The following is a 144,179-nucleotide window of genomic DNA, read 5'->3' on the forward strand; positions in this document are numbered from 1 at the left end:
ACTGGCGTATATTACTATATTCAGACAGACTTGGTTGAAAGTGGTGAGCAGATGATTTCCTGCTCTTTCTGGATCATGCGTTCATGTGAACAGATGATTTATTTCAGGCAAACAAACTCTGCTGGGCCAGTCACTGGTTCATCCATCCAGTCAGGTATTGTAGAGCAGGCTTGACCCAAAAGTAGAGCAGCAGAGCCAATTTAGCAGTAAACAATACTTTGCTAATAAACTGCAAAATCCTAGCCATGAAGGGCTACAAAGCAAGGGAAAACAGATACTAAACTGTTGTAATTTGTTAACTTTACAGCAGCAGTACAATGAAATATATGATAAATAAATAGAGAAAATAATGGAATTACATTCTGTTTACACACTACATATTTCCATTAAATTGTTAAGTTAAAATAATTAGTGCTAAAAACAGAAATAAACCAGTAGTAAGGTAGTGCTCTTTGGTTCAATGTCCATTTAGAAATCAGATGGCAGAGGGGCAGAGTCAAATTGATTGCTACTTGGAATTGACATTAAATACTGGGACACTTTCTGTTTAAAACAAAAAGCTGAGCAAAGAATATTTTTTAAAAGTTTAACTTTATTATCAACAACTCTGACCCCTTGGAAAGGTCATGAAGTTTTGCAAGGAAACTGAACTTTTTTTTAAGCCTCTCAGCCTCTGAAAAGTGGAAGTCCATCATAACTGACAAGCAACTCCCTGCAGTTCATGAAGACATCTCTGGCCTCTTCGCTCTGCTCTCCATCCTATTACTTTCCTCTAACTTTCTCCCTTTCTTTATCCCTTTTACGATCTGCACAGTACTTTCAGTATCTTTCATTGTTATTTCAGATTTCTCGAATCTGCCGTTTTGTTTTGTTTTTTGTTTTCAAGTCTTGAGAAGCCACACATATATGTTCATTTTTAGCGTTATTCCCAGTAGAGTTTAGAGCTGGAGCTGAGCCCAGCCATTTATTGGAAAACGAAACTTTACAGAGGAAAAGCCAAAGGCGTGGCCGATGTCATAAAGAGCGGAAACATAAATGCCTATGCCTCTGCGGTGGGAGATGTCGGTCAACTGGGGGAAAAAAACGTGTAGCGCTTAGAGGTCTGACGAACAATGGGGATTTTAAAGCTGCAATTTGTTAAATTTAAGTGATTTGTATTGGTGTCAAGAGTATTGAAGACACTTTAAGATTCAGTCAGCAATCTGAGCAAGGTCGGGCAACACTGTTGCAAATAAGGATTTATCCAAAAGTCAGATCCAACTAACGCCAAAAATAATATGTTGTTCAGAACCCGGGGAACCAGAAAATGAAAACCGATGATATTAAGTTTTTAGAGCAACAATCTGTTGGATGAACTCAGCGAATCGAGCAGCCTCTGGGCGAGGGGAGGAATTGTCAACGTTTCGGGTCAAGATTCTGCTTCAACTCTTCCCATAATTCACCCTTCCCCAAATGCAGCCGGAGCTGCTGATTTCCTCCAGCAGGTTCTTTCCTCTCTAGCTATGGTTATTATTAAAACGCGCAATGAGTAGGTGGAACCATTGGGTGAACCGATCGCTGGAGGAAAAAGTCAAAACTGTCGAGTTTCTCTGATCGTTGAGCCATGAAACCAAAAGCAGGGTATTTCCTTCTTCTTGTAGTTTGTTCCGTTTGCTTCTGTTTCGTCTTTTGGATAGTAAGAGAACAGACAAATAATTTCAGGTACGGAAAAATGATTTGCAAGTAATTTGACATATTTTCCAAGACGTGGGCGAATAATTTTTCAGAGAAGTCCGTTAATAGTATTCGTAATCAAATTGGTACGTGGAAATCAACTTAAGTTATCTCAGCAAATGAAATTTGGTCTGCCCACTTTACAACGGTATTTAACTTATTTGTGAACAAATTGTATCGGTTAGTTTTAGTCAGTTTTTTTTACTTCTAAAGCATCCTTGGTAAAATTTAAATGTGAAACGTCGGCCAACTAGTTGGGCAACAGGAAAGGATCAGTTGAACTGCAGTCCATAGGTTTCTTTGCAAATTCACCTGCGATAAACATCAAATAAATTCTAAGGAAATCAGGGATATAGAATAAGTGTAGAATGATCTTGAGGTTAAATGATCAACCGTATTTTGTTAATGGCGGAGCAGGCACAGCAGATTCACATAGCCTCTGTTCCTCGTGTTTAGTTGTGGCGCTTAGTGCGATACTTGCTGCTGCTCTTTGAGCTCAAAGAGACTTGACTTACAGTTACGTTACTGGATGTGGCATTTCATTCATGCAAATATGTTGTTCTGATTGTCTGCTGGTGGGTCTTTGGAAAAACTCATTGCACAGTCAGTCTCCATATTGCCATATAACCCTCTCATAACTGTTATAAGTTATGTTCATTTAAGATTATGTTATCTTATGTCTCCTGATGAAGGGTTTCGGCCCGAAACATCATTATTACCTCCTCCTATAGATGCTGTCTGGCCTGCTGAGTTCTGCCAGCATTTTGTGTTTTTTTATCTTATGTTTGTCATGTTTGTAATGTACTATACTGCTGTTGCAATTAGCTAATTTCTATTTTGGTATATACTATTAATAGGTACGTAAGTGTAACAAACTTAAATGTTGCACTTTAAAGAAATATTAGGGCAGATATAAAAAAGTTTAATCAAAGATTTAGGTTTTAATGTGAATGTTAACAAAGAAAGGAAGAGCCAGAGATGAAGATTAAGGAGGGAATTCAGAAATTGGAGCTTCAGCAGTTGAGGATGAGGCAATTAGTAGAGAAATTAAATGTGGAATGTTTGACAGACAGACAGACAGACATACTTTATTGATCCCGAGGGAAATTGGGTTTCGTTACAGTCGCACCAACCAAGAATAGTGTAGAAATATAGCAATATAAAAAACATAAATAATTAAATAATAATAAGTAAATTATGCCAAGTGGAAATTAGTCCAGGACCAGCTTATTGGCTCAGGGTGTCTGACACTCCGAGGGAGGAGTTGTAAAGTTTGATGGCCACAGGCAGGAATGACTAACTATGATGCTCAGTATTGCATCTCGTTGGAATGAGTCTCTGGCTGAATGTACTCCTGTGCCTAACCAGTACATTATGGAATGGATGGGAGACATTGTCCAAGATGGCATGCAACTTGGACAGCATCCTCTTTTCAGACACCACCGTCAGAAAGTCCACCCCCACAACATCACTGGCCTTACAAATGAGTTTGTTGATTTTATTGGTGTCTGCTACCCACAGCCTGCTGCCACAGCACGCAACAGCAAACATGATAGCACTGGCTACCACAGACTCGTAGAACATCCTCAGTATCGTCCAACAGATGTTAAAGGACCTCAGTCTCCTCAGGAAATAGAGACGGCTCTGACCCTTCTTGTAGACAGCCTCAGTGTTCTTTGACCAGTCCAGTTTATTGTCAATTCGTATCCCCAGGTATTTGTAATCCTCCACCATGTCCACACTAACCCCTTGGATGGAAAAAGGGGTCACCGGTGCCTTAGCCCTCCTCAGGTCCACCCCCAGCTCCTTAGTCTTTTTCAAATTAAACTGCAGATGATTCTGCTCACACCATGTGACAAAGTTTCCCACCCTAGCCCTGTACTCAGCCTCATCTCCCTTGCTGATGCATCCAACTATGGCAAAGACATCAGAAAACTTCTGAAGATGGCAAGACTCTGTGCAGTAGTTGAAGTCCGAGGTACCAGAATACCAGAATTGGAGATTCCAATTATCTTTGAGAGTTGGAGCAATGTGGGAGATTATTAAGATTTAGAATGACCTATAAAGGGATTTTAAAACAAGGTTGGAATTATACAGTTAAGACTTATTTATGCAAAAGCTAAGGTAGAACAGCCATGAGTAATTGGTTAAAGGTGCAGTATGTGAGGTTGGATCATTGCCGTCCCATTTCAGTTAAGAGGAATAACTGTTCTACTACAATGAGTGTTTTGGTTTTGAGCTCCTTCTTCCTCATATTTTTCATGAAGAAAAATTTTAATGCATTTATTAGTTATAGAATCAAGAAACAGATGTGGAATGATCAAAAGGAAATAAATTCACCAGAATGTGTGGAAATAGCCAAAATCCTCACACTTAAACCCAAAAGGTAACAAAACTTCCTATGCTGAGTTCCAGCATCTCTGATTATATAAGCCATTATATTGAAATAAGATGGATTGCAATGGATAAATAAAATTGGATCATTTAAAGATGTGTTCCTAACTTTAACAGTGGGGTGGAAACCTCCATGGGAAGAATGGAGAGCAGTTCTGATTCATGATTCTAGATTGATATCAAAAGCAATACTCAGATTGGATGCCTTCATCTTCTCTCCCTTTCCCATCAATTGTTTTCTAGTAGCTCTAAACCCTCTTCTGCTACATGGGCATAATTATCTCATTGATACCTGGTTATGGAAGAGAAGCAATAGTGTACCCAATAGAATGGATTAGAAATAAATATCAGTTTTGGTATGAGAATAAATTTTGGCTGCTTGGCGAAGAACCTCTCAGTTTGTCGAGTCTCTCATCCTCTTTCAATGCATTCTGATAAATTTTCAAATGATTTGTGGTACAATTTGATATAGTGCAATTAAGTTTTAAATTGTTTAAGTAACAGAACAAGTTAAATCACCACAGCAGTTGTAAGCAAAGGTGATTAAGGATGGAGTTGTAGTCAATAAACAATATAGGTGCCATTACTGCTCCAGAGATGAGTGAAAGTGTTTGCCATAAACATGTTTTAGTGGTCAGTGATTTATCATGTGCCAAAGTTGACCAGGAATTTGGAGTTGATGTGTGCCATGGTCAGCCTGTCGAAGAACTTCATGACAGTGGATGTTAGAGTCACCAGGCAGTAGTGAATAAGGCACAATACCTTATTTTTCAAAGGTGTTAGGATGATATGAATTAATAAGAAATAATATTCTGTGTATAAAAAAAATATTAAATCATTGGAAAGAGATGACATAGGATTGGAAGGTGTAGAGTCTCTATGGGTTGAGTTAAGAAATGACAAGTGTATGACAGTTGTATACAGGCCTCCAAACAGCAGCCGGAATGTGGATTACAAATTACAGCAGGAGATAGAAAATGCATGTCAGAAAGTCAATGTCATGATAATCGTTGGGGATTTTAACATGAAAGTGGATTGGGAAAACCAGGGCAGTACTGGACCTCAAGAGAGAGAATTTGTAGAATGTCTAAGGGATGGCTTTTTAGAAAAGCTTGTTGCTGAGCCCACTAGGGCTTCGGCTGTGCTGGACTGGGTGTTGTGCAATGATCCAGAGGTGATGAGAGAGCTTAAGGATAAGGAATCCTCAGGGAACAGTGATCACAATATGATTGAATTCAAACTGAAATTTGAGAGAGTAAAAAATAAAATCCAATGTGTTGGTCTTTCAGTGGAATAAAGGAAGTTACAGTGGCATGAGAGGGGCACTGGCTGATGTTGGCTGGAAAGGGATATTTGCAGGAAATGGCTGGAGATTCTGTGAAAAATGAGGGAAGTACAAGACAGATATATTCCAAATAAGAAGAGATTTTCAAAGGGAAGAAGGACACTACTGACGCTGACAAGTGGAGTCAGAACCAAAGTAAAAGCAAAAGAGAGGGCATACAAGGAAGCCACAGCTAATGGGAAGATAGACGATTGGGAATAGACAATAGACAATAGACAATAGGTGCAGAAGTAGACCATTCCGCCCTTCGAGCCTGCACCGCCATTTTGAGATCATGGCTGATCAATTACTATCAATACCCTGTTCCTGCCTTGTCCCCATATCCCTTGATTCCCCTATCCATAAGATACCTATCTAGCTCCTTCTTGAAAGCATCCAGAGAATTGGCCTCCACTACCTTCCGAGGCAGTGCATTCCAGACCCCCACAACTCTCTGGGAGAAGAAGTTTTTCCTTAACTCTGTCCTAAATGACCTACCCCTTATTCTCAAACCATGCCCTCTGGTACTGGACTCTCCCAGCATCTGGAACATATTTCCTGCCTCTATCTTGTCCAATCCCTTAATAATATTATATGTTTCAATCAGATCCCCTCTCAATCTCCTTAATTCCAGCATGTACAAGCCCAGTCTCTCTAACCTTTCTGCGTAAGACAGTCCAGACATCCCAGGAATTAACCTCGTGAATCTACGCTGCACTTCCTCTACAGCCAGGATGTCCTTCCTTAACCCTGGAGACCAAAACTGTACACAATACTCCAGGTGTGGTCTCACTAGGGCTCTGTACAAATGCAAGAGGATTTCCTTGCTCTTGTACTCAATTCCCTTTGTAATAAAAGCCAACATTCCATTAGCCTCCTTTACTGCCTGCTGCACTTGCTCATTCACCTTCAGTGACTGATGAACAAGGACTCCGAGATCTCTTTGTATTTCTCCCTTACCCAACTCTACACTGTTCAGATAATAATCTGCTTTCCTGTTCTTACTCCCAAAGTGGATAACCTCACACTTATTCACATTAAACGCCATCTGCCAAGTATCTGCCCACTCACCCAGCCTATCCAAGTCACCCTGAATTCTCCTAACATCCTCATCACATGTCACACTGCCACCCAGCTTAGTATCATCAGCAAATTTGCTGATGTTATTTTTTATGCCTTCATCCAAATCGTTAACGTAAATGGTAAACAGCTGTGGTCCCAGTACTGAGCCCTGTGGCACCCCACTAGTCACCACCTGCCATTCCGAGAAACACCCATTCACCGCTACCCTTTGCTTTCTATCTGCCAACCAGTTTTCTATCCATGTCAATACCTTCCCCCTGATGCCCTGAGCTTTGATTTTACCCACCAATCTTCTATGTAGGACCTTATCAAATGCCTTCTGAAAATCGAGGTACACTACATCCACTGAATCTCCCCGGTCTAACTTCCTGGTTACATCCTCAAAAAACTCCAACAGATTAGTCAAGCATGATTTACCCTTGGTAAATCCATGTTGGCTCGGCCCAATCCTATCACTGCTATCTAGATATGCCACTATTTCATCCTTAATAATGGACTCTAGCATCTTTCCCACCACCGATGTCAGGCTGACAGGTTGATAGTTCTCTGTTTTCTCCCTCCCTCCTTTCTTAAAAAGTGGGATAACATTAGCCATTCTCCAATCCTCAGGAACTGATCCTGAATCTAAGGAACATTGGAAAATGATTACCAATGCATCCGCAATTTCCAGGGCCACCTCCTTTAGTACCCTAGGGTGCAGACCATCTGGACCTGGGGATTTGTCAGCCTTCAGTCCCATCAGTCTTCTCAACACCGTTTCCTTCCGAATGTCAATCTGTTTCATTTCCTCTGTTACCCTATGTCCTTGGCCCATCCATACATCAGGGAGATTGCTTATGTCTTCCTTAGTGAAAACAGATCTAAAGTACTCATTAAATTCTTCTGCCATTTCTCTGTTTCCCATAATAATTTCACCCAATTCATTCTTCAAGGGCCCAACATTGTTCTTAACTATCTTCTTTCTCTTCACATACCTAAAAAAGCTTTTGCTATCTTCCTTTATATTCCTGGTTAGCTTGCATTCGTACCTCATTTTTTCTCCCTGTATTGCCTTTTTAGTTAAGTTCTGTTGTTCCCTAAAAACTTCCCAATCATCTGTCCTCCCACTCACCTTAGCTCTGTCATATTTCCTTTTTTTAAATGCTATGCAATCTCTGACTTCCTTTGTCAACCACTGTGGCCCCTTTCCACCTTTTGAATCCTTCCTTCTCTGGGGGCTGAACTGATTTTGCACCTTGTGCATTATTCCCAAGAATACTTGCCATTGCTGTTCCACTATCTTTTCTGCTAGGCTATCCGTCCAGTCAACTTTGGCCAGCTCCTCTCTCATGGCTCCATAGTTTCTCCTGTTCATCTGCAACACTGACACCTCCGAGCTGCCCTTATCTTTCTCAAATTGCAGATAAAAGCTTATCATATTGTGATCACTACCTCCTAATGGCTCCTTTACTGCGAGATCGCTTATCAAATCCTGTTCATTACATAACACTAAATCCAGAATAGTCTTGTCCCTGGTCGGCTCTCGTACAAGCTGTTCCAAGAACAGCTTTTATAAAAAATTGCAGAAGGAAACTAAGGTGGTCATTAGGAAGAAAAAGATAAATTATGAGAGGAAGCTGGTAACTAATATCAAAGAAGATACTATAAGCTTTTTTAAGTATATAAAAGGTAAGAGAGAGTTGAAGGTAGATATAGGACCAATACAAAATGACACTAGAGATATTGTAATAAGAGATGCAGAGATGGCAGAGGAACTGAATGCATATTTTGCATCAGTCTCCACAGTGGAAGATATCTGTGGTATACTGAACATTCAAGAGTGTCAGGGAAATAAAGTTTGTGCAATGAAAATTATGACAGAAGATGCTAAGGAAGCTTAATGGTCTGAGGGTGGATAAAGCTCCTAGACCAGGGATGGCCAACCTATGGCGCATGTGCCAAAAGTGGTGCATTGGATGATTAGAAGTGGCGCATTGCACCCCAGTGATAATAATAAAAAAGTAAGCCTACTCATGCAAGAAGTATTAACCAAAAACAGATTTGTAGAAAAAAATCTATAACAGGAATTCAAGTAGCTTAGAGCTAGAAATGTGTTTTACTGAGAATAAATCTAAAACTTAGCAATTATTTTTAGAGATTTTATTATTTTATGCACATCTTTTGGCGAATGTTATCTTCTTTCACACTAATCTGTTTTCAATTTTTAAAAAAATTTAATGAGTTAAGCTAGGAAAGAGGGACTTTAGTTCTGCAGTCGTTGCATAACTGTTCAATACACGTTTGATACTTGTTTGATCCTGAGGCGCCAGGCGTCTGCACCAGCGGTGCGTCGCAGGTTTTTGCCAGTCAGTTTATAGTTGACACTTGTGCGCTACGGAGTTTTGCTTTGTTCATCCTTTGTGAACATTTACAGTTTTGTACTTTTTTAAAAATTAAGCCTTGTTTTTATATTCAGTTACCCATCACAGTGCAAAAGAAAATGAGCAAAAGAAAAGCAGAAAGTGATAGTAAGCGTGAATTCAATGAACAGTGGGAAAATGAGTTCTTATTTGTAGCGGGTCTGTCAGGAAAACTGTTGTGCATTGCTTGGGAAAACACTTTCTCACATAGTAGAAGACATGATCTTAATAGAGGCTATAAAACACATCAGATGGAAATAGAAGGAAAACTGAAGCTGGTGCTTGGGTCTGAGTTATGGAAAGAATATGTGATTAAGAAAAATGAAGAAATCAAAAGAAGACAAAATATATTTATTAAAAGAAGTCCCATTAAAGTAAGTAATGTTTACCTTGTTTTGTTTTAAATGAATATATCATGTAAAAATGCTAAATATGTCTATATTAACATATTTTTACAAGAATTGAATGGGGGTACAAGAGTTGTATGGCGTATCTGAACTCATGCGTGAAAAAATTGACGGATGGACTGTAAAAGGTTGGCCACCCCTGTCTGTCCTAGACCCTTGGGTTTTGAAGGAAGTAGCTGGAGAGATAGCGGAGGCATTAACAATGATCTTTCAAGAATTGATAGATCCTGGCATTGTACGGGATGACTGGAAATCTGCTTTTTAAGAAGAGTGGGAGGCAGCAGAAAGGAAATTATAGACCTGTTAACTGGACATCAATGGTTGGGAAGTTGTTGGAATCGATTGTTAGGGATGAGATTACGATGTACCTGGAGGCACATGATAAGATAGGCTAAAGCCAGCATGGTTTCCTGAAAGGAAATCCTGCCTGACAAACCTACTGCAATTCTTTGAGGAAATTACAAGCAGGGTAGACAAAGGTGATGCAGTAGACATGGTGTACTCAGATTTCCAGAAGGCCTTTGACAAGGTGCTGCACATGAGGCTGCTTAGCAAGGTAAGAGTTCATGGTTTTACAGGGAAGTTACTAGCGTGGGTGGAGCATTGGCTGGTCAGCAGAAAACAGAGTGGAAATAAAGTGATCTTATTCTGGCTGGCTGCTAGTTACCAGTGGAGTTCCACATGGGTCAGTGTTGGGATTGTTGCTTTTTACAATGTATGTCAATGATTTGGACCACGGTATTAATGGATTTGTGGCTAAATTTGCCGATGATACAAAGATAAGTGGAGGAGTAGGTAGTTTTGGGGAAACAGAGCCTGTAGAGAGACTTGGATAGTTTAGGGAAATGCACAAAGAAGTGGCAAATGAAATACAATATTGGAAAGTGTATGGTCATGCACTTTGGGGGAAGAAACAAATGGGCAGACTATTATTTAGATAGGGAGAGAATTCAAAATGCAGAGATGCAAAGGGGCTTGAGAGTTCTTGTGCAAGAAACCCTAAAGGTTAGCCTCCAGGTTGAGTTAGTGGTGAAGAAGAGGAATGCAATGTTGGCATTCATTTCAAGAGGTATAACATATAAGAGCAGAGATGTGATGCTGAAGCTCTATAAGGCACCAGTGAGACCACACTTGGAGTATTGTGTGCAGTTTTGGGTTCCTTATTTTAGAAAGGATATACCGACATTGGAGAGGGTTCAGAGAAGATTCACGAGAATTATTCCAGGAATGAAAGGATTACCATATGAGGAATGTCTGGCAGCTCTTGGGCTGTATTCCCTGGAATTCAGGAGAATGAGTGGGGATCTCATAGAAACATTCTGAATGTTAAAATGCTTGAACAGATTAGATATGGCAAAGTTATTTCCCATGGTAAGAGATTCTAGGACTTCAGGATTGAAGGACATCCTTTTAGGACTGAGATGTGGAGAAATTACTTTAATCAGAGGGTGGTAAATCTATGAAATTCATTGCCATGAGTGGCTGTGGAGGCCAAGTCATTGGGTGCATTTAAGACAGAGATAGATAGGTTCTTGATTAGCCAGGGCATCAAAGGATAAGGGGTGAAAGCAGGGGTGTGAGGATGACTGGAAGAGTGAGATTAGCCCATGTTTGAATGGCGGAGCAGACTCAATGGATTGAATGGCCCCAGCAATTCTAGTTTAAACTCTCCCCAATAGCCTTAGCAAACCTCCCTGCTAGGATATTGGTCCCCCTGGGATTCAAGTGCAACCTATTCTTTTTGTACAGGTCACGCCTGCTCCAAAAGGGGTTCCAATGATGCAGAAATCTGTATCCCTACCCCCTGCTCATATCCCTCACCATGCATTTAGCCTCCACCTCTATTCCTATACTCACTGTCATGTGGCACAGGCAGCAATCCCAAGATTACTACCTTTGAGGTCCTGCTTCTCAGCTTCTTTCCTAACTCCCTGTAGTCTGTTTTCAGGACCTCCTCCCTTTTCCTGCCTATGTCGTTCGTACCAATATGTACCACAACCTCTGTCTGTTCACCTTCCTACTTCAGGATATTGTGGCCGCGATCAGAAACATACTGGACCCTGGCATCTGGGAGGCAAACTACCATCTGTGTTTCTTTCCTGCATCCACAGAATCACCTATCTGCCCCCCTATCTATGGAGTCCCCTATCACTGCTGCCATCCTCTTCCTTTCCCTACCTTTCTGAGCCACAGGCCCAGACTGTGCCAGAGGCATGGCCACTGTTGCTTTGCCTAGGTAGGTTTGTCCCCTTCCTGGCAGTACTCAAACAGGAGTACTTATTGTAAAGGGGGACAGCCATTAGGGTACTCTCTTGCATCTGACACTTGCCCTTCCCTCTCCTGACTGTTACCCACTTATCTGTCTCCGAAGGCTCCTAGTGTGACTACCTGGCTATTGCTCCTCTCTATCACCTCCACACTTTCCCTGACCAGACAAAGGTTATCAAGCTGCAGCTCCAATTTTCTATGGTGGTCCCTAAGGATCTGCAGTTCGACACACCTGTGCAGATATGGCCGTCCAGGAGGCTGGGAGTCTCCTGGACATCCCACATCTGACCCCCAGTAGAGAACACCAGCCTCACAGACATACTTCCTGTTTCTTTTCTTCACAAGTAACTTACCTCACCTTGATGTGTTATTGCTGAAGCCCAGTTGAGCCAAAGTCCTCCTACTCTGTCACTTGCTCCTCTGATGCCCTCTCTATAAAGCTGTCTTTTCACATTCTTCCCATTGGTCTAACTCGTTGACGTACACAAGCCCGCACATTCATGACTCAATCATTTCTTTTCCCAGCATACCATCACCTTCCATTCTAACATCTCTTTGTGGTTTGAATTCAAATTTCATAGCATTATTTGCATTCGATATTTACTTGTTCAACCATTCTACTACAAGCTACTTGGATGTATTCCTTAAACAATCTCCTTAACTGTAGTGCATTCACCGGCAGGACTGGACAACAGGTTTTGGCCTGAAACATTGACTGTACTCTTTTCCGTAGATGCTGCCTGGCCTGCTGAGCTCCTCCAGCATTTTGTGTGTGCTGCTCGGCAGGCTTCACTCTCTTGCTTCTTTCCATTTTGGTGGGCGGCCGCATAACTGGCCTCTTACACTGTCTCTAGCAATTGTTGTACCCACTTTTCTGACACAATCCCTTTGACTTCAAGTTCTGACAAATCTAATGCTAACAACTCCTCTAATACTCTCATGCCCCTTCTCGTCCTGAGTTTATAAGGGTGTAACCTTTTGAAGATGCACTGTATTCCTTCTTATCATTAAGGCAAAACTACCTGCCATGTTGCTGCACCATTTTTGCAATCATATTTTGTAGTATTTGTTTCATCCTTTCCAAAATTCCACTAGACTGTGGTCTATAGGGTACATGAAATCTCTGCTTGATCCCTAAAAGTGCCATGGCATCTTGCATTAGCTGGGCCATGAAATGTGTGCCTTGTTCCAGTTTGGTACTCTGGGGTAGCCCCCAGCGAGTGAATATCCTTCTTAATAAGAACTTTTGCAGTGGCCTTTGCTGAATTTGACTTAGCTGGGAAAGCTTCCACCCATCTATTACTACTAGAATATATTTGAACTGTCCTGAGCTGGGCAGTCAGGGACCAATGTAATCTATCTGCCAATTAGTCCAAAGCCCTTCCACTGATCTGGTGTGTCAAAGGGCTCCTTTATTTACATTTCTGTCAGGATTATATTGTACACAAATCAATTAAATGTTGACATAATGCTCCACATCATTCTTCATCCTAAGCCAGCAGCCCACTTCCTTGATCTTTTCCAGAGTGCCTGGTGTCCCCATAGATCATGGTACCAATGGATCATCTGGTTTCTTCCTCCCAAAACCACAGGCTTTCCTTCATGAAGGACAACTCCATCTTTGGCAAGCACTCCCGAGTACTCTTCATATATTTCAGACATTTTTTAAAATTCTTGTTTTTGATCCTTTGTAAAATCCATAAATTTAGTCTGTTGTTCCTTCTGCCTTCCAATCTCCCCATTCTCAAATCAAGTCAAGTCAAGTCAAGACACTTTTATTATCATTTCAACCATAATTGCTGGTACAGTACATAGTAAAAATGAGACAACGTTTTTCAGGACCATGGTGTTACACGACACAGTACAAAAACTAGAATTAACACAGAGAAAAAAAACAACTACAGACCTACCCAGGTCTGCATAAAGTGCACAAAACAGTGCAGGCATTACAATAAATAATAAACAGGACAATAGGGCAGTAAGGTATCAGTCCAGTCTCTGGGTGCTGAGGAGTCTGATAACTTGGGGGAAGAAACTGTTACATAGTCTGGTTGTGAGAGCCTGATTCCTTCGATGCCTTTTCCCAGATGGCAGGAGGGAGAAGAGTTTGTATGAGGGGTGCGTGGAGTCCTTCATAATGCTGTTTCTTTTGCGGATGCAGCGTGTAGTGCAAAGGTCCGTGATGGCGGGAAGAGAGACCCCGATGATCTTCTCAGCTGACCTCACTATCCACTGCAGGGTCTTGCAATCTGAGATGGTGCAATTTCCAAACCAGGCAGTGATGCAGCTGCTCAGGATGCTCTCAATACAACCCCTGTAGAATGTGATGAGGATGACGGGTGGGAGATGGACTTTCCTCAGACTTCGCGGAAAGTAGAGATGCTGCTGGGCTTTCTTTGGTATGAAGCTGGTGTTGAGGGACCAGGTGAGAATCTCAGCCAGGTGAACACCAAGAAATTTGGTGCTCTTAACGATCTCTACCGAGGAGCCATCGAAGTTCAGCGGGGAGTGGTCGCTCCGTGCCCTCCTGAAGTCAACAACCATCCCTTTTGTTCACATTCAGGGACAGGTTGTTGGCTCTGCACCAGTCTGTTAGCCACTGCACCTCCTCTCTGTTAGCTGACTCATCATTCTTGCTGATGGGACCCACCACGGTCGTGTCATCGGCAAACTTGATGATCTGGTTCAAGCTGTGTGTTGCAGCACAGTCGTGGGTCAGCAGAGTGAACAGCAGTGGACTCAGCAGCACACGCACCTCCGCTGTCATCCATGGCTTCTGGTTGGCACGTATAGTGATGGTCTTGGACAGATTAACATCATCAATGCACTTGCTGATGTAGCTGGTCACTGATGCTGTGTACTCCTCTAAGTTGGTGGAGTAGCCATTGGTTGCAGCCTCCCTGAACATGTGGCAGTCAGTGTGCTTAAAGCAGTCTTGAAGAGCAGAGATGTCTCCTGCTGGCCAGGTTTTCACCTGCTTCTGAACTGATCTGGATCACCTGACGAGCGGTCTGTATGCTGGGATTAGCATAACAGAGATGTGGTCTGAGTATCCGAGGTGGGGGCAGGTCTCTGCCCAGTACGCGTCGGAGATGTTTGTGTAAACCAGGTCCAACACGTTCTCCCCTCTCGTTGCAAAGTCCACATACTGATGGAATCTGGGGAGCACTGACTTAAGGTTCGCGTGGTTAAAATCACTGGCCACGATAAACAGTCCATCAGGGTGTGTGTTCTGCAGTTTGCTAATAGCCCCGTACAGGTCACAGAGCGCCTCCTTAGCATTAACGCTGGGGGGAATGTAGACACCGAATATAAGGACAGAGGTGAATTTCCGTGGCAAGTAAAATGGTCTGCATCGAACTGCCACAGACTCCACTAGCAATGAGCAGTATGTGGAAACCAGCACAGATTTCTTACACCATTTCGTATTGATGTAAATACACACACCACCACTGCAAGTCTTACTGGACAGAGCTGCATCCTTGTCCGTTCGAAACAAGGCAAGCCTGTCTAGTTGAATGGTGGCGTCCGAAATTCCATCAGTGAGCCATGTCTCTGTGAAAACATACGCAGTGTAGGCTCTGTACTCCCGCCGAGTATTTTGTTGGAATACTGTGGTATACTGTTGGTATTCTGTGGCTGCCATTCCTGCCCAAATAAAGCACTTTGCTTTGTCAGTTCGTCAGCCTTTCTATTTTCCTCAGGAGATAATTTAGAGTGGGATTTCACCTTTATGATTCCATATTTTTCCCTTTGCCTCCTCAAATATATATTGTAATAAAGTAGCAGATGGGAGTGGCTTCTGGTCAGCTGAAACAAGCCCTCTGCCTTCCCACAGAGGCAATTGTTCTATAAGGCTGTTCCAAGCATACATACTATCAGAGTGTAAGACTGATCCTGGCAGGAAACGTTCTGGATGGCCAACCAAATATGCTACAGCTGCCTGTGCACTCATGGTTTTGTGTAACTTTAAAGCTATACTATACCTTTTCTGGCCATATTCATCCTCTAATATATGTCACACCCAGTTCTCCTCTCACCATCCTGTACTGATGAGGAGCTGTCTACAAAAATTTTTTAATGAGGTTTTTCTTTTTCCTTTGTGTTTTTGTTCTCAGGCATTACTTTATCTGATCTGCTTTCACACCCTCCTTTTTGTTCTGACACAAATGGACCTTTGCGATCATTTGCTAACATAACTTGACACTCATGTTCACTTCCTTGGTACACCGGGTTTTCGTCTAGCATTGAGGTAATGTTTACTCGTTTTACACTAATATTTCTTCCTTGCAACAGCAACATCCATCTAGCCATTCTGTTTTGGTATACTGAGCCATCTTTAATCCTTCCATCTGGCAGTAATTGTGTGGGGGTATGTTCTGTCAGTATGTAAGTGGATTAAGTCCCACTATGTAGGTGAAATGTTGTACCACCCAGAAAACCGCTAGCAAGTGTTTTTCATACAGTATACCCCTGTTCTACTGGTGAGAGCATGCATGATGCATATGTTACTGGTCTTAACTTCCCATGCATCTCCTGTAACAGCACTGTTGAGAGGGTGGTATCAGTTGTAGCCACCTCCAATGAGAATGGCTCATTCGGATTTGGGGTTTTTACAGTATGCACAGTGGCCAGCGCTTGCTTCAGAGCTGTGATGGCCTGTGTGTGTTCTGATTTCCATTCCCATGCCATATTCTTTTTCAGTAATTCCATTAAAGGAGCCGCGTTAGTGGAAAATCCATTGATGTGATCTCTATAGTATCCTACCAGCCCCAGAAAGGACCGCAGCCCTTTCAGGTCTCGGGGAATAGGCAGTTTTGTAACCAATTCTACTCTTTGCTTATCAACTTCTCTTTTTCCCAGAGTCAAGATTATTCTCAAATAACAAACTTCTTGTTTTATCGTCTTTGCTTTTTTAGGGTTTATCTTTAGTCCAAATGCAATTATTAATTGCAACAATTCTGTTATTAACTGATAATGTTCCTGCTTGGTTTCAGTCTGCAGAAGCAGATCATCTTCGTATTGTACCAAGCACTCAGGTCTTGAAAACAGTTTTAACACTTTGCCTAAACACTGTTGAAATATACAGTAGATGGGGAATTATGGAACCCCTGTGGTAGGAAAATCCAAGAAAGTCCCTGAAATGTAAATGCAAACTTGATTTAACACTCTCGTTTTAGTGGGATAGACCAAAGTCCATTATTTATGTCTAGAACTGTGAACCTGTGTGTTCTTTCATTCTGTTTGACCACTGTCTCCAGGTTAGTTGCTGCAGCTGGGGCTGTTAATAGGGTTACTTTATTCAGCTCTCTATAGTCTATTGTCAATCTCCAACTACCATCTGGTTTCCTCACTGGCCATATGGGTAGGTTATTAGTGTAGACTACAGGCCTCAGTACCCCTTGTTGTACCAAACTCTGTATTACCTTACCTACATCTTCCTCTGCTTTTTGGGAGACCCATATTGCTATTGTTGTGTGGGGTCTAAACCTTGTATGCACACACTACCAGTCATCCTTCCTCAGTCACGCTTGTGCCTTGCAAATGCTCCTCAGTTCTGTGCAATAATGTGCTGCACCTTCTGATCATTGCTCATCTCCTCTAGTTTTATCCACACTGCACCCATTGTGTATAGTCAATTCCATCGTTCTCCTGCTGGGATCTGCATGTGGTGTATTTTATTCATGCCAGTTGGCATCTACCAAATCACAATTAACTGTGTCAAAACAAAGCCCCGCTTTGGCCATGTAATCCCACCCCAGTATATGTTCCTGATTCCAGGGTAATTCCACCAACACTATCAAATGTTCCAATGCTACGTCCTATCCTTATTTCCAATGGTATACTCATGTGTCCCACTTGTGAATGTCCTGCAAGTCCACTTAGGATAATTTTATCTTGTATCTCCCAATTTGCGTTACTTACATTAGTGGTTTGGGATTCGCTGGTATCTCATATAAAGGTAACAGGGCAGCCTCCAACCCTACCACTCACTAGAGGTCTTCCAGTTCCATCCCACCGTGTGTCACACTCCCATGTTGGTAAGGCCTGACACCGTCATTGAAGCTCAGGGTACAATTACATCCCACTGGCTCAAGGTCACCTGACCTACCTGGGCCACCAGCTCACTGGTTCTTGTACAGGGCTACAACCAACATTGTTTCATGGTTCTACCCTACCCAGCCTTGTGTATTTGTGTCTTTCAACTCTGGCCAGTCCAAAGCAGTTTAATGCGGCGACCCAGACATAGTCTAATGAGATTACAGATCGTTTCTTTGGTAGGTCCGGCATTTTACATAATAAGTAGCTACTCATCTGAGAATGGTCTCAGATTTAGCAGGTCATTATCTGAAGTTCCTTGTGTCCGCATTGAATTGTTCTGATTAGATTGTCCCAGGGTAAGAATCAGTTCACAGAATGGGGGGAAACAAAGACAATTGGTTTGTCTGCTTTCCAGTGCTTTATTTGTCAAATCCACTAATTGTACACTGTAGTTTCTGCTGGCCAACAAGCTGATCAAGTAACTGTTTGCAGGTCACAGGTTGAGTTGAGCACAGAGACAAGTGAACCTCGTGGAGCAGCCAGCTGAATGGGCTTGACCTTCACCTCTGGCACAAACACTCAATCTGGCCCAGCATTTAAATCAATCAAACCTCTGGTCTTTCCTCACTCTTAGGCTTGGGCTCCACCACCTTCACCTCTCCTCAGTTCTGCCTCCAAATCCACTCCAACAATGGACAAACATTGGCTCATTCCCCGCCTTCGAGCCTGGGTTTCACCGCCTTGATTCTGTCCGTACATGCCTTGTCACCACCATTCTGCACCTTTGAGATGTCAGTTCATACCACAAAAATGCCAGGTGATACAGGCAGTCAAAAGCTCAACTCCGAAAGGGAAGTTACAGGCAATTGATTGCAGTGATCATTTACCAGAAAGAGTGTGATTAATAAAGTAGTTAGTAGTTTTCTGTGTTTCATTTGCTACAGGCAAGTAGTCGCTGTGCTTCATTTGCGCCATCTTAAACTGAAGCGTATCTGAAAGAGGTGGGAACAGACTAATATGCCTCTTAAATCCTTTCTACCTGATGCACCATCAATAACTCACGCTGAGACTTAGGAAGCGAGTTATCGGCTTTTATTGACTGGAAGAATAAACAGCACTACATACTGGGGAAAATGAGGGAGAGCAGCAGCCCACAGTCGCCTTTATACAGGGGTCTGTGGGAGGAGCCACAGGAGCAGTCAGACAGGTATATCTAGTTCACCACATTCACCCCCCCTTTGTTTTAAAAAAAGTCCCCAAGTATATTTACAGGTTAAGTCTATCAGGTGGTCGAATCGTTCGCTGCGATCTACGTAGCTCCGGCTGCAATTGCACAGGTGCTGGAGGTGGTGATGGCACAGGTGCCGGAGGTGGTGTTTGCACCGGAGGCGGAGAGTGGGTTGGTTCTGTCCCAACTGGAGGTGTCAGGGATCCCTCGCGTGTGTGCGAGGTCCCCGGAATAGACGCGTACGAGATGCCCGGTACATGAGCGTCGTGAGGAGTCTGGGTGTGGCACGGTGCGTGCGGTGTCACCTCGGGTACAGGGTTCGTAGTTACCGTGGAATGTTCGGGGTAGTGGTCTGCTGCTCCGGCGGGCGCCAGGTCGCGGACAGAGACCGTGTCCTCCCGCCCATCAGGCAAGACCACGTAGGCATACTGGGGATTAGCATGCAGGAGGTGAACCCTCTCGACCAGCGGGGAGTACTTATTACTCCTCGCATGTTTACGTAGCAGCACTGGCCCCGGGGACGTCAGCCAAACTGGTAGGGTGGTCCCAGTGACAGACTTCCTGGGAAAAGAGAATAGGCATTCGTGAGGGGTGGCATTAGTGGACGTACACAACAGGGAGCGGATAGAGTGGAGTGCCTCAGGGAGGACCTCCTGCCATCGGGAGACCGGCAACCCTTTTGACTTAAGGGCTAAAAGTGTGGCCTTCCACACTGTGGCATTCTCCCTCTCCACCTGGCCATTCCCCCGGGGATTATAACTCGTGGTTCGACTAGTAGCAATGCCCCTAGCTAGCAGGAACCGGCGCAACTCGTCACTCATAAAGGAGGACCCTCTATCACTGTGGACATAGCAGGGATATCCGAACAGAGTGAAGAGCTGGCGCAGGGCTTTTATGACCGACGTGGTAGTAGTGTCGGGGCAGGGAACGGCAAAGGGGAATCGCGAGTACTCGTCAATAATACTGAGAAAATAGACATTGCGGTCGGTGGAGGGAAGGGGGCCCTTAAAGTCAACACTCAGTCGCTCAAAAGGGCGGGTGGCCTTGACAAGCTGCGCAGTGTCAGGACGGTAGAAGTGCGGTTTGCACTCAGCGCAGATCTGGCAGTCCCTGGTCATCGTCCTGATGTCCTCCAGGGAGTACGGCAGGTTCCGGGCTTTAATGAAATGGTAAAATCGGGTGACCCCCGGATGGCAAAGATGTGCATGAAGGGCATACAGCTGGTCGAGCTGTGCGCTAGCACACGTTCCCTGGGATAGGGCATCAGAGCGTTCATTGAGCCTGCCAGGCCGGTACAGGATATCATAATTGTAGGTGGAGAGTTCTATTCTCCATTGCAAAATTTTATCATTTTTGATTTTGCCCCGCTGTTGGTTGCTGAACATGAACGCAACCGAGCGCTGGTCGGTCAGCAAGGTGAACCTTTTGCCGGCGAGATAGTGCCTCCAGTGCCTAATAGCTTCCACTATGGCCTGGGCTTCTTTCTCCACCGCGGAGTGCCGAAGTTCAGAGCCTTGAAGGGTACGAGAAAAAAACTCCACTGGTCTGCCTTCCTGATTGAGGGTAGCAGCCAGCGCGACGTCAGAGGCGTCACTCTCTACTTGGAAGGGAATGGTCTCGTCCACCGCATGCATCGTTGCTTTGGCAATGTCCCCTTTAATGCAGCTGAAGGCCGCGCAGGCCTCGGCAGAGAGGGGAAAAGTGGTAGACCTGACCAGGGGGCGGGCCTTGTCTGCGTAATGGGGGACCCATTGGGCGTAATAGGAAAAAAAACCCAGGCACCGCCGGAGGGCCTTGAGAGTGGTGGGAAGAGGGAGTTCTAACAGGGGGCGCATACGGTCGGGGTCTGGGCCAATGACCCCGTTCTCCACGACATACCCAAGGATAGCGAGTCGTGTGGTTCTGAACACACACTTGTCCTTGTTATAAGTGAGGTTCAAAGCTTCGGCCACTTGGAAAAATCGTTGGAGGTTGGCGTCGTGATCCGACCAGTCGTGACCACAGATGGTGATGTTATCTAGATAGGGAAATGTGGCCTTCAGTTTGTACTGGTCCACCACCTGGTCCATCTCCCTCTGGAAGACTGAGACCCCATTTGTGACACCAAATGGGATGCGCAGGAAGTGATAGAGCCTGCCACCCGCCTCGAAGGCGGTGTAGGGGCGGTCCTCTGGGCGGATGGGGAGCTGGTGATAAGCGGATTTCAGATCTATTGTCCAGTACACCTTGTACTGAGCTATCTGGTTGACCATATCCGCGATGCAGGGTAGGGGGTACGCGTCAAGCTGCGTGAATCTATTGATGGTCTGGCTATAGTCCACAACCATCCTATTTTTCTGCCCAGTCTGAACAACAACCACCTGGGACTGCCATGGGCTTGTGCTTGGCTCAATGATCCCCTCCCAGAGCAGCCGCTGCACCTCTGAATGAATAAAGGCCCTGTCCCCTGCGCTGTACCTCCTGCTTTTAGTTGCCACCAGTTTACAGTCGGGGGTCAGGTTGGTGAACAGCGATGGGGGAGGGATCTTGAGGGTGGAGAGGCTGCAAGTAGTGTCAGTAGCACAGCTATCGGCATGGTGCTGGGCGGGATGTGTGGTTCGGTGTGTATGTGCGAGTGGTAACGGAGTATATGGCGAAGTCCCACCAAACTGAGGATTCCTGACAGTGAGTGGTGGGAGGGGCCCGTCATATGCCATAGTCACACTTTTGAGATGGCTCTGGAAGTCGAGCCCCAACAGCACAGGTGCGCACAGTCGAGGCATGACCAGGAACGCAAAGTTCCGATACTCTGTGCCCTGCACCACCAATGTCGCTACACAACCCACCCGGATGTCTGTGGAATGCGACCCAGAAGCCAAGGTGATCTTCTGACGTGCCGGCCGTGTCACGAGTCCACAGCGTTTCACTGTGGCCGGGTCAATAAAACTCTCAGTGCTGCCCGTGTCAAACAGGCAGCTAGTCCTGTGCCCCTCCACCAGGATGTCCATCATCGACCTTGCGAGCTGGTGCAGAGCGCTTTGATCGAGGGTCACGGTAGCCAGCGTTGAACGGGGCGAGTCGGGGGCGGGGCCTGGTGACGTCGGCAAAGATGGCCGCTCACATCCGGGCATGCAAGATGGCGGCTCCCAGGTCGCACACGGGTAGGTAGGGGCGGGGCATGGTGACGCCGGCAAAGATGGTTGTCCACATCCGGGCATGCAAAATGGCGGCCCCCAGGTCTCAGACGCAGCGCTGCTCGACCCCGGGCGCGGTTTAGATTTACAGACCTTGGCGAAATGACCCTTCTTCCTGCAGCTGGAACAAGTCGCTTCGCGAGCCGGACAGCTGTTTCTGGAATGTTTCTGAAGCCCACAAAAGTAACAGAGTTTTATGCCTGGCGAATTCGAGGAGTTCGTGATACCGCGACTGGCAGCGGCGTTGGCGAATTCGCTCGGAACCGGGGAATCACGCGGCTGGACCGCCTCGGCGTCCAGCTGCGCAGCCTCCAACGTATCGGCCGTCTCTATCGCTGAGCGTAAGGTAAGATCAGCTTTTTCCAGCAGCCGCTGGCGCAAATACACTGACCTGACTCCAGTCACAAAAGCGTCTCGGACCAAGAGTTCCGTATGCTGTCCCGCTGTGAGCGTTTGGCAGTCACAAGTCCGCACGAGTGCCTGTAGAGCTCGGAGAAATTCAGCAGTCGACTCCGTAGGCCACTGTTTTCGTGTTGCCAAGCGATGCCGGGCATAAACTGCGTTCACCGGCCACAGGTGCTGTCTTTTGAGGGCGTCAAGCGCCCCTTCGTAGGTCGAGAGGTCCCTGATGAATGAATAAACTTTTGGGGCGACCCTCGAGAGGAGAAGTCTGAGCCTAACAGCTGAGTCAGTGGCACGAACCTCCTCCAAGTATGATTGGAAGCATACAAGCCAGTGTTCAAAGGCAAGAGCTGCTTCAGGGTCTTGGGGGTCCAAATCTAAGCATTCTGGGTGTAAAATGGTTTCCATGTTTTAACTTCCAGTCAATAAAATTGATGCACCATCAATAACTCACGCTGAGACTTAGGAAGCGAGTTATCGGCTTTTATTGACTGGAAGAATAAACAGCACTACATCCTGGGGAAAATGAGGGAGAGCAGCAGCCCACAGTCGCCTTTATACAGGGGTCTGTGGGAGGAGCCACAGGAGCAGTCAGCAGGGTCTGTGGGAGGAGCCCCAGGAGCAGTCAGACAGGTATATCTAGTTCACCACACTACCATTCATCAAGATCATGACTGATCTTCAATCATCAACAAATTTTCCAGTTTCAACTACTGAGTTCCAAAGGGATTATCCTTTATTTGGAAATAGTGATTCATCCAGTCTAGATCCTTCAACTAAGGAAAACTTACATCTAAATGCACCTAACAAATTCTGCCTATCTAAGGCCCTCACACTAAAGAAGTACCAGTCAATATTGGGGAAGTTGAAATCACCTACTAGAATGTGCTGTTATATTCACGGTATGTCTTGGCATGACCTCTCTGCAAATCTGTTCCACTAAATATGTGTTTCTTAAACTCTTACATCACAGGGTGAGCTTTGAAATGTCTTTGAGATGCATACATGGTCGATGTGGTTTACTGTTACCTGGCTTGGTGACATCCATATGCCTTGTTTATTTACTTGTGTGGGAATAAGCTTCCTCCAATAACTAGCCAGAAGTTAGCACAAGGTTTAGCAAATCGTTTCCCATTTTTATTCATTTCTCTGAGACTGTGTTTCCCTCTCTACTGTTAATATCCTGCGTTATCCCTGCTTCTTTTTGCATTAAAGTCCCCAATGACAATGGCTAAGTTTTTCCCTTCCCTCTGCTGATGACTGCACTGAGTGTTAAGCAGAATTTTATTTGTCTTCTTCATTAGCATTGCTTATTGGTGCATCACGTTGGATAACTCAAGCTGTGATATTCTTGTGCTTGGTTTTAAAGCTAGCACTGATGGTTCTGGAACTGATGGCTTGCCATGCGATCATGCCTCTATGTGCTTTTAGTTTCTTCATGAAGGCTACACTCTCTGTACGTGGTACATCATCATTTTGATGGCCTGAGTAGATGATACTTAACCTGTTTGCCAGTTGAATCTCTCCAAATGGCATCCATCTTGTCTCAGTCAGTCCGAGAATTGACTGTATCTTTTCATCTCATTTGCTATGATGATGGATTTTCCTGTCTGGTACATGGTTCTCACTGTTGTGTATTTGATATTTCAATAATATTTGCGTAATCTTGTGATTGTGTATATTGTTTGCTCAGCCATTCTTGTTTGTTTAAATAATGAATTATTGTTTTTATGTAAAAATATGTTAACTGCATACATCATCACGCTATTACGTGATACCTCTGTGCCTCATTTAAAGTAAAGACTGAGCTAGACCTGCATTACCAGACTCCCATGTTTTCTTGGAAGAAGTTTAATATATTGAAGTTACAACACATAACACTGGCGATTAGGTATTTTAAAATGACCCCAAAATGGCTACCGACCTGTTCAAGTGAGCAAGATGTACAAAGTAAAATTCTGTGAGAAGCAGGCAACCCGAGTACAGGCTGGTCAAGATTTTTAAAAAAAGCGTTCTTCAGAAGGGAAGATAAGATTGAGTTATTTTTAAAGAAAATTCAGAAAACGGAAGATGTGGTGTTTCCTAAAGCATGAGTACTGGGTGATAATAATCACAGAAAAAACTCAGGGGTGGCTGGCTACATCGGAAACATTGATGTGTAATTATACACTGGCTAAGTGGCTGATATATACTAAGCTATCAGAACAGTATTTTGAAGCAAATGTAACAGCAACAAGAAACAAGTGCCAATTTTACTAGGAATATTGAGCTTAAAGGCATACAGTTTGCTTCAATATTTGTCTGCTCCATTCAAACCAGTGAAGTGATCTGTGTTGTTATTCTAAAAGTAATGCAGGAACATTTAGAAGCAAAACCTTTGCTGATTGGAGAATGCTTCAGGTTTCATAAGTGGAACTAAAAAGAAGAGGGTACGACTGCACAGGCACACAGATGTCAGAGTAAGAATAGTGGGAAGAACTTAACAACAGAGAGTTTTTCTTTAGAGCTTTGATCAAGGCATGACTGCGCAGACACGTGGATGTCAGCCAGTTAGACAAGCAGGAAGGATTTAAAAGGAGAGAGATTTTTCTTCAGCGGTTTGATTGAGGCACAATCGCACAGGTGCGTGCACACCATTGAGTTACACTGGTGGGAAGAATATAAAAAGAAAACAGCTTTATAGAGCGGGCAACTGAGCAGAAGGAGTCAGAGTATGAGAACTTTGGCAAAATGGGGATTCAGTGATAACGGGTTGAGGCGGGGTAAGTTACTTCTGAAGAGAGGAGCTAAAGCCAAGTAGTCACACCAGGGCCTTGGGACAAATAAGTGGGTAACAGTCAGGAGGGGGAAGGGCATGAATCAGATTCTGGACTACCCCATCGGCTGTTCCCCTTTACAATAAGTACTCCTGTTTCAGTACTGATGGGGGCGGGGGGGGGGACCAACCTACCTGGAGGAAGCAACAGTGGCCGTGTCTCTGGCATTGAGCCTGTGGCTCAGAAGGGTAGGGAAAGGAAGAGGATGGCAGCAGTGATAGGGGGTCAGATAGGCAATTCTGTGGATGCAGGGAAGAAACATGGATGGTAATTTGCTTCCCAGGTGCCAGGGTCCAGGATGTTTCTGATCGCATCCACGATATCCTGCAGTGGGAAGGAGAACAGCCAGAGGTCATGGTACATATCGGTACCAACGACATAGGTAGGAAAAGGGAGGAGGTCCTGAAAACAGACTACAGGGAGTTAGGAAGAAAGTTGAGAAACAGGACCTCTAAGGTAGTAATCTAGGAATTACTGCCTGTGATACATGACAGAATAGGAATAGAGTAAGGTGGAGGATAAAAGTGGCTGAGGGATTGGAGCAGGGGCAAGGGATTCAGATTTCTGCATCATTGGGACCTCTTCTGAGGCAGGCGTGACCTATACAAAAAGGATGGGTTGCTCTTGAATCTGAGGGGGACCAATATCCTGGTGGGAAGAGTTGCTAAGGCTATTGGGGAGAGATTAAACTAGAATTGTTGGGGGGGGGTGGGAACCAAACTGAAGTGACGGAGGAGGGGGCGGTTGGCTCACAAATAAAGAAAGCTTGTACTCAGTGTGAGAGGGAGGATAGGCAGGTGATGGAGATGGGGTAACGCAAAGTATGTTGTGAACAAAGTGGATGAGCTTAGAGCGTGGATCAGTACTTGGAGCTAAGATATAGTGGCTATTACAGAGACTTGGATGACTCAGGGGCAGGAATGGCTACTTCGAGTGCCAGGCTTTAGATGTTTCAGAAAGGACAGGGAGAGGCAAAAGGGGTGGGGGTGTGGCACTGCTGATCAGAGATAGTGTCACAGCTGAAGAAAAAGAGTAGGTCATGGAGCGATTGTCTACGGAGTCTCCTTTACCATAGCATTGGAGAGGGATCGGAACAGACAAGTTAGGGAAGTGTTTAATTGGTGCAGGAGGAAATATGAAGCTACCAGGCAGGAACTTGGAAGTATAAATTTGGAGCAGATGTTCTCAGGGAAATGTATGGCAGAAATGTGGCAAATGTTCAGGGGATATTTGCGTGGCGTTCTGCATAGGTACGTTCCATTGAGACAGGGAAAGGATGGTAGGGTACAGGAACCATGGTGTGAAGAAGAAAAGAAAAGCTTACGAAAGATTCAAAAAAACTAGGTAATGATAGATCTAGAAAATTATACGGCTAGCAGGAAGAAGCTTAAGAATGAAATTAGGAGAGCCAGAAGGGTCCATGAGAAGGCCTTGGTGAGCAGGATTTTAAAAAGCCCAAGGCATTCTACAAGCAGGTGAAAAGCAAGAGGATAAGACATGAGATAATAGGACCAATCAAGTGTGACAGTCAAAAAGTGTGTATGGAATTGGAGGAGGTAGCAGAGGTACTTAATGAATGCTTTAGTATTCACTATGGACTAGTATCTTGGCGATTTTAGGGATAACTTACAGTGGACTGTAAAGCTTGAGCATATAGACTTTAAGAGAGAGGATGTGCTAGAGGTTTTGGAAAGCATCAAATTTGTTAAGTCCCTGGGTCCAGACAAGATATACTCCGGCAGCTGTGGGAAGTGAGAGAGGTAATTGCTGAGCATCTGGAAATGATCTTTGCATTATCAATGGGGACGGGAGAGTTTTGGAGGATTGGAGGGTTGCAGATGTTGTTCCATTATTCAAGAAAGGGAATAGAGTGGCCCAGGAAATTATAGACCAGTGAGTCTTACTTCAGTGGTTATTAAGTTGATAGAAAAGATACTGAGAGGCAGGATTTATGAACATTTGGAGAGCATAATATGATTAGGAATTTTCAGCATGGGTTTGTCAAAGGGAGGTCATACCTTACGAGCTTGACTGAAATTTTTGAGGATGTGACTAAACACATTGATGAAGGAAGAGCAGCAGATGTAGTGTATATGGATTTCAGCTAGGCATTTGACAAGGTACCCCATGCAAGGCTTATTGAGAAAGTAAGAAGGCATGGGATCCAAGGGGACATTGCTTTGTGGATCTAGAACTGGGTTGCACACAGAAGGCAAAGAATGGTTGTAGAAGGGTCATATTCTGCATGGAGGCTGGTGACCAGTGGTCTCTCAAGATCTGTTCTGGGACCCCTACTCCATGGATTTTATAAATGACTTGGATGAGGAAATGGAGGGATGGGTTAGTAAATTTGCTGATGACATAAAAGTTGGGGGTGTCGTGGATAGTGTGGAGGGCTGTCAGAAGTTACAGCAGGACATTGATAGGATGCAGAACTGGGCTGAGAAGTGACAGATGGAGTTCAACACAGATAAGTTTGAGGTGGTTCATTTTGGTAGGTCAAATATGATGGCAGAACATAGTATTAATGGTAAGACTCTTGGCAGTGTGGAAGATCAGAGGGATCTCGCGTTCTGAGTCCATAAGACACTCAAAGCTGCTGCATTGGTTGACTGTGTAGTTAAGAAGGCATATGGTGTATTGGCCTTCAACCATGGGATTGAGTTCAACAGCCAACAGGTAGTGTTACAGCTATATAGGACCCTGGTTAGACCCCATTTGGAGTATTGTGCTCAGTTACAGTCACCTCACTACAGGAAGGATGTGGAAACCATAGAAAGGGTGCAGAGGAGACTTACATGGATGTTGCCTGTGTACTGCATATGTTAATCAAAATGGCTTCTTCGTGGATAAAAGTAAACCTTCTTTGTTATGGTGAGAGAGTGTTTCTTGCAGAGCATTCTCGAAGCTTCTAGCAGTTTGTTTAGCTTTAGAATTGCTGATAACGGGGATTGTATTCCTTTGTTAACCAATGGGGGAATGTTATTTTGTCTTGTGGCCTTGGGAGCTGGGTTTTCGCGGTCTTTTCGGGGAGTTGGGAAGAAGCCGCCAAAGAAGGTGGATGTGTGCTGTACTGCTCGGTTGACCACCAGGGTGGTCCCAGGTGCGAGGACGTGGAGGTCGGAGGAAAACAACGAGGGGTCAAATGGTTCGATGGTTGAGCTCCAACGATGTGCACTAAACTGACTGAACTCTTATAAGTTTGGTGCCTTTTACTTTATTTTCTTTTCCTTCATATATACTGTATTAGTACTCATTTAGTTTTGGTAAAATCTTTAAAGTATATTTTATAACGGTATCTGGTGTGAGTTTGATAGTGTTTGTGTGCAACCTTGCATTAACTTGATTCCCACAGCACCTGCGTATGTGGGAAGTGGGGTTGGAGAGTGGCTGGACTTTTCCCCTTAGACATATACCAGCCTGTTGGGCAAGTGTTACATTTGGATTGGTGAACATGCCTTTTGAAAATAGTTTGAGCAAACTTAGCCCTTTCTCCTTGGAGCGACGGAGGATGAGAGGTGATGTTACAGAAGTGTATAAGATGATGAGAGGCATTGATCATGTGGATAGTCAGAGGCTTTTTCCCAAGGCTGAAATGACTAACACAGGAGGACACAGTTTTAAGGTGCTTGGAAGTAGGTACAGAGGATATGTCAGGGGTAGGTTTTTTCTGCAGTGAATGGTGAGTGCATGGAATGGCGGTGACAGTGGTGGAGGCGGATATGATAGCAGAGCATTGTGGACCAAAGGGCCTGTATTGTAGGTTTTTCTATGTTTCTATGTTTCTCTAATAATCGATTACAACAGAAATTAAACTAATAATCAAGCTAAGGAAAGGCTTAAGTTATCAGGAGAAGCAACAAGCCCAAGGATTGGGAACATTTTAGAATTTTCTGAAGTAAAAACAAGGAGCCAAAAGTTCCTTCTTTCCTTGTTGTGCTGACAATTAGCTGATCAAACTTTGTAATTACTAATCAAGTAAATACTATAATCAAGTCTGGCAAAAACACAATAATCAGGTTTTTTCCCCTCAACTTGGGTAAGGCTAAAACTAAAGCATCAAGTCTGCTCCGCTATTTCACCATGGCTAATCCATTTTCCTTTCAGCCCCAGTCTCCTGCCTTCCCCCATATTCCTTCATGCCCTGAACAATCAAGAATGTATCAACTTCTGCCTTAAATATACATAAAGACTTGGCCTGCACAGCTGCCTGTAGTGGAACAGGATGAGAGTTGTTGAAAATTAAGTTGTTGAAAAAAGATAGATGAAGCCCATGTTAGGGTACATATGGAGTATTCAATTCTTGTCACCCCATTACAGGAAGCACATAGAAGTTTGGGAGAGAGTGAAGTGGAGATGCACCAGGATGCAGTCTGGATTTGAGATTACTAACTCTTAGGAAAGTTTGGACAGACCTGGATTATTTACTCTGGAGTGTCAGAGGTAAAGGAGAAACATAGAAAAGCAAGAACACAATACAGGCCCTTCGGCCCATGATGCCAGGCCGAACATGTACTTATTTTAGAAATTACCTAGGGTTACCCATAGCCCTCTATTTTTCTAAGCTCCATGTACCTGTCTAGAAATCTCTTAAAAGACCCTATCGTATCCTCCTCCACCTCCGTTGCCAATAGCCCATGCCATACCTCACCACCCTCTGCATAAAAATATTTACCCCTGACATCTCCTCTGTACCTACTTCCAAGCACCTTAAAACTGTGCACTCTTGTGTTAGTTATTTCAGCCCTGGGGAAAAAGCCTCTGACTCTCCATACGATCAATGACTCTCATCAGGTCACCTCTCATCCTCTGTTGCTTCAAGGAGAAAAGGAAAAGTTCACTCAACCTATTCTCATAGGGCATGCTCACCAAACCAGGCAACATTCTTGTATATCTCTTCTGAACCTTTTCTATAGTTTCCACATCCTTCCTGTAGCGAGGTGACCAGAACTGAGCCAGTACTCCAAGTGAGGTCCCTGAGGCACTCCACTAGTGACCGACCTCCATGCAGAATATGACCCATTTACAACCTCTCTTTGCCTTTTGTGGGCAAGCCAGTTCTGGATCCACAAAGCAATTTCCCCTTGGATTCCATGTCTCTGTACTTTCTCATAAGGCTTGCATGGGGTACCTTGTCAAAAGCCTTTCTGAAATCCATATACACTACGTCTATGGCTCTACCATCATCAAAGTGTTTAGTGACATCCTCAAAAAATTCAATCAGGCTCGTAAGGCATGACCTGCCCTTGACAAAGCCATGCTGAAAATTCCTAGTCATATTATGCCTCTTCAAATATTCATAAGTCCTTCTCTCAGGATCTTCTCCATCATCTTACAGACCACTGAAGTAAGACTCACTGGTCTATAATTTCCTGAGTTATGTCTACTCCCTTTCTTGAATAAGGAAACAACATTTTCTAGGACCTCTCCTGTCCCCATTGATGATGCAAAAATCATTGCCAGAAGTTCAGCAATCGCATCCCTTGCCTCCCACAGTAACCTGGGGTATATCTTGTCCGGTCCTGGTGACTTACCCACCTTGATGCTTTCCAAAAGCTCCAGCACATCTTTCTTAATGTCTATATGCTCAAGCTTTTCAGTCCGATGTACTGCAGCAATGTATTCAATAATTACCTCTGTTATCTCCTCCGGTTCCATGTACATTTTTCCACTGTCACACTTGATTGGTCCTATTCTCTCATGTCTTATCCTCTTGCTCTTCACATACTTGTAGAATGCCTTGGGGTTTTTCTTAATCTGTCCACCAAGGCCTTCTCATGACCCCTTCTGGCTCTCCTAATTTCATTTTTAAGCTTCTTCCTGTTAGCCTTATAATTTTCTAGACCTCTATCATTACGTAGTTTATTTTAACCTTTTGTCAGCTTTTCTTCTTGACTAAATGTTCAACAGCATTTATACACCATGGTTCCTCTACCCTACCATCCTTTCCCTGTCTCATTGGAACGTACCTATGCAGAACGTCATGCAAATATCCCCTGAACATCTGCCACATTTCTGCCGTACATTTCCCTGAGAACATCTGTTCCTAATTTATACTTCCAAGTTCCTGCCTGATAACTTCATATTTCCACTTACTCCAATAAAACACTTTCCTAACTTGTCTGTTCCTATTCCTCTCCAATGCTATGGTAAAGAGATAGAATTATGATCACTATCTCCAAAATGCTCTCCCACTGAGATATCTGACAACTGACCAGGTTCATTTCCCTGGAAGCCTGATGGAAGTTTATTAAATTACAAGAGGAATTGATAGGATAGATTGTCAGAACCTATTTCCCAGGCCAGAAATATCATATATTGAAAAAAACAGATATTTAATGAGAAGAGAGATATTAAGGCAGATGATTATTGTAAGTTTTTTCAGAATGGTAGGTGCCAGGAGCAGCTGCCAGGTGTGGTGGTAGAATCAGACATGATATTGATATTGACAGACACATGGAGGGTATGGAGACTTAGGATCATGTACAGCCATCTAGAATTAGTTATCATAGCCCATGTGGTCTATTCTATACTGTTCTATATTCTATGTGGGCTTATCTGAAATACCACAGCAAGCCCTATCTCAGACCATTGAGTTCAAGTTCCTTTTTTAGTAAATGAAATGCCATTACAATGCTGAAAAAAAAGCCATAAAGAATACAATTTTTTAAAAAAACTGTAAATATACAAGCAATCCTGTAAAACACACTGTACAAGTAACTGTTATATACAGTGTGTGTTTAATGTTTCATTAATATTAGAATAATCTTGTAAATATTCTGCTTAATTTAGCACTCTTGTTTATTTCAATAATTCATTACAGATTAGATAAATACGTGAATTGCATATGTCATCATGCTACTATATGATATGTGTGTGTACTTAAAGTAAAACTCAAAGTTAGACTTGCATTTTGGACTCCCATGTATACTTTGAATTAGTTTAATGTTTTGAAGTTACAAAACATAACATTGGCGATGAGATATTTTTAAAACAAACCGAGGACAGCTATCACTGACAAGAGAAAAGCTGCAGATGCTGGAAATTTGAGCAACACACACAAAGTACTGGAGGAACTCAGCAGGCCAGGCAGCATCTATGGAAAAAAGCACCATCAACATTTTGGGCCGAAACCCTGGATACCATGCTCCTCCTGCTCCATAAAGGCTCTATCTTGGCTCTTTGTTGCTTCTGTATTTGCAGCCACAATTATGTCAAGCAAAGGGTGTTTGAACATGATAGGAAATACAAAGAAAGTATGGGTCTTATGCAGCCAAATAGGATTAGTTCAATCGAAATATGTACATATCTTTTAATGTTGAGAGACAGGAAAATGTTTAATAAAAGCTGGTTGTCAATGTTAAACAAAACCTTGAAAGCTGATGTGCAGGTGTGGCAGGCTTTTAGAAAGACAAGTTGTCTTTTATTGCAGGAGGATTGGAATATAAGAGCAATGATATTACAATAATATAAAATATTGGTGTGATCTTGTTTTCCAGTTACTTCTCCATTACTATTCATGTTTGCTTTTCCAAGAAAAGTTCAGAGAATGTTGATGGTACTGCTAAAATGATGGTCTCAAAATGGGAGGAAGATAAGCATCCTCCATATTCTGGATCTGAAGGGACATAATTTTCAGACCAAAGAAGGATACAGTACTATCTTTCCTTCTCTAAGACATTAATGAATCAGATGGATGTTAAATAAGAATTCACTAGTTTCATAATCAACATCATAATGACTAGCTTTAACTCCAAATGTATTTAATTTCTTGATTGAGTTCCCCAGATGCCATTATTAGATTTAAGCTTTACCTATGGATTAGTGGTCCACAACTCTGGATGTGTGCCCAGAAACTTCAGTGGTACTTTACTCCATCCTGCTCTCCTTCATATTGAATCTGTCTCCAACTCCTCCATAGTTCAGTTTTGCATGTAGGCTATCTTCATGCCTTCATGTCCACTCTGGTACTGTAGTTGTTGAATTTGACCTCAGTCCCTCCAGACTGGCTTACACTTGTTGTGGCTTAGTGCAGAACAATATTTTTCTATGAATTTATTGCTCTCAAAGGTAATGTTCAAATATTGATCTGCTCTTACCTTCAAAACTTTAAGTGCCACTCACCTGCGTGGTCCACTATATCTACTTCATTTTTGTTTTTATTCAGTGATTTTTCAGGAAACAAGTACAGTGGTGAGGCTACCATTTACTTCTCATTAATACTTGCCCTGAAAAGGTGTTAGAGGGCTGCCTCTGGAACTGCTGTTCTCTTTTTGCTGAGCATACTTCCACATGGTGAAACACATGACTGGCGTGCTCCTATGCACCTGAAGTGTCTCGCATGTAGAGGTCAAGGGCAAGGCATTTTCCTTTGGAGTTCGAAGGAGGGCAGTTCAAATACTATCTACTCTGGCAGTTACTAGGAGATATCTGTTCCCAATTTAGGCAATTAATTTGGTCTGCTGTTTACCACTTAAAGTTTCATTTGAATACTCCTGTGATAAAACTAAATTTCATCCATAAAAATTTGATTGATGCCATTACCCACTTCCCCACCCCAGCACTTTATTTGCCACTTTATCATCTGTGATCTAACAATATGTTTCCATTTCAGTGCCAAATCAGTGATATAGTCTGTCTCATTTCCCTAACAGGAGTTACATACATATCTGTGAACAGTAACCAGGATGTGGATGTAGATTACAACAGGAGATAGAAAAAACATGTAAAGAGAGCACTGTTACAATAGTCATGATGGAAATTCAATATGCTGGCATATTGGGAAAATCAGGTTGGTGCTGGATCCCAAGACAGAGTACTTGTAGAATGCCTTCCAGATGATTTTTTAGGGCAGCTTGTGGTTGAGCCCACGAGGAGAAAAAAGCAATTCTGAATTGGGTATTGTGAAATGAACCAGATTTGATTAGGAAACTCAAGGTAAAGGAACCCTTGGGAGGCAAAGGTCATAATAGAAACGTAGAAACATTGGAAAAACCTACAGCACAATACAGGCACTTCAGCCCAAAAAACTGTGCTGAACATGTCCTTAGAAATTTCCTCGGGTTACCCATAGTCCTCTATTTTTCTAAGCTCCATGTACCTATCCAAGTGTCTCTCAGAAGACCCTATTGTATCTGTCTCCACCACCATTGCCAGCAGCCCATTCCACAAACTCACTACTCTCTGCATTTACATAAAAAAAATTACCCCTGACATCCCTTCTGTACCTACTTCCAAGCACCTTAAAACTGTGCTGTCTCATGCTAGCCATTTCAGCACTGAGAAAAAGCCTCTGACTATCCACACGATCAATGCCTCTCATCATCTTATACATGATAATATGATAGAATTTACCCTGTATTTTAAGGGGTAGAAGTTAAAATCAAATGTACTGTATCACTAGTACCGTGGAGTAAAGGGAATTACAGAAGCATGAGAGATTTCTGGCTAAAGTTGATTGGAAGGGGACACTAGCAGGGATGATGACTGAGTGTCAGTGGATGGAGTTATTAGGAGCAATTCAGAAGGCAGTGTGTAGATACATCCCCACGCAAAAAAGTATTCTAAGCAGAGGGTGAGTCAACCATGGTTGACAAGGGAAGTCAAAAACAGCGTAAGAGGGTGCATGTAATATAACAAAGAGTGGGAAATCAGAGGAATAGGTGACTTTTTTTAAAAAAAAAACAACAGAAATCAACTGATAAAAAAAATAAGGAGAGAGGTAAGCTAGCCAATAATATAAAAGGCGATACCAAAATATTTTCATATATAGAAGAGTAAAAGAGGGATAAGAGTGGATATTGGACCACTGGAAAATTATGTTGGAGAGGTAGTAATGCAGAAGAAAGAAATAGTGTATGAAGTTAATAAGTATTTTGGGTCAGTCTTCATTGTGAAAGACACTAGCAGTACTCCAGAAGTCCAAGTGTCAGAGAGAACAAATTAGTGTAGATGCTTTTACTAAAGAGGAAGTGCTTGGGAAGCTGAAAGTTCTGAAGGTAGATAAGTCACCTGGACCAGATGGACTACTCCGCAGTGTCCCGAACAAGGTAGCTGAAGAGATTGTACAGGCATTAGTAATGATTTTACAAGAATCACTAGAAAATTTCCAGAAGGCTGGAAAATAACAAATGTCACTCAAATTTTTAAAAACGGAGGGAGGCAGATAAATGGAAATTATAGGCCAGTTAGCTTGACATCAGTGGTTGGAAAGACATTGGACTCCATTATTAAGGATGAAGTTTCAGAGTACTTAGAGGCACATGATAAAATAGGCAAAGTCAGCATGGTTTCCCTAAGGGGAAGTCTTGCTTGACAAATCATTTGGAGTTCTTTGAGGAAATAACATGCATGATAGAGAAAGGAGAAGTGCTTTGTCTAAACTAAGTTTTTCCGGTGGCCCAATCACATCAGGAGTGAGAGAGGAGGCAATTTACAGGCCAGGGAGAGAGATTTAAAAAGGAGTGTTCACGGGCTTTCAGTTTTTTCCCAGTGCCCAATCAAAGCGGTAGCATGAGAGGAAGTGACTCAGAAGTTGTGGAGAGATATTTAAAAAGGAGCATTCATGGTTTTTTGGTGTTTTTCCAGTGGTCCAATCACATCGGGAGTGAGAGAGAAGGTGACTCACAGGTCAGGAGAAGAGATTTAAAAGGCAGCCTTTGCAGTCTTTTGGTGTTTTCTGGTGGCTCAATTACATTGGGAGTGAGAGAGGAGCAACTCATAGGTTGTGGAGGAAGATTTAAGATGGAGTGTTTGTGGGCTTTCGGTGTTTTCCAGAAGCACAGCCAAATAGCAATTCATTAGCAAGGGCAAATAAAATTAAGGCAGGGTTAAGTGGAGAGGCCATTGTGTGAATGGACCAGTGGTAGAGTGGGGAGGCTTTGGCTCATCGGGTTTTGAAGAAAACAGGATTGGGTGAGAAGTTAAATGCAGACCATCCTAATTACCACGGGAATTCACCACTGTCCTTGTAGTCGGTGTGTACATTCCCCCCCCAGCGCTAATGCTAAGGAGGCGCTCTGTAAACTGTATGGGGCTATTAGTGAACTACAGAACACACACCCTGATGGTCTGTTTATTGTCGCCAGGGATTTTAACCACGCAATCCTCAAATCAGTGCTGCCCAAATTCCATCAGCATCAGGACTTTGCAATGAGAGGGGAGAACGCGTTGAACCTGGTTTACACAAACATCCCTGATGCGTACCGGGCGGAGCCCTGACCCCACCTCGGTTACTCAGACCACATCTCTGTTATGCTAATCCCAGCATACAGACCGCTCGTCGGGTGATCCAGATCAGTTCAGAAGCAGGTGAAAACCTGGCCAGCAGGAGCCATCTCTGCTCTTCAAGACTGCTTTGAGCACACTGACTGGCACATGTTCAGGGAGTCTGCAACCAATGGCGACTCTACCAACTTAGAGGAGTACACAGCATCAGTGACCAGCTACATCAGCAAGTGCATTGATGATGTTAATCTGTCCAAGACGATCACTACATGCTCTAACCAGAAGCCATGGATGACAGCAGAGGTGCGTGCGCTGCTGAGGACCCGTGACTCCGCCTTCAGAGCAGGTGACAAGGCAGCCCTAACAACAGCAATGGCTAAACTGTCCCGGGCCATCAGAGGCAAAGTGTGCACACACCCAGAGTATCTGCAGCCACCTCCAGGACAGCAGCAACATGCGGCACACATGGAAGGGCATTCAAGACATCCCCAACTACAGGACAACATCACCTGACTGTGCGGGTGATGACTCCCTCCGTGATGCGCTGAACAACTTCTATGCTTGTTTTGAGGCAGAAAATGATGTGGCGGCGAGCAAGTCCATCCCTCCTCCAAATGACCAGGTTCTGTGTCTCACCATGGCCGACGTGAGGAGAACTCTGTGCAGGGTCAACCCATGGAAGGCTGCTGGACCAGACAATATTCCTGGTAGAGTGCTTAGAGGATGTGCAGACCAGCTAGCAGATGTTCTCACTGACATCTTCAACATCTCCCTGAGGAGCGCCACCATTCCAATGTGTTTCAAGGCCGCCACCATCGTCCCTGTGCTGAAGGAGTCTTCAGTGTCCTGCCTCAATGACTATCATCCCGTTGCATTCACATCTATCATTATGAAGTGTTTCAAGAGGCTCGTCATGAGGCACATCAAGACCCTGCTGTCCCTCTCACTGGATCCCCTGCAGTTTGTGTACCTTCCCAACCATTCAACAGATGACGCCATTGCCATCACCCTCCACCTGGTCCTAACCCTCCTGGACAAAAAAGACACATACGTTCAAATGCTGTTCATAGACTTCAGTTCAGCATTCAACACAATCATCCCTCAGAATCTGATTGGAAAGCTGAGCCTATTGAGCCTGAACACCTCCTTCTGTAACTGGATCCTAGACTTCCTGATTGGGAGACCTCAGTCAGTCCAGATAGGGAGCAGCATCTCCAACACCATCACACTGAGCATGGGGGCTCCACAGGGTTGCGTGCTCAGTCCACTGCTGTTCACTCTGCTGACCCACGACTGTACTGCAACACACAGCTCGAATCACATCATCAAGTTCGCCGATGACACAACCGTGTGGGTCCCATCAGCAAGAACGACGAGTCAGCTTACAGAGAGGAGGTGCAGCGGCTAACGGACTGGTGTAGAGCCAACTACCTGTCTCTGAATGTGAACAAAACAAGAGATGGTTGCTGACTTCAAGAGGACACAGAGTGACCACTCTCCACTGAACATCACTGGCTCCTCGGTAGAGATCGTTAGGAGCACCAGATTTCTTGGTGTTCGCCTGGCAGAGAATCTCACCTGGTCCCTCAACACCAGCTCCATAGCAAAGAAAGCCCAGCAGTGTCTCTACCTTCTGTGAAGGCTGAGGAAATTTCATCTCCCACTCCCATCCTCACCACATTCTACAGATGTTGTATTGAGAGCATCCTGAGCAGCTGCATCACTGCCTGGTTCTGAAATTTTACCATCTCGGATAGCAAGGTCCTGCGGTGGATAGTGAGGTCAGCTGAGAAGATCATCGAGGTCTCCCCACCATTACAGACATTTACACCAGATGCAGCAGCGGAAAGCAAACAGCATTATGAAGGACCCCACACACCCCTCATACAAACTTTTCTCCCTCCTGCCCTCTGGGAAAAGGCACCGAAACATTCGGGCTCTCATGACCAGACTATGTATCAGTTTCTTCCCCCAAGCTGTCAAACTCCTCAATACCCAGAGTCTGGACTGACACCAACTTCCCTCTACTGTGCCTATTGTCTTGTTTATTATTTATTGTAAGGCCTGCACTGTTTTGTGCAATTTATGCAGTCCTGGGTAAGTCTGTAGTCTAGTGTAGTCTTTGTGTTGTTTTACGTAGTGCAGTGTAGCTTTTGTAATGTTTCATGTAGCACCATGGTCCTGAGAAACATGGTCTTGTTTTTACTGTGTACTGTACCAGCAGTTATGGTCGGAGTGACAATAAAAAGTGACTTGACTTGACTAAAACTGGCAATTCTGAACAGGCTTCTCTCGTTTGTCACCATGGACCAAATGCTCCCCATTATAATAACATTATTAAACATAAGGAATATATGCCACTGAACTTAAATGAGACATCAACCCAGAAAAATGAAGACAATTTGAAAAAAAGTTAACTAATGGAAGTTATCCCCGCGATCTGAGCAGACTAGATGTCGACGAGGAAGTGACCAATGCCTGGCTCAGAGTTGGACTTCTTCCCAGAAACAGAGTTTCTTTGAGAAATACAAGACCAGGTGTTTATAACACGCACACACATGTGCGCACATGCACATACCCCCCCCCCCCAACCAAATTCAAGATGATAAATGTAGAAAATGCTGAGAAAAACCAGAAACAATCCAACTCATTACAGGATCCTGTAGCAGGTTAACACAATTTGATGTATTGACACAGGCACAATTAGATGTCAAACATCATTCATCAAAAGCTTGCTTTAAAATACAAACTCATTAATGAGGTCACACTTTACTATAAGTACAAACCTGATCCAGTTTTGGAGTCTGAATGCCATAAATTATATTATGACCGACCAGTTATTACAGATAGGACAATCCATAATAACCATCTGGATATAATAATACATGATAAACAAGCAAGAACAACTTTTTTAATAGATATAGCCATTCCAAACACACGTAACTTACAGAAATCAATAAGTGAAAAATAGCAGGACTATGCCAAATTAAAAGTGGAAATTAAAAGACTCTGGAAAAGGAAAAGTGTATACATTGTTCTGATAGCAATATCTACAACTGGTGTCATCCCAAAGGCACTACGCAATAGCATTAAACAATTAGGGCTACACAACAATATCTATGTAAATCTTCAGAAAGCCACAATAGTAAACACTGCTAGAATAGTGTGAAGGTTCAGAGTAATTGACAAAAGAGTGTCCTTGGATATGCAGTACCTCAGGTTTTACCAGCTTAAGCTGAAAAAAATTAAAAATGATAATAAAATGGAAGGAGATAGAAGGCAGCAGAAATAGCAGAACATTTGTTGAAGATGCATTAGCAGGACACTCAGAATTATTGTATGATGAACAGTCCTGATGAAGGGTCTCTGTGGAAATGTCCACTTTTTACTCCTCTTCATGGATGATGCCTGACCTGCTGAGTTCCACCACGTTCTAATCCTTATTTATCCATGATCCTTTGCTTTTGTGAAAGAATAATTTTAAGGGAATTACTTGAAGATGTAACTTCACAATAGATAAAGGGGAACTTATTCATGTACAAAGAAAGTCAGTAGACGTTCAATAGGTGCTGCATCAAAGATTAATATGGAAAGTAAAAAACTAATCTAGAATCATGGGATGTTTATGCTACAGAAAGCAACCATCATTTCCATAATGTCCATGCTGGTTCTTACCACTGCACTCTACCACCACTATTCTTTAGCCTTGCAAACTCATCTTCACCATAGACAGCACTTAAGATTTCCCTTTGGAAGTGGATAATGAAACCTACTTCCACCACATTTATATTCCAGGTTTCAGGCACACATTAAAAAGTATTTCCTCATTTTGCTTTCAATTTTGTTCCCATTTGCACTGAGTTGGTGGACTGGACAAAATTCACAGATTCATCTTCAAGTCTGAATGAATACACCACAGTTGTCACTGACTTCATTAAGACTTGCCTGGCTGAGTGTGTGCCTGTGAGAACATGCTGTACACACCCAAATCTAAAACCTCGAATGACCAGCAGATTCGTAGTCCACTGAGGGCTAGATCGGTAGCATTCAAATCTGGTGATCCAATACTATACAAAGAGGCCAGGTACGATGAGATCTCAAGAGAGAAAGAACAATTCCAATTGAGTTTAGAGGCAGAATCAGATGCATGCCAACTCTGTCAGTGTTTGCAGGCCATTACGTCTTACAAAGCAAACCCTAACATCATAAATGGCAGTGATGCTTCACTCCTAGATGAGTTCAGAGCCTTTTATGCACCCTTCGAAAAGGAGAATAAAACTACAGCACCTAGTGACCCTGTGGTCACTGTCTAGGAGGCTGATGTCAGAACATCTTTAAGAGGGTGAACCCTTGCAAGGTGACAGACCCTCAATACAATAAGTTTACAGTGGATCTGATCTCAATAGCTCTTCTCAGAGCCTTGAATCACTTGGATAATACTAATATGTGCATCAGTCTGTTATAAATTTACTACAGCTCAGTGTTTAACACAATCATCCCTATAGTTCTGATCATAAAGCTTCAAAACCAGGGTCTCTGTACCTCCCTCTGCAACTGGATCTTTCACTTCCACACCAGAAGACCACAGACTGTGTGGATCAGAAATAACATCTCCACCTCACTGACAATCAATGCTAGTGCACCTCAAGGAAGCACAGTTTGTGCACTGCTCTACTCTCTCTACACCCATAGCTGTGTGGCTCGGCACAGCTTTAACACCATCTATAAATTTGTTCACAGCAGAATTATTGGCAGAACTTCAGACAATGGCGAGAAGGCATGCAAGAGAGGGACAGATCAGCCAGTTAAGTGGTGTTGCAGCATAATCCTTGCACAGGATCTTGCATAATGATTGCAGGACCAAAAAAACTGATTGTGGACTTCAGAAAGGGTAAGGCAAGGGAACACACACCAATCTTCATCAAGGGATCAGAAGTAGAAACAGTGAACAATTTCAAGTTCCTGGGTGTCAACGTCTCTGAGGATCTATCCAGGTCCAGATGCAGTTACAAAGAAAGCATGACAGTGGCTATATTTCATTTGGAGTTTGAGGAGACTTGGTTGTCATCAAAGTCACTCACAAATTTCTATAGATCTACTGTGGAGAGCATTCTAACTGGCTGCATCACCATCTGGTATGTAGATGATGGGATTGTTGCCACTGCACAGGATCAAAATAAGCTGCAGAAATTTGTAAATTCAGTCAACTCCATCATGGGCACTAGTGTCCCCAACATCCAGGACACCTTCATGGAGTGATGTCTCAGAAAGGTGGCATCCATCATTAAGGACCTCCATCACCAAGGACATCGCGACCATCAGGGCCCCGAAGGTTCAGGAACCTGAAGACTCATACTTAACATTTCAGGAATTGCTTCTTCTCTTCTGCCATCAGATTTCTGTATGGACATTGAACCCATGGACACTATCTCACGACTTTGTGTTCTCTCTTTTTCCACTGCTTATTTAATTTTAACTTACAAAAAATATATATATATACTTCTTACTGTAATTTAAAGCTTTTCATATTATGTATTGCATTGTACTGCTGCTGCAAAACACCAAGTTTCACAATGTATGCCAGTGATATAAAGCCCGTTTCTGGTTTGATTTCATAATTTTTCATAATCTGTGGCATTTAGATGTTAACCACTCTACCAAAGGGAGCAACCTCTTCATGTCCACACTGTTTACACCTCAAACGTTTCAATAGGTATATTTAATGTCAGAGAAATGTATACAATATATGAGGGGTGATTGGTAAGTTCATGGCCTAAGGTAGAAGGAGTCAATTTTAGAAAACCTAGCACTTTTAATTTTCAACATAGTCCCCTCCTACATTTATACACTTAGTCCAGTGGTTGTGGAGCATGTGGATCCCTTCTTTATAGAAGTCGGCATCTTGGACCTCCAGAAGTGGCCCAGCTCAAGGGTGATTGATGTTTGTGGCCTAAGGTAGAAGGAAATTAGTTATACAGCTCTCGTTACATGCACATGCAGTTCAACTCTTTGAGTGATTGTGCAGAAAGTTTGAAGTCAATATCTCATCTGAAATACTTTTTCTTCGCAACCATCCACGAAAACAGAGCAGTGCCCCATAGAATGAAGGACAGTTAAATTTTAGAACCCCAAAGCCCCCCAGGTTCCCCCTACCATGCATAAGCAGCAGCAAAACAATGATTCCCCCCCTCCCCACCAGCAAAAAAAGCATTGATACCCCTCACTGGGCACTCAAGCATGCAGCAAAGCATCAATAAAGGCACAGACTTGTAGTATCCCAAAGACTACTCGTTCACCCAGTGTATATTCGACATAGCACAGTCTGTCTGTCTGTCTGTCTCTCTGTCTCTCTCTCTCTCTCTCTCTCTCTCTCTCTCTCTCTCTCTCTCTCTCCCCCCCCTCCCTCCCTCATCACTCTCCCCCTCTCCCCCTTTCCCCCTTCTCACTCTCCCCTTTCCTCTCCTCACTCTCTCCATTAAGGGAAAAAGAGGTATCTCTGCTTCACAGTAAGAGGGGAGACATAACAAAAAACTCCTTAATTTATGATGTTAAAAGTCTGTTGTGTCGCTTTTTCCGAGCTCTGTGCCCAAAGAATTTGGGTCTCTGTGCATACAGTCAGCAGTCAGCTTGCTGCTTTTGATCTTCCATCTCACACAGCACATCAATTTCCTGTCTTCAAAAGAACCTGAAAGGGAAAAATAGAGATATTAAAGATAGAAATAGAGCTGTTTCTGAAGATGCAAGCAGAGGAATTGCCACTATTGTCTCTCCTAGGCTTCTTCTCAGATAACCCTCTTGAATTCAGTGTTCTCAATCTATATTTGGGAAGTTGAAGTCACCCACTATGACAAAACTGTTGTTTTCGCACCTTCCTGTAATCTGCCTGAATATCTGTCCCTTAGTGTTCTGATGGCTACTTGGTGGGGAAGTGGGTCTATAAATAACCTTATCAGAGTAAAGTGACTGAACAATTCTCCCAGAGTGCAACTGTGATATTGTTTCTGACTGGTAGTATAACTGCTCTCCCTCTTCCCTCTTTGTCTCTTCTGAAACATTGAAAGCCAGGAACATTAAACTTTCAGTCCTGAACCTCTGTCAATCAAGGCTATAAAATGGTGAAAACATCATAGTTCCCCGTGCTGATCCATGCTCAAAGTTCATCTCCTATATCCTCAATAGAAATAAACTCACTTCAGCCTTTCTATCCTATCATAAAGCCTGCCTGTCCTTCCTTACAGACTGAATCAAATGTTGATTCATATCAGTGATGGTAAACACCCATTATTCAGTAGAGCTAAGAATTGATATCCTATGATGTTCAGGATTTGCATGATTATGTCTAGATATTTTTAGCATGAATGAGCAACAGATGAACTGAGGCAGGGGCATATGTGGTGAAGATGAGATGGAAATAACATAGAAATGCAATACAGTAATAGCTTCATTGTTAATTTACTAGTCTATCTAGTCTATTATTCCATGCCTTGCACAACTAAATCAGCAATCCATATTTTTCACCTGGAAACCCAGTTCCGTTATAAATATTGCAAAACAAATTTAGTGTTTTACTCAGTAGAATTGCAAAAAGATTCAACATTAATGTCCATAATAATGTAAAATATAATCCTAAAAGTAGGTGTTTTATTGTTTGACTCTTTATCTTTATCTTTCTTAACCGGATTTTTGTAGAATCGCAAAACAGACAAGAAAGCATCAACAGAAGCGTATTTCACCAGAATGTATGGAACTGAGCAAAATCTTTACTCTTAAACCAAACAGGTAACAGTTCTTATTCTGTAAGATTTGTTATCTTTACTAATTATACAAAATAAGCCATTGTGTTGCAAAGGGGTGAAACAAGCTTTTGGTTTATTGATAGTTTGAAGTTTGAGTACTCCTCTGGAATTCAGATAGAATCATCAGGATTGAAATCCAGTTAAACAGAGATTCTAATGTCTTAGGATGATAGGATGACCTAACACGGAGCTGTAATCTGGTTATGAAAACCCCCAGTGTAATAGCTGAGAGAAGCAATGGTATGGCTCACAATCTGGATAAGAGTGTACAAGTCAGGATCTGGGCAGAGCAAGGCTTTGGGAGTTGGGATAAAGGGCAGGGGGCATTAGATTCAACAACAATTTATCTATTCCACATCACATGGAATTCCCAGAGGAATTGATTAAGAATAATCAGTATGGCTTTGTGTATGGGAAATCATGTCTCACATATTTGATTTAGTTGTATGTTTTTGAAGAAGTAACCAAGAAGGAGGATAAGGGCAGTGAAATAAATGTAGTCCACATCGACTTTAGGAAGGGGTTGATAAAGTTCTGCATGGTAGACTGCTATGAGAAATAGATCACATGGAATCCAAGGGGAGCTGTCCAAATGGATACACAGTTGCCTTGATGGGAGGAACCATGGGTGATGGTAGTAGATAGTTATTGAATTGGAGGCTTGTGCCATTCCACAGGTGTCAGTGCTAGGCCCATTACTGTTTGTTATCCAGTAGCAGTGATTTAGATGAGAACGTACAAGGTATGCTGAATAAGATTTCAGATGACACTAAAACTGGTGGTGTTATTGACAGTGAAGATAGTTATTAGGAATACAAAGCTGCTGATCAACTGGGTAAGTGGGCTGAGGAATGGGACAAGGAGTTTGATTGATAAGCATGATGATTTGGACCTTGGAAAGATAAATCAAGTTAGGGCATTCACAGTCAACAGTCAGTGCCTAAGGAGCATAATTGAACTGAGGCAACTAGGAATACAAGTTTATGGTTCCCTGAAAGTAGTCAATTTAGATACCATAAAACATATAACCATATAACAATTACAGCAAGGAAACAGGCCATCTCGGCCCTTCTAGTCCGTGCTGAATGCTTACTCTCACCTAGTCCCACTGACCTGCACTCAGCCCATAACCTTCCATTCCTTTCTTGTACATATACCTATCCATTTTTTTTTTAAATGACAAAACCGAACCTGCCTCTACCACTTCTACTGGAAGCTCGTTCCACACAGCTACCACTCTCTGAGTAAAGAAGTTCCCCCTCGTGTTACCCCTAAACTTTTGCCCCTTACCTCTCAATTCATATCCTCTTGTTTGAATCTCCCCTACTCTCAAAGGAAAAAGCCCATCCACGTCAACTCTATCTATCCCCCTCATAATTTTAAATACCTCTATCAAGTCGCCCCTCAACCTTCTATGCTCCAAAGAATAAAGACCTAACTTGTTCAACCTTTCTCTGTAACTTAGGTACTGAAACCCAGGTAAAATTCTAGTAAATCTCCTCTGTACTCTCTCTAATTTGTTGACACCTATCCTATAATTCGGTGACAAGAACTGTACACAATACTCCAAATTTGGCCTCACAATGCCTTGTACAGTTTTAACATTACATCCCAACTCCTATACCCAATGCTCTGATTTATAAAGGCTAGAATATCTGAAGCTTTCTTCACCACCCTATCCACATGAGATTCCACCTTCAGGGAACTATGTACCATTATTCCTAGATCACTCTGTTCTACTGCATTCCTTAATAACCTACCATTTATCATGTATGCCCTATTTTGATTATTCCTACAAAAATGTAGTACCTCACACTTCTCAGCATTAAAATCCATCTGCCATCTTTCAGCCCACTCTTCTAACTGGCCTAAATCTCTCTGCAAGCTTTGAAAACCTACTTCATTATCCACAACACCACCTATCTTAGTATCATCTGCATACTTACTAATCCAATTTCCCACTCCATCATCCAGATCATTAATGAGGATGCACGTGGTACTAAACCTAGTAACGGAGCTCAGAAAAAGTCTGAGGTATTTGATTCAGTGGAATGAGACGGCCGTCCTTGTGGGTCAGATAGACTTGGTTCAGTGAAGAAAGGGTTAACCTTGGTTATAGTGGGAAGTGAGAGTTCCCAGGTGTTTGTGCTCGTAGGTGTGTTAAAAGTTAATGCGGAGCTCAAAAATGGGGAGATAAATATTATTATTGAAGGAAACGGAAAATCTGTAGTTCCCAAATCGAATGAAGAAATTTTAAACCCTGCAGATCGCTTACAGATTAAGCCGGGAGATGACGGGGCTTCCCGTGCTGTTGTTATTCCAGAGTGTGGTGTGAAAAGGCAGGATTTGAAATGCTGCTTGAACAAAGAGGTCGAACTGAAAACACATAGCCTGAAGGGTCCTGACGAGAGGGCTAGCCACCTGTGTAAAATTAAAGAGTTGGGTGGAAATTCAGAAGATGGTCTAAGTTTGGGACACGGTGTTGATAAAATAATTCCTATGGAAAAGGCGGGCGAGAGTTTATTTCACCACAGCACCCAAGCTCCCCACATGGGAACTAACCGGAAAAGAGGCGACGGTTCATGGGGACGCCATTTTTAAATAGCAAGGCCAGTTGTACGGGATTTTGACAAAGCATGTGAATAATAAAGACAACCCCATGGAAGCCTGCCTGTTAAGTTTGAAAATGACCGAAAGATTAGTATTTACATAAACTTTTGTAGATGCACGCAAGCTAAGATCACCACTCCTTAGTTTTGTTGCTGAGGGGAGGAAATAAAAATAGGTGGTTATTAAATTGAAGTCTGATGCTACAAGACTTTAGTAAGGTACAAGACGTTAAGATATTAAAGGAAGTGACACTGTAATCATTAACTGTTCAGATGCTGAATTGACTGTATAACTGTATTCCTCTGTAGTGAAAAGGAAAAGCTTTTGTATTGTGTTAGATTCCACAATCCTGTAAGACTCTGTACTACTTCATTTTAACCGCTGGTAAAAACGCGTTGAAGAAAGGGGGTGTTATGTCTGCAGCCCCCTCCTTTGTGAGAATCACATGATCACTGTTGGGTTGGGTCAGGGGGCCCAGGAGAATGAGAGAGAGATGTGCGGAATGTCTCGTTCCCCGGCGATGTAAAGCTATGGGACATGGCCATTGTCTCCGGAAGGCGAATTTTGTGGATTGGAGACTGTACTACGTGAACGCCCTCAGGCAAAGTGGGCTGGTTGAGGGAGAGATTGCATCACCCCCAACCTGATTGACATCTGCGACCCTGCGAGTCAGGATAAAAGAGGGTCTGTGGGAACTGCCCCTCAGACGCACCAGAAGAAATGCTAGCACTCCCGTGATCGCGGGAAGCCATTTGAAGGAGGCCATGTGCATTCAATTCCGTTGCCTGGAACTGGTGGCTTGTAACACGGAAAACGGCTTTTAGCTAACAACGGGGAAACCAACTCCCCGACTCAAAGGATTGGCATCATAAAAGACCCAGGCAAGTTAAACCGTCTCTCTCTTAAACCCAAAACGCTGCAGCTTGAACGAACTAACAGTGACTTTTATATTTCCATCGGACAATACATTATCCCCTAGACAACGATAGAGCTATTTCTTATTGGTTATTATTATACCCGCGCTTTTAGATTTAGTATTGACGACGTATATTATTTGTATGTTTGCATTAATCTTATTTTTGTGCCCCTTTATCAATAAATACTTTTAAAAATAGTACCATCAGACTTCAACGGACCTCTCTATCTTTGCTGGTAAGTGACCCAGTTACGGGGCTTCGTAACACCTGTATTTCACTTGTATACTGAATTTTAAATATGTCATGGGTTTTTCTTCATATTTACCTCTTCATTATTTGATTTATGATCTTAGGTTCACTGAGGATGATTTTATCAAACTGTTCAAGAAAGTTCAGAATTGTGGATGGGTCAAAAATTCTACAGAGCACAGAAAGATCCGGTAATTTTCCAGTGTTAAAGATCAGCATTTTTTAACAATTATAGTATTGCTGATACTTTGAGTTTGATCAAGAAAAAATATTGTAAAGGAATAGTAGCAACATGCTTCAAAACCATCATGCCAGGAGGCCAGTTCCCTTGAGATCGAGGTTTCCATTAGCTGTGCTCTTTAAACAGGTTTTTTACTGTTGGGGTTATCCATAAAAGTGCTGATCTTTTCATTTCTAAACATCAAGCTGTGAAGTGGAAGGTGCCTTTAAGCAGTTTCTTTTTTTAGTTTGTAGGGTGCAGCGAGTAGAGTCCCGCAGAAAATAGTTATTGGCCCTCAGTTATTTATGATTTGGATGATGAGGCAAATCATGAGGTATCCTGGTTGCTGATGATACAAAAATAAGATAGAAAGGCTTGGTGTAATCAGCTTGCCGTGACCCTGCAACGGACTACAGATAGAGTGGACAAAAACTTGGCAAATAAAATTTATTGTGGGGAATTGTGAGGTTATGTACTTCAGAAGGATAAACAGAGAGGGAGATTATGATCTAAATGGAAATTGACAACAAATGAGGAGTTTGGTTTTGCAAAGTTGGCTAGGCTGGGCGTGACTGTGCCATGTCCAAAATTAGCCCCAGTCCAATGTAAAATGGTTCATCTTATTTTATTCTTGCTTTTTCTACATAGCATTTTTGGTACAACTAAATAGCTTACTTGTATGATGTATAAGGTGGCCATTGAGCTCATTGGGTCTGGGCTAGCTCCTTGCACAAAACAATATCAATGCTCACACTGCCTGTCATCTTATAGCTGTTGAATTGTAACTTTCTACCTCTCACATGTATAGTGACTCTTGTGATACTTTTTCCCATCAACTTGTGTGAAAGAGAAATGTATAGAAGCCTGTTAACATTGCACAATGCATGTAAGATGTGGGGAAAAAGATGGAGCAAGGGCCAAATCAAATCTGTGACCCTAGCACTGTGAGGCAGCAGCACTAACTACTCCCCCTAACTACTAACTATTGCCTAGAGAAAGCTATTGCTCAGTGTGCAGGAACTCTTTAGCCAGATTGAGAAAGAATGGCAAAATTCCTCACCTAAAATGGGTTTCAGTAGGATTTTAACAACAGCCCAACAGTTCAGTGGCTGTCATTATTAATGCCTAGTTTTGTTCCTTAAATTCCAGATTATTTAACTGCTTATGTGTATATTCAACAGCTACTGCACGTTTTTAATAGGGCTTCATTTGTACAAGATTATCAACCTAAACTCTACACCACCAAATTATCCATGGAATCCAGGAAGTTTACACAGGAATCACACTGGGAACAGTAAAGAGATAAATCAGGCATTGGGTTGCAAAATTTATTTACTGTACTCCTGATTCTTGAGTAGTATCATTTACATCTGTTGACAAGACCAACATTCTTGGAACAGCTTGTACGAGAGCCGACCAGGGACAAGGCTATTCTGGATTTAGTCTTGTGTAATGAACAGGATTTGATAAGCGATCTTGAAGTAAAGGAGCCATTAGGAGGTAGTGACCATAATATGATAAGTTTTTATCTGCAATTTGAGAAGGATAAGGGCAGATCGGAGGTGTCAGTGTTGCAGTTGAACAGGGGAAACTATGGAGCCATGAGGGAGGAGCTGGCCAAAGTTAACTGGATGGATATTCTAGCAGAAAAGACAGTGGAACAGCAATGGCAGGTATTCTTGGGAATAATGCACAAGATGTAAAATCAGTTCATCCCCCGGAGAAGGAAGGATTCAAAGGGGGGAAAGGGGCCACAGTGGTTGACAAAGGAAGTCAGAGATTGCATAGCATTAAAAAAAAGGAAATATGACAGAGCTAAGGTGAGTGGGAGGACAGATGATTGGGAAATTTTTAAGGAACAACAGAACTTAACTAAAAAGGCAATACGTGGAGAAAAAATGAGGTACGAACGCAAGCTAGCCAGGAATATAAAGGAGGATAGCAAAAGCTTTTTTAGGTATGTGAAGAGAAAGAAGATTGTTAAGAACAATGTTGGGCCCTTGAAGAATGAATTGGGTGAAATTGTTATGGGAAACAGAGAAATGGCAGAAGAATTTAATAAGTACTTTAGATCTGTCTTCACTAGGGAAGACACAAGCAATCTCCCAGATGTATGAATGGGCCAAGGACATAGGGTAACAGAGGAATTGAAACAGATTGACATTAGGAAGGAAACGGTGATGAGTAGACTTGATGTGACTGAAGGCTGACAAATCCCCAGGTCCAGATGGTCTGCATCCTAGGGTACTAAAGGAGGTGGCCCCGGAAATTGCGGATGCATTGGTAATCATTTTCCAATGTTCCTTAGATTCAGGATCAGTTCCTGAGGATTGGAGAATGGCTAATGTTATCCCACTTTTTAAGAAAGGCGGGAGGGAGAAAACAGAGAACTATTGTCCTGTCAGCCTAACATCAGTAGTGGGGAAGATGCTAGAGTCCATTATTAAAGATGAAATAGTGGCATATCTAGATAGCAGTGATAGGATTGGGCCGATCCAGCGTGGATTTACCAAGGGCAAATCATGCTTGACTAATCTATTGGAGTTTTTCGAGGATGTAACCAGGAAGTTAGACAGTGGATATAGTGTACCTCAATTTTCAGAAGGCATTTGATAAGGTCCCACATGGGAGATTGGTGGGTAAAATCAGAGCTCATGGCATTGGGGGGAAGATATTGACATGGATAGAAAACTGGTTGGCAGATAGAAAGCAAAGGGTAACGGTGAATGGGTGTTTCTCGGAATGGCAGGTGGTGACTAGTGTGGTGCCGCAGGGCTCGGTATTGGGACCACAACTGTTTACGATTTACATCAATGATTTAGATGAAGGCATTGAGAATAACATCATCAAGTTTGCTGATGATACTAAGCTGGGTGGCAGTGTGACATGTGATGAGGATGTTAGGAGAATTCAGGGTGACTTGGATAGGCTGGGTGAGTGGGCAGATACTTGGCAGATGATGTTTAATGTGAATAAGTGTGAGATTATCCACTTTGGGAGTAAGAACAGGAAGGCAGATTATTATCTGAACGGTGTAGAGTTAGGTAAGGGAGAAATACAAAGAGATCTAGGAGTCCTTGTTCATCAGTCACTGAAGGTGAATGAGCAAGTGCAGCAGGCAGTGAAGAAGGCTAATGGAATGTTGGCCTTTATTACAAAGGGAATTGAGTACAAGAGCAAGGAAATCCTTTTGCATTTGTACAGGGCACTGGTGAGACCACACCTGGAGTATTGTGTACAGTTTTGGTCTCCAGGGTTAAGGAAGGACATCCTGGCTATAGAGGAAGTGCAGCTTAGATTCACGAGGTTAATTCCTGGGATGTCCGGACTGTCTTACGCAGAGAGGTTAGAGAGACTGGGCTTGTACACGCTGGAATTAAGGAGATTGAGAGGGGATCTGATTGCAACTTATAATATTATTAAGGGATTGGACAAGATAGAGGCAGAAAATATGTTCCAGATGCTGGGAGAGTCCAGTACCAGAGGGCATGGTTTGAGAATAAGGGGTAGGTCATTTAGGACAGAGTTAAGGAAAAACTTCTTCTCCCAGAGAGTTGTGGGGGTCTGGAATGCACTGCCTCGGAAAGCAGTGGAGGCCAATTCTCTGGATGCTTTCAAGAAGCAGCTAGATAGGTATCTTATGGTTAGGGGAATCAAGGGATATGGGGACAAGGCAGGAACCGGGTATTGATAGTACATGATCAGCTATGATCTCAGAATGGCGGTGCAGGCTCGAAGGGCTGAATGGTCTACTTCTGCACCTATTGTCTATTGTCTATTGTCTATTTATAATGGCCTATTAAATAATCTGTGAAATCTGATCATTGTTGTAATGTGAGAAAAATACCAGCTTTTATGTACAGTAATATGAAATTAACTAATAAAATCAGATGTGACAAGAGATTAGGAAGGTATTTTGTATGTAAGCCTTCTTGGTGAAAAATTTCGAGTACCGATAGAAGCAGTTACCCTAATACTGATTAACACTTCCTGAGTACAAAGGTTTTGACGGGTGGAATTTGTTAGGTATATTCAAGAATTTCCGACACAATATGCAAGCAGGCCAATGAGAGGAGAGGCTATACTGAATCTAGTACTGGGTAGTGAACCTGGTCAGGTGACAGATCTCTTGGTCAGTGAGCATTTTGGAGACAGTGACCACAACTCCCAAACCTTTAACATAGCCTTGGACAAAGATAGGAACCAATGGTATGGGAAAGTATTTAAATGGTGGAGGTGGAATTATGAATCCACTGGGCAGGAATTTGGGACCATAAGTTAGGAACAGATATTCTCAGGGAACTGGACAACAGAAATGCAGAGGTTGTTTAAGGAGTACTTGCATGGGGTTCTGGATAGGTTTGTCCCATTGAGGCAGGGAAAAGCTGGTATGGTGGAGGAACCATGGTTGATAAAAGATGTGGAGCCTTTAGTCAAGAGGAAGAAAGAAGCTTACTTAGGGTTTAGTAAGCAATGGTCAGACAGGGTTTTAGAGAGTTACAAGGTAGCCAGGAAGGAGTTTAGTGAAGGGCACATGAGTAGGTCTTGACAAGTAGGGTTAAGGAAAACCCAAGGTGTTCTCCACATTTGTGAAGAACAGGCGGATGACTAAAATGAGGGTAAGACCGATCAGAGATAGAAGAGGAAACATGCTGCTAGAGTCCGAGGAGTTGGGGTAGGGGTGTTCTTATAAAATACTTCAGTGTTCACTGTAAGATGGGCCTTGATGTTTGTGAGGAACAGCATTAAACAGACTGATATGCCTGAACAAGTCAACATTAAGAAAGAGGATGTGCTGGAACTTTTGAAAAACATTCCTATAATGAACTGCCCAGGGCTAGATGGGATGCACCGCAAGTTCCTACAAAAAGCAAGGGAACTTTTGACAACTTTATTTGCATCCTTACTGGCAACAAGAGTAGTTTCAGATGATTGGAGGGTGGCAAATGTCATTTCTTTGTTCAAGAAAGTGGTAGGGATAACCCTAGGAATTATAGACCAGTAAGTCTTACATCAGTAGTGAGCTAGTTATGTAGAAGATTCTTGGAGACTGGATTTAGGAGCATTTAGAGAAGCATAGTCTGATTTGGGAGAGTCAGCATGAGTTTTGAGAGGCAGCTTATATCTCATAACCTTGAATGAATTCTTTGAGGGTGTAACAAAATGCATTGATGAAGACAGAACAGTAGATGTAATGTATTTGACAAGGTTCCTGGTAAGCTCATTCAGAAAATCAGGAGACATTGGCTGTGTGGATTCAGATTTGGCTTTCCTATAGAAGCAGAGGGTGATTGTACGTGGAGCATATTCTGTCTGGACATGGATGACTAGTGGTGTTCCATAGGGAGCTATTGAAGGACAGCTGCTCTTAGTGATTCTTACAGTATAATTGACTTGAATGAAGATGTGGGTGGATTAGTAAGTTTGCAGATGACATGAAGGTTGGTAATGTTGTAGACAGAGTACAATATTGTTGAAGGTTAAAACAGGACATTGATAGGGTACAGAGCTGGAAGATAGAGTTTAATCTAGAAAATGTGAAGTGATTCATTTTGGAAGGTCAAATTTAAAGGCAGAACACACAAAATGCCAAAGAAACTCAACAGGTCAGGCAGCATCTATGGAGAGGAATAAACAGTTGACGTTTTGGGCCAAGTCTCTTCATCAGGACTTGAAAGGAAGGGGGAAGAACCAGAATAAGAAGGTAGGGGTATAAGAAAGAGTACAAGATGGCAGGTGATAGGTGAAGCTAGGTGTGGGGAGAAATAAATGGGTAGTGGGGGGGAGGGAGAGTGAGAAGGTAAAAGGTGATATGTGAAAAAGGTAAAGGGCTGGAGAAGGTATCGGATAAGGGAGGAGAGTGTACCATGGAAGAACGGGAAGGAGGAGGGGCACCAGAGGAGGTGAGAAGAAGAGAAGTGTAAGAGGGGAGCTAGAATGGAGAATGGAAAAAGAGAAAAGGAGAGAAATTACCGGGAGAAATTGATGTTCATGTGGTCGGGTTGGAGGCTACCCAGACAGAATATGAGGACACCTTTTTTGTTTAGTATACTCTTGGATGAAGGATGATTATGTTGGTCAAGACTTCAGGTATATTTAAAGCTACTCTTCTTCAATAGTGTCACAGGATCACTTCTGAAAATCGCTGTCTTGATTCCTTATTAACAAAAGGCACCTACATCCTCCTGAATGAATAGTGATGAATCAGCTAAATATATGATACTCAACAGACATTGTCACAAAATGTTTTGCCTTCCAGATCACAGCTACAGAAATGCTGCAATACATCAAAAAATTTCATTATTACACAAGTCAATACGCCAGTGGATACAAACATCAGTTATGCAGTAGAATCCAAAAAAAAAATTACAATTACCAAAGACATCTTTGACCTGATTCCGAAGGTAAGTTTTGGTTTGTTCAGCAGTGCTTGGAGGCTGTGGATAAGTTAAATTTGAGGAGTAGGAAAAAAACCCTAATGTTGCACAACATTAATCAATTAAAATTTTTATTGTAGATCTTTCTCTTTTTCCGAACCAAGTTTCCAATATCCCTTGAAAACCATGGCTCTTTCAAACTTTTAACCTTCCCTTTCAACCTAGCAGGAACATAAAGATACTGTACCCTCAAAATTTCACCTTTAAATGACCTTCATTTCTCTATTACATCCTTCCCATAAAACAAATTGTCCCAATCCACTCCTTCTAAATCCTTTCGCATCTCCTCAAAGTTAGCCTTTCTCCAGTCAAAAATCTCAACCCTGGATCCAGACCTATCCTTCTCCATAATTATATTGAAACTAATGGCATTGTGATCACTGGACCCGAAGTGCTCACCAACACATACCTTTGTCACCTGACCTATCTCATTCCCTAAAAGGAGATCCAACACTGCCCCTTCTCTAGTTGGTACCTCTATGTATTGCTGCAAAAAAAAACTATCCTGCACACATTTTACAAACTCCAAACAATCCAGCCCTTTTACAGAATGGGCTTCCCAGTCTGTGTGTGGAAAATTAAAATCTCCCACAATCACAGCCTTGTGCTTAATACAAATATTTTCTATCTCCTTACAAATTTGCTCCTCCAATTCTCGCTCCCATTAGGTAGTCTATAATACCCCCCTTTTAGTGTTACTACACCTTTCCCATTCCTCAATTCTACCCAAATAGTCTCCCTAGACGAGCCCTCTCATCCATCCTGCCAAAGCACCGCTGTACTATTTTCTCTGACAAGCAATGCAACACCTCCCCCTCTTGCCCCTCCAATTCTATCACATCTGAAGCAGCGAAATCCAGGAATATTTAATTGCCAATCACACCCCTCCTGCAACCATGTTTCACTAATAGCTACAACATCATATTTCCAGGTATCAATCCATGCTCTAAGCTCATCCACCTTTCTTACAATGCTCCTAGCATTAAAATAAATATATTTAAGAAATTCTCCACCTCTTACTCTCTGTTTATCCCTAACAGTGCAAACAACTTTATTATCTTCTTTTTCTTCCTTCTACCCTACATCTTTGGTCTGAGTGCTCCCCTTCTCTATCACCTGCCTATCCTCCCTCACACACTGTCTACAAGCTTTCCCTATTTGTGAACTAACCTCTCTTCTAGTCTCTTCAATTTGATTCCCACTCCCCAACCATTCTAATTTTAAGTCTCCCCAGTAGCCATAGCAAATCTCCCCACCGGAAATTGGTCCCCCAATGTATTGGATATTGGGAAATATAATTCCCAAACTCATTCAAGTTCAAGTGGCAAGATTCAAAGTCTTACGATGGTAATGCAAGAAAATTCAATTCAATGCATGGAGTTGGTGGGGGCAAGAAGAGGTATCTGTAAGTCAAGGTGGTGGTTGGGGCACCTTCACTGTGTGCTGTGTCTGTGAGGCTGAGTCCGGCAGCACCGTGGAAGTCCATAGTGGGGGTATTCCCTTCTGCCATCTGTGTGGGATGATGAGTCTATCGGGAACCTGAGGACTTGTGGAAACTGTGTGGTGGTTTCTTTCAAACTTATAGTCTTTTAACATCTTTGGACTATTTTCACTGTGCCCATGGTCTTTTTTTGAATCAATTATGCTATTGTTTGCACTGTTGTAACTATATGTTGTAACTATGTGGTTTTGTGCAGGTCTTGTAGCTTTAGTTTTTGGTCTTGTTTTGTCTGGTGGGATTGGAGCTCCTTTCTGAGGAACACGTTAAGATGGTAGCGCAATATTAATACGCAGCAGCCTCTCCAGTCTCTGGATTGGGGATTGCCAAAAGTTAAGTGGATTTTCTAGTGTAGTCTGTTTTGTCATGTGCTTTTATGGTAACATTCTGGAGGAATGTTGTCTCATTTTTTAACTGCATTGCATTTGTGGTTTCTAAATGACAATAAACTGTATCTGAAATGATCTGATCTGAGGTGAAATCCCAATAGGAGAAGAGGGAATAATCAGGTGCCGTTGGTCTTCCATCGTCAGACTCCGAATCCACTCTTGAGTTAACAGAATAAATCTTATCACAAAGGGTACAGTCTTCGAGGGAGAACTATCACCCAGGCAAGGGTAAACACACTGGTAGGCTCAACAGGGTCAGCCCTTCTGCACACTGTGATAGCCACTGATTGATTTCCCTGATCAATCCTCAACCCGCCCTTGTGGGCACTCGGAAGGTTCATCCAATGACTTTTCTGTCCCTGGCTTCCTTTTATTGACTGGATGCCTTAACTGGTGTTCCACTCTGTGTCTCTGTGAGAGAGTCATCTGACCTTGCTTAAATAAACACGCTTATGAAGCATCTGTAAACATCAATTATCCATCATATAACTCTACCTCACTTTCACCATAGCAACCCAGAAGCAGGCAGCAGTGCTGTAGCCAGTTTCTCTCTCTCTCTCTCTCTTTTAAAGGCACAGTCCATGTCCATCACACCTCCCTCCAAAAAGGAAATTTTGATCAAGGAGCAAAATTTTTAACTGTAGTTTACAGAGTGTAAAGCAATACATACGTGACTACCAGGTAACACATTACAGAAGTGTATACAAACTTTAATTTAACACCTGGATAAACAATCTGGGATAATGTTATCAGTACCTTTAACATGTTTTATTACCATGTCATATTCCTGCAAAATCAGACTCCAGTTTAGCAACCTTCTGTTCTTGTCCTTGATCTTACTCAGAAACACTAATGGATTATGATCAGTGTAAAAGCACAAGTGGTTTCTGTGCAGGACAAAAGTAGACATCAAATGTTGCAAGGCCAAAATGATTGACAACAACTCCTTCTCGATAGTGGAATAATTCTTCTGATGTTCACTAAACTTCTTTCTTTCCAAATCTTTTTCTTTACAAATCTTTTTATTATTATTATCCAAAATAACAAGAGTACATCAAAGTAGGTAACACTTACAGTGTCTCAAAGGAAAAAAAAACAATGTTTTAAAGATTGAAAAATATGGTAACACACAAAAAAAATGAAAAAACCCTACTAAAGCAAAAAAAAAGTGAGAAAAAAAGCCAATTAGGTGTTCAACCCCAGAGCCATGCATCATACAAAAAGCTTCTAAAGATAAACATCAAACAGCCAGCAAAAAAAAACCCAAAATATACAAGTAGATCGTGGAGGAAATCCATCAATTCTCAAATCATAGTAACGAGCAAATTAACCCCATCTTTTCTCAAAATGAAATATAGATTCAAAGGTTTGACTTCTAGTTTTCTTCAAACTAAGATATAACATCACTTGCGAGAACCATTGTGACAGAGTGGGAGCTGACGTATCCTTCCACTTCAACAGAATGGCCCTCCTAGCTATCAATGTAACAAACACAATAACATGTTGGTCAGACAAAGAAATACCACAGATATTTTGAGGAATTATTCCAAAAAGCACAGTTAATTTGTTAGGCTGAAAACTAATTTTAAATGCTTTAGAAATTGTAGAAAAAACTGACTTCCAAAACTGCTCCAGTATAGAACAAGACCAAAACATGCGTGTCAGTCTAGCTGTCTCAGTTTTACATCTATCACAATAACTATCAGCATTAGGAAAGATTTTAGACAATCTCTCCTTTGTCAAATATTAATGATGTACAATTTTAAATTGAATCAATGAATGACTAGCACAAATCGAAGAAGAGTTAACCAACTTCAGAATCTGCGTCCAGCTCCATCATAAAAGTCAAATTAAGTTCCTTTTCCTAATCTTGTTTAATCTTAAATAAAGGACACTTATCCCATTGTAATAGTAAATTATAAATACTTCCAATGGAACCCTTCATCAAAGGGTTCATACTCATAATAGTATCTAACAGGTCAGCATCCAATATGTAAGGAAAATTACTTCAATATTTTTGTAAAAAATATCTCACTTGAAGGTATTGTAAAAAGTGTGAGTATGGAAGAAAATATTTATCAACTAATTGTTCAAAAGACAGCAATCTATCTTGTATAAATAGATCCAAAAAAGAATGAATACCTTTATTTTTCCAAAGTAAAAAAAATTGGATCACTCAGTGAAGGCTTAAGAAAATTATTTTGATAAATTAAACTACAAAGTTTAAATTTTTAAGATTAAAAAAATTACGGAACTGGAGCCAAATTTGCAAAGAATACTTAATCACAGGGTATAAATTTAAATTAGCAACTTTAGTTAATTGTATAGGTAAAGCAGCTCCCAATAACGAGGTTAAGTAAAACTGTTTCACAGCTTTCAATTCCAAATCTAACTGAATTGGCAGCTCATTCTTATCAACCCAGTGTAACCAAAAGGACATATATTGCACATTAACAGCCCAGTAATACATTCTTAAATTTTGCAAAGCAAGACCTCCATCATTTTTCAAATTTTGTAAGTGAATTTACCAATTCTTGGTCTTTTATCATTCCAAATAAAAGATGAGATAATTGAATCAATTCGATCAAAAAACTTCTTAGACAAAAAAAACAGGGATATTCTGAAATAAATACAAACGTTTGTATAAAAATTTTGGTTAAATCATTATTTTGACTATGTGGATATGGCCAGCAAGTAAAAACATCAGTGGGTTCCATCTACTAAATAATTACTTCATAGAATCTACCAAAGGAACAAAATTAGCTTTATAAAGATCTTTATATTTTTTAGTGATTATAACACCTAGATATCTAAAGGAATCAGTAACTTTGAAAGGAGTATTATCATATATAGAAACTGATTCATTTAAAAGAAACTGTTCACTTTTATTAAAATTAATTTTATATCCTGAAAAATCTCCAAATTCATTAAATAATTTTAGCAAGGCAGGAATAGATTCCTCGGGATTAGATATGTAAACCAGTAAATTGTCAGCGTAAAGAGAAATCTTATGAATGGTCTCATTCACAAGAATCCCATGAATATCTTTAGCTTCACAAAGAGCAATAGCAAGGGGTTGTAATATTAAATTAAATAACAAAGGACTTAATGGACAACCTTGTCTTGTCCCCCATGAAAACTGAAAAAAGGGATCTATAGTTATTAGTAATAACAGTAGCAATAGGAGTTTTATATATCATTCTAATCTAATTATTAAAATTAACACCAAAACCAAATTTCTGTAAAACATTAAATAAATATCTCCATTCGACTCGATCAAATGCTTTTTCAGCATCCAAAGAGATGATGCATTGTGGAGTTTTAAAAGAAGACTAGTATATAATGTTAATTAAACTCTGAACATTTGAAAAGGAATAACGACCCTTTATAAAGCATGTTTGATCTTCAAAAATAATTTTACCAAAAAATTTTCCAACCTATTGGCCATTATCTTTGACAGGATCTTAGCATCAACATTCAATAATGAAATAGGTCTATATGAGGCACAATCAGTAGGATCTTTATCCTTTTTAAGAATTAAAGAAATAGAAGCCTTATAAAAAGTAGAGGGTAAATCACCTTTCACAAAAGAGTCCTTAAACATGTCCAACTTATACAGAGAGAGCAACTTTCAAATTTTTTAATAAAATTCTACAGGGTAGTCATCAAGTCCAAGGGCCTTACTGGATTGCATTGAAAAGAAAATAGCTTTATGAATTTTGGCTTCAGTAATTTGGGCATCAAGAATTTTTTGATCCTCAAATTATATTGTGATTAAAGTTCCACCCTTTGTTTAAATAAGTCAATATTAGGGGAAATCGCATAAATATTATCTAAGTCTTTAATTTGTTTTGAAATCTTATCTAATTCTACTTTAGCCTGTTTTTAAGCTCAGCTGAATAAAAAATGATCTGACTACGTGAAGATGCTTTAAGTGTATCCCATATGATTAATTTAGACGTACCCCCTATATCATTAAAAATAAAAGAATATTTTATCTGTGTTTGAATGAAGTTAGCAAAGTCAGAATTCTGCAATAATGTCTGAGATAGGCGCCCAGGTGTGCGTGCAAGGATGACATCATTGAATTCGAAAGACAAACTCAAAGGCGCATGATCAGATGCAGCAATAGCGTCATATTCATAATTCTTAACACCAGGCAAGAAACGAGGGTCGACTATAATATAATCAATCTTTGAATATTTTCTATAAACATAAAAAAAACAAATATTCTCTGTCATCGGGGGTAAATATCTCAATAGTTCAATCAATCCAAAATCGGTCAAAAAGGAATTAATAAGTGACGCAGAGTGATTTGGAAGTTGCTGGTTGGTTGAGCTCTTGTTAATCAAGGGATTTAAACAACAGTTAAAATCCCCATCCATTATTAACATATATTCATTTAATTCAGGCAATAGAGAAAATACATTTTTTTTAAAAAGAAGGATCATCTAAGTTAGGACCATACAAATTGACCAAAACAAGTTTACTATTACAAATTACTCCTTTAACAATTAAAAATCTACCATTAGAATCGGACTTAACATCTTCCTGAAGGAATAAAATATTGGATTTAATGAAAATAGACACTCCTTTAGTTTTACTTTGAGAAGTGGAGTGAAATTGCAACCCCTTCCATGATCCAAAAAATCTATTTTGATCTCCCGCCCTGACATGCGTCTCTTGGGCAACAATTATATCAGGCTGGAATCAATTAATGCTTTTAAAAGTCTTTTTTCATTTGATAGGATGATTCCAACCATGTACATTCCAACTTATTACATTAATCCATTTAGACACCATACTATAATTTTATTCTACTTTACACATGCGCAGAGCACATACCAATACGGGATGATCAAAAATGGCAGCGATGAAGAATACAACCACATAGAAAATACGCACGCTCCGAAACCACCCAATGGGAAAAACCCCCTAACTCCAACCCCAACCCCTCCCCCAGAGCCAGAAAAAAACAGACACCCTATGATAGAAAACAAAGCCTAGATCGCTCTGTCCAAAAAAAAAGTTTCAAAAGGTTCCCCATCCCTCTCCCGAGTTTAAGAAAAAATGAAACCCTCTGACCTTGTAAGAGGAACGATAAGGTCTCAACAAAGGAAAGTGTTTACATTCCAGCATCTACAAACTATCCCATGTTTATATTTAATCTTTTTTAAACAGAGAAAACCAAAAATTTGTTATCTCTTAAAAAGAAAATCCAGCGCCATCTTAAATTTAAAATTAAAAAAGCTTTAAATTCAGTTATAAAACACTATAATATTCTATTATATAAAAACATACTAATATATTGAAAAGAAATTTAAAAAATAAGCAGTTATTAAGGTCTAAAATATATTACCTAGAGAAACCAAGCAGAGTATTTAATAACAGATCAACACAATTTTTGAAAAACAGCAAAAAAAGCAAGAAACATTAATAGCATATTTAACCCAACTAAATTTTCAAAAGTACCAACCAATAATATCATATAAATAATTGAGACCTCTGCTAAACAGTCATATTTGAACCATGAATCTTTTTTCCAAAAAAAACTGATGATATGCAATAATGAACAAGTCCCCTAATCTTCTTTTAATAGTCTCTCAATGAAACTGAATAGTCTCTCAATGAAATAAATCTTCATAAATCAGCCTTTATAAATCTTCTTTCCAAAATGCTAATGCAGATAACCAGTCTTCCAGACAGTTCAATCGACAGTTGTAGCAGGTATAGTTTGAACAAACTCCAGTGCAACTTTAGGATCAAAAAATATACGAGGAGGAGAATCAGGAGGAAAAACTTTAATTCTTGTTGTGTAATGCAAGGAAGGAAACAGTTTCTTATCATATGCCTGTTTCATTACCAGAGCAAATTTTGATCTTTGTTCCATTATCTCCTTCATATAATCTTCATAAAAAGAGCTCAGATTTCACAAATCTGAAAGCTTTCTGTTTTGTTGCCCGTCACATTATTTGATCTTTAATCTTAAAATGATGAAAACAAACCAAAACAGATCATGGTTTATTTAGATCTGGAGATCTCGAAGTAAACGATCTGTGTGCTCTTTCTATAGTAGGTGGCTGTGATAATATAATAGGAAATAAGGTATGAAAAAGCTTACCAAAGTAAGCAGTTAGATCTCCATTTTCGTCTCCTTCCTGCAGCCCAACAATTCATATATTCCTTCGGCGAGACCTAGTTTCCAGGTCTATAATCTTATTTCGATATCTTTCCAAACACGTTGTAGGTTCAAGCAATTTTTGCTTATTTATCTTCAGTTCCTCTTAGTGTGTAGTGGCCTGAGTTTCCAGATCTTTAAGTTTTCCCAGAAATGACATCATTTCATTACTATTCTCTTCCAGTTGGTCTTTAATTGAATTCAGTGTCCAAGCCATATTTCAGCCCACGATGCCACTTCATCAGATCTTTCCTTTTGCATATTTCCTTTTCCGTTGCCTTTATCACTGGTTTCAGACAAGTTCTTCCCACTCCTCAAAGATATATTGTTCCCCTTCAAGAATCAGCAACTAAAGATTTTAAATTTGAAGTTTAAACAAGGGGGAAAGGAACAAAACTAGAAGCAGCACAGAAACTGCTGTTACTCCTTTCACAGACAGGTGCAGTCTCCCTAAATTTCCTTGAAAAGTAAGCTGCAGGATGTTCAACATCATCATCATCTTTTTGTAACAGAACTGCTGCAGCAGCTTCGTCACTCGCGTCCACAGCTATAGAAAATGGCTTTGTAAAATCAGGTGCTCTGAGCACAGGTTGTTAACATAGAATAGCTTTCAGTCGATCAAACGCCTCTTGTCAAGGTTCAGTCCACACACACTTTTCACCCTTCTTTAGTAGATTAGCTAGGGGAAGGGCAATATCAGCAATTTTTTTTACAAAACTTACAGTAATATCCAACCATTCCTAAAAACCTTCTTCAAACATTCCTAAAAACCGGCTTTTAGAGAGGTACATGGAGCTTAGTAAAATAGAGGGCTATAGGTAAGCTTAGTAATTTCTAAGGTAGGGACGTGTTTGGCACAACTTTGTGGGCCGAAGGGCCGGTATTGTGCTGTAGGTTTTCTATGTTTCTATGGAACACACCAGTGCTCTTTTAACAGGTCAATCTTCGTAAGGAATTTAGCCTTTCCAACCTTTTCAATACAATCATCCACCCAACGGATAGGTTAAGTATCTGTCACTGCATTTATCTTCCTGTAATTGGTACAAAATTGGTACAAAAACTGCCGTCAGGTTTGGGCACGAGAACACAAAGGGAGGCCCATTCAGAAGTTGACAGCCTAATAATACCATTTTCCAGCATGTATTCAATCTTCTGTTCAGCCAATTTACTCTTTTCTAAATTCATCCCATAGGGGTGCTGCTTAATTGGGTCAGCTTGACCTACCTCCATATCATGCACAGCAGCGGTAGTTGTCTGGGTACATTGGGAAATAAATCCTCATACTCAAGTAGTAATCTTTTCAATTGTTTTTGCTGCTCCATCTCCAGATGGCTTAATTTGGTATCAATGTTTTCCAAAATAATGGAATTCCTGAGCCGCACTGAGACTATGTTTGGCTTCTTAAAGTCTTCTGACATGTCAATTACCCCTTCCTCAGGCTCTCCAGTTCCATGTGTTCTCACAACAATACTCACAGGTGACATTTCTGAGTCATAATAATGTTTCATAATATTGGCGTGTACTACTTGAGTGGGCTTTCTATGGTCGGGTGTTCTAATAATGTTGGCCTCTGTTAGTCTCAATAGACCATGGTTTTGCGACTTGTAATGTTTCCAGGGCACAAGCCTGGACAAGGTTGTATGAAAGACCGGCAGTTGCCAAAGCTTCAAGTTTCCCCTCTCCACACCACCAATGTTGTCCATATGACACAGGTTGACACCTCATTTATGGACACAAACCCATCTGATATGAAACAATCGAATCCCTCCTTAACTCATTCAAACCCCTCCGTCCTTAGTGGTACCTCAACAAACTGAAAACAGGCATTTGGGACTGCTTCCTTTTCCTTTTCCTTTCTCTTCTTCAGAATGGAACAATTAGTCATCATATGACCCAGTTTCTTACAATAATAACAAGTAAGACTGGAAGATTTCTCCCTCAAATGCTTCGCTTCATCCTTACTATTGTCACTAGACCCCAATTTAATTCCTCGCTTACCCTGTGGGTTATCCCCGTTACTCTTTTGGAAGCTCTTATTCGGGGTAAACTTAACCTTGTGGGTTAAAGCAAACTCATCTGCTAATCTAGCAGACTCCTGCAAAGTGGTAGCATTCTTTTCATCTAAATATGTCTTTATCTCATCAGGGACTCAACTTTTTGAATTCCTCAATCAAAACCAACTCTTTCAAGCTGATAAAATCATTATTTACATTTTTAGAGGTGCACCAGCGATCTCAATGTGGATTATCCACTTATGTGGATAAGCAAATTCCACAAAAGTCTGGTTTACCAATTTCCTCAAATTCCTAAACCTTTGTCTGTAAGCTTCTGGAACCAACTCATAAGCCTTGAGAACAGCCTCTCTCGCTAAGTCATAATCAGCTGCCTCTTCAAGTGATAGGGCTGAACAAGCTTGTTAGGCTTTACCCTTAAATACACTTTGTGACAAAACAGACCAGTCATCTTCTGAGCACTTTTGATTTTGAGCCACTTTTTCAAAATGCACAAAATATTTATCAACTTCTGTTTCCTCAAATGGAGGTATCAACAACTTCTTCAATGGCACTAAACCTATCACTAGGGTTTAACACGAGACCTCCTTGCTGCAATTTCTCTATCTTTTCCAGTTCAAACTGTCTTTTTTTATTGCCTCCTCAGCCCTGAGCTGTTTTAGTTGGAACTCATGCCGTTTTTGCCTGTCCACAGCCTCCATCTTGAATTTTTCTACCTGAAGCTGAAGCTCCGCCTCAGTAGATTTACTTTTAACAAACATTTCCAACACATCTCCCTCAAACACTGTCTTGCATACATAATACTCAGCTGTTGATGTCTGAATCTGAGCCTTCCTCATTTTAGCGTTCACCTTATGTTTTAACTTTTGAGCAATTTCCAACAGCCCAGCCGTCCTAGCATCATCCAGTGCTTCAGGGGTAGGCTTTGCCAGAAATCTATCAACCTCCATTGCTACCGATATTCTACTCAAAGAAATGAAAATGGATTTCCCTAATCAGATTGATCATTGATCAATCTGATTAATTAATCAATGAAATTTGTTAACTTAGCAGCAGTTCAATGCAATGCATAACACAGAAGAAGAAAAAAAAATAATAATAATAATAATACTAAATAAGTAAATCAATTACAGTAACTGTATATTGAATAGATTAAAGCTATGCAAAGAACATAAATAATATGTATTTAAAAAGTGAGGTAGCATCCAAGGGTTCAATGTCCATTTAGGAATTGGATGACAGAGGGGAAGAAGTTGTTCCTGAATCGCTGAGTGTGTGCCTTCAGGCTTCTGTACCTCCTACCTGATTGTAACAGTGAGAAAAGGGCATGTCCTGGGTGCTGGACGTCCTTAATAATGGATGCTGCCTTTCTGAGGCACCGCTCCTTGAAGATGTCCTGGGTACTTTGTAGGCTAGTACCCAAGATGGAGCTGACTAAATTTACAACCCTCTGCAGCTTCTTTCGGTCCTGTGCAGTAGCCCCCCTCCCTCCATACCAGACAGTGATACAGCCTGTCAGAATGCTCTCCACAGTATATCTATAGAATTTTTTCAGTGTATTTGTTAACATACCAAAACTCTTTAAACTCCTAATGAAGTATAGTCGCTGTCTTGCCTTCTTTATAACTGCATCGATATGTTGGAACCAGGTTAGGTCCTCAGAGATCTTGACACTCAGGAACTTGAAACTGCTCACTCTCTTCACTTCTGATTCCACTATGAGGATTAGTGTGTGTTCCTTAGTCTCACCCTTCCTGAAGTCCACAATCAGTTCCTTTGTCTCACTGACATTGAGTGCAAGGTTGTTGCTGTAGCGCCAATCCACTAGACAGCATATCTCACTCCTGCATGCCCTCTCATCTCCATCTGATATCCTACCAACAATGGTTGTATCATCAGCAGAAATATAGATGGCATTTGAGTTATGCCTAGCCTCCAAGTCATAGGTATAGGGGGAGTAGAGCAGTGGGCTAAGCACACACCCCTGAGGTGCGCTAGTGTTATTATCAGTAAGGAGTGTATGTTATCACCAATCCACACAGATCGTGGTCTTCTGGTTAGGAAGTCGAGGATCCAGTTGCAAAGGGATGTACAGAGACCCAGGTTCTGTAACTTCTTACTCAGGATTGTGGGAATGATGGTATTAAATGCTAAGCTATTGTCAGTGAACAGCGTCCTGACATTGGTGTTTGTGTTGTCCAGGTGGTCTGAGGCGGAGTGAAGAACCATTGAGATTGCATCTGCCATTGACCTTTTTTGCCGATAGGCAAATTACAGTGGGATGAGGTCCTTGCTGAGGCAGGAGTTCAGTCTAGTGATGACCAACCTCTCAAAGCATTTCATCACTGTCGATGTGAGTGCTACCGGGCAGTAGTCATTAAGATAGCTCACATTGTTCTTAGGCACTGGTGTAATTGTTGCCTTTTTGAAGCAAGTAGGAACTTCCATCCATAGCAGTGAAAGTTTGAAAATACCCTTGAATACTCCAGCTAGTTGGTTGGCACAAGTTTTCAGAGCCTTACCAGGTACTCAATTAGGACCTTCTGCCTTGCAAGGGTTCACCCTCTTTAAGGACAGTCTAACATGCACCTCTGAGACAGATATCACAGGGTCACCGGGTGCAGCAATGAACTTCATAGCTGTTGTTATATTCTCCCTTTCAAAGCGGGCATAGAAGCCGCTGAGTTCATCTGGTAGTGAGGCATCCATCCTCCTTTCCATCTAATCTGCCTTAGTCTTCTATGCCAGGATCAAGAGGCCCAGTGAGATACAGCACCTCAGCTTCCATCTGTGTATGTTGTAGCTTTCTGGGTTCTAGAGCAAGAAACAATCTGGTGGAGGAACTCAGCAGGTTGAGCAGCATTTGTGGGAGGAAGTGGTTTGTTTACATTTTGGGTGCCACTGGTTAATCTGATCTATCTCTACCTTACAATATTAAATTTATGCATTGTACTTTGTTTCTGTGTAATTCATCTCTCAATTTTATCCTTATGTAACCCTCTATCCAAACTTGGCTCATTAACTAACTTGGCTAACAGCCACGTGAGTCAGTGATGAGAGGGCTACTTTTCATAAGCAAAACATCTAGGGTGGTATGATTTGGGTTTAACGAAACAGGAAAGTAAGGATGTTCTGATTAAGGAACATTGATAGTAGTAGAAGCTGTGTAAATACTGTGCTAAACACAATCATCATTTGCCAGGAAATGAAAGATTAGTGAATGGCATAAAATAACAAAGCAAGTATATTTACCCAAATTTTTAATATTAGCAAACAGTTACAGAAAAAGAAAATAAATTTAAAAGGGCCCATTAGGGTTAAACCATTCCAATGTGCACATAAATGTTGCAGCTCAGTTTTGGAGTAGTTGGCTATTGCTTTACTTATGCGCTGAACCCACATTCTGTGTGAAGGACTCCTCCGACAGTTTGAATTCACCTCAAAGACAATCTCAAATGAACTGGCTAACTCAGGAGCATTGGCTCTTCCTCCTTTAAACCATTTGTCTGCACAATACACTTCTTCAAGTGGGATCCTCTGAGCATCTTCACTTGTGCTCTCTTCTGTACCCCCTCAGAAGAGACCCCAAACCAGACTACTGTCCTTCAGAAATCTGACCTGCCCAAATCTCTGGAATGACCCATAACAAATGCTCCTTATCTTTAACCAAAGGCAAAACAACAGTGTATGAATCTCACTAACAGGACACACTGCATTTGCAGAAAATTACTAAAATAAAAAAAAAGTACCTCACAGCATAGCAGTAGAAATCTTAACCAGGGTTGTACACTTACTTTCCTAAGTTATTGTGCGTTATGTGTACGACTGTGCTTTACACCCTGGTGTGTAGAAACATTGCCTCATTTGACAGTATACATGTATAGAGTTAAATGACAATAAATTTGTTTTGACTTGAAATTGCACATCAGGAACTGAGAATGAGGAGGGCAAGCTGGCCAGAATGGATGTGGTGAGAAAGGATTCTGGGATTCATTGTCTGAAGAGCAATGTCAAATGGTAGGCAAGTTTCCCATGCAGGGCAGGAGGGAAGGGTTAAGTTGGGAAGTATGGCATGTGAATGATAGACTGAGGCAGAGGGAGATGGAGAGAGAAAGAGGGGGGAAGGAGAAGGAGAGAAAGAGAGGGGAAATGAAAAACAGATAGAGCAAGACAGTGGGAGGGAAGAGTGAAGATTGAATGTGGTTACTGGAGAGAGATTTGCATAAACAGCTGACTCCCAGCATTGGATTCCAATAAATAGCTCTGAATGTAGCTTAAGAAGGTTGGCGTCATTCAATGTCTGTAGTGAGATGCTGAAGATGTTCTATAGGTCAGTTGTGGAGAGCGCCCTCTTCTTTGTGGTGGCGTGTTGGGGAGGAAGCATTAAGAAGAGGGACGCCTCATGTCTTAATAAGCTGGTAAGGAAGGCGGGCTCTGTCGTGGGCAAAGTACTGGAGAGTTTAACATCGGTAGCTGAGCGAAGGGCGCTGAGTAGGCTACGGTCAATTATGGATAACTCTGAACATCCTCTACATAGCACCATCCAGAGACAGAGAAGCAGTTTCAGCGACAGGTTACTATCGATGCAATGCTCCTCAGACAGGATGAAGAGGTCAATACTCCCCAATGCCATTAGGCTTTACAATTCTACCGCCAGGACTTAAGAACTTTTTAAAAGCTATTATTAATGCTTTTTGAGATAGTGATTTAGATGTATATCATATTTTTTACTGAGTTAAGTATTGTATGTAATTAGTTTTGCTACAACAAGTGCATGGGACATTGGAAAAAAGTTGAATTTCCCCATGGGGATGAATAAAGTATCTATCTATCTATCTATCTATCTATCTATCTATCTATCTATCTATCTATCTATCTATCTAATTTTCTAATTGAATAATGTTTATTTTGTTTCAGACAGATCCGTTTAAAGATCACAAACTTAAATATTGCTCAGTTATTGGAAATGCTGGAATTCTAATTAACAGCAGCTGTGGAGCTCAAATCAATGAGGCTGATTTTGTATTCAGGTAAGAAAAGAAGGAATTAAAAAAAATCTACTCCAAGGTATCTCAAAGGTTTCCACGGCCAAAGAAATATATTTAGCCATTCTCAATGTAGGAGCCACTTTGATAGCAATACACACCCACAAGCTATTTTTATAGATAGATACTTTATTCATCCCCATGGGGAAATTCAACATTTTTTTCCAATGTCCCATACACTTGTTGTAGCAAAAACTCATTACATACAATACTTAACTCAGTAATAATATGATATGCATCTAATCACTAACTCAGAAAGCATTAATAATAGCTCTAAAAAAAGTTCTTAAGTCCTGGCAGTTGAATTGTAAAGCCTAATGGCATTGGGGAGTATTGACCTCTTCATCCTGTCTGAGGAGCATTGCATCGACAGTAACCTGTCGCTGAAACTGCTTCTCTGTCTCTGGATGGTGCTATGTAGAGGATGTTCAGGGTTTTCCATAATTGACCGTAGCCTACTCAGCGCCCTTCGCTCAGCTACCGATGTTAAACTCTCCAGTACTTTGCCCACGACAGAGCCCGCCTTCCTTACCAGCTTATTAAGACGTGAGGCGTCCTTCTTCTTAATGCTTCCTCCCCAACACGCCACCACAAAGAAGAGGGCGCTCTCAACAACTGACCTATAGAACATCTTCAGCATCTCACTGCAGACATTGAATGACGCCAACCTTCTAAGGAAGTACAGTCGACTCTGTGCCTTCCTGCACAAGGCATCTGTGTTGGCAGTCCAGTCTAGCTTCTCGTCTAACTGTACTCCCAGATACTTGTAGGTCTTAACCTGCTCCACACATTCTCCATTAATGATCACTGGCTCCATATGAGGCCTAGATCTCCTAAAGTCCACCACCATCTCCTTGGTCTTGGTGACATTGAGACGCAGGTAGTTTGAGTTGCACCATATCACAAAGTCCTGTATCAGTTTCCTATACTCCTCCTCCTGTCCATTCCTGACACACCCCACTATGGCCGTGTCATCAGCGAACTTCTGCACATGGCAGGACTCCGAGTTATATTGGAAGTCTGATGTGTACAGGGTGAACAGGACCGGAGAGAGTACGGTTCCCTGTGGCGCTCCTGTGCTGCTGACCACCGTGTCAGACCTACAGTCTCCCAACCGCACATACTGAGGTCTATCTGTCAAGTAGTCCACTATCCAATCCACCATGTGAGAGTCTACTCCCATCTCCGTTAGTTTGTGCTTTAAGATCTTGGGCTGGATGGTGTTAAAGGCACTAGAGAAGTCAAGGAATGTAATCCTCACATTATGTGATAATTCCTTCATAATCTGGTTTGCCAGAGTCAGATTCATACATCTTGGAATCAGGCCCTTCAGCCCAAAGAGTCCATGATGACCTTCAAGCAACTATTTACACAAACCATATCTCATTCTCCCAAACTTTCCCCTACATTGTACCACTTGTGACTGCCAGAATCTGGATCAGAGATAAAGGGTCTCGATGAAGATTCTCCACCGGAAACATCAACTGTCCATTCCCCTGCACAGATGCTGCCTGACCCACTCAGTTTGACCAGCAATTTGTTTCTTCTTCATTTGGCTTGTTCATGGGATAAATTTTGACCTGGAATCTTCAGAAAAGATTGAACGAGATCACCTATATCTCTCCTCCTTGGTTCACCTATGTTACTGGGCATGGTGGTTGTTTAAAGAGTTGTTATTTTCACCTTAAAAAACACATAATAGTTTATTCAAAAGAATATATGTCTTGCTTGGTTCTGTACCAGATTTTTTGCATTCAAGTTTCCAGAAAAGGACTCAAATCCAAAACTTTCCAATCCAAATCATATCAATGCAGCCATTAAGAAGGCAAGACAGTGGCTATACTTCATTAGGAGCTTGAGGAGATTTGGTATGTCACCAAAAACACTCATAATTTCTATAGGTGTACTGCGGAGAGCATTCTAACTGGCTGCATCACCTTCTGGTGTGGGTGGGTTGATGGGAAGGTTGCTACTTCAAAGTAAGCTGCAGACAGTTGTAACATTATCAGCTCCGTCATGGGCACTAGCCTCCGTAGTATTCAGGTCATCTTCAAGGAGCAGTGGCTCATAAAGTGGCATCCATTATTAAGGACCTGCACAACTCAAGACATGCCCTCTTCTCATTGCTACCATCAGAAAAGAAATACAGAAGTCTTAAGGCACACACTCAACAATTCAGAAACAGCTTCTTCCCCTCTGCCATCTGATTTCTGAATGGACATTGAGCCCATGAATATTCCCTCACACCTTTCTTTATTTCCTATTTTTGCACTACTTATTTAATTTAACTATTTAATATATATTTACTATAATTTACAGATTACAGTTCAGTCTAGTTTTTGTACTGTGTCATGTAACACCATGGTCCTGAAAAACGTTGTCTCATTTTTACTATGTACTGTACCAGCAGTTATGGTCGAAATGACAATGAAAGTGACTTGACTTGACTTGACTTCTTTCCCTCTCTCTGTTGTCATGTATTGCTTTGGACTGTTGCCACAAAGTTAACAAATTTCACAACAAATGCCAAGGATATTAAACCTGGTTCTGATTCTGATTAATAAGGGTAAGAGACGAATCCCTCAGAAAATCTTAGTTGAGTAAAAAAGTTTCACATCAATGGATGAATGGTAATTATAGGTAGAGCCTCATTCCTAGACTTTAAAGTGGAAAAGACATTAGGTTTAAGTGATTTTCTAGAGCTGATCATTTCTGATAAACAGGTAGAAATTAATAAGCAGATGCCTTCTGACCAACCAAGCACTGAACAGAAAGCTTTTTGTAAAGTAATGAATCCTAGAGATTCATTGACCTAATGACAGATTAACGACATTCCTGCATCTCATTAGGTACAATTCTGGACTGATCCCATTTTCCATCGCTTAGCTTGTAGCATTCTGTGTCCTGTCATTGTGTTTTATTCCTTTAGGTAGTGCATTCCAGATTCCCACATCCTCTAGGTGAAAACATTCCCTTCTTAACTTCTTAACACTTACTTTAAACTTGTGCCCTCCAGTTTTACACATCTCTGCTCTGGGGAATTATTTGTGAATATATTCCATCTATGCTCCTCAATCATATCCTCTCATTCTCCTCCATCCCAAGGAAGATAAACCCAGCCTATATCCCGGTGATTCTCTTTACAAACTATGAATCTGTACTTCAATTTTACACTTTGTTAATTAGGTATTGATATACTTTGCAATAAGTATATATATTTGCAATATACAGTAAGTAATATTTTATAGACCAGAAACTGGTTCACAATATTGTAAATGTATTCCAAGCAGTGTAACAGCATAATTGCAGATATGAAGCTTTACAGTTTGTGTCACTGCCAAGGCCACAGATGCTTTACAAAGCAGTTATAATGATGCACACTCACCATGTGCAGAATGTACTGGTGATGGGCAAAATAATTTCCTAAACATACTGTAGGTCATAAGGAGATATATCTTTGGCAGGGAATATATCATTGAGGGAATAATCCTGTAATATTGAAAAAAATAAACAAGAACATCCAGGAATTTATATATTGCAGAATTATAGATCTGTAGGAAATTACACTACAAATTGTAAAGGACCACTTTTTAGGCTGATAAGTAGTAATATAGAAAACCTACAGCACAATACAGGCCCTTCGGCCCACAAAGTTGTGCCGAACATGTCCCTACTAGGCTTTCTAGGCTAATACTAGCCTAGAAATTACTAGGCTTACATATAGCTCTCTATTTTCCTAAGCTCCATGTACCTATCTAAAAGTCTCTTAAAAAACCCTATTGTATTCGCCTCCACCATGATTGCCGGCAGCCCATTCCACGCACTCATCACACTCTGAGTAAAAAACTTACCCCTGACATGTCCTCTGTACCTACTCCCCAGCACCTTAAATCTGTGTCCTCTTGCGGCAACCATTTCAGCCCTGGGAAAAAGCCTCTGACTACCCACACGATCAATGCCTCGCATCATCTTATACACTTCTGTAACATCACCTCTCATCCTCCGTCGCTCCAAGGACAAAAGACCGAGTTCACTCAACATATATCTCAAAAGGCATGCTCCCCAATCCAGGCAACATCCTTATAAATCTCCTCCGCACCCTTTCTATGGCTTCCACATCCCTCCTGTAGTGAGGCGACCAGATCTGAGCACAGTACTTCAAGTGGGGTTTGCCCAGGGTCCTGTATAGCTGCAACATTACCCCTTGGCTACTAAATTCAATTCCAGGATTCCAATACACCATACACCTTCTTAACCACAGAGTCAACCTGTGCAGCTGCTTTGAGCATCCTGTGGACTCGGACCCCAGGATCCCTCTGATCCTGCACACTGCCAAGAGTCAGTGACCATTAATACTATATTATGGCATTATATTTGATGTACCAAAATGAACCACTTCACACTTATCTGGGTGGAACTCCATCTGCCACTTCTCAGCCTAGTTTTGCATCCTAGCAATGTCCCACTGTAACCTCTGATAGCCCTCCACACTATCCCCAATACCTGCAACCTTTCTGTCATCAGTAAACTTACTAACCCATTCCTCCACATCCTCATCCAGGACATTTATAAAAATCACGAAGAGTAAGGGTCCCAGAACTGATCCCTGAGGCACTCCACTGGTGACTGACCTCCATGATCTGTCTACAACCACACTTTGCATTTTGTGGGCAAGCCAGTTCTGGATTCACAAAGCAATGTCCCCTTGGATCCCATGCCTCCTTACTTTCTCAATAAGCCTTGCATGAGGTACCTTATCAAATGCCTTGATGAAATCCATGTACACTACATCTACTGCTCTTCATCAATGTGTTTAGTCACATCCTCAAAAATTCAATCAGGCTCATAAGGCGCAACTTACTCTTGACAAAGCCATGCTGACTATTCCTAATCATACTATACCTCTCCAAATGTTCATAAGTCCTGCCTCTCAGTATCGTTTCCATCAACTTACCAATTACTGAGGTAAGACTCACTGGTCTATAATTTCCTGGGCCATCTCTACTCCCTTTCTTGAATAAAGAAACAACATCCGCAACCCTTCAATCCTTGAGAACCTCTCCCGTCCCCATTGACGATGCAAAGATCATCGCCAGAGGCTCAGCAATCTCCTCCCTCACCTCCCATAGTAGCCTGGGGTACCTCTCATCCAGTCCCGGTGAGTTATCCAACTTGATGCTTTCCAAAAGCTCCAGCAGATCCTCTTTCTTAATATCTACATGCTCAACCATTGCAGTCTGCTGCAAGTCATCACTACAATCACCAAGATCCTTTTCCATAGTGAATACTGAAGTGAATTATTCATTAAGTACCTCTGCTATTTCCTCCAGTTCCATACACACTTTCCCACTGTCACACTTGATAGGTCCTATTCTTTCACATCTTATCCTCTTGATCTTCACATACTAATAGAATGCCTTCGGGTTTTCCTTAATCTTGCCCACCAAGGCCTTCCCATGGCCCCTTCTGACTCTCCTGATTTCCTTCTTAAACTCCTTCCTATTAGCTTTATAATCACGATCTCTAACATTGCCTAGATCTCTAAACCTTTTTTAAGCTTTTCTTCTTGACTGGATATACTACAGCCTTTGTACACCATGGATCCTGTACCCTACCATAACTTCCCTGTCTCATTGGAATGTACCTATGCAGAACTCCACACAAATATCCCCTAAAGATTTGCCTCATTTCTTCCATACTTTTCCTTGAGAACATCTGTTTCCAATTTAAGCTTCCAGTTTCCTGCCTGTTAACTTTATAATTTCCCTTACTCTAATGAAATGCTCTTCTAACTTGTCTGTTCCAATCTCTCTCCAATGTTATTGTAAAGGAGATAGAATTATGATCACTATCCTCAAAATACTCTCCCTCTGAGAGATCTGACACATGACCGAGTTTATTTCCCAATACCAAATCAAGTACAGCCTCTCCTCTTGTAGGCTTATCTACATATTGTGTTAAGAAACCTTCCTGCACACACCTAACAAACTCCACCCCATCTAAGCCCCTTGCTCTAGGAAGATGCCAATCGATATTTGGGAAATTAAAATCTCCAATCATGACAACTCTGTTATTATTACACCTTTCCAGGATCAGTTTCCCTACCTGCTCCTCGATATCCCTGTTACTATTGGGCTGCCTATAAGAAACACCCAGGAAAGTTATTGACCCCTTCCTATTCCAAACCTTCACCCACCAAGACTCCGTAGACAACCACTCCATGGCGTTCACCTTTTCTGCAGCCGTGACACTATCTCTGATCAACAGTGCCATGCCCCACCCCTTTTGCCTTTCTTCCTGTCCTTTCTGAATCATCTAAAACCTGACACTTGAAGTAACCATTTCTGTCTCTGAGCCATCCAGGTCTCTGTACTGGCCACCACATCATAGCTACAAGTACTGAAACACGATCTAAGCTCATCCGGTTTGTTCATAACACTCCTTGCATTAAAATGGATACATCTCAGACCTTCAGTCTGAGTGTGTCCTTTCTCTATCACCTGCCTATCCTCCCTCTCGTACTGTCTACAAGCTTTCTCTATTTGTGTGCCAACCTCCTCTTCAGAAGTAATGCTATGTTTTGTGCATTTACTGCTTTTCATTAGTGTTTATCATCAAATGATTATGTTTTTATTGTGCTGTATTAAATGGAAAAAATATTTGTATAAATTTATTTGCAGATGCAATATTCCACCAATCAAGGATTATAAAGATGATGTGGGAACCAAAACAGACATGGTGACATTAAACCCAAGTATTCTTAGAATCAGGTGATTATGTATAAATATTTAAAATTAAACCAAAAGTAGATATGGAGACAAAGACGATGTTAAGAATATTGAATGAGAAAAAACAGGTTTAGGAAATAAGTATATGATGTATTTTTCAACAATGCATTTTCAGAAATCTTACCAATTTTCTTTCACCCTTTGCCAGCTAGGATTTTCCTCTTCATTTTTGAGTGCCGGAACTTCCATGCATTGCCTAATCTCCCCTCTGGTCCCGATTTAGTTGAGTTCTGCCTCATTCACAGGCTGCTTTACATCAGGTGACCCATCTTGAAGAAAAGGTCACCTGTGATAGGGTGAAACATGACCTGTTGCTACTGGGAATTGCTGCTATATTTAAAGCAGTCAAAAGATTCTCCAAGGAGACCTGAGAATTGGAAATTATTTGAATTTACTCTTCTCACCACCAAACGTTTCCTGAACTAATAATTTATTTGAGCAAAGGATCAACCTTAAAAGGGCTTGAGTGTATCGAGCTGCTTCATCAGTATCTATCATTACTTGCAGGTAATAAAAGCTGGTGTAACATGGCTGACCTCAGTCCAACAGATTGCAGCTCCAGTTTCTGCATTGCTGAGCTCTGTTTAAATCCAGCCTTTGATCAGCTTGAGAGAATCTGAAATCTTCACTGCAAATGAGGGAATTTATTATATAATGCAAGATCCTGGTTTAATTATTAAGTTCAAAGTACAAAGTATATGTACATTTTACATCCTGGAGATTTGTCTCTGAACAGGCAGCCGTGAAACATAAAATAACCCATTAAAAAGAATTAGCAAGTACTGGTGGGCATGTAAAGCACAAACTCTATTTGCATGGTGTCATGTATTGAAAAGGAAATTGAAATTGAAATGGTAAGGTTTGTTAATGTAGTTTGAGTCTAGTCAAGTACTTGTGAGGAAGAACACATGAGGGAGCATGGAATCGAGAGTGCGAAATAAAGACATATTCAGAACATGAAGAATTGAACCATGATGTATGCACTATCTAATTAAGTATTAAGATAGGTTGCAAATACTCAACAGTGGGGTCAAGGACACAGATGTTTAAAGTAAGTTTAATGTTAATTGATGAGAATGGAGAAATCTGGGTTCCAAAACTTCCAATGTTTTATGGAGCCAGCTACACTAGGTCTGAGATGGAAGTGGTGGCTCTCCTCATTTGAACTTTAAGCCAACAGTAAAACCCAGTCTCTATGAACCCCATTCAGTTTGAATTAGCAACAACATCTCTTTCATAATCTCCATCGGCAAAGGTGCACCACAAGGCTATTTGCTTAGCCCACTGCTCGACTTGCTTTACTCATGACTGTGTGGCAAAGCACAGCTCTAATGACATTTTTAAAAAAAAAATTTTAAACGTTTGCTAATGACACCACTGTTGCCCAGGCTGAATCAAAGGTGGTGATAAATGAGCATATAGGAGGGAGGTTGAAAATCTGGCTGAGTGGTGCCTCAACAACAACCTCTTATTCAATGTCAGCAAGACCAGGAGCTGACTATTGACTTCAGAAGGAGGAAACCAGAAGGTCCGTGAGCCAGTCCTCATCAGAGCATCAGAGATAGAAAGGGTCATCAGCAAATTTAAATTCATCGATGTTAACCAAATAACCATATAATAATTACAGCATGGAAACAGGCCATCTCAGCCCTTCTAGTCCATGCTGAACGCTTACTCTTACCTAGTCCCACTGTCCTGCACTCAGCCCATAACCCTTCATTCCTTTCCTGTCCATATGCCTATCCAATTTTTTTTTAAATGACAATATCGATCCTGCCTCTACCACTTCTACTGGAAGCTTGTTCCACACAGCTACCACTCTCTTAGTATCATCTGCATACTTACTAATCCAATTTACCATCCCATCATCCAGATCATTTATGTATATGACAAACAACATTGGACCCAGTACAGATCCCTGAGGCACACCACTAGTCACCAGCCTCCAACCTGACAAACAGTTATCCACCACTACTCTCTGGCATCTCCCATCCAGCCACTGTTGAATCCATTTTACTACTTCAATATTAATACCTAACAAGTGAACCTTCCTAACTAACCTTACGTGTGGAACCTTGTCAAAGGCCATATAGACAACATCCACTGCTTTGCCCTTGTCAACTTTCCTTGTTACTGTTACGTACTCGTGACATGTGACAGTGGTACCCTTGTCCCGTGACTGGTGTTGAAGCTATACTGGACTTGAGGTAATGGTCTTGTGATGGTGGAGTGATGTCATTTTCCCACCAGTAGAGATCATGTGACAGGTTTTTTTTACAGGGTATAAAAGGAGGACCCCTCCCTGTGAGGAGAGGCAGTTCGTGGCTGGATTTGCCATGTTGACTTCATGCCACTGCGTGATTTAATGTGATGACGCAGTTTAGTTGAAAGATGAAGTTTTATCTAATGCCTAAAGTTTAAAAGGTCATTGCCAGCAGTTTCTTTACAATACTGCTAGTTGAGAATCAGTGGAGAGTGAAGATCGGAGTTCGGGAGTTAAAGATCGAGGAGAATCGATTTTCGACAGTGAAACGGGTTCGACCTTGTTTGATCCGTATTCAGAAAGATTTCGTTGACTATTCTCATGTTAATCCCTGGGATTCCAGAAAGGATTGAGAATAGTGTAGTGTGGAAGAAAAGGTCAGTGCCTTTAAGCCGTTTTGTTTCATAAAAATTCTTCGTGGGAAAAGTTCGACTTTGGGGACTGAAGAAAAATGACATGAAAAGAGAATTTAAATCGTCTTAAAAAGTCTCTCCCTTAAATGGACTGTGAGCATTTTGAACTTTTGGCAATACCACTTTAAAGAACTGTTTTTGCAAAATCGCTTTAAGAATTGTTTGAGCTGCATCGCTTTAAGGACTGTTTAAGCTGCCGCAAAGCAGCTGATTTCCGGTTACGTTAGTGTTTGTTTACTTTTGGGGGGTTTGTTTTCAGTGTTTAATAAATGTGTTATTTGTTATATAAACCCCTGCCTAACTCATATATTTATTGTTGCCTGAATCCGTAACATAAATATGGGGGCTGCATCCGGGATTGGATCTTTTGAGTTTAGATGCTTGTTGAATTTTGAGTCAGTGACTCAGCGGGAGACGCTCATGGAGTGAGTACTGTTTCAGATCCGCTCCATAACCTTTACTTTTTCTAACCTTTGATCACCCTTATTCAACTTATTGTTACCTACACCAAAAGATTTTTGCTACTTTCTTGGGCTTATCATTAAGATTTTATTGTGAATTTTGGAAGATATGCAAACAGAAATGGCTCTTAGATCCAAAGGACGAGAACCGGGGTGAAACCCGAACGGTAATGGAAAGAAGCTAGCTCAACCACAATGCACTGAGTTACCTTATGAACTGCTTATGGAGGTTTTGGATAAAAAATTTGAGGAACAACATCAGGCTTTTCAACGAGATATAAAGGCTTTTCAAGATTATATGGTTAAGACGGATTCAGTAATTAACCAGCAGCAAGCGCTTATCGCGTCTCTGCAACATGAAGCGCGGAAACGAGATTTGACAATTGAAAAATTGCATCAGGATTTAATTTCGACCATTAAACTGGTGGAGACACTTAAAGCCAAGAGTGTCGATTTGGAGAATCGGTCCAGAAGACAGAACCTACGCATACTTGGTCTCCCAGACGGCATAGAAAAAGGCGATCCTTCGAAATACTTTGCTCAATTTCTAAAAGATGCGTTTCCGTCGGTTTTTCCAGAAAACCCCCCGGTACTTGACCGAGCACATAGAATTTGGAGTCGTTCACCGACGGTTTCAGTTAAGCCCCCGGTGGTAATCGTCTGATTTCATTACGTACACGACAAAGAACAACTCATTCGTGAAGCTCGAAGGGCTGGGATGATTAAATTTCATGATTATTGCTTTCGTTTGGTGGATGATTTTAGCCCAGAAGTTATGAAGAAAAGGCTGCTTTTTAAACCTCTGATGTCTGAATGTTATGAGAAAAATCTAAAACCTGCGCTCTTATACCCGGCGAAGCTCAGGATTTCCCCTCCGAATGCTCCGTGTAAAGTATTTCTCTCTACCTTTGAAGCGAAAAAGTATTTGGAGGAGAACTTCCCTACTGATACAGTTACTACTCTCCATTAAATGAGTGATTCTGATCGTGAAAGATGGTTTTCGATTCCTTAAACCAGGGTTAGTCTCTGGTTATTGGTGTAGGTTTATCCTATACTTCATATTTAAGTTAAAGTGTGTTTTCGTTATATTAATCGCTTTGTCTTATACACTTTAACTACTATACTATATTTTTGTCTATTATTTTTATTCCCTTGAAGGTATATTTTTAACCTTTCAAAGTGAATTTTTTGTTTAATATCAAGATAATGGTTTTTTGCAAAGTATTGGTTTTGTTTAAGATGGCGTTATTGTTTCTTTTTTTCCTCTTCTTCCTATAATGCATCGCTTATCATAGTTTAAATACTTCTTGATTTGTTTGGGTTATAACCCGATTTATAAACTTTTAGTGATTATACTCCCTTTTTCTTTACAACTCAGCATATTAAGAAGCGTAGTTTTTAGTACTGCGATCATAATTCTTAAAGTTAGGGTGGTTTTTTTTATATATCCTTTAAACACGGAGTGGTCTGCCGCTGATATGGGGGTAGAGTTAGTCTCATTTTTTCTTTTTTCTAGCCATATTTTGGCTTTTTTTCTTTTTCATGTGGGGGTGGGGGTTGGTCTGTTTTCCTTTTTAATTTTTCTCTTATCAATTTGTTTTAGTTTTTTTTACTTGGGCTGTTCTTGAACTACAAACATGTCTACGATGTCGTCACTTCCGGGTCCGCTCTTTATTTTTGTTGCTCTTCCGGGTGCATGAGTTTATAACATGGTTAACCCTTTATATACCAAAGGGATGACTTTAGAAACATGGCTCAAACCATTAACTTTGTGTCTTGGAATACTAATGGATTAAACCATCCGATTAAACGAAAGAAGATTTTCAAAGTATTCCAAAGACTTAATGCTCATATCATTTTTGTACAAGAAACTCATGTGAGGAAGGAGGACAAATATCGCTTTTTTAGGTCTTGGCAGGGTCAACAGTATCATTCGAATTCGAATGCCAAAGTTAAGGGAGTTTCAATTTTTATTGACTCCTCTATTACATTTGTTCAACATGATATCCTTTCGGATCCGAATGGTAGATTTTTGTTAATTACGGGTTTACTCGGTAATAAAAAGGTTGCAATGGTTAATGTTTATGCCCCAAATGTGGATTGTCCTGATTTCTTTAAGTCCTTATTTACTTCTTTACCTAATTTAAATGAATATAAGTTAATAATGGGTGGTGACTTTAATTGTTGTCTAATTCCTTTGATGGACAAATCTACACCTATTCAGACTCTACCCAATAAGTCGGCCAATTTGTATTCAGACTCTACCCAATTGTATTAACTCCTTTTTGACTGATAATGGAGTTTTTGATATTTGGAGATTTCGTCATCCTAATGACAAAGAGTTTTGTTTTTTCTTACTTGTTTATCACTCCTATTCGAGAATTGATTATTTTTTTATTGACTCTTGTTTTATTCCATCGGTAATTGGTTGTAATTATGATATTATAGCTATTTCCAAACATGCTCCATTAAAACTTTCTATTAATTTTACGGATACAGCTTTAAGTGCTAGACAATGGCGATTTGACTCTACCTTATTGCAAGAGCCGGACTTTATTAAATTTATGAAGGAACAGATCGATTTCTTCTTTTCAACTAATTCCACGGAGGATATCTCTTGCGGAATACTTTGGGACACTTTTAAAGCATATATACGTGGACAGATTATCTCTTATTCTGCTGGTCTGAGAAAACGCATTAAGAAGGAAACTCTTTTATTGGTTGATAAAATTAAAGAGATTGACAAGAAATATTCGACTACTCCTAGCAAGGAGCTTTACAAACAAAGGGTTGAACTTCAAATGGAACATAGTTTATTACTCACATCTCCGATTGAAAATCAATTAATGAAAACCAGATCTGATTTTTATATACATAGTGATAAATCGGGAAAACTGTTAGCTAGTCAGCTGAAGAATGTTTCAGTTAAACGTCAAATCACTATGGTTCGTCAGCAGAACGGGGATTTGACAGTTAACCATGATGAGATAAATAAGTCTTTTCAAGACTTTTATACCTCCCTGTATCAATCTGAATTCCCTCAGGATCATAATACCATGTGTGATTTTCTCGGGAAATTGAATTTTCCAAAACTATCATCTGATGATCTTTCAGTAATAGATACTCCGTTTACGGATGCGGAAATTAAAGGGGTCATTTCCTCAATGAATTCTGGGAAAGCACCAGGTCCAGACGGGTACACAGTAGAATTTTTTAAATGTTTTTCTGCTACTCTATCTCCTTGGCTATGCAAGGTTTTTGAAGAAGCAATTAGATTGGGGAATTTGCCTCAATCTTTTTATAGAGCTTCCATTTCCTTAATACTGAAGAAAGATAAAGACCCTACTGATTGTGCATCTTATAGACCAATATCTTTATTGAATGTGGATTCTAAGATTTTTTCCAAGTTACTGGCTTCCAGGCTGGAGAAGGTACTACCCCAAATTATTTCGGAAGACCAAACCGGTTTTATTAAAAATCGCTATTCTTTTTTCAATGTTAGGAGATTATTGAATATTGTTTATACTCCTTCACACAATACTTCAGAATGTGTTATTTCATTAGATGCGGAGAAAGCATTTGATAGAGTTGAATGGCCTTACTTATTTTATGTGCTGGAGAAGTTTAATTTCAGTCCAACCTTTATTTCTTGGATTAAACTGATATATCAAACTCCAGTAGCCTCGGTGTTTACTAATAATCAAAGATCTCCATTTTTTCATTTATTTCGGGGCACTAGACAAGGTTGTCCTCTTAGTCCATTACTATTTAACATCGCTTTAGAACCTTTGGCAATTGCCATCAGAGAATCACAGGATATTTGGGTATTAATCGTGGAACAGATATTCATAAGGTATCTTTATACGCAGATGATTTATTATTATTCATCTCTAACCCTGAGAAATCTATTCCAGCAGTCTTATCATTGTTGGCTCAATTTAGTGAGTTTTCTGGGTATAAGTTAAATCTTAATAAGAGTGAATTGTTTCCTTTGAATAGACAGGTCCCAAACTATGGTATTTTACTGTTTAAATTAGTTAAAGACTCTTTTACTTACTTAGGGATTAAAATTACAAAAAACCATAAAGAATTATTTGGGTTTAATTTTCTACCCTTAATTGATCAGATTAAAGGCTTGTTTACTAAGTGGTCACCATTATCTTTGTCTCTGATAGGTAGGATTAATGCTATTAAGATGGTTATTTTACCTAAATTTTTATATATTTTTCAAGCGGTACCAATTTTTATTCCGAAATCCTTTTTTACTAATGTTGATTCAAAAATTTCCTCATATATATGGCAGAATAAAAATCCCAGGTTAGGTAAAATATACTTACAGAAGACAAGGAGGGATGGTGGGTTGGCATTACCCAATTTTAGATTTTACTATTGGGCAGTTAATATTAGATATTTGATATGTTAGTTGAAAGAATGGGATGGTCCTTTTGGCCCTCATTGGGTGAGTTTGGAAACTAAATTGGTATCTGCTTATGCTCTGGGTTCTATTTTAGGGACATCTCTCCCTTTTGCTCTTTCTAAATTGCCGAATTGAATCGACAACCCGATAGTTAAATATACCTTACGTATATGGTTTCAATTTCAGAAATTTTTCGGGTTGACTCAATTCGTGTTAAATAGTCCTATTGTATCTAATTGTTTTTTCCACCCCTCAATTATAGATCAAGCTTTTTTGGCTTGGAAAACTAAGGGATTATTAAGATTTTCTGACTTATTTTTGGACAACTGTTTTATGTCTTTTGAGCAATTAGCAAATAAATATAATTTGCCTAGATTTCATTTTTTTAGATACTTACAGGTTAGGCATTTTTTAAGTACGGTACTTCCTTCATTCCCAAATTTTGTGTCTTCAGATATTTTGGAGAGTTTGTTTGAATTAAACCCTTTTCAAAAAGGGCTTATATCAAAACTTTATAATGTAATTATGAAGATACGTTCAGTGCCCTTTGATAAGACCAAAAATGATTGGGAAAGAGAGCTTAATCTTATTATTCCTATTGAGAATTAGGATAGAATTCTTCAATTAGTTAATACATCATCTATATGTGCCAAACATTCATTAATACAATTTAAGGTTGTGCATAGGGCCCATATGTCCAAGGATAAATTAGCTCATTTTTATTCTCATATAAACCCTATTTATGACAGATGTCAATCAGAAATCGCGTCTTTAACTCATATGTTTTGGTCATGTCCGATTTTGGAAAAATATTGGAAAGATATTTTTGATATTATTTCGGCGGTACTGAACATTGATTTACAACCCCATCCTATTACCGCAATTTTTGGTTTACCGATGATGGGCTCACTTCACTTATCTCCTTCCGCCTGTCGAATGATTGCTTTTCTCACTTTGATGGCTAGAAGATCTATTTTGTTGAATTGGAAGGAAATTAATCCTCCCACGGTATTTCATTGGCTTTCTCAAACTATGTTATGTCTAAATTTAGAAAAAATTAGAAGTGCTGTATTTGATACTTCTATTAAATTTGAAAAGATATGGAGACCATTTATTCAATGTTTTCATATGATGTAATGGCCCTGTGCCAGGCTTATTGGTTTTTTCAGCTTTAATCGTATGTATGTTGAGAGGATCGGAGTTGACGACATTGATGTTTATGTATGCTTGTGAGATATTATGAACAGCCCTTTTTTTTCTTCTTTTTTTCCCCTCTTTTTTTTAGTTTTTTTTAGTTTTTTCTTCCTTTTTTGTTTTTTTTTCTTAGATATTAGATTAGTAGATTAGTTAACTTTCATATATAGATTTATTTTTTTTCTCTTTTTTTAATATTATATATTATGGAATATCTAGATTTACCTTGTTCATATATACACTATATGGTTTATGTTTTGGGAAAGCTTACTTATACTGTATTCATTGTTTATGTATTCCTTCATGTGTAATGGGAGTTTATATGTTTGTAATCCATTATTAATATTTTAATTGTATTTTGTTCATAATATTTTTAATACTAATAAAAAGATTAAAAGAGAGAATTTTGAGTCGGTGTTTTGGAAACGGGGGAGTACTCGATTCTTTTGTTTGATTGGCTTGTGAGTGGTATTCGGCAACGATGAATATTGATGAGTTTCTGGCTTCGCCAGGCGCAGAGTTGTTAGCGAAGGCGAAAAAAACTGAGGTATCTGAGATAGCTAGTAAATTGCAACTTAAAGGTATTTTGCAGACTACATCTAAGGCTGTAATACAGAGAAAAATTGCATCACACTATGTGGATTCGGGTGTTTTTGATGAATCGACTTTAGAGTCATTTCCAATAAGTAATCTGGAGATGCAGTTGCAAATCGAACAGATGAAGTTGGAGTGTTGTAAATTGGAAGCTGATCAGAAAAAGAGGGAGTTTGATTATGCAATGGCGGAATTAAGGTCTGGGAATCAGTCTTCTGGTTCTAGAAATCTGTTTGTTGCTAGTCAAGAAATTAAATTGGTCCCTCCATTTAGTGAAACAGAGGTGGAAAGATATTTCCAACATTTTGAAACTATTGCTCGGATGTCAGAGTGGCCGAAAGATAAATGGTCAGTGTTGTTACAGAGTGTAATTAAAGGCAAAGCACAACAAGTTTACACAGCTTTAACTGCTGCGCAAGCGCTTGATTATGATATTGTGAAAATGCATATTCTAAAATCGTACGAATTAGTCCCAGAAGCGTATAGAGGAAGATTCAGAAGTTTGAAGAAGTCTGTGGAAAAGACTTATGTGGAATTTGCCTATGATAAAGCTGTGTGTTTTGAGAGATGGGTTTCTTCTAAAAATGTAAATAGGAACTATGATACATTGAGAGAGCTGATTTTACTGGAGGAATTTAAAAGAAGCATTCCTGTTGAAGTAAGGACCTACTTAAATGAGAGGGATACGGATAAATTGCAGGACTGTTCTAGATTAGCTGATGAGTATGTTTTAATCCATAAGAATAAATTTCCTCAGGGCAGAATTTTTAAGAGGAAAAATAATATGGAGACTCAAGGTAAATCAGAAATTAAATCAGATGTTAATGAGAAAGGTAAGGAGGAAGGAAGACCTGTGAAGGAAAGACAGTTTGGTCTTATTTGTAACTATTGTAAGAAACCTGGCCATGTAATAGCTAACTGTTTCAGATTGAAAAGGAAAGAGAAGGAAGCAGTTCTAGATGCTTGTGTGCAACATACTGAAGCACCTGTAAAGTTGCAGGGTTTGATAAATACATATGAGGCTTTGTTAGAGTCTGACCAAGTTAGAAAGGGATATGATCATTTTATAACTGAAGGGTTTGTATCCTTGAAAGAAGGATCTACTCTGGTACCAATAAAAATCCTTAGGGAAACTGGAGCTTCTCAATCACTGATGTTAGACAGTGTATTGAAGTTTAATGAGGAGTCTGATACTGGTGAGGTAAATTACATAAGAGGTGTTGGGAGTGATTTTATGCCTGTACATTTACATAAAGTAAATTTAAAGTCAGGGTTAGTTACAGGATTTGTTAAAGTAGGATTACAGCATAGCTTACCTGTGAAGGGTACTTCTTTATTGTTAGGTAATGACTTGGCAGGTGGACAAGTTTTTCCTGAAGTGCATTTGACTATGGAGTCAGAGGAGCCAGAGATGAATTCTAACACAGATTCTTCCTGTGTTGTGACTAGAGCTATGGCTAAAAAGATTGATGTGCAGACTGAGGTTGTTATTCAGGACTGTTCAACTCAGGATTCGAGTTTTGAGGATGTGTCAGAGACTTTCTTACCTTCGTTGTTTGAACAAGATTCTTGGAGTAAGTCTGACTATGAAGATTTATCTCTGTCTCGGAAGGAGATGATAGCAGAGCAGAATAGAGACCCTGAGATTATAAAATTAAGGGAACAAGCTTTACTAGATAGTGAAATTGAGAAGGTGCCAGTAGGATATTACTTGGAAAAAGGAGTGTTGATGAGGAAGTGGAGGTCACCTACAATTCCAGCAAGTGAGGAATGGAATGTTGTTTACCAGGTAGTTGTCCCGAAAGTTTATCAAAATGAGATTTTGACTTTAGCTCATAGTGTGCCTTTAGGTGGACATCAAGGGGTAAGGAAAACTGTGGACAAGATTTTAAAACATTTTTACTGGCCTGGTCTAAGAAAAGATGTGGCGATGTTTTGTAAAACGTGCCATACTTGTCAAATTGTGGGTAAACCAAATCAAGTTACACCAGTGGCTCCATTGCAACCTATTCCAGCATTTGGTGAACCATTTTCTAAAGTTATTGTAGATTGTGTTGGTCCATTACCAAAGACAAAAACTGGTTATCAGTATTTGTTGACTATCATGTGTACTTCGTCTAGGTTTCCAGAGGCAGTACCACTTAGGAATATAAAAGCTAAAACTGTGACAAAGGCTCTTATAAAATTCTTTACTTATTTTGGATTACCTAAGGAAATACGAACTGATCAAGGCAGTAATTTTATGTCTGGATTGTTTCAACAGATAGTTTATAAATTGGGAGCTAAGCAAATCACTTCATCTGCATACCATCCAGAATCGCAAGGTGCCTTGGAGAGGTTTCATTCTACCCTCAAGAATATGATGAGGATATATTGTGTGGAAAATGAAAGTGACTGGGATGAGGGTATAAACTTACTTTTATTTGCAGTAAGGGAATCGGTACAGGAATCTTTAGGTTTTAGTCCATTTGAACTTGTGTTTGGACATAGAGTTAGAGGACCTTCAGCTTTACTGAAAGAACAGTGGATGAGTAAGGAAGTACACACTAATTTGTTGGACTATGTTTTGAAATTTAAGGACAGGTTACATAAAGCTTGTAGCTTAGCCAAGGAAAATTTAAAATTGGCTCCGGAGAAAATGAAAACTTGGTATGATAAAGAAGCTAGGATGAGGATGTTTAAGCCTGGAGATAAGGTGTTGGTTCTTTTCCCAGTGCAGACAAATCCTTTACAAGCTAGATTTCATGGTCCTTATGAAATTGTGTCTAAAATCAATGATGTGGATTACGTGATAAAAACTCCAGATCATAGAAGGTCAACACAACTTTGCCATATAAATATGATAAAACCATATTTTGGGAAACAATCTGATACTGTGACTGTTGTGGTTAGTGAGAATGAGTTCGATTTAACTAGGAACATGATAGATGATTCATCTGACTTACATTCTAAATCCAACATTGTTTCTGTTAGGTTACCAAATTCAACTATTCTGGAAAATATTGATGAGAAATTAGCACATTTACAGCTAGAGCAGAAACAGCAGATGAAGGAATTAATTTTTAAATATAAGGATTTGTTTCCAGATGTTCCGAGAAGGACTACTATAGCTTCACATGATGTAGATGTTGGAGATGCCAAACCTATTAAACAACATCCATATAGGATGAACATGGAAAAATGTGAACTTGCTGAGAAAGAAATTGAATATATGTTAGAGAATAATATTATTAGACATTCTAACTCGAATTGGAGTTCACCATGTGTTATGGTGCCAAAACCAGATGGTAGTATTAGGTTTTGTACGGACTATAGGAAGGTGAATGCTGTAACGAAAACAGATGCATATCCAATTCCTAGAGTAGATGATTGTGTAGATAAAGTTGGAAATGCAAAGTTCCTTACAAAGATTGATTTATTGAAAGGGTATTGGTGTGTTCCATTAACGGACAGAGGTAGAGAGATTTCTGCATTTGTAACTCCATCTGGGCTATATGAATATAATGTTCTTCCATTTGGGATGAAGAATGCCCCAGGTACTTTCCAGAGGATGATTAACTCTGTGATTCAGGGATTGAAAGATACTGATGCTTATATTGATGATTTAGTGACAGGAAATGATACTTGGGAAGCACACATTATTGCGGTGGAGAAATTGTTTGAAAGGCTTTCAAAAGCTAACTTAACTATTAATTTAGCTAAGAGTGAATTTGGACATGCCACTGTGACTTACCTTGGTTATGTTGTGGGTCAAGGTAAGGTAGCTCCTGTTCAGGCAAAAGTTCGGGCAATTTTAGAGATTCCCACTTCAACGGGGAAAAAAACTCTCAGAAGATTCTTGGGAATGGTAGGATATTATCGAAAATTTTGTAAGAATTTTGCTAATGTTGCCCTTCCATTAACTAACCTTTTGCAGAAGAATGTGAAGATTGTGTGGACAATGCCTTGTCAAGAAGCATTTGAAAAATTGAAAACAATGATATGTCAACAACCTGTGCTTAAGGCACCTGACTTTGAAAAACCTTTTTCATTAGCTGTAGATGCTAGTGATGAGGCTGCAGGAGCAGTATTAATGCAAAGGAATGAGGGTGATGAGGTTGATCATCCAGTAGCTTACTTTTCTAAGAAATTTAATAAGCATCACAGAAACTATTCGACAATAGAGAAGGAATTGTTATCTTGTAGCGGTATGCTACACGCAGCGCTAAAATAACGACACGGAGTCGGTAAACTGCAGTCAAAGATAAAGTTTATTCCAACTTCACAGCCTTGCTTTAAAGCCTGTCTCCCCCACCGGATGCCTCGAGAGGCACGTACTGAAACCCCCTCAGGCTTTCTTCCTTTGTGCCTGCACGCTGGCTAATTGTCAGCCGGTTCGAGTGTGCTAGTAATTGGGTCACCACATAACCCCCCCCCCCCCAGAACCGGCGATACACCCCCCAATATCCACAGTCTGGGTTGGATCCTGTTTGGGAGGTCGGCCTCTGCGCCGCGGTGCCGGAAACTCGACCGGTTGCGCCAAGTTCACATGGGCCGGTTTGAGTCGGTCCACTGTGAAAACCTCCTCTCTCCCCCCAACGTCCAGCACGAAAGTGGACCTGTTGTTTCTGATCACCGTAAACAGCCCCTCGTAGGGCCGTTGCAGCGGTGGCCGATGCCCGCCCCGTCGTACAAACACAAACTTACAGTTCTGCAGGTCTTTGGGTACGCAGGTCGGGTGCTGCCCATGCTGCGAAGTGGGTATGTGGGGGCCAGGGCACCGAGCCTCTCGCGTAGTCTGCCCAGGACTGTTGTGGGTTCTTCCTCTCGCCCCCTTGGGGCTGGTATGAACTCCCCGGGAATGACCAGGGGTGCGCCGTACACCAACTCGGCCGACGAAGCGTGTAGATCATCTTTGGGCACCGTGCGGATGCCGAGTAGGACCCAGGGAAGCTTGTCCACCCAGTTAGGTCCTCTCAGGCGGGCCATGAGAGCCGACTTCAGGTGACGGTGGAAACGCTCCACCAGTCCGTTCGACTGTGGGTGGTAGGCAGTTGTGTGGTGCAGCTATGTCCCCAAAAGGCTGGCCATAGCTGACCACAGGCTGGAGGTGAACTGGGCGCCTCTGTCGGAGGTAACGTGGGCCGGTACACTAAAGCGGGACACCCAGGTGGCAATGTGCTCGGGCGCAAGATTCGGAGGTGGTGTCGGTGAGCGGGATCGCTTCTGGCCATCTTGTGAACCGGTCCACGATAGTCAGGAGGTGCCGCGCTCCTCGCAACACTGGCAGGGGGCCCACGATATCCACGTGAATGTGATCAAAACGCCGGTGGGTGGGGTGGAACTGCTGTGGCGGGGCCTTGGTGTGTCACTGCACCTTGGCCGTCTGGCAGTGCATGCACGTTCTGGCCCATTCACGGACCTGCTTGCGGAGTCTGTGCCAAACAAACCTGCTGGAGACCATCCGGACGGTAGTGCGGATGGAGGGGTGTGCTAAGTTATGAATAGAGTCGAAAACACGTCGTCGCCAAGGTGGCGGGACAACGGGACGGGGCTGGCCGGTGGCGACGTCACAGAGTAGGGTCCTCTCACCTGGGCCTACGGGGAGGTCCTGGAGCTGCCAACCGGAGACTGCGGTTCTGTAACTCGGGATCTCCTCATCTGCCTGCTGTGCCTCTGCCAGCGCCTCAAAGTCTACCCCTTGGGAAAGGGCGTGAATGTTAGGACGAGAGAGCGCATCCGCCATGGCATTGCCCTTAACCCGAGATGTGCCGGACGTCCATCGTGTATTCAGAGAGGTAGGACAGATGGCGCTGCTGGCGGGACGACCAGGGATCGGACACCTTTGTGAATGTAAAGGTAAGTGGCTTGTGGTCCGTGAACGCGGTGAAGGGCCTACCTTCTAGGAAGTACCTGAAATGCCGGATTGCCAGGTATAGCACCAACCGTTCCCGGTCGAAAGCACTGTATTTGAGCTCGGGTGGCCGCAGGTGTTTTCTGGAAAACGCCAGGGGTTGCCAGCGGCCCGCGATGAGCTGCTGCAGTACCCCACCGACTGCCGTATTAGATGCGTCCACTGTGAGGGCGGTAGGGACGTCCATTCTGGGGTGCACTAGCATCGCGGCGTTCGCCAAGGCTTCCTTCGTTTGAATGAAAGCGGCGGTGGACTCCTCGTCCCAGGCAATGTCCTTGCCCGGACCCGACAGCAGGGCGAACAGGGGCGCATGATTCGGGCAGCTGAAGGGAGGAAGCGGTGGTAGAAATTGACCATACCTACGAATTCCTGAAGGCCTTTGATCGTGATGGGTCAGGGGAAATGGCGGACCGCATCTACCTTAGCGGGCAGAGGGGTTGCCACGTCTGTGGTAATCCTGTGGCCCAGGAAGTCAATGGTGTCGAGCCCGAACTGGCATTTGGCCGGGTTGATTGTTAGACCGTATTCACTCAGTCGGGCGTAGAGTTGACGGAGGTGGGACAGATGCTCCTGACGGCTGCTGCTGGCTATGAGGATGTCATCCAAATAGATGAATGCGAAGTCCAGGTCGCGTCCCACCGCGTCCATCAACCGCTGGAACGTCTGTGCGGCATTCTTCAGGCCGAACGGCATGCGGAGGAACTCAAAAAGGCCGAACGGGGTGATGAGAGCCGTTTTGGGGACGTCGTCCGGATGCATCAGGATTTGATGGTATCCACGGATGAGGTCTACCTTGGAGAAGATCCGTGCGCCATGCAGGTTTGCTGCAAAGTCCTGAATGTGCGGCACAGGGTAGCGGACTGGTGTTGTAGCCTCGTTCAGCCTGCGGTAGTCGCCGCACGGTCTCCAGCCCCCTGTCGCTTTGGGCACCATGTGCAGGGGGGAGGCCCATGGGCTGTCGGACCGCCGTATGATCCCCAATTCCTCCATCCTCTTGAACTCCTCCTTCACCAGTCGGAGCTTGTCCGGGGGAAGCCTTCGAGCACGGGCAAGGAGGGGTGGTCCCTGGGTCAGGATGTGGTGCTGTACGCCGTGTCGGGGCATGGCTGCCGCGAACTGCGGTGCCAGAACCGATGGGAAATCCACCAGGACCCTGGTGAAGTCGTTGTCGGACAGCGTGATGGAGCCGAGGTGAGGGGCTGGCAACTGGGCTGCACCCAGGGAGAACGTCTGAAAGGTCGCGGCGTGAACCAGTCTCTTCCTGGGCAGGTCGACCAGTAGGCTGTGAATCCGCAAGAAATCCGCACCCAGAAGCGGTTGGGCTACGGCGGCCAGTGTGAAGTCCCACATGAACTGGCTGGAGCCGAACTGTAGCTGCACCGGACGGGTGCCATAGGTCCTTATTGTGCTGCCGTTCATGGCCCACAGGGGGGGACTGGCAGGGCGGGCGACAACGGCGGGCTTCTGCGCCCCACCGCGGGTGGTAGAAACACCATTGCTCGTTGGGCTCCACACCCTGTCCACTGGGTTTAGCGGGCTCTGCAGCCGGGCCTGGACTGGTTTGCTGCTGGGAGCGTGGCCGGGTGATCAGTGAGATGGACGCCCCACTCCCCTTCTTGGCATTCCACAGCAAGTCCGCCCGGGCTGCCACCTTCCGGGGGTCGCTGAAATCCGCGTTGGACAGCAGGAGGCGTATGTCCTCGGGCAGCTGCTCCAGGAATGCCTGCTCAAACATGAGGCAGGGTGTGTGTGCATCAGCCAGAGACAACATCTCATTCATTAAAGCTGATGGAGGTCTGTCTCCCAAGCCATCCAGGTGCAGTAAACGGGCAGCTCGCTCGCGGCGGGAGAGCCCGAAAGTCGCTATGAGCAGGGCTTTGAATTCCGTGTACTTGCCATCCGCCGGGGGAGTCTTTACAAACTCTGCGACCTGGGCCGCTGTGTCCTGGTCGAGGAAGCTCACCACGTAGTAGTAACGGGTGTCCTCTGAGGTTATCTACCAAACGTGGAATTGGGCTTCTGCTTGCTGAAACCATAGGTGAGGTTGTAGCGTCCAGAAGCTTGGCAGTTTCAAGGAAACCGCATGAACAGATGCGGCGTCGTTCATCTCCGGTCCAGAAACGTTTGGACCGTCGGGGTCACCAATTGTAGCGCTTTGCTACACGCAGTGCTGAAATAACAACACGGAGTCGGTAAACTGCAGTCAAAGATAAAGTTTATTCCAACTTCACAGCCTTGCTTTAAAGCCTCTCTCCCCCACCGGATGCCTCGAGAGGCACGTTCTGAAACCCCCTCAGGCTTTCTTCCTTTGTGCCTGCATGCTGGCTAATTGTCAGCTGGTTCGAGTGTGCTAGTAATTGGGTCGCCACAATCTCTTGTTTTAGCTTTAGAATATTTTGAGGTATATGTTGGCACAACTCAAAAACCACTTATTGTTTACACTGATCATAATCCATTAGTTTTTCTGAGTAAGATGAAAAACAAAAACAGAAGATTATTAAATTGGAGTTTGATGTTACAAGAGTACAATATTGTGATAACTCATATTAAAGGTAAAGATAATGTGGTTGCTGATTGTCTATCTCGATGTTGAACGTACAATGTAATTTTTTTATGGAGTGTTTTTTTTACAATTGTAACACTCCTACTGTATTGTGAGTTGTAAGATGTTATATGACGGTATTGTATATTGTGAATGTTATAAAATTTATCCATTTGTTTTTCTTGTAAGTAATTGTTCAAAATTTTTGTTCTTGTCAAAATGTTTTTTTTTTGGAGGGAGGTGTTACGTACTCGTGACACGTGACAGTGGTACCCTTGTCCCGTGACTGGGGTTGAAGCTATACTGGATTTGAGGTAATGGTCTTGTGATGGTGGAGTGATGTCATTTTCCTGCCAGTAGAGATCATGTGACAGGTTTTTTTTACAGGGTATAAAAGGAGGACCCCTCCCTGTGAGGAGGGGCAGTTCGTGGCTGGATTTGCCATGTTGACTTCATGCCACTGCGTGATTTAATGTGATGACGCAGTTTAGTTGAAAGATGAAGTTTTATCTAATGCCTAAAGTTTAAAAGGTCATTGCCAGCAGTTTCTTTACAATACTGCTAGTTGAGAATCAGTGGAGAGTGAAGATCAGAGTTCAGGAGTTAAAGATCGAGGACAATCGATTTTTGACGGTGAAACGGGTTCGACCTTGTTTGATCCTTATTCGGAAGGATTTCGTTGACTATTCTCGTGTTAATCCCTGGGATTCCAGAAAGGATTGAGAATAGTGTAGTGTGGAAGAAAAGGTCAGTGCCTTTAAGCCGTTTTGTTTCATAAAAATTCTTCGTGGGAAAAGTTCGACTTTGGGGACTGAAGAAAAATGACATGAAAAGAGAATTTAAATCGTCTTAAAAAGTCTCTCCCTTAAATGGACTGTGAGCATTTTGAACTTTTGGCAATACCACTTTAAAGAACTGTTTTTGCAACATCGCTCTAAGGACTGTTTGAGCTGCATCGCTTTAAGGACTGTTTAAGCTGCCGCACAGCAGCTGATTTCTGGTTACGTTAGTGTTTGTTTACTTTTGGGGGGTTTGTTTTCAGTGTTTAATAAATGTGTTATTTGTTATATAAACCCCTGCCTAACTCATATATTTATTGTTGCCTGAATCCGTAACATAACCTCTTCAAAAAATTCAATAGGATTTGTCGAACATGACCTTCCATGCACAAATCCATGCTGACTGTTCCCAATCAGACCCTGTCTATCCAGATAATTATATATACCATCTCTAAGAATACTTTCCATTAATTTATCCACCACTGACGTCAAACTGACAGGCCTATAATTGCTAGGTTTACTCTTAGAACCCTTTTTGAACAATGGAACCACATGAGCAACACACCAATCCTCTGGCACCATCCTCATTTCTAATGACATTTTCTGTCAGAGCACCTGCTATTTCTACACTACCTTCCGTCAAGGTCCTGGGGAATATCTTGTCAGGACGCAGAGATGTATCCACTTTTATATTCTTTAAAAGCTCTAGTACTTCTTCTTTAATCATCATAGTTTCCATAACTACCCTACTTGTTTCCTTACACAATTCAATATCCTTCTCCTTAGTGAATACCGATGAAAAGAAATTGTTCAAAATCTCCCCCAACTCTTTTGGCTCCACACATAGCTGTCCACTCTGATCCTCTAAGGGACCGATCTCTAATTATTATTATTGTCTGAAATTAGGAATCATTCCTTTAGATTGAAAAATGTGCATGAGGAAAATCAGAGTGTTTTATATCAGTTAATTCAAATTAGCTAGGAAGACAAATTAAAGACAAAGTGACTGCCCATGATGTTAGTCTTCAAATGATATCTTAAGTAAGAGTTATTCATGTCTGATGGGGTGTGGATAGAGTAATTAGCAGGGCAATATCTATAGTCTTCCAGAGGGCAGTCAATGAAATTCTTCACAAGAGATCAACAGCTAAAGTTGGCACGCTTGAAATTGAAAGCACATTATTCACTTAAATAGGAAATTCGCTGAACATCAGGAGACAGAGGACAAGGAAATGAAGAAATACTCTAATTGACTTTGGTATCCTGCAGAGACCTATTTTAGAGCCACAGATACTGTAGTTACAATGGATTATGGAAAGTTTGGTGATGTCTTGAATATTGGAATCATGGAAACATCAAATTATGAAGTGACATTGAGATAGGGTAAATTGAAAAATGCAGGCAAGTTTGTAAAGGATTTAATGATGTTTCCAGTTTTGGTAAGGAAGCAATTTTGCTGCTGCTAACAGAATGATAGTACCACACATTCCAACAAAGTATGTGTTTGCTTTGAGAATGTAATTTTGTGTCTACTGGGGCTGTAAAGTGGTCACACTTTGATATTCTAAACAGCAGAGGACTACTTCAAAGACAAGATAGAGCAGATGGGAATGGGTCAGATTGCTGTGGATGTGAGATTATTCTGGGTGAGGATGGTAGATATCTTTCTTTAATGGGCATTAGTAAACCAAATATTTTTATCAATAACATGTCTGCTGACACTGGTTAAAAAGCAAAGTGGTTAATGCATGAAACACTCATCAGGTGAAGCCACAGCTGTGGAGGAAGAAACAATATTAACATTTCAGGTCAAGCATCCTTTATCAGAACTAGAAAAGTGAGGAAATAGTCTCTCTCTCCATACCTGCTGGCTTGTTTGTTGAATATTTACAATGCTTTCAGTTTCTGTTCCAGACTTGCATCATCTTCAGTTTTATCTGATTTTTGAAGGTCAATGTTAACTTTGCATGTGTGTTAATTAACTAAATTTAATATTTAAATTTAAATTTGGCTAATGTGGGGATCCCAGTTAACATCCTGGATTCATTATTCCAGATCCCCGGATTCACTCGTCCAGTAACAAGAAGTCATGCAAGTTAAAAGATTTCAAACTTATTTTTGCCAAGTTGGAATTGCATTCTGAAGCTATGGATGGTATTATCAACACCTGTTTCATGGCCAGTATCAAGATCACCCAACTTATTTAACCCCAGACTGCCTCCACAATTCCCTTTCATTGTGTTGACTATTAAATTTACTTTGACAGACTGATAGTATTCCTATAAACAATGCTGTTTATCTTACAGATTTCAACATCTGGATTCAAGGCGAAAGCCACTTATGGACCACGTATCCATCTATGAAAACGCATTGATACTGCTGCCTGCATTTTCTTATTCATCTGATACTTCAATCTCATTTAAAGTGTCCTTCACACTGCAAGACTTTGGAGCAAAACAACAGGCAATATTTTTAAGTCCATCGTACCAGAAATCACTTACTCAGTTCTGGAAAGCTCAAGGTATAGGCGAAACGTCTCTTTCCTCTGGGCTCATACTATTAAGTGTAGCATTGGAAATGTGTGAAGAAGTCTGGGTATATGGGTTCTGGCCCTTCTCCAAAGATGTAGCTGGAAACCAGTTGCTCCATCATTACTATGATAATATGATGCCAAAGAAAGTTCACTCATTTCCTAATGAATTTTACAAACTACTACTGCTTCACATGAAAGGGGTTGTGAAAGTGCAAGCAGGTCAATGTGAAAAATCCTCTGTGTAAGTCACTTATTAGGATTTATTTTTTGAAAGTGGTTGTAATTGACATGTATATTGGTAAATCTTCCCTAATAGTGAGTGATGTAGACAGAAAAAATAAACACAACTCAATTATTCAATGCTTGGTAATCAATCACCATTTCTTTGCAGTAATCCAACATGTTATGATACCGTTAAAATCCAAAAATCTTTGATCTCCTGTTTGATGACACCTAGTGACCAAACCTGAGTAGTGGCCACAATGAGCACACTATTCTTCCTTGGATGACCAACTTCCTGTCCACTCGAATGTTGGTGCTGGTTCTTACCCACCCATTCCTGGTATCAAATCCAGTCACTGGAGCTTTCTTTCTAATATCAGGGTCAGTCCAGCCCCACTTTAGTCTGCTGAATTGACCCATTCTCCATCTTCCAATGTTGACACTAAAATTTTTCAGTTTTCTCAGTGGAGAAAAATCAGCAACTGCAGTATATGAACTACATCACTAAGGACCAGAATTGTAGGAAACAACATAGTCTCTTTATCAGAGGCTACAGAAGTAGCTGGTGAAAGAGAATGGTGGCTGTGGCAATAGAGGGACGAAGTTAAGGGAGTGGGAATGACAGAAGTTCAGAGACAGTGATGAGTGTAGAAGAAAAGAGTGGATATAAAGGGTTGGAGAGGAGATGGGGGATGAAGGGACTGTTCGAATTTACTTCAGAGAACTAAGATGAATCCAAGGAACCCAATGGCCTCCTGTCATTTTTTTTTTTTTAAAAATCCATATGCACATCAGTGTTCACTAATTTCTAGCCATTAAAAACGAATTAGTTTTGACCTTGTTTGAATTTCCTCTCACATCCGATCTAGGGTAACTGTGGCCCTTCTGTCAGTAAAATAGTAAATAAAAACTGTTTCCCTAAAGTGAAGTCCCCAAAAATGTCAAAGCAGCTCTCACATTAGATTAAACAGAGTGTAATAGTGTTTGGAGATGCGTATAGTGAGGAGACAGATGGTAAGATTAAATTATTTTACTGATTGAGGAAAATTAATCTCCACACACAAAATTCTGAAGATTTGAAGCTGATTTAATTAGAATGTACACTTGTGAAGCATCTGTTTCCACGGACTGGAGAATCCAGAACTAAGATAAGGGCTTAGCAACTTAGAATAGAAGGAAGGAGAAACTTCTTAACTCAGAAGTTTGTAAATGTTTAGAACTCTCCATACATGGGAACCCTGAGCATACTTTATTATGACAAATTTGGATGTCCTAGCAGTTTGGCAATTTTGATGTGGGGAAAGTAATAGATGAGACACAGCTGCATTAAATAGAGAAGCAGACTTGAGGGTCCATGAGGTCATCTTCTGTTTGCTATTCTTGTTTCCATATGCTTTAGTTTTCCGAAGGGCTGCAATTGTGGCTCGGTTGCTATGGTAAGGGATTTATAACTGGATAACCAAAAATGGATCTATTAAGACATATCTCAGCAATACATTTCAACATGGGGTCTTCTATGAACATTATGGATTTTTTTAAAGACCTGAAGATCCTGATAAGATCACATGTTATACTTCAGTGTGTACAGTAAAGCTTATGTAATTGAAAGTTAAAAATAAACTACAGACATTAGGAAGCTGAAACAAAGATTGAAAATGTTGGAAACAGCAAGTCAGGCAACACTTAGGGAAAGAAAATCAGAATTAATCGCTCAGATAGAAGATTCTTGGCCAGAACTCAGAAAGAGAGAAAACATTTATTTGATGTTTCTGGGAGAGGTAGGATAACCCCAATGAGCTGAAAGGCCTCCCAGCCACCAATCGTCCAGAGAATTCTGTCCAATTAATCTGTATAGCAGATACTGCCCAATCCAAGCAACATCATTGTGAACATATTTTGCAAGTTCTCCAAAGCCTCCATGGTGATAGAAACTGAACAAAATACCCCATATGTGGCCAAATCAAAATTTTATACAGCTGCAATGTGCCTTCCCAACTTTTATACTCAATTCCTTGATTAATAAAAACAAATGTGCCTCATTTACCACCCTATCCACCACTACAGGAAATATGGACTTGGACCCCAAATTGCCTTCATACATAAATGTTCCAAATGTTACTGTATAAAAATTGATTAATTTTAAGTTTTATTCATACAAAATATAATTGATGATTGTATTATTGATATTTGCAAGTCTAGACTCAGGTTTTGAAAAGCATTTTGGTGTTTAATAATAAAGTGTAAAGAATAGTAATTTTCAAAATCTGGCACTCAAAAAGATGTTCATTTATTGTTTGTCTGACCTCTGCATTCTGAGTGGCTGGAATACTACACAAAACTCCAGCTATGGCCTAACTAATATTCTATGCAGTTCAAACAAAATCTCTCCATTGTCTTTCAATAGATTATCCAATATATCATCAACATTCAACTAAAGTCAATGATCTGTGGACATGGTCTGGTTGTACAATATATAGCATCAATACTGCATTCCTCTGTCCTCCACTGTGATCCGTTGACAAAGATTATCTATAACCAGCCTAATATGCTTCTCTCCTATTTTCTTTAAGGACATCCCCCTTCACTTTTCAGCAGATAGTTTTAAAGTGTTGCAACTGCTGTAACAGAGGAAACTAGTAGACTTGGTTAAATGGAGTAATACACACAAAATGGTGGAGGAACTCAGCAGATCAAACAGCATCTATGGAACTGAATAGTCAACGGTTCAGGCTGAGACTTTTCAGTGTTTGTGTGTGTTACTCTTGAATTTCCAGCATCTACAGACTCCCTTGTGTTTCTGCATAAAGGTTCCAGATTCAAAATACTTTAATATTATTTCCTGTACACAAGTGTAAGGAGAATGAAACAGTTGTTACTTCCGATCCGAAGAACAAAAAAAAAACACAAAAGATAAAGAACAAAAGTAGTAATAAACACACACACACACACACAATAAATATCAATATACAGGATAGCTGATATACATAGTTTGATTGTGTGTCCATAAAGTGAATCTGGGCTGTATATAAGGTGACTAAGGTGAAATAATAAGGTATTGGTGGAGTTAGTGGGTGGAGATGTTGATCAGCCTCACTGCTTGGAGAAAGTGACTGTTTTTGATTCTGGTGGTCCTGGTGTGGATGCTATATAGCCTCCTCCCTAATGGGAGTGGGACAAACAGTTGATGAGCGGGGTGGGTGGTATCCTCCATGATGTTTCTGGCCCTTTTCTGTTACCTTTCTATATATATGTACTTGATGGCAGGTAGGCTGGAATGGAGATGTGTTGGACAGTTTTGACTGCCTGTTGTAGAGACTCCCTGTCACAGTGCAGATACTATAGCAAGCAGTGTTGTTCTAATGTTCTACTGTGCATTTGTAGAATGACATGAGTATGAAAGTGCAAAGTACAACTCTCTTTAACCTCAGAAATTCTAGGCATTGGTGAGTTACTGTGACATTGGTGAGTGATTGTAAAGTTGTTCGTTTTACCCTTTCTGGCACTTAAACATCTAAAACAGATTAAAACCCAAAAAAGTAGTTGTTGTCTCAAGTGTATACTTTTCCCCAGGCTACAACATTTGGTACCAGCAGTGGGGCTAATTCCAAGCCAGTTTAGAGGGCTTCTGATTGTTGTATGCAGTATAATCTACAATAACTAATATGGTAGTGGTGAAGACAGGACTGTGTTCCCGTCAGGCGGAAGGAGAGAGCCTCATAGAGAGCGTGGTGGAACCTCAGGTCTGGGCCAGGACGGCAGTGCCTGACGTCAGGATGCAGCACGGTAACGTGGATCCAGGGAACGGCGTGCCAGAGGCCATCGCGTTTTCAGCAAAGAGCGGCAGCAACTCCGTTTGCAGGCTTGTGAAAACTTTAAAGACTTGAGCTTTTACTATGTCACGCTCAGACAAACCAGTTGAACTTGATTTGAATGAACAAATTCGGGAATTGCGTCAACAGCGCTTCTCCCTATAGATGCTGCCTGGCCTGCTGCATTCCACCAGCATTTTGTGTGTGTTGCGGGAATTGCGTTGTAGGTATGATGAAGCCATGGCAACCATAGATACATTAAGCAAACGGTCCAATGTATATGTCCCAAGAGAAAGGCACATTGTTCCATTTACGGGGGATGTTGAGAAAGATGGGAGGTCTGTTGATGACTTTATTGAAGAAATACAACATGCACTTCATAGTAGAGATCAGTCTGACTGGGATCGGTATGACTTTGTCATGTCCCTGCTCAGGGGTGCAGCCTTAGAGGAAGTACGTATGCGCAGTGATGTGGGGGAAGACCGAGCTGATGACTTGTTCACCTGTCTCAGGGAAGCGTTTTAGAGACAAACGTAGTGCACCCCAGCAGTGGCATAGCTTCTACAGTCGCAAACAGCGTGAGGGTGAAGATGTAAGAGAGTTTTCACACGCCCTAGCCCAAGCTCTTAACTTGATACTGAAGCACTTCCCCGATGCCGTGACCAATAGAAGGGTGGTACTAAGAGATAAATTTATAGAGGGATCAGGGATCCCTCCCTCAGAAGGGAGCTCCACAGATTCATGCGGAACCACCCTGAGTCCTCAATGATAGAAGTGAGAGAGGAGGCTCGTCTGTGGCTCGCAGAAGAGTCCCTGGGATATACAAAGTCTGGAAAGTCAAAGTGCGGCAGTAGCCAGGCACAGTGCTCAATTGTTAAAGCTCGAGAATCTGAGTCTGTCACACGAGATGACGACCTTAAAGTAGTTGCAGAGCAGGGCAAAGCCCTTTGTGAATTGACTCAAGCAGTGAAAGATCTCACTGTACAGAGGGATTTTACATGCACTAATAGCAGCAGACGTAATTTACAGCCTAGGTTCACAGAAGATGGGCAACCAATATGTTTCAAGCGTCGGATGGGACGGTATTTGGCCTAGAATTGCCCACAGAAGCAGAGTGCAAGGGAAGTGGAGTCTGCATCCTCCTGCTGTCGTGGTTTTTCGTGCTTTTCAAATGACCAGGAGACGCAGAAAATTCTTCAAGAAGGGTTAAACTTTAATTTGCAAATCAAAGTTGAGACAGTCATTGAGCTAGTCGCTGAATGCCTCCCGATTTTCGGACCTAGCCGCTTTTTAAAGCAAACCTGGTTTAGCTGCATTAACATATCCAAGCGGTGCATATCACTGTACATCCGTTACTATTTACTATATAGTTTTAATTACACAGCAGACAGCTTGTCTCCTACATAGCTTTAGTTACACAGCCGACAAGTTCAAAGCAAAATATCCCTACATATTGTCTCTACATTGCTTTAGTTACACAGCTGACAAGTTCAAAGCAAAATATCCCTGAGCTACTTTTCATTAACACATATTGTCTCTACATTCAATTGGATACCTGATTAGCATATATTAACACATCATTGTCTTTTAGCATTTCACACAGTTTTGGTTACACAGCAACTTCACAGCTGGCGACCGCTCCCAGCCACCTCTCCCTAGCATATACCAACACACCATAGTTTTTAGCATTAAGTTTTATACTCCATAATATTTTATACTCCAATATATCCCCCCTTTGAGACCCCTCCGGGTCTCACACTCACACGGAGAGAAGACTAAGAGTCTGCGCACAAAAGCCCCAATGAGCTCAAGCACTTATTCCCAAATTCCGGGTTAAACTAAAATTTCCTGCGCCGAGACCTCAAAGTATTCTCTCCCTGTTACCCTGGGCCACTGAGCCAAAAACCTGTCCCTTTATACCTGAGACAGGGAAAAAGACTCAAAAGCCCTTACAATCTACTCCCACACTGTCGTTTAGCTCCTGTGCATCCTGCAGGTGTTGTAGGCTGTAACGATACATTTTCGGTGTTTCTGTCTCCACTACGCCAGCTTCGGCAATCGTCACGAGCATCGGAAACTGTTTGGTTGCAGCACGCACTACAAGAGATTTGAGACAAGGAAGAAAACAGCACAGCACAAGCACACAGCTCAACAATACAATACTGACAGTTATTGCCACTTTAGTCATTCATGCTCCCCATCCTCCGAGTCTACTTTCTAACCAATCAAAGAACTGATGTCCGAACCCTGCATTCTGTTTGACCTCCGTCCGCAGATTCCTTAACTTATCCATTGCCCTAATGAAAGACCCTTCTGGGCTAGTATTGTTCGGTATGAAAGTGCAGCATCGTTCTCTAAACATTACACACACCCCCTTTCTCTGCCAAAAGCCAATCCAGTACCTGTTTTGCCACGCCACCCTGCTAGTGGCATCCAGCTGTTGCCCTAAGGCCTCCAGTGCATCATCGGTGTAGTTGATGAATCTCTGTTGATTATAGTATATATAGTTTATCCATTCAACATTTTTGCTTACCCCTATCACAGGTATGATAGCTTCCCAGTGAGCATCTCGTGCGGTGTCAGGCATGTCATTCGATTAGTTTGCATGCGGTAACTCATCAATGCTAACGGTAAAGCATCGACCCAATTAAGTTTAGTATCTGCACAAGTTTTGTTTAATTTGGCTTTCAGGGTTCCATTAATACTCTCCACCATGCCCTGCGACTGAGGGTGGTATACACATCCAAACCTCTGCTTTATCCTCAGCGCCTGTAGTACCAGTTTGACCACTTTCTGGATAAACGCTGAACCGTTGTCTGAACTTACCTCCGTAGGTATTCCAAACCTAGGGATTACTTCATTTGTCAGAAATTTTACCACTGTCTTTGCCCCTTGATCTCTTGAAGGTACCGCTTCCACCCATCTGCTAAATCTATCAATTACTACCAGCATGTATCTTTTCCCTCTCACTGGCTTTATCATGTCTACGTAATCGATCACTAAATGTTTAAATGGTCCTTCAGGTACGGGAATGTGGCCTATTGGGGTTGTAATTCCCTTCCGAACATTATTTTGTGCGCACACCTCGCACCGTGATAAGACAAAGTTCACTGAAGCTTGTAAATAAGGTGACCAAAAATCATCCTTCTTTATTTTCCTTATCACTTCCCCCTTTGCACAATGGTCAATCCCATGCGCTTCTGAAATCAGAATCGTCAGTAGAGGGGTGGGCGCTACCAACAAACCGTCTTCCGTGCTCCACAAGCCTTCCGGGTTCTGCTTGGCCCCCCTTCGTCTCCACATTGTCTGTTCTGCCAAAGTTGCCTTACCTTGTATTTCAATTAGGTCCTCCACGTCAGGTTCTGGAGTTAGGCTTACCTGGGGGGCAATGACGTACATTGTACATCCAGACACTTTTCTAGCTGCCTCGTCTGCAGCTTGATTTCCTTTTGTTATTACATCGTTTCCCTTTTTATGTGCCTGGCATTTGACCACAGCCAATGCTTTAGGTTTCATTATGGCTTTTATTAAGTCTAGAATTTGCTGACAATGTTGTATGGGAGCTCCGCTACTTTTTTTAAAGCCTCTCTGCTTCCACACTGCCCCGAACAAATGGCATACCCCGTGAGCATATGCTGAATCAGTATAGATGTCTACTGTCTCACCTTCCATCATTTCACACGCAGCAGTCAGGGCTTTGAGTTCTGCTAGTTGGGCGGAACACGGTTGGGAACAGGACTCCATCCTAATAATCTTATAGCTCGACTGATCCTGTTGCACCACTGAGAATCCTGCGTGATTTCCATCATAGTCCCTATAACAAGAGCCATCTACGAACAGAACCTGTTTATCTATCTCCTCTAGTGGTTCTGACCGTAAATCTGCTCTCAATTTGGCAAATGCCATCGTCTTCCCTACACAATCATGGGGTTCTCCTTCATAGTCTAAAGGGATAAAATCGGCTATATTACTGGTAGTGCATCTCTGTATGCACTAGTTATGTCAGGAAATGTTAATAGCATCTGATACGCTGCTATCCTGGCTGGCGTCAGCACAAATTTCCCTCTTTCCAGCAGGTCTGCTACTTTGTGGTGTGTGTACAGAGTCACAGGATAGCCCAGGGTTACCGATGATGCCTTTTCATATGCATAGTACAGCGCCACCAATCCCTGATAACAGGGTGGGTACCCCTGAGCCACCTCATCTAGTCTCGTACTGTAGTATGCTATCGGCTGCTTTGCTTTTCCTGTGCCTGCCTCTTGTGTTAGAACCGCTGTAACATAACCCTCCTGTCGATTGGATACATACAAATAAAAGACCTTCTCGTAATTGGGCAAAGCTAATGCTGGTGCTGACTGCAATTCCTGCTTAATAGTATTGAAAGCTATCTCCGCCTCTCCAGTCCACTGTAAGCCGTTCTTCAAAGTTGTATGTCCTGCTTCTTTCATTATCTTTCTTAAAGGTGCCACAATCTCGGCATATTCTCCTATCCAATCTGAGCTGTACCCTGCCATTCCCAAAAATGTCATCATCTGCCCTACAGTCTGGCGTTTTGGGGCCTTAGCTATTGCCTCAATCTAATCTGGTGCTATCGTCTTCACTCCCTTGGATATTACCCTGCCTAAGTATTCCACTTGCTGCATGCAAAATTGCAGTTTCTTTTTGGATACTTTATGTCCTCCGTGCGCCAGTTTCTCTAACAGAGTTATAGTGTCCTGCTCACACTGTTCCTTATTGTGGGAGCAAATCAACAGGTCATCCACATACTGTAACAATGTACTTTCCAATGGTATGCCCTCTAGGTCTGCCTTCAATACCTGATTAAAAATGTGTGGTGAATGTTTAAATCCTTGCGGCAGTCTGGTATAGGTATACTGGGCGCCTCTGTAGGTAAATGCAAACAAATACTGACATTGCTCAGCCAGAGGAATGCTGAAGAAAGCCGAACATAAATCGATCACTGAAAAGTGGCTTGCTTCTGGTGGAACGTTAGTCAGAAGCGTGTGTGGGTTGGGGACTACCGCGGGCCAGTCCTCTACCACATCGTTTACCGCTCGCAAATCATGCACCAATCTCCACTTAGATTTATCTGCTTTCAATACCGGCAACAACGGGGTATTGCATGGACTGTGTGTTCTTTTAAGTACTCCTATTTCAAGCAACCCCTGCACTGTCGACGATATTCCTTCTTCCGCTTCTGGTCTTAGTGGGTATTGCGGTCTCCTGGGTGGAATTGCTCCTCTCTTTAGCTTTATTTCCACCGGACTAGCTGTTTTTATTCTCCCTACGTCCGCGTCATGCTGTGACCACAGAATAGACGGCAACTCATCTAACCCCTTATCTTTCTGCTGGCCTCTTTCTTTTCCCAGCACGGGCAGGTGTGGTTGGGGAGTTATTTCGACCTCTCTCACTGTCCCTACCATATCTACACTTACCATTATTTTAATACAATTGTTGTCTTCTGATATCCACACCTCTGGCGTGATTTTCCTCCACACTGTTACGGTTTCAGCACTCTTAACTAAAGGTCCTAAGTCTTTAGACTGATATCCCTTGTTTACCAACAACGTTACGTGGGGCGCAGCCTCCGGTATCCTGTACCAGTTTTCTAAAAAGGTGTTCCACTTAACTTGTAAAGCTGCCCCTTGCTTTCCAATTATCACAGCCTCCCCTTCCAGGTGCTGCTGGGTACATGCCTCCAGGCGCCGTCTCTCCTCTAACTCCCTGTTCTAAGTCTCATCAAAATCACTGTACAATGTAGCTCAGATTTGGGCATTACAGCCCTAGGTAATACAGCCTGCACGCCATTTTTCCATTTTTCCCAGGTTTCCTGAATCTGATCTGCAATGTCTCCTATCCAAAAGACATTAGCCTTCTTGTCTTCTTGCACTATCAATTGAGCCCCTGCTCTTTTCACACTCAGCCCATTTCTGGTGCATTCTAATTTTAATTCCAGTTTCAACAAGGCATCTCTGCCTAACAAATTAATCGGAGTTCCTTTAAATACTAGCACCGGCAAAACAATTTCTTTACTTCCCATTCTCAACCGCACTGGAGCCGTGCACTGTGTTAACTGTGTTCCCGAGAACCCTACCGTCTTAAGAAACCTTCCTGACATGGGAAGGTGAAGGGCATACTGTGGCTGGCTGATTACATTCCCAGCACAATCTCTCTACCTCTCTTTCCCACTGTCTTCTCACTGGTCTCCTTTGCCCATAGCTCCTCTGTCCCCCTCCTTGGGACTTCCAGTCCTGTCTGGGCTGTTTGAATTTAGTTTGTTCCTGATAGAACATTTGTGGGGATGCTCCCTCAAAGTTAATTATTGGCATGGGGTTTTCCAGCCCTTGTCTTACAGTATGATCGGCCCCTCCATATAGCAGTGTTTTGTCCAGTTCGATGGCTGTACTCGAACCGGTGGTTGTTGGCAGCATCTTTTTATTTTTCTCTTTTTCCTTCTTTTTGAGTTCTTCGAGCTGCATTTGTGTTAACTTTCTTTGCACCTCTTCCTGCTGCTCAGTCAACCTTCGTTTGTCTTTCCGGTATTTCTCAACGGCATAGACTACGTGGTCTCTAAATTCTTGTGGGGTCTTTGACGTTAGCCCAACCACCTCCTCCAGTTTGGATTTTACTTGTGGCGGCATTGCATCCAAAATGCTATGTCGGAACAGTGAGGTCATAAATAAGCTATTCTCCACCTCTTGCTCAGTCTCCAGTCTCCACCTTTTCAACTGGTTTTCTACGTAGGCTGCTGGGTTTTCAGTGTCTCCCAGTGGATCCCCTTTTAAGGCTTTGGGGTCCACTTTGGGCGGATAAAGCTTTCTGAGGGCCTGCCATACCCTCTGCCTCACTCTGTCAAACCCGTCTCCATCAGTTCTTGGGTCGTTCGAGTTTACTATGCCAGCCATTGTTAAATTTGGAGGTTCACATCAACCTTATCAACAGTGCCTTCAAATCTCCCATAGCCAATAATCGTCCTGCTGTTTCTTCCTCAAAGGCTCTAATCCATTTCCCTGCTCCTTCATGTAAATTGGGCAGAGTGTTTTTCAGCCCTTCTAGGTCCTGGGATCCCCAAGGGATATACTGCACTTGTCCTGATCCTTTAACTAACAACAGCATCATTCTTCCTCCCCCTTCCCACCTGCCCTGGCTCTCCTCCTCACCTGACTCCCCATCTGTCTCTGGGTATGTCTTTACTGCCTCCCACACAAATGTCTCCGGGGTTCTGCTCTTCCCTCGGTCTCCCTGTGGAGTCCTTCCTTTCTGTCTTGATTCAATACCTGGTTGGCCCCTTGAATATTTTTCGCATCTCTCCTGGCAATCCCCTTTTTGTACCTTACCTGACTCTCTCTCTACTTCCGCAAGCCGCTCCCCTACTGCCTCCTTCTGTCCTTCTAGGCTTCTGCCCCCTATCTCTTCCCCATAAATTCTCACACCCTCTCTCTCTCTCCACTTAACTCTTGCTCCTCCAATGAGCCACTCTCTTTTCTAGTCTGTTTATTTCTATGGTATAACCAATACTCCACATACTCTTTTTCCTCTCTCAAGTATTTCATCCGTTCAATCTGTTCTTGCATTTCTCTCTGTACCTGTTCTATCTTTATCTTTTCTGCCTGTATCTCCTGCCATATCGCCGTTTTTTCCTTCTCATTTTGTTTTTTCTCCTCCTCATTATCCCAAACCTGTACTTCTCCCTGCATGTTTACTGTTCCCGTGAGCAGGGGGCACTGCTTAGGGGTTCCTTCCTCATTATAGGGAGGGGGGTTTTCTGTTTCTGTCGCATCCAGGTACAGAGCTGAAGCCAGCCTCTCACTGTATCTCTCTCTCTCTCTCTCTCTCTCTCTCTCTCTCTCTCTCTCTCTCTCTCTCTCTCTCTAGCACCTCTGTATCTTTCTCACTTGCAATCAATATTCTACCTGTCCTCCTCAGCCTTTCTCCCTCCGTTCTAAAGAGTTTTAGCACTTCCATTTCTTGTTCTCTTTTTTGCTCCCTTTTCTTAGATTTATCTTTTGCTTTGTACTTTTTAGTTAGTTCCTCCATTTCTTCACACAAACTTACATCAAATGTTCCTTCTTTTGGCCACTTTGTGACCAGGTTTTTGGTTCTTTTTTCCCATTTTTCTGAAGTTTTTGTGATCTCATTTTGAAAAAATGGGAATTTTTTGCTCAGAATCTCTACTGCTGTTCCTTTACCTGTCATGTTATTCTCTCTTGTTAATGTATTTCAGAGATTCACAGTTTGTTTACTGGATAATATTATTTACTCTAATTCTACACCTATTCTAACACCTCGCCCGAGCAGACCCTTCTCTCTTAAGGCGGTAACCGCGAGGACTTTTTCCCTAATTCTATTCTAACACCTCACCCGAGCAGACCCTTCTCTCTTAAGGCGGTAACCGCGAGGACTTTTTCCCTAATTCTATTCTAGCACCTCGCCCGAGCAGACCCTTCTCTCTTAAGGCGGTAACCGCGAGGACTTTTTCCCTAATTCTATTCTGACACCTCGCCCGAGCAGACCCTTCTTCTCTTAAGGCGGTAACCGCGAGGACTTTCTACCCTAATTCTATTCTGACACCTCGCCCGAGCAGACCCTTCTCTCGTAAGGTGGTAACCGTGAGGACTTTTTCCCTAATTCTATTCTAACACCTTGCCCGAGCAGACCCTTCTTCTCTTAAGGCGGTAACCGCGAGGACTTTTTCTTAACGTACTAACTTATTTGTACTTACCCTCACTGCAGTGTTCTTGAGCAATCCTCTGAGCCTCCTCCGTTAACCCCCAATTCTGCCAGATTCTTTGGACCGGAGAGACCCTTTGGCAGTGGTTCCACACTTCCGAGACTCCAAGACCTCCTCAAAGCCAACAGAATTCTTAGTCCAAATTGGCGCAAAAAAGCGCTTTCCTTTTGTTTTGGGTGCATCCTTAATTCTGTTAGCCTTGTGGGGGTCCCTAGAGGACCGGGAAGCGTTCCCAATCTGACGTTTCCCTTCTGCGGGTCTCTGCCCGATCTTGTTCGTGACGCCAATTATGTCGTGGTTTTTCGTGCTTTTCAAATGACTAGGAGACGCAGAAAATTCTTCAAGAAGGGTTAAACTTTAATTTGCAAATCAAAGTTGAGACAGTCATTGAGCTAGTCGCTGAATGCCTCCCGATTTTCGGACCTAGCCGCTTTTTAAAGCAAACCTGGTTTAGCTGCATTAACATATCCAAGCGGTGCATATCACAGTACATCCGTTACTATTTACTATATAGTTTTAATTACACAGCAGACAACTTGTCTCCTACATAGCTTTAGTTACACAGCCGACAAGTTCAAAGCAAAATATCCCTGAGCTACTTTTCATTAACACATATTGTCTCTACATTCAATTGGATACCTGATTAGCATATATTAACACATCATTGTCTTTTAGCATTTCACACAGTTTTGGTTACACAGCAACTTCACAGCTGGCGCGCTCCCAGCCACCTCTCCCTAGCATATACCAACACACCATAGTTTTTAGCATTAAGTTTTATACTCCATAATATTTTATACTCCAATACTGCCCTCAAGAGTTTGGGAGTCGAGCAATTCAGCGGAACCTCATAGATACAGAGGATGTGCTGCTATCCCGTGACCAGTTGCTGCAGCGCGCCATAGGAACATGTCCAGTTGTTGAGCTTGAAATATCAGGTGTCCCTGTCCGTTGTCTGTTGGACACAGGTAGTCAAGTGAGCACCCTGACTGAGCAGTTCTTTTGCGAACACTTGAATGGAGAGGATGAGGATATGTTGTTCACTGCTGGCTGGCTTAGGCTATCAGCTGCAAACAGTCTTGCTATTTCCTGCCTTGGGTATCTAGAGCTAGAGGTTCGAACAATGAGCCTGAAGATACCAAATTGTGGCTTTCTAGTAGTCAGGGATCCTGGAGGCACCAAACCACCTATCCCATGTGTTGTAGGCATGAACATTATCAGCCAGTGTAGGCAACTTGTCTGCGCAGGGATCGACTTCGAAGTCCAGCATTGTCTGGGTCAGAGCAATACCGTGGCTGATGCACTCTCTAGGCAGCCATTTGCAGGGGAGCCTGAGCCTGTCTTAGAAGATGTGGAGTTTGATGGGTCTGTGGCAATCTACAGTTTGATCAATCGCGGCACTGCTCTTGACCCGGCACTGGTTACCACTGGTCTTAACAGCTGTAGGGTTAAGCAGATTCGAGCTGGGGAAGCGGGTACTAGTGATGTAAGTGGTCTGATGCAAGGGTCCAATGCTAGCTGTACACCAGAGCCGATTAAGGGATGGGCATGCCAGAGCAAAAGAATACTCTGAACAGAGGGCAGCAGAATGCATTGCCTGGCAGGAGGACAAAGTTTACTGTCCCAAAATTGATGTGAATGCATTGGTTTACCTGAGGAACAGACCATTAGGCCATAATAAAATCCAGGATGCTTGGAACCCAACCATCTACAGGGTGGTCGAGGTACTGGGCAACACATACACTGTGGAACCTCTGGAGGGTGGGCCTAGCAAGAGGGTAGACCTCAGGCCCTGTGAGAACCATCCCACTCCAGCTCCCCAACGGAGACTGCAAACTCCAGTAACTCAGGCCAGCTCACCCCTGGGACAGGAAACAGATTCTGAGGATTCAGAAAATGGTGTGATAGTGGTAGAAGATATGTCAGAACAGGGTGTACAGAGCCTCGACCCTAGCCTAGACAGTGTATCTTCTGAAAACGTGATACCTGCTGGGACTGAGACTGGGGAGCCGACTACGGCTAACACAGGGGCGGAGGTCGGTAGCCCTCCTGGGGCAGCACCCCGTAGAAGTAAATGAGTAAATGCTGGACAGCACCTTAACCCACATCGCCAACCAAGGTCAGTCCTTGCTGAGGCCTCCATCAGTCCGGCAGCAGTGTCTGAGATACTGGCTAGTCTTAGTTCAGTTCCCTTTAGAGAAGCAGTCAAGGAGTTTAAAAGTACCCTTGTAGTGAGCGAGTAATCGAGGATGATTACTTGAATGCAGGGGGGAAATGTAACCGGGTGACCATAGAATCTTACTCAGTACAGGTAGTCCACGAGTTACGAACGTTCGACTTACGGACAACTCATACTTACGAACCAAGGAAGGAGAACACCGTCTGCATTTTAAGTCAGATCGCTACGCCATCAGCCATTTTAAGTCGGATCGCGACGCCGTCCGCCATTTTAAGTCGTTGCCGTTGACACTGTGTTGACTGTTTAACTTTGTATTTGGCTTACATTTTTCTTAGTGAGATTCACCCCGACCCCACCCCACCCCCTGTTCCGGTCGGCTGGTGGCGCAGTGAGATTAGCGAGTTCGATCCAGTGACAGACCGCTCCCGTGCTGGGTTGATGTCGATCCAGTGACTCCCGTACCATCCGTGCCGGGTTGATGTTGAGCTCACAACTCGACCTCGTAAAAAAACACACTGCCACCTCCAGTTTAAATACCCACGCGGAATATTGTGGAGGATCAAGTACCCAAACCCAGCACAATCCCCACTTGACCCATTTAGCCTGTCTCAGTGCGGTGGTCCCTTGACCCAGCGGAGGTCGGGACCCGCTGCCCGCAGTATTTCTGTTTCATTGACGGGAAGTGATCGCGATTGAAAATAAAGTGGAAATAATAAAGCATTTGGAAAGAGGTGAAATGCCATCGGTCATTGGAAAAATGTTAGGCTACAGTCAGTCAATGATCGGAACAATTTTAAAGGATAACGGATAAAGTGAGAATAATCATGCATGTGAAACGCCCTGACCCGATGAGAGCTACAATTATTACTAAGCAACGCAGCAGTTTAATTATTGGAATACATACATTTCTTAAGTGCTTTATATATGCATAGAAAGGTAAAATATATACTATATACCAAGACAAACGCTTGATGAACTGATGCTAAATAATAGCAGATGTACTTGTTCTGACTTACATACAAATCCAACTTAAAAAGGGACTCAGGAATGGTAGCCCAGGGACAGCCTGTATTCGGCATTCATCTGGGTAATGCGAGAATAGTCATCTGTGCCACAAAGTACACACTCCAGACAACAATTACTTTTTCAGGTTTTAATTCCTTTATCTGTTTTAGATGTTTAAGTGCCAGAAGAGGGTCTTAAAACAAAACAAACAACTTTACAACCAATCAGATCCCGCCGTTACAATCACCGTTTAACGTTCGATCCACACACTTGTGTCTCGACCAATTGCATATGCAGTATAAAAATACAAAGGAAATCGCACAAACTAATACGGTATTAATACGATACTAATACAGAACTAATACAGTAGTGGCAATGCTGCTCAGCTGGTAAGGAACTTTGCACAAGCCACGCTATCCAGCGTTGAGACCTTTACTTGTGAAAATCTTTCCTTACCATGCCTAGCACCTCTGGGGGAACTTGATCCCAAAGCCCATCAGCTCCAGCAGCAGAAAGCAGAATGGTCTTCCCGCAACCCCGCACGTGCGTAATGACATCACCATCTCCACTTAAAGGCACAGACGACTTTTCTTGCATTACCCAGACGAATGCCGAAGTACACTTTTTACAATACTGAATAAGATTCTATGGTCACTTGGTTACATACATCTCCCCTCTTTCTTTCCAGTCCAGGTGAAAGGTCACAACCTAAGATGCTGATTGTTGATTTTCCTCTATAGCTGCTGCTCAACCTGCTGAATTTCTCCAGTGCTTTGTACATCGCTTCAGTTTCTGGCACCTGCAGTCTCTTGTACCTCTTCAATAGTGCATTCCTTACCTGGTGCTAGGTCAGGATGAGTCAGAGCTGCAGCAGGAATTCTAAAAAGGGGTAAACATCCAGAGGTTATAGTTCAGATTGGACCTCATGACATAGTTTTTAAAATAAAATGATGAGGTCCTACAATAAGTATTTAAAGGGTTAGACTATAGATCAAAGTGCAAAATGTCCATTATTATCATCTCTGGATTACTTGTGTTTCTATGTGCTCATAAATAAATAGGTGGTTAAACCAAATGGAGACACAAGAAACCTCAGGTGCTGGAATCCAGAGCAAAATAAAACAAATTTCTGGAAGAAATTGCAGAGTGGAACACTTTCTATAGGGATGAAGGGATGAGGGATAGTGATCATATCTGCATCACAGTTTGGATGTCTGGAGAGGGTGGATATGGGAAAGGGACAGAGAGAGAATACAGGACATAAGGGTTACTCAAAATTGGAAAACTCATTGCTCATTCCATTGAGTTGTGGACCAACTAGGCAGAATACTCAGATTCAGTTTATTGTCATTTAGAAACCACAAATGCAACGCAGTTAAAAAATGAGACAACATTCATCCAGAATGATATCACAAAAGCACATGACAAAACAGACTTCACGAGAAAATCCACATAACGTTTGGCAATCCCCAGTCCAGCGTCCAGAGAGGCTGCTGCTTATTAATATCGCGTTACCATCTTAGCGTGTTCCCCGGAAAGGAGCTCCAATCCCACCAGACAAAAGAAGACTAAAAACTAAAGCTACAAGATAGAGTGTTGTTCTAGTTTGTTGGATCTCACTCTGGCAATGGAGAAGGCTGAAAACAGACAGGTGGAAATGGGAGTGGAGTTGAAATGACCAGATGCTGGGCAGGTGGGATGGCCATGGTGGAGGGAGAGTAGATGCTCTTTAAGTAAGTGTCCAATTCTGTGCTTGATATTGCCAATGTAGAGGAGGCTACATTGGAGGCACTGAATGCAGATGATATTAGAGGAGACCATCAAACTTTACCTCACCTGAAAGATCTGTTTGGGTCTTTCAATCATAATGACAGTGCAAGGGCAAGTTTTGCACCTCCTGTGATGACAGGCAAAATTTCCAGGAGTCAGGGTGGGTTGAGTGGAGAGGGATGAGTGGACAAGTTAGAATCCCATTGCAATAAGCAGAAATGACAAAGGGTGATATGTTAGATTGTAGGATAGGCGAGTGAAACATGATGACTAAAGGAAATCTATCTCAGTTCTGTTTGGAAGGAGGAGTGAGAGCAGGTCTGAGAAATGGATTAATTGTAAGTGAATTTGTTCAGGATAAGAGCATGTTCATCCAGATACTTGAGAATGCTGGTCGTGGGAAACTAGTTAGATCTTCATTACAGAAAGAAGCAGAATGATTTAGGATATTCCTAATTGAGGACTGCAGTGTACAAAGGCAGTTGTAGTGGATGCCAAGAAGAGTATTGTCTGTGGAACCTGAGATGACTACCTACCTGGGCAGCAAGATGCCTGAGTTAAAAAAAAAGTTGCCCACATTTCTGTTTGGAAAGAAAACAGAGATAATTCACCATAAGATATAGGAGCAGAATTAGGCCATTTGGCCCATCGACTCTTGCTCCATTTCATCATGGCTGACCCATTTCTCTCTCAGCCCCAATATCCTTTCTTGTCCCTGAATCCCTTCATGCCCTGTCTAATCAAGGATCTATCAAACTCTACCTTAAGTACTCAATGACTTGGCCTACACAGCCACATGTGGGAATTAATTCCACAGATTCACCACAATCTGGCTGAAGGAATTCCTCTTCATCTTCATTCTAAAAGGACATAACTCTATTCTGAGGCAGTGTCCTCTGGTATTACACTCCTGCACCACAGAAAACATCCTCTCCAGATCCACACTATTGTGGGATTTCAGCATTCGAAAGGATTCAATGAGATCCTCTCTCATTCTTCTAAATTCCAGTGAGTACAGACCCAGAGCCATGAAACGCTCATAATTTCCATCAGACCCTGAGCCATCAAAGCCTTTCAATCCTCTCATACCTCTGAAAATCCACTTAAACCACTGTAACACTGATCCATCTGACTTTAGATTCTCCTTTTTAAATTGCAGGATGAATGCCTCCATGTTATGATCACTGTTCTCTAAGGGTTCCATTATTTTAACCTCTCTAATCAATTCCAATTCACAACCCCAATCCAGAATAGCTGTTCCCCAAGTGAGCTCAACCACAAGCTGCTCTAAATAGCTATCTCATTGGCATTCTACACATTCCCTCCTTGCGATGCAACACCAACCTGATTTTCCCAATCTATCTGCAATATTGAAATCCACCAAGACTATCCTAACATTGCCCTTTTGACAAGCATTTTCTATCTCTTTCATAATTGTTAATGTTAGTTACTGTTCTGAGGTTTATATATAATCTCATCAGACATTTTTAAACCTTGCAGTTTCTTAGCTCTACCTACAACAATTCATCACCTTCTGATCGTATATCATCTCTTTCTAAAGGATTTAGATAGATAGATAGATACTTTATTCATCCCCATGGGGAAATTCAACTTTTTTCCAATGTCCCATACACTTGTTGTAGCAAAACTAATTACATACAATACTTAACTCAGTAAAAAATATGATATGCATCTAAATCACTATCTCAAAAAGCATTAATAATAGTTTTTAAAAAGTTCTTAAGTCCTGGCGGTTGAATTGTAAAGCCTAATGGCATTGGGGAGTATTGACCTCTTCATCCTGTCTGAGGAGCATTGCATCGATAGTAACCTGTCGCTGAAACTGCTTCTCTGTCTCTGGATGGTGCTATGTAGAGGATGTTCAGAGTTGTCCATAATTGACCGTAGCCTACTCAGTGCCCTTCGCTCAGCTACCGATGTTAAACTCTCCAGTACTTTGCCCACGACAGAGCCCGCCTTCCTTACCAGCTTATTAAGACATGAGGCGTCCCTCTTCTTAATCTCATTTTTTACCAATAGAGCCACTCCACCACCTCCCCACCTCTGCCTACCTGCCTGTCCTTTCAATACAAAATGTATTCTTGGATGTTAAGCTCCCAGCTATAATCTTCTTTCAGCCATGATTCAGTGATGCCAATCTGTAACTGTGTTACATGTTAATCTGCCTTATTCCATATGCTGTATGCATTCAAATACAGTATAACATTTCAGTTTGGTATTTATTACCCTTTTTGATTTTGTCCCCCTTTTAAATGGAACACATCCCATTGACTGCTATTTTGCCTATCATCAGCCTCTCCTTGCTAGCAGTCTCATTATACACTGCCTCTGTTTCTAAAAAAAATCTATCCCATCCTCAGTCCTTCCACTCCAGTTCCTATCCCCTGCCAAATGAGGTTAATGCCCCTGAACCATTCTAGCAAACCTGCTCACAGGGATATTGCTGCCCCTCAGGTTCAGGAGTAAACCCTCCCTTTTGTTCAGTTTGTACCTTCCCTAGAAGAGATCCTAATGAAATCTGAACCCCTGCCCTCTGCACTAGTTCCTCAGACATGCATCCATCTGCCAAATCATCCTATTTTTACCTTCATTGGCACGTGGCACAGGCAACAATCCAGAGACTATTACCCTGGAAGTCCTGCTGTACAGATTTCTACCTAGCTCCCTAAAATATCTCTTCAGGACCACCTCACCTTTTCTACCCACAGAATGTCATTGATGCCAATATGTACCAAGACTTCTGGCTGCTCACTCTCCCGCTTCAGAATGCCATGGACCCGATAGGAGACATCCCTGACTCTGGCATCTGGGAGGCACATACCATCCGGGTGTCTCTTTCATATCCACAGAATCTCATCTCTGTTCCTCTAACTATGGAATCTCCTATCACTACTACAGTCCTCTTCACCTCTCTTCTCTTCTGAGCCACAGCATCAGACTCAGTTTCAGAGACCTGGTCACTGTGGCTCTTCTCCTGCCCACCCAGTATGTCGACCCTCTCAACAGAATTGAAGGGAATGGCTACAGGAGTACACTGCACTGGCTGCCCGTCACCCTTCCTTCTCCTGACAGTCACCCAGTTACCTGCCTCCTTTAACCCTGAATCTACCATCTCCAGTTCATTAACATGTTCTCTGAGAAGCTGCAGCTCAGTGCACCTAACCCTGCCTTATTTTTTTTTACCCTTTGAAATGAATCCCATTCACTGATTGGGACATAAGTGAAACCATCGCTTCATCTTGTGCTCCCATTCATTGAATGGGCTTAGTTTGAGTTTCAACAAAAGCACAGCATGTTTTTTTTTGATCTTCAGAAAGGTAGAAAGATGCTTGAGTTTAAAAAAAGGCAGAAAATGGATGAAATTCACAGGTTCAGAACAGTGAGTACCGGGTGATAATAATAATTTTTTTTGAAAAGCAGAAATTGCTGGTTACATGAAAAGATAGATTAATTCAATTGCACGGAAGGTAACTGATATTATATACTGAACGCACTGAGCAGTATTTCGAAGCAAATAAAATAGCCAATGAAAAGTGAGTGAGTGTTACTAAGTGTAATAGCTGCAAAAACATATTGTTTGCTCAGAAGTTTAACTGCTCTGACCAAACCAGCTGAAGTGAGTTTTGCTGCTATCATCAATGTAATGCAGGAATATTTAGAACCAAAACCATTGCTGATTGCAGAATACTTTAGGTTTCATACAAAGAATCAAAAGGAAAGGGAGCCCATTGCAGCATACATGGCTGAATTGAAGAAATGGTCTGAGCATTGTCAGTTCAGTGATGGTTTTAATAATGCTTTGAGTGATCATTTAGTTTATGAAATCTTTCAAGAAAGCATTCAAAAATGGCTCTTAACTGAACCACAACTCACATTCAAAAGAACAGTTGAGTTCACTATATCAAAGAAAACAGGAGACTGATACACTTGAGTTGACATCAGGAATGTAACTGAGCATGAACAAAATTGCAGCAACTAAACAGAAGTCTGCCTGGCTGAACAAATTATGCTGCTGCTGTGGCAGGGGCTCACATACAGCAGACCAATCAGGGCTAAAGAGCATCACTTGCAGAAAATTCAACAAATTAGAATATGTACCATCAGCATGTCAGGCTGACAGCAATAAATGTATTGCATAGGGAAGAGAAAAAGATATAAGAAAGCCAAGGTGCTGTTTCAGAAAGAAAGAACTAAACAGCATGCTGTTGATGAAAAAATCTGATAACGATGAGAGTCAAACAAGACTGAGTAGCCTTGAGATTTATAATGTGGAAATTAACAAGAAACAATATGACTTACACCAGAAGTAAACAGTAAATTAATTAAAATAGAAGTGGACACTAGCTCAGCCCTTTCATCATTCCAGAAAATGAGTTTGAACGTCATGTTAAATATTTTGAACTAGAACCTGCAATTATCCAACTAAGAACTTACACTGGAGAAAAAATCATTCCTAGTGGAATGACATTCATAACAATGAAAGACAACAAATGTTCAACAAACTCGCCCCTATATCTTAAAAACACTGGAACAATTTGGATTTCTTTCAGGATACAAAGTTAATCTGTCAAAATCAGCACTGATGCTGATTAATACAGATAAATGTAAGGTGTCTCTCTTTCCCCAAATTACGGTTACAAATGAGGTCCACTACTTGGGTATTAAAGTTAATACTTCCCTATCATCTGTGGCTAAAACAAATTACTCTTTAATTTTGAAAAAAATAGAAGATATTAATAGATGGAGACACCTGCTTGCATCAGTCCCAACCCATATATCAGTCATTAAAATGAACATTTTACCCCACATTAATTTTATCAGCTCAATGATCCCACTTGCACCTCCAGCAGGATATTGGCAAAAATTGGACTCCTTACTACAATGCTATGTTTGGAACAGTAAACAACCCAATATAAATTGGTCAGCTCTACAATTCAAAAAGTCGGATGGGGGAAATTTAAAATTGTATCACTGGGCATTTGTATTAAAAAGTCTTAGCTATTGGATGGAGGAGGATAAAGTTTCATTATGGGAAAATATAGAACAAGAGCTAATAGCACCAATAAAGTTGAAGGACTTTCTCTTTATAGGTATGTCTACCAAAAGATGTGATTTGTATTACAGTCCAGTTTCAACCCATATGCTACAAGTGTTTAGAGCAGCAGAAAAAATCCTAAAATTTAAAAGTGTATGCTGCATATCATCGCCATTATGGAACAATAATCATTTTCTATCTTGGGGAAACCATTCACTAACAGAACTTGGGAGGATAAAAGTATTACTACTCTTCAAAATATTAATGGGGCAAGTACTATCCTTAGCTTTCAAGAACTGATATCTTGATATAATATTGATAAACACTCTCTTTTCTTCTACTTTAGAGTAAGTTCTGCTTGTAAAGCCTACGGTGTTCCCTGGGGGTCAGATTTAAAGGACCATCCCATTTTAAGTTGGATACAGGGTGCTCCAAGACAGATAGTGTCATATATCTATGATAAATTAAACTCCCAGAATTATATGCCCACATCAGGAATGAAAGCCTGGGATAGGGACATATCTGAATTGGGACAAGACTTAGACTGGGATGCGATTTGGGATAATGCTGCCGGTGCTTCGAAAACCCCAAATCATCGGTATATACACTTGAAATTTTGTCATAGAGCATATTTAACACTGAGAATTAGACATCAAATGGGACTGGTTCCTGACCCATATTGCTCATTTTGCCCCCACGGAACCATTGGCTCTTTTATACATTTTGTATGGGAATGTCCAGGGGTTTTTGGTTTGTGGGGGAAAGTTATCAGTACTCTTACAGAACTAACGGGGGTATAATGGACCCTGCTGTACATCTTCTAAATGATGACTCCCACCTTTCCGTTACGGAAAAAACACACGAAGTCTGGCTGGCAGGCCTGACTGCAGCTAAGAAGATTGTAGTCCAGCATTGGAAACCTCCCCATGATATTTCATATACTCACTGGCTTCGGAGCTTTTTGGACATTTCTTACTTGGAACTTTCATCAGCAAGAGTAAATGATGCACGACCAAACTCAATCTTAATGTGGACAAATTTGATATCTAACTTAAAAGACCTTTTTTTAAAATTGGAATGCTTTGTCTGTGTATGCGCTACTATTCAGTTGGTTGGTGGAGGGGGGAGAGATGGGGGAGAGAGGGGTAGAGGGGGATGGTGAGGAAGGTCGGGGGTGGTTGGGTTAAACAGTCAAAATGTAATTGGCAATTGGTTGTATTGAATGTAATTTGTTGGTGTTGCAACAAACAAATTAGTAATAAAAAAAACAATGAAAGGGAACATGAACAAGCCACAAAGGGCTGCAATAGATTCAGCTGAAAGCGAATTTTAAAAAAAGGTTCTGGATTGTTCAAGTATGGCACTGGAAAAGTCAAACTTACCAAAAATAGTGGTAAATGAAAATGCCACACCCAACTTTTTACAAAGCCTAAGTTGGCCTCACCTTGCCTCGGTTCTGTCACATCAAATCGCCATCAAGACCAAAGGGAAGTTATAGACTATTACTTGCAATGATTGTTTGCCAGAAAGAATGTGGTTAACAAAGTACTTAATTGCTCTTCTTGTTTTGTTAGCCAACTGCCAGAAGCTGCAGAGGTTCTGGGGGCTTAAATTGGTGAAATTTGTTGGTAATAGTTCTAACAACCAGAACAAAGTGGTTAGATGTGTTCCCAATAGCCTCTACTACAATAGAGAAGCTTCTTCTCCAGGACTGGTGTTCAAGAACATTTGTTCAGTGATAATGAACCACATTTTGTTGCAGAACAGTTTTAGTCATTCTTGAAAATGAATGGAAAAAGGCTTATTACATCTGCATCGTATCAGCCAGCTACAACTGGCTTGGCGGAAAGGTTTGTACAGAGTCTAAGGAATGCACTGTGAGCAATGTCAGCAAATACATTACACTAACACTGAACCACAAGCTCGCCAATTTCTTCATGTATATCACAATACAGCACACTCTAAAACCGGTAACTTACCAACTCTGCTGTATTGGGTCATGCCTTGTGCTCACACTTGGATGTCCTCAAACCCAATCTCAGAAGCAGTATGCAAGGCAAACAGCTGAAATAAATTGAGGGCTCCTCAAACAAGGAGGTTTGATGTTTCACTCATCCTGGCAAGGGACAACAGAGGTGATCAAATGTGGGGGCATGGAAATATTAAGGACAGAGCTAGATCTTTCTCTTACACAGTGAAGATTATATCTGATGTCATCTGCAGAAGACGTATCAATCAGTTTAGGAGGATAGAGTCAATTGTTCGAGAAGAAAGGTGCCCAGAGCTGTCAGAACTACTTTGAGCAGTCCCAGAGTCAGCTTCTGCAACCACCCTGGCAGAAGCTCCAGAAGCTGAGATCACAGCCACATTTCTCACCTGCCAAGCTGAGTGACCCCATTTGTCAGGAAAGGCGTCATCCCACATTAGGAAGAAATCCTTCACAGCGATTAAACCTTTAGGCTTGAATAAGACAATGTAAAATTTACTATGCTGTGAATGTCTATGTAGTTATATTATGTAGTATACTGTTTATATACACAAAGTACTGTGCAAATGTCTCAGGCACATATATATAGCTGGGGTGCCCGAGACCTTTGCACACTACTGTAGTAACCTTATGTATTGCACTGTACTACTGCAAACCACACCCCCCCCCCCCCCCCCACAAATTTCATGACATATGTGAGTGGTGATAAATCTGATTCTGACATGGGTTTCTATTGTGGAGTGACAGTAGGAAGGGGACAGGGAGAGGTGAATCATGTTTAGGAAAAAGGGGTGGGGAGCAGGAGGCAGCAGGCAGACATTTTGTAATGATCAATAAACAAACTGTTTGGAATCAAATATAAAATGACCTTGCCTAGTGTCTCAGGGCTAGGTGTGTCTGCACCACCACCCCCCAGCCAGTACTCCTTTTCTGGCACCTGCCCCACACCCCTCTATCCTAGGATCTCTACCCTCACTACTCCCTATTTAATATTTCAGGATTATTTGTGTCACATTGTAAATATATTGTTTGTTTAAGCATTTACAAAATTCATTACAGGGGATATGTAAAAGTAAATGAATGGCATACGTCATCATACCAACACTTCATAAGTACATGACTCACTTAAAGTAAAAAATGTAGAGTATATATTTATCCCAAACTCCTGTGTTTTTATTTTGATTAATTTCTGGAATAGAAAGCATAACATTGGGTGTTGTCACGGCTGCATTCCATGTCTCTACTTAGTGCAGTTTTCACATACAATAGGTGCATGCTATAACACATTTGGTGAAGTCCTTGAAACTTGGGTGTCGTCACATTTCTCGACTGGATTTTCTCTGCAGTTCTCTGTAACTACATTAGCACAATCAACATCCCTATTTACTAACTAATAGTCCTCACAATCAGGTTTATTATTATAGCTGGCATGTGATCTGAAATTTGTTAACTTAGCAGCAGCAAGTCAATGCAATACATAATATAGAAAAAAATAAATGAAATAAAACTAATAATAAATAAATAAATAAATAGGTCACAGTATACATATATTGAATAGATTCAAATATGTGCAAAATAATAGAAATACTGTATATTAAAAAAGTGAGGTTTTATCCAAGGCTCAATCTCCATTTAGGAATTGGATGGCAGATGGGCAGAAGCTGTTCCTGAATCGCTGAGTGTGTGCCTTCAGGCTTCCGTACTTCCTGCCTGATGGTAACAGTGAGAAAAGGATATGCCCTGGGTGATGTGGGTCCTTAACAATGGACATTGCCTTTCTGAGACTCAGTTCCTTGAAAATGTTCTGGGTACTTTGTAGGCTAGTATCCAAGATGGAGTTGACTAGACTTACAACCTTCGGCAGCTTCTTTCGGTCCTGTGCAGTAGCCCCCCTCCCTCCATACACGTGGTGATGTAACCTGTCAGAACTCTCTCCACGGTACATCTATAGAAGTCTTAGCCCTCACTATTCTTCCCCCGCAACAGTTCCGCCCCCTCCCCCGAGATGTTTGGCCGAGAATGTCTAATAGGGTCTAAAGCTTAGATCCAACTAAATGGCCATTCCCCCAACTCCATCGCTTTACCTGTACTAAAATAATAAATGGTCATTAAGACAATCATCTGTACAACAACAAGAGATCAGTCAAATTCAGGGATGGATTTCTGCATTCATACCCCAATTCAAATACTATTCCAAGAAGAGGGATTCTCTAGAGCCATTTCTGCCCTATTCTAATGATATATTACCCTTTTCCTAATAACCTTCTTATCCTCCTGAATGATCTTTTCTCAATCAGCTGTAAAGTGTGGAACTAGTGCTAGTTCTGTTGCTACATACACGTGCAATCCTTTGTGTCACTACCATAAATGGTAAGCTCCAGCTGCAGTTTGAGCATCACTTCTGTAGATGATCTAGACAAGCTCTGCCCCCCAGTCATACATTCAGTTCAGGTTCACTGACTGCCACATTACAGCAGGTCAGATTGCATTGTACCTGCAATTGCAGCTGCTGGATGTCGTTCACCAAAGTATACTTCAGAAAGGTTTGTTATTATCAGGCAATATGGACAGGGGATAGTTATCATACATACCAAAACTACATTCAGTCCTGCCTCCTTGTATGATGTCCTCTGGACATGCCTAATGATTACCCCTTTGGTGAGATTGCATCAAATCCACCCCCACCTCCCTTGGAACTGTGTAACTCGATAGCATAGGCCAGGGGTTGTTTTGAGAGATCCAGGTTTCCTTGTGATATTTTCCAACATTACGCACATTCATTAAGAGGGGTCATTTGATTGCCACCGTGTCAAGGCACGAGGAGAACTACTGCAACATATGGTGGACTCCACTAATTTTTTTGTCTCCATGGTTATGATTAAAATAAGATCTTGAATCAGATTCAGATTCACATCTATTTATCACATGTATGTCTAAACACAGTGAAATATATCATTTGCATTCCCAACCAACACACCCGAGGACACGGTGGGGACAGCCCTCAAAATGTCTTCACACCTTCTGGTGCGAACCTACAGTAGCAGCCTACAATGCACAGTAAAACACCACATAACAGAACAAAACAGAACATGCCAGACAACAAACCAACAACAACAAAGCAAGCCCCATTCCTCCCTCCATCCCACACACATATGTGCATACACAGTACTCCAGCCCCAGGACATAGCATAATTTTCAGCTCAAGCATACATGTGGATTCACAGACACTGGGACCCAACTTCCTCAGTGGACTCAGAGAGATTTGCAGATTTGGGCTTCGGCCATTGGGTCTTGACCAGATGTTTTCCTCCTGCCATTAGGTTTTCGTCTTTATCCACAACAGTCCATCCCATTCATGGAGTACTGTCATGGTACTTCCTTCGTGTTCAACACTGTCTGGCAACTCCAGCGATGCTGCTGGTGCCAAACTGTATTGATTGCTAACATTCATTCAGCTGCGTGGAGAGGGGAAGCCTGCTTCATGGGCAGCAGCTTGTTTTCCATATCATACAAACAGGCTTATGTATCAGGCAGATAGCTAGGATGCAACATCCATCAGTTGGCCTTGACCAACAGAGGAGGGCATTCACAAAACTGTCTCCCGTTTCGTTTGCTCACTGTTGTGGTTTCCCTGTCACTGGGAGAGCAACAATGCTTTGCGACTTGCGCAAGACTATCTGGCCGATTAGACTTAGAAGCTTGGATGCTCCAATAAGTCACACAGACTATTACTTGCAAACACTGATGCATCTCTGTAGCTACAGTGTCCCGTTTTATAGAATAACATGCTATATGCTGTAACTTGTCACCACGTTTTTGACACACATCAGCAGTATAAAACTTCCTCCCATTATGATAAAAATAGATGAAATGGTTTGTTCCTGTCTGGCAAACCCAAAGCCGGCACTGCAGCTAAGGTTTGCTTTAGATACAAAAAGGCTTGATCTACCTCTGGTGTCCTTTCCATCGTCTCTTTGCCCTGCTTACCTGCTTACAAGCAATTGCAGAGGTTTTGTGATCTCAGCGTAATCTTTCACAAAACAGCACCTGTAATTTAGGAGCCATAAAATCTGATGTATTCCCTTCACTTGAATGATAGGCTTTCTCAGCATGGTATGGCCAGACTGACCCAGGAACTGATTTTGATGACCTTTGTTCACCTGCTCACAAATGAAGGTGGCATTTGTACTCATATTGGTGAAGAATGCTGCACCTACGTTCCTGGCTGGTTGGGTAACATCACTCACCTGGTTAATCACATCTAAAGAGACAGTGTACAAGATTAGGTGGGGAACCAGCTTATTTGCTGTTACATTCTGGGTTGGGGCTGGTGGCCTTTTAGGGTGAAGGGAGGCTGGTGGGCTACTGTAGTACACTGAGAGGTGACTTGGGTTTACAGTACTTGGTATTGTATTCTTGTGTTTTATGTACAATTTAGTTGGGAGTTTGTGAGAGTCATACTACTCTGAAGTTTGGATCATCACTTTTGCAGCTTTCGAAGGGTGGTATGTCCAGTGGGGGTGTGCCTTATTCTGATTGCCGAAAGTCGCTTCCATTGTGATTGGCTAGTTTAGAAACAACAGTTGTTTTTTCCTATTACATAACTGCCTAGTGTCTAGTTTCAAATATCCTGAGTATATAAAATAGCATGTGGAAGGGGCTTGCTCCCTTCTTCCTTTGATTTAGGCAATAATGCTGACGATAATTGGGAAGATACACTCTACATGCACTCTTAACTAAATATGTTTGTTGAATATTGCACTTTGTATTGTCTGTAACTGTTTCGTTGAATTTTTACTGTTTGTGAATAAATGATTAATCATCGAGGGAGAGCCCTTGCATCAGGCAAAAGGTGGTAGGAAGGGGAAGATATGGCTCTTGTGGTATTCCATTGCAATGAGCAGAAATGACAAAGGATGAAGTGTTAGATTGAGAGGATAGGTGAGTGAAATATGACTAAGGCATCTATCTCTGTTCTGTGTGGAGGGAGGGGTGAGAGCAGGTTTGAGAAACAGTTGAAAAGGGAGAAAGGGTTCTACCAAACACAATAGAAGGGGAGCCATGTTTCCTGAAGGAGGAAGACTTTCAGTGGTCTTTAAAGAACCTGGAATAGAAGTCCTCATCCTGAAAATGGATGTGATGGAGATGGAGGATTCAAGTAAAACAGTGGTTCCCCAACCATCAGGGGGCGGACCGGTACCGGTCCGCAAAGCATGTGCTACGCAAGGAAATGATATGATTTGGTGATATGAAACAATATGAGTCAGCTGCACCTTTTCCTCATTCCCTGTCACGCCCACTGTTGAACTTGAATGCTCGCAAGGTCATCAGTCGCCTAAACACAGTGATACCCTCATGCCAGGGATCACTGGTTGGCCTCGTGTAACTGGCCGCCTTGTGCAGCCGGCAAGAAGTGCCATTGCTACTGGCCTGGAGCGTGGACGGATGGGCATCACCTCTAAACCTGTTTAGCACACTGAATGTTTGTGGGGAACCTGGTGCTAAAATATTCATAGACGACCTAATTGGACTCAGGATTTCTTTAGTAGCAGAGCAGCAACCTCGCTGCGATCTACTGAAAGTCATCCCTCAAGCCAAACTTTTGTCGGCCAATAGATCCTACCTACCTACAAGTGGGGTGGGCATGATTCTGTCGCACTCCTTGCTTGGTCAGATGCTCTCTCTGGACTGCGACCGCCATGGCCCCCGTACGGGTCCTCCAGCCCTTTCCTTGTCCTCTCACTGGTGCGTTGCAATGATTTTATATGTTCATACGAGGAAAATATGCACTGTGTGTTTAATATCCAAACGTTACTTAAAATGTTATGATGCTATTGACTTGTAAGTGAGTTACAATTGACTTATCACTATATTCATGTGAGGAAATGATGTGCTGTGTTTTTAATATTAAATTTGTTAGATAAATCCCTCTAGAAATGAAATTGAGTGTATTAGCCATTTATAAGTGACTTATAATTGACTTATCACCTATATTCTGGTTGTGATTAACACCCCCACCACCATCCTCATCGGCCGGTCCGCAGTGCAAACAAGGTTGGTGACCCTTGTTGTAATAGACTGCAAGGTGACTTGGGTTTACAGTATTGGGTATTGCATTCTTGTGTTTTATGTATAATTTAGTTGGGAGTTTGTGAGAGTCATACTACTGTGAAGGTTGGATCATCATTTTGGTTCTGTGTTTTGCACCTTAGCGCCAGAGGAATGCTATTTCATTTGGCTGTACTCATGAGTTTGGTTGAATGACAATTAAACTTGAACTTAAAGACAACAGCTAGATAATGTGGTGAAAAAGCCATACAATATGCTCGACTTTATTAGCCAGGAAATGGAATAAAGTCCAATTGCCCACAATAGAAATTACTTGACTGCACTAAAAAGAATACAAAGGAGGATGTTGCTCCAGGTTTGGACTTCAGGAAGACAGACTGGATAGACTATTGTAACACCCTGGGAAAAGTTTCGCTGCTAATGTAACAATTTCTCTGTCGCTGCAGTGTTTGGGTTATGACAAGAGATAATAGGGCTTTGGAAAGTGTGCTGTCCAATGAGGGGAGTGTATTTCTTTCTTGTGTGTCTGAGAGTGAGGGATTCGCGGGCTTTTGTTCAGTGGAAGATGGAGAGAGAAGATGCCAGAAGGGAGAAGTCGTAGACTACAGGACAGTGGACTTAGAATGGGGCAGGAAGTTGATGACACCTGTGGGGAGGGGGGTGGAATATCGATGGAAAACCAATAGAGGGGTAAACTGTGAGCTCCAATGTGCACATTAGACAGTTTCATTAATATGGGACCTTTTTTGATTTTCTATACCAACCCTCTAGTCAAATTAAGAATTATGAAGCTAAATTGTTGAATGGCATATAGTGTACTGCCTGTTATTTCATGGTACTGATTTCTAATGGGGAAAACATCAAGCAGCATCCATACAAATGAGATTTCACAAACACGAGGAAACCTCATAGTTCCCATGCCCCGCACTTCCCATTTCTACCTCCTACCCAAAATTCACAAACCTGCCTGTCAAGGTAGACCCATTGTGTCAGCTTGCTCCTGCCCCACCGAACTCATTTCTGCATACCTTGACACTGTTTTACCACCCCCCCCCCCCCCGTTCAATCCCTTCCCACCTATGTTTGTGATACTTCTCATGCTTTGAATTTTTTCAGTGATTTTAAGCTCCCTGGCCCCCACCGCCCTATTTTCACCATGGACGTCCAGTCCCTATATACCTCCATCCTCCACCAGGAATGTCTCAAAGCTCTCCACTTCTTTTTGGATTCCAGACCTAACCAGTTCCCCTCTACCACCACTCTCCTCCGTCTAGTGGAATTAGTCCTAACTCCCAATAATTTCTCCTTTGGCTCCTCCCACTTCCTCCAATCCAAAGGTGTAGCCATGGGCACCCGCATGGGTCCCAGCTATGCCTGCCTTTTTGTTGGCTTTGTGGAACAGTCCATGTTCCAAGCCATGTATCCGTCCCCCTCTTTTCCTTCGCTACATCAATGACTGCATTGGCCACTGCCTCCTACACTCATGCTGAGCTCGTTGACTTCATTAACTTTGCCTCCAACTTTCACCCAACCCTCAAATTTACCTGGTCCATTTCCGACACCTCCCTCCCCTTTCTTGATCTTTCTGTCTCCATCTTGGGAGACAGCTTATCTACTGATAACTACTATAAGTCTACAGACTCTCACAGCTACCTGGACTATTCCTCTTCCCACCCTGTCTCTTGCAAAAATGCCATCCCCTTCTCACAATTTCTCTGTCTCCACTGCATCTGCTCTCAGGATAAGGTGTATAACAAAATTTTATGAGTCATACCTTCCCTCAGTATACCAGAAATGTCCTTAGATTCTCAAAATGCTATTGCTAAGGATTCTATAGCTAAAGCAAAAAGTAAAGGACTAAGAGGGCAACCTTGTCTAGTTCCCCGCTGTAATTTAAAGGGCTTAGAAATTTGAGAGTTAGTAATAACCTGAGCGGTAGGAGACAAGTAGATTAATTTAACCCAACGAATAAAATTAGGCCCAAAATTAAACTTTTCTAAGGTCTTAAAAAGATAATTCCACTCAATCCTATCAAAGGCTTTTTCTGCATCTAAGGATATTATACAATCTGATATTGTTTTGGATGGTGAATATATCACATTCAATAAAACGTATATTAAAATGTGAGGAACGATTTTTAATAAATCCTGTCTGGTCATGTGATATAATAGATGGTAGAATATTTTCAAGTCTTCGAGCTAAGATTTTGGATAAAATTTTTGCATCCACATTTAATAAAGAAATCGGTCTGTATGAAGAACATTCAGCTGGATTTTTATTTTTTTTAAGAATAAGAGAAATAAAAGCTTCATAAAAAGATTGAGGGAGTTTACCTAATTTAAAGGACTCTGATAAAACAGAGGATAAATAAGGTGTAAGTAACATAGTGAAAGTTTTATAAAACTCCCCAGGAAAGCCATCAGGTCCTGGGGTCTTACCAGAATCTAAAGCGTGTATAGCCTCAGCCACTTCTTCATGGAAATAGGCTGATCTAACTGTGTTAGGCTATCAGCAGACAATGTAGGAATGTTGATATTACTGAAAAAAGCATTCATATAGGTATCATCTGAAGAAGAGTCAGACTGATACTTTCTGCTTTAGCTATAGAACCCTTAGCAATAGCATTTCGAGAATCTAAGGACATTTCTGGTATACTAAGGGAAGGTATGACTCATAAAATTTTGTTATACGCTAATGATATTTTACTTTTTATCTCTAACACTGAAACTTCTTTACCTTCGGTTCTTTCTTTAATTTCCCAGTTTAGTTCTTTTTCAGGAAATAAGCTGAACTTACATAAAAGTGAGCTATTTCCTGAAGATATAACTTTAAATACTCCAAACTTACAGGTTTTAGTTTTTACCTCTCTTTTAGCAAGAAGAGCAATCTTGCTTAAATGGAAGGAGTCTACCCCTCCTACACATCTTCAATGGCTACGTGATATTATGTCTTATTTAAATTTAGAAAAGATCTGCTGCTCAGTCTTAAATTCAAAACAATCTTTTTATGATATCTGGGGACCTTTCCAAAATTACTTTTCCAATTTATAAAGTTTAACAGTGCACAGACTTTTATGTATATTTTTATCTTCTCTTCTTAAGCGAATATGCTTTTTTATCTAATTATTCATTGTCATCCATCAGCTTTTTTCTTTGGTAGTTGGTAGGGGGTTGACTTTTTAATATAAAATACTTATTTTATGATGTATGACCTATCTTTAAATTTTTGATTACAGAGTGGTATACCTTTAGGTGTTATGCTATAACATTTTGATCAATTTTATTACAATATATGAATGTACACAAGTTATGTTGAGATGTATCTATGTGTTGCACTCTGTAAATCTTGTTGTTTTTTCTTCGGAATAAAAATATTGTAAAAAGAAAAAAGAAAGGATAAGGCTTTTCATTCCAGGATGAAGGAGATGTCTTCCTTTTTTAAACAAAGGGGCTTCCCTTCCTCCACCATCAACTCCGCTCTCAAACGCATCTCTCCCATTTCATGCACATCTGCCTTCACCCCATTCACCTGCCACCCCACTCGGGATAGGGTTCCCCTTGTCCTCACCTACCATCCCACCAGCCTCTGGGTCCAACATATAATTCTCCATAACTTCCGCCACCTCCAATGGGATCCCACTACCAAGCACATCTTTCCCTCTCCCCCTCTTTCTGCTTTCCGCAGGAATCACTCCCTACATGACTCCCTTGTCCATTGAGCTCCCCCATCCCTTCCCACCGATCTCCCTCCTGGCACTTATCCTTGTGTGCAGAACAAGTGCTACACCTGCCCTTACACTTCCTCCCTCACCACCATTCAGGGCCCCAGACAGTCCTTCCAGGTGAGGCGATACTTCACCTGTGAGTCGGCTGGTGAGGTATACTGCGTCCGGTGCTCCCAGTGTGGCCTTTTATATATTGGTGAGACCCGACGTAGACTGGGAGACCTTTTCGCTGAACACCTATGCTCTGTCTGCCAGAGAAAGCAGGATCTCCCAGTGGCCACACATTTTAATTCCAAGTCCCAATCCCATTCTGATATGTCTATCCATGGCCTCCTCTATTGTCAAGATGAAGCCACACTCAGGTTGGAGGATCAGCACCTTATATTCCGTCTGGGTAGCCTCCAACCTGATGGCATGAACATTGATTTCTCTAACTTCTGTTAATGCCCCTTCTCCCCTTCTTACCCCATCCCTTATTTATTTTATTTATTCCCTCCTTTTTTTCTCTTTCTGCCCCTCTCACAATCACTCTTTGCCTGTTCCCTATCTCCCTCTGGTGCTCCCCTCCCCCTTTCTTTATCCCTGGGCCTCCCGTCCCATGATCCTTTCCCTTTTCCAGCTCTGTATCCCTTTTGCCAATCACCTTTCCAGCTCTTAGCTTCACCCCTCCCCCTCCTGTCTTCTTCTATCATTTCATATTTCCCCCTCCTACTTTCAAATCTCTTACTATCTTTTCTTTCAGTTAGTCGTGACAAAGGGTCTCAGCCCGAAACATCAACAGTGCTTCTTCCAATAGATGCTGCCTGGCCTGCTGCATTCCACCAGCATTTTGTGTGTGTTGCTTGAGATTTCAAAAGTTTGGCGGAGCCAGAGACTATCTTTCCCTAGACTAATGCTGCTGGCTGAACCTAAGGGTTACATTAGGTTTATTTTTCCTGGAGTGGAGAAAACTGAGGGGATATAATAGAGGAATGGCCATCAGTTTTGTATACATTGAATAAATAATGAAAAACCTTTCTCTGCAAGATACCTAAACCCCAATAACACAGATTTAAAGTGAATAGTAAAAGCAAATCAGATGAGAAATGTTTTCAGAAGATGGTTGCAATCTCAGATACACTGCCTGAGAAGATACATTTCAATATATAGAGGTCCCAATTAGAGAGAATGCAATATTGGATCACTTCGATATTCCTTTGTGTCCCACTACCATTGTTCCATGTCTGTCAAATCACTGCTGTCGTCAACATCCAATAGGCATTCCCAGTTTGTGTAAATTTATTTTAATTTAGTGCTGTTAATGATGGAGAAATATATATGGCACATTCTCTGCGAGTCTGAAGGCAGTCAAGTCTTGAATTCTAACCCTGCTAAGAACCAGAAACTATATAAATTGCATCAATACAATGTTACATACCTGGAGTAATCTGTTCCCGTCAAATCTCATTGCTTCTTATAACATTTCCAAAATGATAACAAAGTGTGGAAAGACTAATAATGCCTGCTGTATCAGAAATGCTCACCACTGTAACTAAAATAGAGATCAGTATTTTCAAATCAATTCCTCTGTATAATAACTCTGTACCTCATCATATTGGCGAAATGAGTAACGACATTGAGCATCCACGATGCAGAGAGCCACTAAAAAAAACAGAATTTGGGTTACTGTACAACTGGATGAGTCAGCTGTGCAAGACAATGAGGCATTACTATTGGCATATGTACAGCTAATGAAAAATGGTAAAGTTTATGAAGAGAATCTTTTCCATAAAATGTTAAAAAACAAATATCAATGGAGATCAATCTACAATGAGCTCAACATATATATTAAGGATAAAGATATTCAAATTGGGAACGTGATTTCTTGTGCAACAGATGGAGCACCATATATGACAGGTTATCATGCTGGTTTATGAAAAAAGAAATTCCAAATCAGTTTTGAAGCCATTGTGTCATTCATTGTCAATATCTCACAACCAAAACTCTTAGCCAATGACTTTTTTGACCTACCGCTCTTGTAATTTCTGCTATCAACAAAAGTAAAGCTTATCCATTAAATAGCAGAATATTTTGCCAATTATGACAAAATAACAATGAAGAGTTTGAATGCTTGCTTCTTCACACTGAAGTGCACTAGCTGTCAAAAGGCTGCTGCTTAAAACCTTAGGATGATCAGGGTGATCATCCATGCACAGAGTTGAAAGCAATGGGGGAGATAGTAAATTTTTTTTTCATCTATATTTATTTGGGAGATGAACACAGAGTTTGTAAGGACTCAGGCAAAAGTGCAGTGAAGTCATGGACCATTTATGGATTACAGAAGAAGAGGTGCTGGCTGCTGAGACAAATTAGAGTGGATGGCCTCAGGGGCTGACAAGGTGTCCTTTCAGATGTGGGAAAGCAGTGTAGAAAATGCAGGGACCCAGGTATTTAAAACATCCTTAGCTGTGGGTGAAGTGTTGGAGGATTGGAGCATAGCTAATTAATTCCATTGTTCAGGAAAGCCGCTGACAATAAGCAGGGAAATTATAGGTTGTGAGCCTGACATCAGTAATAGGGAAGTTATTGGAAGCTATTCTAAGGGACCGGATATACGATATAATTAATTGCATAGACAGCGCCTGATTAAGGATGGTCAGCATAGTCTTGTGCATGTTAGGCTGTGTCTAATAGAGCTTTTCTGAGGAGTTTACCAGGAAAGAGGATGAAGGAAATGCAGTCAATGTTGTCTCCATCCACTACAGCAGGGCCTTTGACTAAGTCCTGCACGCAAGGCTAGTTCAGCAGGTTCAGAGGCTTGGCATTTGAGATGATGTAATCTGACAGCAAACTGGACGACCACATGGGTGTTGAAATAGCAGGAGACTTTTTTTAAAGTCTGGGGTGCACCAGAACACCAATTAAAACTGATCTACCGAGCAAGAAGTTGGTACAGCTTTACATTCTCAATTGACACATTAACATTAACACTATATTTTGTAACAAAATAGTGGCTACATAAGACTTGATCAAGGTTGTGATTACAGAATAAAATGATTACCTACAGGTATAAAGTAAAATCTAATTTTCTATTACAGCAGAAGCTGTAGGCTATAAAATAAGTAGTGAAATTCCTGAAACCTGCATGTCTATTTAATATTTCAGTAATATTATAAATATATTGAAAAGATTATAGTCAACATTTCGGGACGAGAACCTGAATCAGGACTGGAGAAAAAAAGATGAGGAGTCAGAGTAAGAAGGTGGGGATAGAGTAAGAATAAGTACAAGGTGATAGGTGAAACTGGGAGGGGGAGGCATGAAATAAAGAGCTGGGAATTTGATTGGTGCAGGAGATACAGGGCTGGAGAAGGGGAAATCTCATAGCAGAGGACAGAAGGCCAGGGAAGAAAGAATAGGGGAAGGAGCAGCAGAGGGAGGTGATGGGAAGGTAAGGAGATAAGGTGATACAAGGAAAAGGGAATGGGGAATGGTGAAGGTGGAGGGGTGCAGATTACTGGAAGTTCAAGAAATCGACGTTCATTCCATCAGAGCCTACCCAGACAGAATATAAGGTGTCGGAATGGTAATAGGAAGTGGAATTAAAATGGGTAGCCACTGGGAGACCCTGCTTTTAAAAGAAAATCTCCCAGTGGCCATCCATTTTAATTCCATTTCCCGTTCCCATTCCTACATGTCAGTCCATGGCCTCCTCTACTGTCGTGATGAGGCCATACTCAGGTAAAAGGAGCAACACCTTATATTCCGTCTGCATAGCCTCAAACCTGTTGGTATGAACATCGATTTCTCAAATTTCTGGCAATGCCCGCCCTCCACCCGTTTTCACCATACCCCATTCCCGTTTCCCTCTCTCACCTTATCTCCTTACATGCTCATCGCTTTCCTCTGGTGCTCCTCCCCTTTTTCTTTCTTCCATGGCCTTCTGTCCTCTTCCATCAGATTCTCCCCCTCCACCCCAGTATCTCTTTCACCAGACAATTTCCCAGCTCTTTACTTCACCACTACCCCCCCACCCCCACGCCTGGTTTCACCTATCACCTTGTGTTTCTTCCTTCCTTCCCCCACCTTCTCTGACTCCTCATCTTTTTTTCTCCAGTCCTGATGAAGGGTCTCAGCCTGAAACATCGACTGTACTCTTTTGCAGAGCTGCTGTCTGGCCTGCTAAGTTCCTCCAGCACTATGTGTGCACTTCTTGGAGTTACAGCATCTGCAGAATTTCACTTATTTGTAAATATCTATTTTGATGAGGCATTCTTTGTTGCTTACATAATTCATTATATGTAAAATTATATGAATGGGATATGTCATCGTGCCACCACATCATAAGCATATGCCTCACTTAAAGTAAAAATGAAGAGTACACATTTATTCCAACACCCTTGTTATATTTTCAATTAACTTCTGGAGTTACCAAACATAACGGTGGTGACAGTGCTTCTAAAATGAACCCAAGACGATTACCTACCTTTTAAAGAGCAGCAAGATGGTTGGGTTTAAAAAAAAAGCACAGAACATTTCTCTTCAGAGAGGGAAGAGAGATACAATTGACCACTAGACCAAAAGATTATGAGACATATTTGTGCAGTGTTAGACCATTTGGCCGATCAAGTCTGCTCCAACATTTCATCATGGCTGAACCATTTATTTCTCATCCCCAATCTCCTGCCTTCTCCCCATAGCCATTCATGCCCTGAGTAATAAGGAATATATCAACTTCTGTCTTAAATATACCCAATGACTCGGCCACCACAGCCACCTGTGGCAAAGAATTCCACAGATTCACCACTCTCTAGCTAAGGAAATTCCTCCTCATCTCCATTCTAAATTGATGTCCCTTCATTCCAAGGCTATATACTTCCTCCGGTCTTAAGTCCCCCCACCAAAGGAAACATCCTCTTCACATCCACTCTGTCGAGGGCTTTCAATATTTGATAGGTTCCAATGAGATCCTTTCTCATTCTTCTGAATTCCAGCGAGTACAGGCCCAGATCTGTTAAGTGCTCCTCATATGATAAGCCTTTTAATCCTAGAATCTTTCTTATGAAACTCCTTTGAACCCTTTCCAATGTCAGCACATCCTTTCTTAGACGAGACCCAAAACTGTTAACAATACTCCAAGTGAGGCCTCGCTAGTGCCTTATAAATCATCAACATCACACCCTTGTTTTTATATTCTAGTCCTCTCAAATGAATGTTAACATTGCATTTGCCTTCCTCACCACAGACTCAATCTGCAAATTAACCTTGAGGGAATTCTGCAGAGGACTCCCAAGTTCCTTTGCACGTCTGATTTTTTGAATTTTCTCTCCAGTTAGAAGAAGTCTATACTTTTATTTCTTCTAATTGTGCATGACCATACACTTCCCAACACCGTATTCCATCTGCCACTGCTTTGACCATTCTTTACCTATTCTCCTAATCTGATTAAATCCTTCTGTAGTCTCTCTGCTTCCACACCACCACCTGCCGTGACACTTTTCTTCGCATTGTCCACAAACTTGGCCACAATGCCATGAATTCTGTCATCCAGATCAGTGACATATAACATAAAAGGAATCGGCCCCAGCACAGACCCCTGTGGAACACCGCTAATCACAGGCAGCCAACCAGAAAAGGCCTTTGTTATTTCCACTCTTTGCCTCCTGTCAGTCAGCCAATCCTCTATTCATACTATTATCTTTCCCATAATACCATGGACTCTTATCTTGTTAAACAGCCTTATGTGTGACACCTTGTCAAAGGCCTTCTAAAAATCCACATACGCAAAAACCACCAACTCTCCTTTGTCTATTCTGCTTGTTCTTTCTTCAAATACTTCCAACAGATTTGACAGGCAAGACTTTGCCTTAAGGAATACATGGTGGCTACAGCCTTTTTTATAATGTGCCTCCAAGTACCCCAAATCGATACCAACATCTTCCAAACCACTGAGGTCGGACTAACTGACCTGTAATTTCCTTCCTTTTGCCTCTCTTCCTTCTTGAGGAGTTGACTGATATTTGCAATTTTTCAGTCCTCAGGAACCATTCCAGAATCTATTGATTCTTGAAAGATCATTACTAATGCCTCCACAAAATCTTCAGCCTTGTCTTCCGGAAGCTTGGTGTGTATACTATTTAGTCCAGCTGACTTGTCCAACATCAGACCTTTTAATTTTCCCAAACATTTCTCCTTAGTAATGGCAACTTCATTCACTTCTGCCCCCTGACAACTCCAAACTTCTAGCATGCTGCTAGTGTCTTCCACAGTGAAGACTGATGCAAAATATTTATTGAGATCATCCGTCATTTTATTGTCCCCCATTACTACCTGTCCAGCATAATTTTTAGTGATCTGGTATCTACCACTGATACCTCTCTTTTATGCATTATACAAATGAAGAAACGTTTGGTATCTTCTTTAATGTTATTGTTAGCTTACTTTTGTATTCCATCTTTTCCTTCTTTATGACTTCATTAGTTGTCTTCTGTTGGTTTTAAAAAACTTCCCAGTGCTGTAACTCCCACTATCTTTTGTTCTATAATATGCCCTCTCTTTGGCTTTTATGTTTGCCTCAACTTCTCTTGAGAGCCACAGTTGTGTCATCCTGCCTTTAGAATACCTTCTTCTGAGGACCCTGTCTTATTCTTATTAGTCCCTTGTACTGAATCCTGTTCACTGATTGGGCTTGGACTAATTCCAAAAACTGCTGTAAATCATTGCCTTTTGTAATCTTCAGCTGTGGACCTAAGTGAAATCATCACTTCTTCTCACTTTAAAAGAGCAGTTAAAATCATTGTATCAATGGAAACAGCTGACAGAGGAGCAATTGAGTTGATGTCAGGAATGAAAGGGAGTGTAAGCAAAATTGCATTGCCTAAAGAAAACAGGGCTGGCTGAACGTATTATGTTACCTTTGTAGCAGGGGCTCATATACACCAGGCCAATATTGATTTAAAGGTGAAACACAGAAAATGCAGCAACGTAGGACATTTTTAAAAAGCATTTTCAAAAAACAAGGCAGACAAAAGTAAATAGATTGCACAGGAAAGAGAAAAAGATAAAACATCAAGTTGCATGCTGTTGATGAAAAATCTGATTTTGATGAGAGTGAAATGGGACTGGATAGCCTAAAGATCCACAATGTGAAAACTTACAGGAGAAAAGCAATATGGCTTTCACCAGAAGTGAATGGCAAATTAATTAAAATGGAATTGGACCCTGCCTCGGCTGTTTCAGATATTTCACAAAATAAGTTTGAACGGCAGTTCAAGGATACTGAACTGGCCTGCAGGTATCCAAATAAGAATTTATACAGGAGAAAAGATCATTCCAGTGGGAATGACATTCATAACAGTGAAATACAACAACCAAAAAGCACACAGGGTTGCAATAGATTCAACTGAAAGCAAATTAAGAAAATTACTGGATAATGCAACAGCAGCATTCAAAAATGACATTGGAAATCTCACACAATCAAGGGTACAAAAATGTCAAATGAAAATGCCACAGCCAAGCTCATGAGGTCCCTTGTACCATCTGTGATAAAGTAGCCAGTGAGCTAGATCACATGGAGGCTGAAGGAATCCTTTCCAAGGCTGGGTGGAGCCCATGGACAATGCCAGTGATCCCAATAGCCAAGAAGAATATGTCTGTCAGAATATATGGTATTTTAATGTCACCATCAACCTGGTAAGTACTGTAAGCAGCCCAACATATTCTGCTCAAGATAGACGATATTTTTGCAAACCTTTCTGGACAGAAAACACTTCAACAAAGTGGACTTTGCTGAGGCCTACTTGGAGATGCAGATGGAAGAAGAATCCAAACTGTTTCTCACCATAAACACTCTCAAAGGGCTTTATCGCCATAATAGGTTTGTTTTTGGACTAGAATCTCCACCTACACTCTGGTAGAAAGCTATGGGACAGATGCTGCAAGGCTGTCCAGGCTCTTAGTGTCATCTGGATGACATCATTATTTCCACTGAGGAAGACAACGAGCATCTCCAAATCCTGAAGGAAGAATTTAGAAAGCTAGGCAGAAAGCTGAGAAGCAGGACCTCCAGGGAGTAATTTCTTGATTGCTACCTGTGCCACATGCCAGTGAGAAAAGAAACAGAGGATGATTTGGCAGATAAGTGTGTAGCTGAGAAGCAGGTGCAGAGGCAGGGCTTCAGGTTCTTGGATCATTGGGATCTCTTCTTGAGGACGTATGGCCTGTACAAAAGGGATTGGTTCATATGGGGCAGTTCTTACTAACTTGATTAAATTTTTTGTCGAGGTGAGGAGAGTGAATGATGAAGGCAGAGATGTGGATATTCTCTACATGGCTTTTATTTAGCAAGGCATTTGACAAGCTCTTTTATGTGAGGCTCAGCCAGAAGACTGATGCATGGGATAAATGGTATATTGGTCATTTAGATTCAGAACTGGCTTGCCCACAGAAGACAGAGAATGGTGGTCAAAGTGACTTATTCTATCTGGAGGTCTATGGTTAGTGGTGTTCCACAGGGATCTGTACAGGGACCTCTGTTGTTTGTGATGTATATATATGACCTGGATGAAAGTGTACATGTGTGGGTTAGTAAGTTTGTGGATGATACAAAAATTGATGGTGTTGTGGATGGTATAGATGACAGGCAAATAATACAGTGGAATATACAAACCCCATTTCCAGAAAAGTTGGGATATTTTCCAAAGTGCAATAAAAACAAAAATCTGTGATATGTTAATTCACGTGAACCTTTATTTAACTGACAAAAGGACAAAGAAAAGATGTTCAATAGATTTACTGACCAACTTAATTGTATTTTGTAAATATACACAAATTTAGAATCTGATGGCTGCAACACACTCAACAAAAGTTGGGACAGAGTTAAAATAAGATTGAAAAGTGCACAGAATATTCAAGTAACACCGGTTTGGAAGACTCCACATTAAGCGGGCTAATTGGTAGAAGGTGAGGTATCATGACTGGGTATAAAAGTAGCGTCCATCAAAGGCTCAGTCTTTGCAAGCAAGGATGGGTCATGGCTCACCCCTTTGTGCCAAAATTCGTGAGAGAATTGTTAGTCAGTTCAAAAGGAACATTTTCCAACGCAAGATTGCAGAGAATTTAGGTCTTTCAACATCTACAGTACATAATATTGTGAAAAGATTCAGAGAATTCAGAGGCATCTCAGTGCGTAAAGGGCAAGGTCGGAAACCACTGTTGAATGTGTGTGATCTTCGAGCCCTCAGGCAGCACTGCCTAAGAAACCGTCATGCTACTGTGACAATTATAGCCACCTGGGCTCAGGAGTACTTCAGAAAACCATTGCCACTTAACACAGTCCGTCGCTACATCCAGAAATGCAACTTGAAACTGTATTACGCAAGGAGGAAGCCATACATCAACTCTATGCAGAAACGCTGGCGAGTTCTCTGGGCCTGAGTTCATCTCAGATGGACCGAAAGACTGTGGAATCATGTGCTGTGGTCAGATGAGTCCACATTTCAGCTAGTTTTCAGAAAAAATGGGCGTCGAGTTCTCCGTACCAAAGATGAAAATGACCATCCTGATTGTTATCAGCGAAAGGTGCAAAAGCCAGCATCTGTGATGGTATGGGGGTGCATCAGTGCCCACGGCATGGGTGAGTTGCATGTATGTGAAGGTACCATTGACTCTCAGGTGTATATTAGGATTTTAGAGAGACATATGTTGCCATCAAGGCGACGTCTCTTCTCGGGATGTCCATGCTTATTTCAGCAGGACAATACCAGACCACATTCTACACGGGCTACAACAGCGTGGCTTTGTAGACACAGAGTGTGTGTGCTTGACTGGCCTGCTGCCAGTCCAGATCTATCTCCTATTGAAAATGTATGGCGCATCATGAAGAGGAGAATCAGACAATGGAGACCACGGACTGCTGAGCAGCTGAAGTGTTATATCAAGCAAGAATGGACAAAATTTCCAATTGCAAATCTACTACAATTAGTATCCTCAGTTTCAAAATGATTAAAAAGTGTTATTAAAAGGAAAGGTGATGTAACACAATGGTAAACATGCCTCTGTCCCAACTTTTGTTGAGTGTGTTGCAGCCATCAAATTCTAAATTTGTGTATATTTACAAAATACAATTAAGTTGGTCAGTAAAACTATTGAAAATCTTTTCTTTGTACTTTTGTCAGTTAAATAAAGGTTCATGTGAATTAACATATCACAGATTGTTGTTTTTATTGCATGTTGGAAAATATCCCAACTTTTCTGGAAATGGGGTTTGTAGATCAGGTGCTGATATGGTCAGAGAAACAGCAAATGGAGTTTAACTGGTCAAATGTGAAGTGCTACTCATTGGGTGGTCAAATGTTAAGAGACAGCATATTATTCAGGGCAAGACCTTTAACAGTGTTGGTGAGCAGCGAGAACTTGGAGTCTCCAAGTTCGTAGCTCCCTGAAAGAGGCTAGACAGGTTGATAGGGTGGTTAAGAAGGCACATGGCATACTTTTCATTATTGGTTGGGGCACTGAGTTCATAAATTAGGAAGTTACATTGCAGATTTATAAGATTTCAGTTAGATCACATCTGGAGTATTTCATACAATACTGGTTGTCCCATTATTGGAAGGAAATCAAAGCTAATGTAAAAGCAAATGAAAAGGCATACAAAAAACCAAAAAATAATGGGAAGATAGAGGATTGGGAAGCTTTTAAAAAGCTATAGAGAGCAACTTAAAGACTCATTATGAGAGAAAATGTGAAATATAAAAGCAAGCTATCAAACAATAACTAAGTGGATAGTAAAAGCTTTTTCAAGTACATTAAAAATGAAAGAGAGATCAGAGTGGATATAGGACTGCTACAAAATGAGGCCAGAGAAATAATGGTGGACAAGGAAACGGCAGATGAACTAAATGAGTATTTTGCATCAGTACACTAGCAGTGTGCCAGATGTTGAAGCATGTGAGGGAAGAGAAGTAAGTGCAGTTGCTATTACAAGGGAGAAGGTGCTCAAAAAGCTGAAAGACCTGAAGGTACATAAGTCACCCAGAGCAGAGGAACTGCATCCTAGGATTCTTAAAGAGGAACTGGTATAGATCATGGAGGCATTAGTAATGATCTTTCAAGAATAATTGGATTCTGGAATGTTTCTGAGGACAAGAAAATTGCAAATGTTGTGGTAACTTCTACTTTGAAAAAGGACCACTCGACAACTTCATGTCCAAAAGAACAACTTTATCTGGGACGGCAAAACCAATAGTTACATACAGAGGCTTTCACTGAACTGTATGGCACGGCAGCGAGCTATGCACATGCACACCGGAGAAGATGGAAGTAATACCTTCCAAACCCAGAACCAGCCTCTCTTTACAAACATGGCCCCATGATGAAAATTTCATCAAGATACATGCTACATGCAGAATCCCCTGAAGCAAAGTGTCCATTGTCCTTTGGAGGGCTGGACGCCACTCGAAACACCAGGTGACTGTCTTTGAATAATCCCTTGTGCGTATTGATGGTGACGTACTCCTTTGAACCCTCGTCGAGCTGCAGCTGTTGGTAAGCATGGCTCATGTTCAGCTTTGTGAACGGCTTACCCCCTGACAGGGTCGCAAACAGGCCATGGGTGCTCCGTAGTCATGGATACTCCTCCAGCTTAGAGACCTGATTCACTGTAAGCTTATAGTCCCCACATATCTTTGCCATTTTTACTGCCTTCAAAACTGGAACAACGGGAGCCGCCCACCTTGAAAACCGGATGGCTCAATGATGCCCAGCCCCTGTAAACATTCCAGCTCCACCTCGACTTTGCCTTTCATGACATAGGGCACTGACCTGGGCTTAAAAAAACGTGGTGTGGCCTCAGGGTCGACATGGAGTTTCACTGTCACGCCCTTCCGTGTGCCCAGCTCGGCCCTGAAAACGTCACTATACCGCTGCAGAATGTCATCCGTCGAGCG

General features: G+C 41.7%; 1 protein-coding gene across 1 annotated transcript; it reads left to right on the plus strand.

Annotated features, from left to right (window-relative positions):
* Positions 1–1,609: 1,609 nt before the first annotated feature.
* On the plus strand, positions 1,610–98,282 carry LOC140732250 (alpha-2,8-sialyltransferase 8F-like). The gene is made up of 7 exons (XM_073054598.1): positions 1,610–1,701; positions 44,165–44,254; positions 48,152–48,238; positions 54,527–54,671; positions 69,699–69,811; positions 76,507–76,596; positions 97,477–98,282. The coding sequence occupies exons 2-7, from the start codon at positions 44,217–44,219 to the stop codon at positions 97,946–97,948; spliced, it is 945 nt and encodes a 314-aa protein (XP_072910699.1). The 5' UTR covers positions 1,610–1,701; positions 44,165–44,216; the 3' UTR covers positions 97,949–98,282.
* The last annotated feature ends 45,897 nt before the right edge of the window (positions 98,283–144,179 follow it).

Source organism: Hemitrygon akajei, chromosome 8 (assembly GCF_048418815.1).
Source record: "Hemitrygon akajei chromosome 8, sHemAka1.3, whole genome shotgun sequence".
Classification (NCBI taxonomy): Eukaryota; Metazoa; Chordata; class Chondrichthyes; order Myliobatiformes; family Dasyatidae; genus Hemitrygon; species Hemitrygon akajei.

Bases quoted from the DNA above. Each gene is read 5' to 3' on its own strand.
- LOC140732250 (XM_073054598.1), top strand. From the start codon at position 44,217: ATGGAACTGAGCAAAATCTTTACTCTTAAACCAAACAG. The intron at 69,812-76,506 runs GTAAGAAAAGAA...ATTTATTTGCAG, and splicing joins GAGGCTGATTTTGTATTCAG to ATGCAATATTCCACCAATCA. The intron at 76,597-97,476 runs GTGATTATGTAT...TTTATCTTACAG, and splicing joins CCAAGTATTCTTAGAATCAG to ATTTCAACATCTGGATTCAA.